The sequence below is a fragment of the Rhamphochromis sp. 'chilingali' genome (assembly GCF_963969265.1).
Source record: "Rhamphochromis sp. 'chilingali' genome assembly, chromosome: 15".
Taxonomy (NCBI): domain Eukaryota; kingdom Metazoa; phylum Chordata; class Actinopteri; order Cichliformes; family Cichlidae; genus Rhamphochromis; species Rhamphochromis sp. 'chilingali'.
In genome coordinates, this window is record NC_137942.1 from 10,254,020 (window position 1) to 10,368,763 (window position 114,744).

Genomic DNA, 114,744 nt, shown 5'->3' on the forward strand with positions numbered 1-114,744 from the left:
AAAGCTTGCAAGGAAAATTAAGAATGTGTGAATAAAAAAAATAAAATGTGAATAAAAATCATCATCTTTATTAAAATGGCTTCTGTATTACTGATAAAGGTTAGAATTTGCTGAACTCATTCAGCTCTTGCTGTGTTTACATTTTTGTTGTGATCATCAAAATAAAAGACTGCATTCAAGGTTTTATCTTTTTTAAATTCTTGGTGTGAATAATCTTATAATAGAGATATAATAAAGACATTTTTCCCAGTTAGAAAGCACAAGATCACTTATACACAACCATCTTATCTATTGAGATAAAAAAAAAAAAAAAAAAAAATTCTCCTCTCGCCCCTGCGGGTGGTATTGCCTTCAACCTCGGGTCCTCTACCAGAGGCCTGGGAGCTTGATGGTCCTGCGCAGTATCTTAGCTGTTCCCAGGACTGCACTCTTCTGGACAGAGATCTCCGATGTTGTTCCTGGGATCTGCTGGAGCCACTCACCTAGCATGGAAGTCACCATACCAGGTACTCTGATTACCAGTGGGCCACTGATATCTTCACCCTCCACATCTTCTCGAGCTCTTCTCTGAGCCCTTGGTACTTCTTCAGCTTTTTGTGTTCCTTCTTCCAGATATTGCTGTCATTCAGTATCGCTGCATCTATCACTACAGCCGTCTTCGTCTGGTTGGTTAGCCACCACCATTTTGTTCGTCTGTATATGGAAGTCCCGCAGGATCTTAGATCGATCATTCTCAACCACCCTATGAGGCGTCTCCGGCACAGATGTTCCTGTACACTATGCCGGCCACTTAGTTATGCCGTTCCACTGGTGGGACTTCTGGATGTCAGCCTCTTCCTCTATCTGCCGGTGGTACATACCATGCAAGGGCCACATTAACCACATAAATTTCACTCTGAAGCCAATCAGAGTGGTCATTAATGATTTCCACTGATGACTCCAAAATTCTCAGGAAAAAAAGGAGAAAATGAATGAAAACAAAAGTCAATCTTCAAAAGTACTGATGAGCTTAAAGAGTCTGACTGTAGAGTCTGAGATAGCTCTTGGGTTTGTTTGTTTTTTTGCAGTTTCTCTAAGTACTGGGGCCCGTTCTTCGTACCTCGCTAAGTAGGTTAGCCGGATTAGATTGTTGACGATTTCGCGTGATCCTGGATCAGTCGGTTCCCCGAAGCTCATCCGGGACTTGCTGTCATAGCAACAGAGCCGTAAGCGTAAACCTGCTCGGGAGCAGGTTTACTTTATGTAAACAGGATTAGATCGCGGCCACGCAGGTATGTCCGCGTCATCATACGAAAGCAACAGCGATATTCCACCACTGTTTCACCATAAATAAATAACATCAATGTAACTAAAGACAATGCAGCACCTGATCCATTTATTGATTTCACACAGGTCATTTCCTAAAAAAGGGAAATGTACTATTAACATTCTATTACATGTATGTGATTATTACAGATTTAATTCATATTTCAGAGTAGCAATTGTAAATTACTTCGTGTAATCAAGATGAGAGACCACGGCTATAAAAGCGAAGGTGGATTTGGGAAGCCTGTCGCAGCCATGTCCTGTCCGTATACGCGAGCCACCCATTGCGGAAGGTGCAAGATTGATAAGGAGAGTCCTCAGAATTCAGCGTATATTGCGGGATAGACAGGATCCTTTAGCTCAGCGCGACAGTGTGCTCATTGAGAGATATCGATTTTCCCGTGAGGGTATTATTCACTTAACCAACTTGTTGACGAGGGGGTGCAGGACCACCACCTGTCTTTTTTTCCTCTGCCCTTTTCTTGGTTGCTGTTATAAACAAACAGATTATTCCAGGGTCTCTTTCCAAGAGACTAAAAGCAATATAAGTGATAAATATTACCATTCTGTAGGATATTCTTATATTTCACTTTTACCTGTTCCCATGTTCTAGTGGGTCCTGTCGTGGCTCTAATGTGAAAGAGGATAAAATATAACATATTATAATATAATATAATGTAATATAATATTGGATAATATAGTGTAATATAATAAATCTACCCTACCGCCTACTGGTGTTGGCCAGAGGGGCCGATGGCGCGATATGGCAGCCTGGCTTCTGTCAGTCTGCCCCAGGGCAGCTGTGGCTACAACCGTAGCTGCCTCCACCAGTGTGTGAATGTGAGAGTGACTGAATAGTGGCATTGTAAAGCGCTTTGGGTGCCTTGAAAAGCGCTATATCAATCCACTCCATTATTATTGTTATTATTAAATTACTTACGAGTTTAATTTGTCAGCAACTTCCTGCCAGCCCTCGCTCCTTGCTTTTGCAGCCTTTGCAGTGTTCCCTTGCGTTCTGATTAAACTCTGAAACTCCTGAAATCCCTCACTCAAGAGTTCTTGCTCTGCTGCCGAAAAATACCGAGCCGAGCGCGCTCCGTCGACATTTTCGCCGACCAATCAGAGGGTTGCCGATCAATGTTTCTACTATCGATGCGTGGCCCCTTTTACGACACCCAGTGATGTCACATTACTGCGTCCAGCTGTACTAATCGTCAACAGCAGGTGTGTTCGGGGAACCGGATTAGCGAGCTCACGGTTAGCGCGATGATTTGATCTTGGATGTGTCATTTGATCTTGGATGTAGTAAGCGACGTACGAAGAACGGGCCCCTGCACACTCTGGTCCTGGGCTGAATTTGGTGGGATGTCCACTCCTAGGGGCAAGATTAGGGCATTGTGTTATCACACAGCTGTATGTAATCAGAAAATATCTGAATCTAAAACTTTACAAATAAAAATTACACACACTTTTCATGACATCAGCTAAACTTAATAGAAACTTCAAATGAAAATGCCTCACAGTGTCATTTTCAGTGATGTTTCACAGTAATGACACGGGATAGCTTCATCTTGAAAGTGTAGATCATATTAGAATATTCTATATTAGAATATAGAATATATATATATATATATATACAAGGAAAACATCCTGGCTGAACCAATTTGCTGTACTAATTTTCAAACTAGTTCTTGCATATTTAGCATATGAAAAGCAGTAAATTCTTCTATAGGTGTTTCACTTTCATTGTTTAATCTCCTGCTACAGGGCTTTAAATTCAGGAGTTCTATCTAGTCACACTTAGACTAATGTGCAAATGTGACAATGTGACCTTCCATATTAAGGAAATTAGATATTCACTTGCATTCCGACTAGGGCTGCCACAAACGATTATTTTGATAGTCGACTAGTCACCGATTATTTTTGCGATTAGTCGACTAATCAGATCATCAGCCATTGAACGTAAAACTACAGCTTATTGCACCAGCAGCATCTGCTCTTATATAACTATCATTAGCTTACAGCTTTAAGTGTTTAAGGTCTGTGCTAACTAAAAATAAAGACAAGATGATAGTTAATTGAATTTTAATTAAATGTGCAGATTGTTTCGGTGGAGTTTAATAAACTCAGCCGATTTACTCAGGAACAAATAAAATACTGAAAAAAGCCAAACAATAACATTTTTAAGTTATCTAAGTGACTTGTATATGTTTAACCTGAGTAGGGCGGTGGGTTTGAAAACGATCTGCCGGGAGTCCGGTGCTCTCATGGCCCCCGGCTAGCTATCGAGCTAGTGGGTAACAGAGACGTCTCCGAAAACGTCGGAGCGCTTTTGAAAATATGTGGCGTCTTGATAAACTGAGCAGATATTTGAGGTTTACACAGCTACATTCTCGCCTGAAAATGTGTTAAACGTTTATTTTGTGACCCAGAAAGAATAATAAGAGTAATATTAAAACTAACTAGCTGCCGCCATTGTTGACAACTGCGCTGGGCCGCGCTATGAATTCTGGGACACAGTTTCTTCTTCTTCGGGGTTTAACGGCAGCTGGCATCCTTGTACATGCAGTGCTGCCATCTTCTGTTTCAGTCCGTTATTACACTCTTAAATCCTGCTACTTATTCCTGCTTTTGGGATCTTACAAAGCTTCAAACGACGCGTCGACTATTAAATCACTCGTCGACGATTTTGATAGTCGACGTAATCGTGACTAGTCGACTAATCGTGGCAGCCCTAATTCCGACTGTGCTCCACCAGTACATGTCCGTCGGCCAACGGCAGTATTTAAACTGTCATTTGTGATATTCCCCATTAATTTTTGATTAACCTGCCAATGCTGTCTTCAGCTGCCTGCTACTTAGTGAGCCATCAGCAGACACACCAGTTTAGCAACAAGCTCAACTTTATCTCTGCTCAGTTAATTATAACTTTTCCCCAAGAATGCTTAGAGCTTGATGACATGGCGCTGAGGAAAAGCTCCCACATCATTGCCACCATATGATACCCAATGAATACTCTCATGTGTTATCAGTCCTAAATATGACTTTTTTCCCCGTGTGACTTCTATTAAAAGATAATAAACTTTTCTGGAAATATTCATGCTTCCTTAACCAAATGCAACAAATTGCACTGGGCCACATAGCTTTTCCACATTTATATTTTTGTTGTTGTTGCTTCTTTTTTTTTTTTTTAAGACAACCTACGCCTTCAATGTCACAGATGTAGCTGCGGCGATCAAAGCACACAGTTCATTGATGTATATATTGTATTAACTCCTCATTATGAAGAAACAAAGGTTCACAAGCTGTCTGACTAACCTTTCTAACCTTCAAAGTAAATACCAAAGAAGCTCTTGTAAATGTCATGAACTTTGAAAGACTCCCAGGTAAAATACACCTCTGCTACTCATCAGAAATGTCTGGCCGTACACACTGAAATCCATTACCATGGAGTCCATTTATTTTCCTTTTTATTAAATAAAAATAAATAACGAAGCAGAATTCAAATATGTCTTTTACAGTCACCTCTTGTGGACTCTAAAGCTGCAGAGTGCTTTTGAAACTGCCATTATAAAAGTCTATTGAGCTTGTATTTCAACCTCGAAACTTCTCACACACTTCACAATCATCTGTGCGTGTGTGCCACTGTATTTTAGGTAAGACATCTAAAGAAAAACAGCTATTTATATTCTCTAGCTCATATACCCTGTCTAAAAATAAATAAATAAATAACAATAAAATGATTAAAAAATGTTAGAATATTTGTAGACTTGTTCTCTCTAGTGTGCCTTGTTTTATATTCAATTTCTTGACATTTCCACATGCAGTGGAAACTGATCTCCACCTTGTTTCTTGGTGGAATGTATAATTTCTCCCAAAAAGTCTTTTTTTTCATTTGGGGTATAGTGTGACAGTATTTATATGGATACATCTCCTTGTCCCCTTTAATGAGCCAAAGCCATGGAGGATAATGAGGATGTCCCTTTTCTCGATGGACAATGAGAAGAGCAGACTTTCTTTTAGATGATTTGAAACTTGGCAGCCAGAAACCCCTCTAGATGAAATCTCATTAAATACTAAAATGGCATACGCGGTAACCTCTACCTGCATCGATGCGCTGTTTGAATATGTCATCATTCCCCAAGGTATTTCCTAGAATATGTTCTATCACTGTGCATCTTCAAGTACTTCAAGCTTTTCCTCTAAATTAAAGGATGTACAAAACTGATTTATTTCCACTGCAGATGCATGTTAGGATTTTCTGAGGACGTTTCAAATGTCTCTGCAATTTCACCATGGTTGATGCGACTGACAAATTTTTGTGCCGCACTAATGAAATTCTTCCCATTAAGAGCACTACACATTCTTGGGAGAAAGAGGAGTAACATAGCCACACACGCACAACTGCTATATGTACATGCACACACCACTAACCAATGTAAAAACCTTTCCCCTCACCTCATTTCCTCTGGTCTGTTGAACATGTGCTGCTTGCCTTACCTTCAGAAAGGTCAAGTGCAGAACTGGTCTCCAGGCACACACTCAACTAATTAAGCAGTAGTGGTGGAAGATGCGTACCAGCTCCTAGGAGACCGCTGCAGTCGGTAGCCACCCTCGAGGCTACCGAATATATTGTTTCGAATGCAAGCACAGAAGGGATTTGCATTACACTGCTCTTGTGAAATATGAAAGACCACTACTATTATATATCAGGACAGAAATCAACTTTATGGTAACATTGAGAAAAAACCCAAAAACCAATGTCTGAATCACTCAGCTATTCCCATTTTTTAATGCAAATCATTAAAACATTACTTATTATTAAATACCATAAAACAAATGCAAGTATATATATATATATATTATCTTAATTGTGATAGTATGAGAATGTAAATGCAAAATGCTTATTTGATTAAAAGATTTGGTCATTTATTTTTATCCATCAATGGCTTTATCATTGAAAGGAAATGTTCCTTAAAAAGAAAGAGAAAAAAACAAACAACCAAAAAGAAACTACCTCTACTGCATTCCAGCCAACAGCATTGCAGAAGTGTTCTTCTGGATGATATTTTTACTGGAAAAATAAGACAAAAATGCATATAGGTACTAGTTCAGTGCTGAATTTACATTCACCAGCTACTTTATCAGGAATGCCTGTGCTTCCAGGTAATAATCACACACATTTACAGTTTGCTAGGTTATTAGTATGTTATTAAATAGAAACAGGCAGGTCTGCATTTTGCTGGTCTGTTTCCTGCTTATTACACAGAAACTACCACAGTTAATTGAGTGGCAATAACTTCGAAATTACCACATTATTACAATATTGTTTCGGCCTTGTTACCCTACTATTACCACTTTATTACCGAGCTGTATTTCCACATTATAACCCCCAGTTCTTGGGCCCTCATTATCCAATTACATAAAATCAACTGTAACCACTGTTACCATGATATTACTTGGTTACTACTTTGATAAATGCATGGTAACAATTTAGAATATACCACATTATCAAATTGTGTTTCTTCCTTGTTAATCTACTATTACCACTTTATTACTGTGCTGTGATAGAAAGTGCTACCCAAATATCTAATAAGCCAATCACATGGCAGCAACTCAATACATCTAGAAATGCACATTTTTGAACCTTGAAGGAGATGGGATACAGTACCATACAACCACACCAGGTGTCAATCTCTGAGTTTGTGTCAGCTGGAGGAGACAAAGATAGAATCCTTGGTATCAATACTGTTAAAAATCGTAATTTGATCTTAATTCAAAATGGGGGAAATTCAAAATCTCTAAAGCATATTTGCCAAATACATTGAACCCCTCCTTTACAGAGATCTGGTAAACGGTCTTTTAGCAACAATCTGTACTTTAAGTCAGTATATAATGCAATATTTAAAATTTGCAAATAATCTGCTCAAAACTAAACTGCCATTTGTATTTATTTTTTAATTTTTTTGATAAAAACATTGAGAGAACACATGACAAACTGTTACAGAGGCGGCAGCTTTGGAAGACGAGCAACTATTCAGGGTTGTCAGAGGAATATGCTCTGCCCGCTGCTCTCCATTTAAAAGTGGGATCACAGACAAAGTCAGTTCAGTGTACAGGACTGTGCCCAAGGGACCTCCCAAAGGAGAAGCAGAGGTACGCAATGATAACAGACTGACTCTCCAGGATCCCTGATAAATGTAGTCTGGAACTAGTTAATTAAGACCTTTTTTCAGCTATGTGAATGTGCCTGGCAGCATGTTCAAGATTGCTTAGCAAAGAAAAAGGAGCTCAGCCAAATGACCACCACTGACCCAAACTTCCACTACTCTTCTTCTTCTTACTAAATCCCAGAGCCCATCAGCCTCAGTTACAAGAAGCTCATAGTTTCGGAAAACTTTTTTAGACTGAGCAGGTGGTGAAAATGAATAAAATATCATTTTAAAAAAACATAAACTTAACTCCCAGTAAAAAAAAAAAAAAAAAAAAAAAAGAACATCTGAACTAGTAATCTCAATACTGTTACTGCTGGCCAATAATTTCTCACATACACCTAGTACAATAAATAATGACTGTGTGTAATATGCCATGTGCTTTGTGTTCATCAGAGATTGTATTCAAGTAATTTTAAGACATGCTAAAGACCAGATGATTTTTATTATGTCCTAATATATAATGTATGAATTGCATGATAATTTATATAGTGCCTTTTCTTTTTTCATACTTTTGGAATATGATAAAAGCATACCAAGCATAAACTTATGACCATCTGCGATAATATTGCGTTGGTTTTGCTGCCAAACACGCCTGACCAGTGGAGGCATGGACTCCACTAGACCCCTGAAGGTGTGTTGTGATATTTGGAACCAAGATGTTAGCAGTAGATTCTTTCAGTCCTGTAAGTTGTGAGGTTGGGTCTCCATGGGTCTCAGACTTGTTTGACCAGCATATCCCTTTAGATGCTCAATCAGACTGAGATCTTGGAAATTTGGAGGTCAAGTCAACACCTCAAACGTGTTGTTGTGCACCTCAAACCATTCCTGGATCACTTTAGCTTTGTGGCAGGGTACATTATCCTGCTGAAAGAGGTCACAGCCATTCCATGAAAGAGTCCACGTGGTCTGGTTTAGGTAGGTAGTACTTGCCAAAGACATGAAAAAAAACCATGATTAATCAGACCAGGCAACCTTCTTCCATTGCTCCATAGTCCTGTTCTGATGCTCACTGTTGGAGCTTTAGGTGCTGGACAGGGGTGAGCATGGGTACCATAACTGGTCTGTGGCTGTGTAGCCCCATGCACAACAAACTGCTCTGGACTGTGCATTCAAATAATGTTCTCTGATAACCAGCATTAAATGTTTCTGCAATTTGAGCCACAGAAGCTCATCTGTTGGATCAGACCACAGGGGCCAGTCTGCAATCTCCATATGCATCAGTGAGCCTTGGCCACCCATGAGTCTGTTGCTGGACCACCGTTGTTCCATCCTTGTTAAATTTGTTTAAATCCTCATGCATGCCCATTTTTCCTGCTTCTAAAACAACAACTTTGAGGACAGCATTTTTACTTGCTCCTTTACATATCTCACCCACTATCAGGTGATCTATCAAACGCTCCCAACCACTTCTGCTCCCACTATGAGTACAATGCTTGCACAACTGTACACTATTTAAACTCTTAGTCTCTATACTACAATTACAAATTATAAGAATTATACTTGTGTTTGACTTGTTTGAATGATACTGCATATTTGTGCTGCTTGTTCAGACATAATTATTAATGTAAGGTTGAGATTTATGAAGGCATCTCTAATGAAATGGAACTATAAAGCTGCCATGATTGTTTTCAGGGTATGAGCAAAATGCCATCAGTGTCATAAACATGGATGAGGACGTGCTCTGTTGATATAATGCCTCATTGACCCTTAATGTGTAGGCATTTTAGGGGGGGTGGGGGGGGGGGGGGGGGGGGGGGGGAATGGGGAATCATTTTTGAATATAACTCTCTGTAATTGTGGAACTAATGGCCTTACTTTGGAGAACAGGAGACAATAATCAGAGCAAATGCAAAGCCACTGAGATTGCCTCTGTCTGCCTGGGATGAATTCTAGAGAGAAATTAGCTTAGATTGTAGCAAAGGTTTTTGCAATCACACTGGCTCTGCTTTAGCGTAATGTGACTTATTAAAGCATTTGCATTGTGTCATTACTTTCATGCTTTCAGAGAAAATGGGCTCATTCAGTCAGTTTCAGTCCAACTCCTTCTCTTATCTTTTACCGTCTCGCCTTTCAGCAACCCTCAACCCCCAACCCACATATTAAATATTTTAAGATATTTGCTGCTCACTCCAACCAGCTCTCTGCCCCGATTACTCTTCCTCATAGCCTTTGATTGTTTGACTGCGCAGTATATTTCTTTATGCAAAGGAGAATGGGCATCAATGTTTTTCACTGGTTTTAAGATTTTTTATTTTTTTAAGAGAGAGAGGCATCTATCTGGATTTCAAACTATTCTGCTTTTTATGTAGTTCAGTGTAAGGACATAAATGTAGATGCTGAGACAAAGAGGAAAGGAATAATAAAAAAATACAAGTTTAAAGCAAATTGAAGATTTAAAAAAAAAGGATAAGACAGACTTAAAAACAACTAAATGGTGAGAGAGAGAAAAACAAACTAAGGACACAGAAGAAAATAAATGGGTAAATATACCAAGGTAATTAGGAGCAGGTTTAAATAATCAGGGTATCACAGAGGCAGGGACAGGTCAAAGATGCAAAGAAAAACTAAGATGTACCAAAAAACACTGAAGACAACTAACAGACAAACAGGGTTATTTAAAATAGATCTAGAGACATAATGAATTAAAACCGCGCACATACAATGGTCATGACAAACAAAGTATTACACTCTGTGTCACATATTTAGGGACAAATTAAGGATTGTCTGATTGACAAACAGAACTCACTGAGGTCTGCACTACTGCTGCTTTGAAATTGGAAATCCAGACTTCCAAGTCCCAATTTGGAGAAGTCGCACATCTCCAACATCACCATCCAAGATGGCCGCAGTGCATGTAAACAGTAGACAAGCTTGAGCCTTCAGTTTTCAGACTTTCTTCTGCCCTCCCTTACTAATGCTCCAATAGGCCTGCACAGCTGGGGGCTTCCCATGATGCACTGAGCAGTTCTTCTTCATTCACATCTTTTCACTCTCTGCTTTCACTTTGGTTATACATCACTTTGCATTTAATTATTAGTTGTTATTAATCTCTGCGTCTCGTCCACATTGTCTTTCCCCTCAACCCCACCTGGTCGCAGCAGATGCCTCCCCTCCCCTGATCCTGGTTGTGCGGTTTCTTGCTGAGGTTCCTTCCTGTTAAAAGGGAGTTTTTCCTTCCCATCGTCGCCAAGCTCTTGCTTGGAGGGGTTAGTCTGATTGTTGTGGTTTTTTCTGTGTTATTGTAGGATCGTTATTTACAATTTAAAACACCTTAAGGTGATTGTCGTTGTGATTTGGTGCTATGTAAATGAAACTAATTTGAATTGAACTGAACTGAAAAAAGTCCAAAGTTCCAAGAAGGCTCTATACAGCATCTGTTAAAAAAAAAAGAAGAGGCATTGTATTTCTAGTGACGCATGAATGGCTTCACCTTGCTAGGGAGCAAAACAAATCTGTATTTTTTCTTTTCTTTGCTATTCTTCTCAAAAGTGAACAATTTGGGAGTGACGTTACTCGCAGCTCCTATATCCGACTTCTGAGGTAAAAGAAACACAGCATTATAAACAGGATTTGAGAAAACGTAAGGTTACAAAGGTGTTTCACTTCTTACTGAGGTAAGAAGTGGTAACTTGCACAGCAGACCTACTCAGGAGCAGGTAATACTGTAGATAAGAGATCAAGGGGTATGAAATCACCACCTACAGAGCAATCAGTTCTCTGGAAAATAGTGTCCGTTCCTGGAAAAGCCGCTGGATGTCAGTGAGCAGGCAGTAAGTGAGTGTATACATTTGAAAGATATTCTACAGTTTTTGTCTTTCTCTGTTGAGCCTCAATCAACAAACAGAACTTTTAAGCAGCAACATTATTCATGCTTTTTTCCTGTTTAAAGCAATATTGTTCTATAAACCTTAATACAGTGACATCATCCTAAAACAAGGCACCCACATCTTTTAATTGCTGCCATTTTTATGTTTTCTTGGGTTGCAGATGAAAGAAAAAGGCCAAAACAGTTTTACAGAAACTAATGAACATATTTAATTAATTTAATAGAATAGCAATTGTAATTATATTTCAGATATTACAGGTATGTTAAACTTGATTCATGGTATAAGCCCAGAAACATTACTCAGTGACAATAGCTAAAATTATTGTTTTTACACTTGGGTTACATAGAGAAAATGTGCTAATAGCAGGGCTAACGAGGAGCTGCAAGCCAGACATTTATTAATATTATTCATATTTTTATTATGAATTTGTAAAATACAGATATGAAAGAAGTATTGATCTTTTCATCAGAAATTTCTAACATTAAGCACACAACCTCAAAGATGACAAACTTGGCACAAACAGAAAGCTACAGCCATCCAAAGTAAGTTTATATCAATAGCAACTTTCAAACATTATGACTGCTTTGAACAACAGCTCACTAAGACACAAAAATACATCAAAGAAATGGTCACAGAGACCATTTAAAAAATATATAATTGATTTTAAGTGTAGTACGTAGATAAGGGCTAAAAATAAAGAAAAGGAGAATTAAAATTAATTAAGCTATGGCACACAGAGACTTTTTCAATTAGAAGTGGTTGAAGTTATAGCGAGATGAGACTTTCTTCAGCTCATCATAGACAGATAACCTGAAGATTTAAGTATTTTGATCATTAAACAAGTCTGGTGCTTCTAAAGACTGAATATGATTAATGTGGATGTTTATGGTTTTATTAATTCATGCATCTGGGATTTTCTGCAATCCATTGCTTATTCCAGCACAGTTATTGATTTTATAGAAAGCATTTAAACTTTGGCAATATCCCCACGCTGAGAAAAATTTAGAACAGACCCAAAGAAGACACGGGTAGTGTGTGTTAATGCATGCCTCATTTTGGCATTTTTTCAACACTACGTGCTAAGAGCTTAAAATGATATGTTAATGCACACTTAAAACAACAATCTTCTCTGCAAATGAGAGAAAATCACCCATTTAATGTCAGATTTCATCAGTTCTCCTCGTGTGGAAGTACAGTTATTTAAGTCTGAATGATTTCAAACACACCCTCGAAATCTTGAGAGAGAAGGTAAAGACATAACAAGGCTCATCTGTTCTCTCTGCCTGTGAAATGGGTGCAGCTTAATGGCTTGTAGCTGGCAGAGGCGCTTTACAGCTATATGCAAGCAACAAAGAATCAATGTGAAATGCATGACAAGTTACTCTACATGGGTTCGAAATGTATGAGGATTAATGTTTGCTGACATAACTGGGACTTTCAGTGAGCTCCACTGCAATTGTCAGCCTTTGTCTTATAGTATCAAAGTTGTGTAAGACGATTCAGTTGAATAAAACATTGGTTGTACACAAAAAGACAGAAAAGCGTGGCAAGAATCTCCTCTATTAATGGCCGTACTATTTGGATAGTAACAGAAGGTGATGAAACAACTCTGAGATGAGAGTTCAATTTGTAATCATGACTTTCAGGACCTTTTTCGACTCCCCAGCATGTAAATATTTAACAGAAAACAGAGCTTGTACTGAAGAGTTTTGTACTGGATTTTCTCTGAGACTGAAGCAGAGAATTTATTTATTTTATCATGTTTGCTCTGCAGTTGCTCTTATATAAATATTGTGTTATCTGTAAGTGTTGAGGAGTGACTTACCACAAAGTGTCAAGAACAAGTAAGTGCAGTTCTATTTGCTGCAGATTTTTTTTCTCTTTCTAGAAGTCGTGTTGGTGCTTTAACACAGCCAGAAATCAATGCTTGACTTTGAAGTGAATGTCTGTTTCTTTAAAACACGCCAACGCTTCCAAACGTCTTCAAGGAGCTCATGCTGAAGGTTTCCGAATGCATTTTTCTTTCTCTCAAAATGAATGACATGTGTGCTTCACTCAGCAGCAAGAACTGAAATAAATAAAAAAAATGATGACATATCAAAATTCAAGGACTATTCAAGTCTTAATACCAAAGTATGATTCCAGTAGTTAAAGCTAGAGTCAACTATGCTCCAAAAACTTTTTGATACAGTTTTTTCCCCACCTTAATAGAATTCATGGTTTTCACGTCACAGAAAGTTTCCAAAAAAGAGATAATTTGAGGGTGAGTTTTATGTTACTGACTAAATTTGAGCTATTTCTTTTTCTTGTTAGAGGATCATTTTACTGTATAATTCTGGCAGAATTAAAACTGAATAAAAAACACTGAATAAAGAAATTATATAACAGTTAGTGAACTTTGTAGTGCTATTTAATAATGAATTTGGTCATTAAAACTAATTTGTTATTTCTTATCATCACTTAACTAACAGAACAGTGTGCATGTAGAGGGTACAGTTTCCGCTGAAGTTCATCATGGTGCACTTACAGAACTTAGAGAAGTAGAACTGGCAAGCATAAACTCAACTCTGTTTTATCACTAAGACAACTCAATGTTTTTTCCTCAAGCTAAAAACACATTAGAGCAAATAAAGGGGTATGATGTGGTTGAGGAGATATGATTCATGGGGCCAAGCAATAGCAGTGTGTCCTAATTGCTTGTTAAATGTTCTGAAAATGGATAGTGGCCTTTCAAAAACTCCAGAACTCTGTCATGCTTTCTTGCACTGAGGAGAGTTGAGCCTCTTTGCCAAATACTCCCAAGACAAAACGATATGTCAGAACCGTGGCCCCACATGGTCCATCATGTAAAGGTCACACATATTGCTGCACAGAGAGTCTGATGAGCATCCAAAGAGAGAGACCATGTTAAGTCGACAGGAGATGCATTTCAACACAGAGCTGCAGTTTGGTACCGATTATCGCAAAATACTACGAATATTTCACGCTGTAATGCACTGTCCCGTCCAGCTTTTAAAGTGACCGCTGCTGCATTTTCCCCATTTAGTGACCGTGAGCTGGCTTGTCATTTTTCAGCACACCAAGTTTGATTTCAGTATAATGAGGTGCTATGAACTGAAATGCTGACATTGCACTGTTGACACATAATATGAAAAAGGGACACCAGACAAATCTTATGAAGCCTAGAAGGCACTATTTGATAAACAAACAAGAAAACTATTTTTTGCACAGTTTTTTTTAAACTATCCATCCATTCGCTTCCGCTTATCCTTTTCAGGGTCGCGGGGGGCGCTGGAGCCTATCCCAGCTGTCTTGGGGCGAGAGGCGGGGTACACCCTGGACAGGTCGCCAGTCTGTTTTCTTTCACCTCACCCCCAACCCATCACAGCAGATGCTTACCCCTCCCTGAGCCTGGTTCTGCCAGAGGTTTCTTGCTATTAAAGGGAGTTTTTTCTTTCCCAGGTGCTTGCTTACAAAATTTATGCACCTAACTGTATATATTATATGCTGCATAACATGCTGCATTAGACTGATCAAGATAGTGTTTCTACTATGCCATCCTTGTATTATTCAGAATAGATAAGTGTGTGATAATGTACTGCAGAGGTTACGAAATGCCACTGAATCAGCAATGTTTGAAATCAGGAGCCTTCAGCCGTGCTGCCTTAAACTTCAAAGGGAATCAGCTCAGCACTGTAGTTTTTGATCATTGGAGACAATTGATCTTTAGTGTTAAAAGAATATTTATGCTTCAGGCTTCCCTCAGAAATTTTTCAGACAACCTGCCATGAAGCGTGTGATTGTAATATCAATGTCAAGAAAAATTCAAATCATTTCCTGATAGTAGAGTAGTGTATATGTTCTGGGATTTTTCTGTTTTCCTGCAATTACTTAGAAATTTCATGTTCAGCAGCAGTCAGTTCCAGACAGTCTGAGGATTAAATCAGTTGGATGGATGCTTAGAGACACTCATAGACACAGTTAGCGCTAAAAATGCAGTAAAGGTGATTGTTCTACACTACACTGTTAAGTGTAGGTTTGCATCTGTGGCAATTGCACTCATGCACTTAAAATACTTCTTTTTTCTTTTGTTTAATATATTTTTATGCTCTTTTGATCCAACCATTTTCTTCTGCTTATCCAGTGCATGATAGCGGTTGTGTCAGAGCCTATCTTAGTGTTCACAAGCAGGTCACAAAGCTAACATAGAGAGACAGACAATCATGCACACTCACCTATGGCCAATTTAGAATCACCAGTTAGCCTAACATGCATGTGATGTCTTTTCTCTTGCTGCTTGATCTAATATGTGCTTTGAGTGCTTAAGTAAAGTAGAACAGTGCTATGCAAGAACCAATCTATTTACCATTTGCCCGTCTACTGCAAACAAGAAGGGGCTCAGAACCAATCCCTGATGAAATCACACCCCCACTTTGAGTCCACCTGTTAGTCCTACTGCACATCCCACCACTGTCCACATATCATGCACCAGCCTCACATACATGTAGAACCACAGTCAGTACCCTGCCATATGCTTTCTCTAAATCCACAAAAACACTCCGACCTGCTCTGTACCTCTCCATCAACACGCTTAAAGCAAATACAACATCTCTAGTGCTCTTTCTCAGCATGAAGCCATACTGCAGCTTATTCTCACCTCTTTTTCAGCCTACCTTCAGCATCTGTTCCCATAGCTTCATGGTATGGCTCATCAACCTTATCCCTCTGTAGTTACTACAACTGTGCACATCACCTTTGTTCACGGAAATCAGTACAAGTACATCTATTCATTCCTCACACATCCTCTCTCTCCAAGACTGTGTTGAGCAATCTGGTTAAAACATCAGCGGCATTTTCCCAAGACATCTCCATCCCTCCACAGGTTTGTCACCTGGACCAGCTGCCTTTCCACTCCTCATCCTCTTCATAGTTGCGTTTACGTCCTCCTTACTAATCCTCTGCACTTTCATATTCACTATCTGTCCTCCTTTATCTCATTCAGAGCACTCCTTCCACCGTCTTTTCACTTGTTAGTACATTTTCACATCTATCTTTCATTCTTTAATCACCCTAACCTGCTGTGGGGCCTTTCCAGCTCAATCTCTTTACCTAGCCAACTGATATAAGTCATTTTCTTGTTTCTTAGTGTCCAGCCACCTCACTATATGTCTTTTCCTTTGCATTTGCCAGAATGGCAGTCAGTAGTTTGTAAAATCGCTGTTGGATTTAGGCCAGGTGAGCGTGTGGGCCAGTTAATACTATCAATTCCCTCATCCTCCAGGAACTGCCTGCATACTCTCACCACATGAGGCTGAGCATTGTTATGGCTTGACAATGGGTCCAAGGATTTCATCCCAAAACCTAATGGGAGTCAGGCCAGTTACCTAGCCTGTAGAGTTTTGTGTGTCCCTCCACTGATATTCCCTGACCCACCGTTAAACCAGTCATGCAAAATAATGTTAAAGGCAACATAATGTTCTCAATGTTCTCAGACCCTTTCACATCTGTCACAGGGTGAACCCTTGAAAAACAACGAGTGTTAGTAGTGAACCTGCTATTTCTGGTGTTCTGTGGCAAATGTCAGTCAGGCTCCATGGTGTCGGGCAGTGCACACAGACCCCACTAAGGAATGCCGTACCTTCAGGCCACCCTTATCAAATTTGGTTCTAATTGCTTAGTCAGAGACATTCACACCACTGTCTTGCTGGGGTTATTTTGTAAGCATCTGGCAGTGCTCATCCTATTCCTCCTTGGAAAAAGGAGCAGTTACCGGTCCCGCTGCTGGGTTAAAGACCTTTTAAATCCTTGTCCAGGTCTCCTAGAGTAGCTGCCTGTCTCTTGGAAATTTCTTTATGCTCTTGATGTTGGGTGATGCAGCAAATTTTCTGGCAATGGCACATATAGATGTGCCGTCCTTGAAGAGTTTAGGATGCTGCTGTAAAACAGTGACAAATGGCAAATCATGGCTGTAGTGATAAAAATATGTCTATAGGAGATATGATGATTGAAGCCTAGTGTTTAATAACCAATAGATTAGTACAGCTACATTGTATTCAGTAGCGGTTTTTGATACGGGGCGGCATCGTGGTGGGGGGCGGCATCACGGGCATCGGCAAAAATAAATAAATAAATAAATAAATAAATAAATAAAAATTGCTCGTACTCATGCTGCCCCAACATCATGCCAGCGCATATTGGGAATGGTACAGGCACAGATCGGTTTTCTATCGCCCATTTGCTGGGAGTAAGGGCGCCCTCCGTTTGCAAGGTGCGCCTGCTGCTTGCGGCACAGGGAGGAGAGGGCGGGGCGGCGGGGGAGTCTCTGGCTGGCTGGAGCAGCATCTAATAACCAACTCGCAAAATAAAACAAGATCAAAACAAACCAACAAACACGAAAACACCAGACATTATGATACAGACTTATAATTTGCACCGATGTTTTTTCGCAATTCTATAAAGTGAGCGCGAGAGCCCTCGGTGCGCCTGCTCGCTGCTGAAGTCAAAGTAAACTTTATTGTCATCTCCGCTACATACAGTCAAGTATATAGAGAGACGAGACGACGAGGCTCCAGTTACAGCAGTGCAAGAAAACAAACAATAAATATAAGAAGAGTAAGAAAATAAATATACACTTAAAGACTCGGGGTAATGGGATCAATAACAATTTAAAATTTATAACTTACAGTTTGATGATTTAAAGTCTCACACACAACCCGTCAAAAAAAAGGGGGGGGCGGCTGCTTCCAAATAGAGCACATTTGATTCATAATATTGTCAATCCAAGCCCATTATGTATTCATGATTTGAATCCTGGGTTGTACGAAATCCCAGAAATAAACCCTAGACAAAGCAAATCTGTGAACTAAGGTGTAGGTCTATTAGGTTTTGTTGTGGTGATTCTCGGGTTGGGGGATTTGTGTTCATACTGGAGTGCAAAATTAAAACCAAAGAAAGATGGACAAGAAAAGTTCAAAGCCATCAGGTGCTCACTTTAGAAAAAAGAGAAAAGAAGAGAAGGAGGAACGAGCAAAAGACACATTGTGTTACAGATTTTAATATTAATTAGTCATTGTCAATTGTTGATTTGTCCTGTTCTCATTGTATGACAAATTATGATGGCTGTTTGGTAACTGTCTGCATACTCTCTCTCTCTTCATATGTGTGTGTTTATGTTTCTCTGGTGAAATTCAGTATGGTCCCGACAACAGTTTTATGTTAATGTACAATCCTTTATATGTTTTATGTGTGTGTGTGTGTGTGTGTGTGTGTGTAGGGGGGGGGGTTCGCCCAGGGCACCAAACAAGCTCGGATCGCCACTGATTGTAATGTATCAAACTGTTCATTTATATGTTCATTTATGTATTCATCTAAATGTAAGAGCACCAGTTTACTGATATAGTATAAATCTCATTCACCAGTGTTTCAGACTGGGATGACCACAAACCCTTAAAGTCACACAGGTTCAACTTGGCAGCGAGATGGATTTTTTTCTGGAGCCTCAGGAAACCTGGCTGTTGTGCAAGAGCCTCGAGAAACATATCCGAAAAACAAACAAGCACTGGCATACTCCCTGGCAGTTTTATCATCAGTATTTAACATGTTCAGAAAATGGGACAGCCTGGAGTAATTGTGCATGCACTCCAAAGTCTTTACACCAAACCAACACTCCATTTGGTGTGAATGAAAAAGTCTCAAGTTGAATGAGAGTTTGAGCCAAACACTCTGGGTCCAAAGACACTGCCTTATAATTTAGCTTAATGAAGAAGAAGAAAAACATGCAAAAATGCATAACTAGGATTTTGGTCAAATAAGCTTTCTTAATGCACAAGTATAGAAATAAAGAGTCTGGTCTTGGTTAAACAAATATCTGGTAGGTGCAGATACACTGAAAGTGATCCTGAATATTTATGGCACACAAACTGTCCTAAAGGAACAATCACAAGCCTCTGCTGTAAGATTCAGATTGCAGTTCTGTAACTGCACACCAGCCACACACAAGCTGCTCATTTGCACTGGCTTCACACTTCTGATTGCACAAGTGGTGCGACTTGCAGCGCGCATGATGAATTTATCTGTTAGGTGTGTGTTTGGTAGATTTTTTTTTTTTCATTTTTTCAAACTGTATATCTTCACCTAAATCAGATGTTGAGAGGACAGAGAGTGCTGCAAGGGTGTGAATGAAGCACACGGGTCACTTTGTTATGCACTGAGTGGCCCCACTGAGGTCAGGGATCAAAAAAGAGGCCTTGATACTGACAATTCCTCATGCTAGGCTTCCTGGCCCTATGCTAATTTACATACTAGGAATGGTTGGCTGACATTCTAACAAGTTTCCAAGCTGCAATCCGGAGAGCTTGTGTTTTTTCTCTGATTAAACATGAACGTGTATGTTATTGAATGGAAATCCATAAAACATATATTGTTTATTCTTCAGTGTAAATAGAAAGAGACTGTCATGTATAGAAATTCAGCATAAGAGGTCAGTTTCAGTGCAAAGAGATTAATATAGGCTTGTTTTAGCCACTGAAGGAGAAATCTGCTGATGCTAGTTATAATAAATATTTCTTCTGTGTAACTATAATCCCTACTTTCAAACTACATTAATCATTATTTGAATTTATGATTTCTGGAGGCTAATGGTAATGATTGAGTTTAATTGACCAGCAAAATTAGCAACAGTGAAGCATCTCTGCTTTCATCTTCTTTTTATTCAAGTAATATTTTAAACTCCTCAGTTAGCCTCCCACTCATTCAGGTTTTTTTCCGAATTAGTACCTAGTAAATGGGCCATAAAAACTCCTTTATGTTCATTAGTGGAGATATTTTTCACCTTACAGATATAAGCTGGGGGGAAATGCTAAAGAAGCATCTTTTTTGAGTAACAACTCCATGCGATATTTTATTTTTATTTACATTTCAACATCTCTAAAGTACAAACTCCACACGGAAAGGCCACAGCCAGGTGGTGAAGTCAAACTCAGGACCTTCTTGCTGTGAGGTTTTACTTTTATGTACTCTAGGAACAACAAGTAAGCCTGCAGCGCGAGAGCATAGTGGGGTGATGGGTTACAGCATAGCTTAGGTTTGCAAAGTTCTGAACATCTGAACAAACCACAAGACTTGTAGAACAATGGCCTTTGGACATATGAGACCAAAGTAGTGATGTTTGGCCATAGTGCACACCATCATATATACAGAAAACCAAACACAGCATATCAGCGCAAGCAACCCAAACCAGCTGTTCAGTAGAGCGGTGAAGGGGTGATGATTTGAGCAAGTTATGCAGCCACAGTACCTGAAATGAAACACCGGTGTAAAAAAGAGTGGCTCAAATTCCTGCATCGAATCCTATGAAAACCTTTCGTTTTTCGTATCAGCATAAATGAATCCATTTGAGTTGTTCCTTTAGTGTTTCTTGGTCATTGAAACTTTGAAATGACCAGAAGAAAAGTATTTTACTACATAATCTTTGACGCAAAAAATACTGAGAAGTAGGAAAGTTATGCCTGCACACAACAAATATAGCATTACTGCAGTTCTGATTATGAACGCAGTGTTTTCTTTTGGTATCTACAGCAAATTATTTGGAGGTTAACTTACATGGGTGCAGGCAGTAACAATAACACTTCATTATGTAGAAAGACCACGAGATATTTATTCTGTGTTATTTTTTGGCAAATCCCTGACAGGCACCATAGATTACCCCTTGCTATCATGTCTCTTTTAGGGATACAGATGATTTGAAAACACTCTTTTCATCCATGGGATGTCTCGCTCTAGTGTTGCGTTAAAGAACAGCAACAGTCTGGTAAATAACATGTCCAAGTGACACATTGTTCGTTGGCAGGAAGTGGAGTGAAGGCGGACAGGTCAGTGCCCTCAAAAACACTCAAGCGTATCCTGGCCTCAGCTCTGCCAGAGAGAAACTGAAAACAAACAAGAAAGGGCAAAACTGAGCCAAACAAGAAGTCTTATATATAAAGTATATTAGGTAGACTTATGTTGCCTTGTTATTGATTTTTCATATAGAGTTCATGTCTTATAAAATGATGAGTGCGGGGTATTGTACAGAAGATTCTTTTGAACTGATATGCCCGAGAGGAGAAGAATCGTGTCTTATATAATTTATCAGAAGTAAAACCCAACTTGTTTGATGTTCAGAAAGGCCTGCAGACAGACATTACACATTCTTGTAAAACACCAACTAATTGCTGAGGGTTCACAGGACTGGATAAAGTGTGCTAATTACTGTCAACTGTGATTGATAGATTGACGATCATTATCTTTAATGACTGTCATTTTCACTAAGGGCATCGGGTTATAGATAACATATTATCCACCTGCACAATAAAAAAGTGGCATTTTGACACAACTTGACCCAAATCATTGGAGTGCTTTGTCATTTGGCTTTCAAGTCCAATGCAATGAACAAAAATAATTTATGAAAACAAAAAAAAAGCAAAGAAACACTGAGACTGATTAAATACGACCCCCCCCCCCCCCCCCTAAAAAAAATAAAAAATAAAAATAAAAATAAAAAAACAAAAAAACAAAGAAAATACATGATGCATGAGGATCAGTGTGGATTCAGGGTTGGGAGATGCGCATGAGATTGGACGTAGTGGGTGAGCGCTGTGTGGTGCAGGAAAACAAAATCAAAAGAAGGATTACAGGATCCCTGCCCTGCCCACCAGGCACCTGAGACGTGGGCAGACAAAGAAAAGAACTGACAGCAAAGTCCAAGGGTCATCACAGTTTAACACGCGTCTGCTGCTGCTGCAGTGTACTCTTATAACAAGGTCAAAGACATATTTCAAACAATGACCTGATTTTTAAGTATCAGTTGGCTGCAAAATAGCTCTCATTATAAAGCGAACTCGCTTCACTTTAGAAAATTTACAGGAGCTCTAAGATTTTTTTCGTATTCATTATTGATTGTGATGATGTCCATCACTTTAATAAACCCACAGCCGTGTGAAATCGCATTTGTGTCTGCTCTTGCCTCATTCCAACTAGTCAGAAGGCAAATTATTGACACTAAATAAATAAATAAATAAATACATAGATACATTAAAAGAAAAAGAAAAAAAATCAAACCGCTTCTCCTGAACCAACACAGTCACAGGAGAGAAGCTTCTCCACTTTGAAATGATAAAAATACTCCTGGACTTCTGTTTGCAGATTGGAGAGAAGATCAATAACAATCAAGGCACTGATTAGAAGAAAAGAGCCTATCTTGTTTGGATTGCTCTACATCAGATTTTTGAAAGTATTCAGGCCTGTATGTTACCAGTGTCTAGACAAATAAAACCAGACATGTTGACTTTCTGTAGTGATAAGTAAAATAAAGTCTCTCTGCTTTTCCCATTATAGATAACAAAGGTTTTCACAATTTTAATCTTATAAAGGAAAACGCTGTCTTCATGTTTCCATTTGATAGCGATCTTTCATATTTTGCACTCTATAAATCTGTCATAGAGAGTATATGAGTAAAGCTATAGGTATCGCACACACTTACATGGTTTCTATAATGCACCAGACTGTAAGGATAAGCTCAACCATAGCTGCTGAGTGAGCAACAGTCTCAGTGATCCAGAGTGACTTTAAAGATGGCAGATCAGCCGAGAACTGCAGATGAGAGATGAAAGGGGGAGGGAGAATCAGAAAAGGAGGACTGGAGGAGAAACGGGAAGAGATAGAGTGGGGTGAGGAGTTAATATCTCCCAAACGACATATCCTGCATATCATCCAAGTGAAATAACAGCAAGTCCATCAATGCAAATATGCACAATTACAGCTACTTGATATTTTAGACACGTCACGGGGATTTTGAGCTTGAACCTCAGACTGTGGTTGGAATCTCAGTATAACCAGCTGCAGTCTTGCAAAAGGATCAGCCCAATAATCTTTGTAGTATTAAACAACACATTCATTAGTCTGCATTGTGAGGGAGGATGTGGCCTTACTGAGCAACTGATTCCCACTTTAAACACATACAAGTCCTTAAAAACTTCACAGAGAATTCTGGGTACTGTCCTGATCTGCATCTCTTAAGCTAATCGTCATATAGATACCTAATGGTAAATCCTACAGTACGTTGTGTCCTTTAACAGATTTAAATAAATAAACTGTTGCAATTAAACCCCTATACACAGCAGTGTGTCCTCTGAGCTCTGAGGTTTCACCTGTCAGTTGAGGTTATCTACATTTTGAAGATGGAGCTCATGTCCAGTTTCATTTGTGGGGTTATTACAAAACTGGAGCTGGCTCTGGGTGATTTTTCAGATGAAACACACAGAATGTTAACATTATTTTTAAACATTTGACATTTGAGTAACTTCCCTGAAGCCCCAAGTCGTATTTCATCTTTGTTAAGTTATGTGCAAACATAAATTAGATACTGCATTAGCATGTGCAGAACACATTAAACACCATGTCCTTTTCCATCTCAGTCCTTGGCTTATATTTCAAGTAAATATGGAGATGGGCGGTCACATATTTACAGTGTGACTCAGTATTCATTGCTTTAATTAGAAAATAACATCTGAAAAATTTAAAAATAACCAATAATTTTCTTTTCTAGTGAAAGCAAAAGTAATTATAGACACACACATTACAGCACATTTCTCCATTCAGCCATGTTTAAGTGTATCTGGGCATTGTCGTTACATACGATCATCACAGTATACCCATTTGTTGACTCTGCTGTTTTAGAAATCATAAAGAAGTAGCATTCAGTGCTAATACAAATGTATTTCTCTGTTTGAGGAAATGATATAATAAGACAATTGATGTATAACAAAGTATTAGCAATTTGATTTGATTTGATTTGATTGGAGCTGTGGAGTTAGATATCCTATCAAAATCAGCCACATGTATGTGTTGTCTCATTATAACCCAAACAGAGACGCTAAATCATTCCTGCAGCCTCTTAAGTTTTCCTGAAAACAACCACTTGTGTTCTTGAGACACAAGGTTCAACCTGACAGCAGACCAAACTCTGAACCTTTCATATAGCACCCTGTCCTGCCAATTCCTGTCCCTATATTAAGATTAATTACACAAGCGGCCAGTATGCTGAAATGGGAAATTATATGCCCCCAGGAACGGGGCCGTTAGATGCTCTGTCTCAGTTAGTAGAACAGCTTTTAGATTGCTCTTGCATATTCTTATGCTGAGCAAAGCAGGCATGGGATTGGCTGTCCTGGTCTATTCTATGGGTTTGATAATACCTGGCAGAGGCAGCTTGGGATATGATGACACTGATTAAAGAAACTTTTGCTCCATGCCAGGTGGGGGCTGGAGTCCCTTTGTTTTTCTAATCAGTTGTTAATCACAGTGAAACAATGCGGCTCTGTGTGTTCTGATCAGATTGTTGGTACAAATTTTTCCATTCAAACAGAATTTATAAATGTGTCCGGTAGCATTTTGAACCGTATTGTGGGAATGTCTTACCTGGAGGCAAAGAGGAAGTAGAAATAAATTAGGAACACAACTATTTAAAGTTAATACAGCACACCTGTTAGCATACGGTTACTCAAAAATTCAACATTTCCATGTTAAATTCCATTATCCATTCACGATTCATTTTTATAGCAAGCTGCCAAATGTAAGACCAAATCTGTAAAATGTGTCACTATGTTTACTGGTAAGCTAAATTTTTCAGTTATTTAATTTTGTTTTATTTTTGAAAAGCGCTGTCTGCTAAATTACTATGAAAAAGGTGAGAGTGAAACATGACAGTCAAACATGACAGTGAGGGCTAGACTGCTAAACAATCAGCTGGGAAGTGTGTACTGATTTGACTTTGGAATTGTAATAAAGTAGCAAATTGATGTTCATTAGCACCTGAAACCATTTAAATTATTTTGCTATTAATTAATTCAGGTTTTGTCAAGGATGTTTTTCTATATATTAGCACAGCTTCCCTAAAGAAAAAAGATTTCATGACATGTCACTTTCATGTTTGTTGTTTTGGTGTTTTTACTTTGAGATGTTGTAAATCTTGCATCACATTGCACAAGACCTGCTGCCCATTTTTTGAGTGCTTCAAAGTTCCAGTTATTATCTTTTAGCTGATGTTTTATTCAAACTAACACAAGTGGAATGACCGTCTTTCTACAAAACTGCTTTATGTTAAAAACTTTGCCTCATTGTTACTGCATATTTAGCTCAAAATTTGATGCACTGTGCCTCTGAAACTAGGATTATATGCGTAACATTTCTGTGTTTTTCTGAGTCAAAGCTGCACGCAGACAGTAGACTGATGACTATCACAGACTTTTCTTTGCAATCATTGCAGAAACAGCATCAAAGGCCCTTCATGTATTAGAGGAAAAGCTTTGACCAACTTGGACCAGCTCAACCACCCAATCCCCCACTGTGAACATTACCAAGGGAAAATTCATGCCGAGAGAACTGTAGGGGAGCAGAGGAAAGTGTAGCACCTGGCATGTTATGCAATGCAACCTCCTCATTGTTCATTGTGCAGCTCTGTGTGCTGTGATTTGCAGTCTGTGACACATTATGTCCTGGACTGTGTTCGATCCTCTCACCAAGGATGGAAGCTGAGCTGGGCAGCTGGTGGCTGCTTCTAAACTATTTCACACATGACAGACTCTGTCAAAAATTTGAATAAATTCAGTTCTGAAGAACGACTTTGAAGAGAACGCTAATGACTAATGCAATGCTTTCAAGGCAAAAGGACAAAAGGGAATCCAAAATCTAAACACAACAGGCCCCAAAAGAGTGCACCTCTACTATTTTGTATCAGTTCATAAAACGAATATTTCAAGCTGCAGAGATGGTGTGTATGACACAGCACGCATGTGCTCAGTTTGTTCCCAATGTAAAGTTTTGGATTATCAAGGATGAAGGTCCAGAGTAGGGGTGGGTACTGTAAAATTATATCATGATATTTCAAGAAAACTTGCGATAGCAGTATTTCTGATGATACAGAAAAACTACTGAATGTTTTATCAATGCTTGCGGCTTGCAGGTAGCAGCATTCATACAGTAAGTGTAAGAAATGAAGAGCATTTCCCATTTTTCTTTTCCAGTGAGCTACTGTCATTGATGATACACTACCTAATTTGAAGTGTGAATCTATTGAAAAAAGTGCTAGCAGCAGCAACATTATAGTGCGATAGTAGTGACACAACATAAGTCAAATGTAAGCACAAAAGTAGCCTAGGTAGTGTTTTCTTTTGAAGTTCTAAGTAACAGTATAAAACAACTCAGTCACACTTTAGTTTAACATTAACTGAAGTAACTTAACCTTGTAACTCTTCTTCACATATTATTGTCACATAATATTGGGATATTGTATCTAGGGCCGAACTTTTTTAACCAGTTGCTTAAAGACCTGCTTTCCCATCTTTTTGTTCTTTGTGTCATATAGAGAGCAACTAGCAGGTACTCCACTGGGTAGTACTGGGTGGTGCAATTTATTTACATTTACATTGCACATCACCAGCTACTAGCATTCACTCCTTCATAACCTGGTAATACTAGACCAGTGGTGGTCAAGTGCTAAAACACATTTGCTGTTTCCAACTTGAACAGTTCCACAGTTTTCTTGCATATTTTGCAAAAGTACTGTGTTTTGCTGACAGTTGCTAAAGTAGCGCCCTTGTTCAGTAATAATTATGGTGGCTGAACACGTCTCTTGCTCGACATGCCTGGGCTTATTTCTGGTGCACTAGAGAACATAAACACATGATTATGTTATAGATGCTATTGTGATTATATTTTTTTTTATCACTTATATATCTTTTTTTACCATGTTTGGTTGTTAGTGCATGGGTTTACACAAAGTGTAAAAAAAAAATAGAGCTATTAGCTATTTGCCAATATTTGGATGAACATTCATTAATGGGCAACAAATAAATTTAAAGAGTAAAGAAGAGAGAGCTGTAAGGTCATATTACCTTAGTAAAGACCCATAAACTACACAATTTTAGGGAAATCTTTGTATGTTTCATGTATATGAAAGAAAAAATTATTTTAAATCACCAAATACAAAAACATAAATGTCCTCATATTTGATCACTGGTTTTTTCACTATATATTTTCCACTGTGCACAATATTGTAAATTAACTTTTACAAAAGCTTTTTTTAGTCACTGAAATATTAGACTGTGTGCACAACTTGTGCACCACTGTGTGGCCCATCACCTACAATGTTATACAAAAGGTATTCATTCAAAACTGAGATCAATACTGAGATTCATGACAGACACAACAGCCAGCGCAGACAGTCGGGGGCTTTGGAGGTACGCAGCAATAGCCAACTGTGTTTTTATCTCATTTCTGTGTTTTACTTTCTACATTTTTCTATACGTGTCTTCTGGCTTCCACTTCTTTATATGTATACATTTTCTTTGTTGTGACGATAGTTGTCTGGAAAACTGAGTTACCCATGTAAGCACTAAAGAGAGAAAAAATAAAAGGGGAATGGGGGGAAAAAGTAAGATTTGAACAGTGGTTTTTGAAGCTGGCAAAAAGTCTCTGCTGAGGACAAGAAGAGAATACGAAGGAGAATTGCTGGAGCAAGCAGTAAGGCAGTGAACAATAAGTATCCATCTATCCGTCCATTTTGCTCCACTTATTCAGCTAAGGGTTGTGGTTGGGTTGGAGCCTGTCCCAGCTGTTATAGAGCAGGAGGCAAAGTATGCACAATATCACTGATATATTCTGCAAATTAAGATTAGCAAACAACTGTCCTGTGTAAAAAGTGCAATAAATAAAAGAAAATACTGTTTTTAGTAAAATGTGGGTAACTGTAATTGTAGGGGCTAAGCCTACGCTTGAAGCCACTGAGGTGTTCATTGACGGGGGTGACGCGATGCCACTGGTATGCTTGAAATTATTAAACTTGATACAGTCCAATAACCCCAGCCTTACTCATCTTGTCCTTCCACGATTTAACATAGCAGCGCAGTGGTCACAAACTGTTTACCTCCTTCCAATCAACAACACACCTGCCGCTAATTACGCGTGTCTACCTTAAATACATTCAACACATCAAAAAGTGACTTCTAGCTGCATACATAGGGTATCAACCCAAAAATAGCTCCTACAGTAATAAGGAAATGCTAACACTGAATGGTGGCTGGAAGAGCATTCAAAACAGGCTTTAAGGGAAAGCTTGTGAAGATGAGAACAAGCACTGATCACTTAGTAACCAGAACCAAAGCTGTGACTTAAGACATGAAGGTGGATGTCTTCTTCATTGGGCACTGGCACCTCCTTATGTTGTTCAGCTGACACACATTTGTTACCCATTTGAGAGTTACAGAACAATATTTGTGTCCTTCATAATCAATAGTATTTGGCAGGCAATGTTAATGTGGCAAATCTCACCAATACTGATGAGTCACAGTAATCAACAATGTAACCCAACTCCAACTCATTCCTCTGGCTTAAATAGCAGAGGCTGGGAAGAATTAAGAATAATGGCTTCATGTTAGCACCAGATAGAAGTATCAGTCATGTGAGGATAAATGATGCAGTCAAGGGAAAGTGAAAGTCTTCTGCTTCTTTGTAAGACCTGATAACTCTTTCCAAACATATCTCGTCCTTCACCGAGATGTCAGTGCGAACCCGATTCAGAGACAAAAGAATGCAATGATTAAATTCCTGCCTTCAGCCACGGGGAAACTCGACGCTCGAGAGGATAACGCAAGCCAAGGTCACCGCATTCACATTCCAAAACATGGTTTCTTAGGTCTGTTTGCTTGTTGTTGTTTCCTCTGAGCCCACAGAGAGGAAAGAATACCAGAGACAAATCAGTGGAAGAACTATCAACATGGTGGACTGTAATCTATTACAGTGACGTTCCCAAGGATCAAAAGCAATGAGCTGCTGACTGTTTAATAAACTGCAAGCTTACACTGCAGTATGGTCTTAACTATGATTCATTACTGTCACTGCATCTTCTATGAAAATAAAAGAGGCGCCTGAGGAGGCTGCTGGATTCCAACCACACTAAATTGCTGTAAATTGCCTCTGCATTACATGTAAAGACTTTTTGTGGAGTTCATTTTTGCTCTGTTTTCTTTCCCGTTCCCTTTATTTTACCACCAATTAAAAATGCATGAAAGTAGGAGTTTTAAGATCCTCGTGAGTTGCCAGGGGGTTTTCAAGTTTACACACTCAAGGCACAGTTTGATATTTTATTCATTAACGTGTTTCCTCACGTCATAATTATAGAGGTAGACTTAAGGAGCTTGCCTCAAAGTCAATGCTGACATTTCAAGGAGCAAACTGCAGTGACTCTTCTCCAGCACTTATGAGCTTCATCTGATCTTTTACATCAACAGCTAAATGAACTCATTCTGGCTGGAGACGATAAGAATATATTGAGTATATAAATCTGGAGAAAAAAGATCCCTTTTTATGGGAAAATTGAAAAAAATAGTCAAATCTGAAATTCTGTTTCATGCTATCCACTGAGAATCTGAAATTGTTGGTAACTATGTCTCAAGAATGTGCTGTTCTTGTGAGGCTGCAGCAAGTATTGCTTATTTGCATTTTAAATAACAAAATTTAAAAAAAAAACAACAACAACAAAGGTAGTGCTTATCACCGAAGAAAGCCTGTTTGGGAACCCAGCCAGAAACTGGTGGGAAGTGAAGGAGAACGCTTGAAACACAGCATACACACATCAGCAGGAGCATGGGCTCTGGTTTAAGGTGCTGCTCTGGCTAAAGCCAACACTTGGCTGACTCATTACAGCACCATGAGTACACTCATTAGTCAGTTTCTGTGGGTGCTGAAAACAGCTTAAAAGTGCCTTAAATGGTCACCAAAATTTACTGTGTACTAAAGCACTCGAATTATTCTTCAGAGTATAGGGCAATCTATAATTCATTCAGCTGGGTTCATTGTTATTCTCACTGGTGAAAAGGAGACTCTGGGGAATGTGATAGGGTCTCTTCTTACTATTAATTAGCAGAGCAGAGAGATTGGCTTTTTTTTTCACTTCTCATGAACATGACACAAGGCCGTTACTGAGTGCAGAATTTGATTCATTGCCATATAGCAGCGGTACAATTTGTAGTTCACTTTTCTTTGTAAAAGCTATCTTTTAAGCTATCTCTCAGCAAGGAAATATGAATAACAGTAAAAAAAACAAATTAATTAAAAAAGGCCAATCAAGTCCTTCTGGATTTGTCCACTGCCTCAGCGTTCATGGTTGAGCTTAATTGAGGGGTTTCAAAGACATATGGGAACCTCAGAACCGAATAAATAAGCTCAACTCAGTACAAGGGAAGCACTTTGTTGCTGTATTCATCCACATTAAACCAACAGAATTCACCAGAGATTGTTTTGAATAGTAAAGCAGTTTTAAATGTATCTTTGTGTCAACCAAAGCGCTCTTCTCAAATGCTACAAAAGTAGAACTACAGGAGTAGGGATATATCCCCTTCAGACACTATTAGGTTTATCATTCATTCAACTTCAAAGCACAAGGTTATGTTTATTACGTAAATATGTCAGTGAAGATGGAGTATTTGCATCGGGGGCATAAAGAAATGAAGATCATTTCCTCTTTTAAAGCTGCATTAGAAAAGGACTCTATTTTCTTTATACTCAGAAACTATTTGCTCGGGCTTTTACTGCTTTCCTGCTTTGGTGAGCAATCAACAGCATTTGCGCTTCTGACGATTATGATCAAATTTTCATTTCTGTTTTTAGAATGCATCAACTGCAGGATATAATAACAAAAGCACTTATTTAGATCTTAGTGCCTCTACAGGCTCGACTGTCATCCACTGTCAGCTCCTGCAGATTTTCTGTATAGTAGGGGGTGAAAGAAAACAGGAAAAAAAACACAAATGACAAAGTGTTAACTTTAGAGATTTGACAGGCAATAAAAAATCCCAGGCCATGCTTAACAAAAATATTAGGCCATTTCCCTAAGCCCAGGGATGTATTAGTGAAGTTGGAGGATATTCATTCATAAATAAATAATGGTGAAACAGCTTATAGGGACATCTGGCTTTATATCCGTATAGCTGCTGTGCTCGTAAAACCATGTATCATGATAAAGAGGATTCATAGCACCGAGCCTCATTAAAATATTGTTCCTTCAAGCCTTTTCTTCCTGTAGAAAAACATAACATTAAGAGTCATGTTATATTTCTTGTCCAAATCCAGCAATGTGATGGTTCACAGCAAAAACAGATATAATACTGACAGAACATATATTAGGTCAGGCTGCAAAGTTTATGCTGGATCTAGTCTAAGATATACAATTTACACTTGACCATGCATGACCTTTACAGTTTTTACTCTGCTGCCTTGATTATTTACTGTCCAAAGGGCGATCACATAAATATGTGTAGAGATTTCTAGACAGTGACACAGTGTTCCTTTGTGTTAAACGAAACATGATAAATACAAGTTCAGGCTTTTTGCTGTAATTTAAAGCATTGAACAGAATAACTGCATTAACTTTGGAGGAACTGCATTTGTTTGTGTACACAATCCATCTTTTTATCCTTCAAACTTCATCATTTTTGTGATGCTTTTACTGCGCCTATCTTAATAATGATAATAATGGATTGGATTTATATAGCGCTTTTCAAGGCACCCAAAGCGCTTTACAATGCCACTATTCATTCACTCTCACATTCACACACTGGTGGAGGTAAGCTACAGTTGTAGCCACAGCTGCCCTGGGGCAGACTGACACAAGCGAGGCTGCCATATCGCGCCATCGGCCCCTCTGGCCAACACCAGTAGGCGGTAGAGTAAAGTGTCTTGCCCAAGGACACAACGACCAGGACAGAGAGCCCAGGGATCGAACCGGCGACCTTCCGGTTACAGATACGCTTCAGTTGATTGTTCTTGGGTCTTTATCCTCTAGTTTTATCTTCAGCAAATTAAATGCATGCTCAATGAGGTTGAGATCCGGTGTTTGACCCATTGCATAATATTCCACTATCTGACCTTCAAAAACTCCTGGCAGCTTTTGCCGTATGTTTTGGGTCACTGTATCTGTGCTGCGAAGTGCTGCACAATCAACTTTATCCCATATGCCTGAATATGAGCAGAACACATTGCTCTACACACTTCAGAATTCATCAGAATTCATCCAACTTCCACATCATCAGTAAACACCAGTGTAATGAGCTCCCAGTATTTGCTATCACAAGGTCATTTCTCTATGGTCAACTTGCATAAGGACATCCTCTGCCAGCTGGAAAGTGCTATTCAATTGGCTTGAGTTTTTCTTTACTATGGAAAGGATCCTGTGATCAACAACCACCGTTGTGCTCAGTGGACAATCAGGCTGTTTGATGTTGCCAAGTTGATTTTTTTTATCCCCCTGATTGTTTTAAAACTGTTTATCCAACCACCCCTAAAGTTTCTGCTCTCACAATGTTGGATTTGCTTTGTTGTTGCAGCTGGTGGTCTATTTCTTTTGCACTGATATCTTCTAATCTCGTAAAATAGGGAACTGCGAAAGTGAGAGTCTAGACTTCAACTGCATCTTGCTTTATTTATTTTTTTAAAGCTGTTGTGATGACTTACAGACGCAAAAATAATGAAATTTGTCTCATTGCTGAACTGCAATGAGACAAATTGCATTATCCATTATAAGATTTTTGTTTCCTGATTTGTTACAACTACAATGAGGGACACGGCTAAGGGTGTAATTTCCTTAGAATTAAAAGGAATTTAAATATATTTTATCTACACAAGATACAAGAAGACACAAATTATCCTGCAAGCAAGTAGTGAGTATCTTCCACGTATTCCCGCATAAAAATAAGCAATATTTCCACAACTTATTCTGTGAATGCACTGTACTTTCAGGGCCACGGGCTGTATTCTAGAGTAGCTTAACCTTCCAGTCTTATGTCGTAATTGCACAATATTTTAGTGCACATGATGGGTTTTTGACTCTTCAGCTGTACTCTTATAGTACATATAAATTGTGATAATGACCAATCTCCCTTTCCTACTTACAATAAAAAAAATAAACACCATCAAACATTGCAGGTTATAGGCCTATCTTATATACTTCTAAGACATTATGCACTACTTAAAATTACGTATAGTTCAATTATTTCTTCTTTCATGTATAAACTTTAAGTGTTACCCCTTTATTTTAGTATATTTCAGATATAATAGATTCCGTTCTAGCGGAAATACACAATTAATTGTGGGCCTTATGAAAATGAGTTATTTCTGTGATATTTTTCATATTTAAAATGTATGTTTCTGTAAAGCGTTGAGAATTATTTTGTCCTCTTAGTGAAACGGTAGGGCAGCAATTGCATTAGCTACACTAACTGAATAAGTACTCATTTTCAAGAAAATGCTTACAACATTAATGTTCATTTTACATCATTATTCCAGAAATGTATGCAAATACATCTATGCAAAGGCAATATTCAAGTACCTGTCACCTGCTCAGTGCCAGGTTTGAGTTCTTTATGTTTTATCCCACACTGAAAGTAATACAGCCAAAATAGAAACTGGCCATCAAAGTCATAGTGAAAAGGCTCTCACTATAAATCTGCTGAGCTGTACAAAAGGTTATTGCACCTGTCTGATTCTGGTCATGCAACCAACATAAGAAGGGATTTTTAATACATACTGCAAGCTATGCTGCAAACTTTGAAGATTCCTAGTCCTGCCGATACATGGTCGCTGTATAGTAATTGTTTATTCAGTTATACTTTATGCTGCCATATACTGATGAATACTTCCATATATCGTCACAATAACAAGCTGCCGGCTGAAGTCAAAATCTTGTGTCAGAAAATGTTTCCTCTATGAGACGCACACAATATTATGTGAAAGGTCATCCACCTTTCCACGATGCATACCCTGAAGTGGAGAACCCAGCGATATCAACTTTTAAAATCACTTTTATAAGCATGTTGTTTTCATAAGAGAGGAAAAATCAGTGGAACACTGCAGCTGCACTGCGATTGGATGTGCATGTGTGTATGTATCTATATTAAAATCAACTCACCGTTCGGATGGCTCTGATCAACATCAGGAAGAGTGACGATTTCTCTCAGTGCTAATCTTGGGGTATTTGCTTTGTCTGAGAACACTAGATAAGAAAGGAAAGGAAATGACAGCAGGGAATAATAAAAAAAAAATTCAATAAGAGGACAAAGAACAAAAAAAGAGAAAAAAAAATAAAAGATTCCATTTTCTTTGAAATTTTACTCATCCCGAAGCACTGGTGGATCCCCAGGTGCTTAGATCTGAGTCTGCAGGTACTGAGTACCATTCAGCAGTCCTGATGACAGGAGGGATATGGCCTTCAGCCAAAAGACCACACACAGGCCCGCTCGCATATACACTCTTCACCACATCTGCAGTTTTTGCCCCACCTCCACTCTGCTCTGCTGGTGCCTTGGATCACTGCTCATGTTGTCCAACACTGTTCCGCCTGGGAAAGATCTCAACTATCAATCTCCAAGCTGTCAGCCACGCTGACCCATCAGACCCCAGACAAATCCTGCAATAGAAATCAAACAGCCTTTTTTCTCTGTACTGAAAGTCTGTTGCTGTTTTGTCCTGCTTTGAACATTACCCTGATTGAGTGGTCTTGGAAATAGAGGACTGATAAAAACTCAACCTTAAAAGTGACAACAGGAAACAGGAAAATAAGCAACTAATTGGCTGCTACAAGGAGAAACATCACCATGAATGCTTATACAAGGGCAGCAGGTTTTATATCCGATTTAATGCATTTTTTTTTAAATGAACAGAAAATGTCAAAATCTTACAGCGTTTATAAGCACAGCTGCCAAAAAATGTCTTCTCTTTTAAAAATCTCTAAAATTGACTTTTACTGAACTCAACACACCTACCTTTTTATTGAATAAAATGACTTACTGTCACTGTAACTGTTTGCAGCTGCCACTATTCTTCTTTTATACGCGAGACCTCAGTAACTGCGAGGCTAGACACTTTATAATCTGTTGTTACAGACAGGTTCATGTTGGTGACCTTTATCTGTGCCAGCACATGTATATTATGCTTAGGGTCTTGCACCTCTTTGCTCATACCTCTCTGTCTCTGTCTTCCTCTGGTCCTTCCCTTGAATTCTAACCTCCTTTTCCTGCTTTCTAAAATCAATTATTATTGATTTTGCTGCACTCTCTGGGGTGGAGTCAAAAGAGGGGACAAAGAAGATAAAACCACAGGCAAATTGCTAAAGTAACTTCACTGTACCACAGGGGACTGGTATTATCGTGAGAGGAGACTCAGATGCTGCTCTGACTCCATTTAAAAGCACTGGAGAATAAGAGTAAATGGCATCCTTCGTTTACCAGGAAATTTCAAATGATGCATGAAGTGGATGTCAGCCAGCAGCTTACTGGCTGTCCTCTTTGATAGTGTAAGCTGACAAGTTGATAACAGTCAGACAGACAGTAAGAGATATTCAGATGCCTCAAAATTTAGGCAAACACCACTATGGCTTAACGGCTGCTTTACAATGACCCATGACAGAGAGCCAGTAACGAGGCCTCTACATGTGGCACCTAAATGCTGATTGTTCTTATCTGGTAACGAAATGAAGAATCTGATTTTAAAAAAAAAAATGAACATTTATCAAAGATCTTTACACAAAGTATTAATACGACCACTATGAAATATTTTATAGGAGAATAGAAACTATGCTAAACTAATAATAAATTCATGTTTTTTTAAGGGTTCTTTTAAAAAAAATAATCAGTTTATTTAAAACATAATTGTAAATTTGCAGTGTCTCAGAGCTGGAAGTTTGAAGTATTACTGGGAATACCTCATATTTTACCTCCTGCCTGAAAAAGATATGTTTTATCTAATTTGTTGCAAAGTATTGGCAGAAAATGATCTTCTTTTAACTTGTCTTGGGAACATGCTCTGCTATTCTGCTATGCAAGTTTTTTGTTTGTTTTTTTAAATCCCTTTTCACTGACACAGAAGCCAAAAGGTGGATGGAAAAAAACAAAAATCTGACAAGTGATTACGTCTTTGAGTAAAAGCTAAGCTCAAGACTTGCTCCCATCTGCACTTCCCACCCCCGGACCTCGATATTCTGGAACCAGTGAAAGCTTGAAATAATAACCCTGTCCAGAAATTTAGAGCCTCTTATGTATTTCAAAACCTTGAGATCTCAGACAATAGTCTCTACAGCAGCGAGACAATAACCAGTAAATTTTGTGTGCTCATTCACTTGGACATCCAACCTAGCTCACGTTGATATTGATAAAAAGGGAACTTTGTACTCCAGAATGCCCTTTCTTTTTTAATGCACTAAGCTTTGAACAGTGTTCTGAAAACTGACCACATATAGGTTTGCCTGAATTATAGGTAAGTCATGCTTTTCTGGCATTTATCAATCTCGAGCTGTGCAACAGTAATGCACACAATCTTACCCAAAGACTACTTTTTTTTTTCTTCATTTTTTAAATGATGCATAAACCAAGAAAACACATGAGATGCATTAGGAGTCATGCTGTGGGCAGATTTGTTAGAGAAACACTCCCCCTAGTGTAGGAATAGCTATACCTCAACATTACACAAAGTAAAAGCACAACAACCAAGACAGTTTCAATATTTTTAATCTTTTTCAATTTATACTTGCATGGATTAACCAACAAAGTATATACACATTCATTCTTTTGGAGGGAAAAAAAGTGCATATATGACTTTAAAAAAAACGACAAATACAAATAAATTAACAGAATGCTTGGACACAGTCTAATGAACTTGAAACTGGTTGTTTCAATTGTAAAAATATATATTAAAAAAAAGTGAAATAGCAGGCATATGCTGGAACAAATATTCTAATGTAAACTAAAATTTAAAAAAAAAAGAAAGAAAAATTGGTCAATTCAGACACTGCAGATGTCAATATAATAACCACATAGTTCAGCAGGGAGTAGAGTAAAAGACTTTAGAATGAAAACAAATCTCCATGAATGCAGTGTACAAACGCATTACAATTTATACAGAAAGTAAAAGAAGAGGCATGCTTTCATTAAGCACTGTAGTGTTAAAATAGTTTAAAAGAAAATGAGACTTGTGACATTCATTCATCAAACCTCTCCTTAGATTCTCTGATCCAAAGATAGAAACTGTCCATTACAATTTTCTTTGCTTAAGGCTTCTGAAAAGTTTCAGCATCCTTTTTTTGTAGTGTTTCCGTTTGAAAATGCTCTCAAAAGCTTCTCAAATCCTAACCGGCTATTTCAGCTCATCCAGGTGTGTATTTGCAGTACCTCGCCATCTGCAGAACCTTAAGTCTGTACCTCAAATGTAGGATTATGGTAGTTTTGCTACGGCAACTTTGAATTGAACATCATGAATTTAACAGCAAAACAAAATGTCTATGTCGCAACAACAACTCTAAGCAGGATTCTCTAATCCTAATTAAGTTCTGCAGGGAAGCCTGAATGCATTTTACAACTAAAGTGATTAACGTTTAATACCCACTTCACCAGTCATTAGAAAGAAAAAAGAGAATAAATGGCACCGTTTTAAAACATTGGAAGTTACCGTTTGTTGATAAACAGTTTACAATAAGAAAAATAAAATAAAAAAACCCTCAAAAGTATTAAGATATTAATATTATAATGTCACTGATCATGTACTGTGTTATAAAACTATAAATTTACTATCTTTGTTTATTGCATTGAGCTACATGTATCTATTTTATATGACAGACAGACCACATCTTCAATGCAGCTGAGAACATGGAAACAGGGGTTCACAAACCGTTCACTGAGGTGAACCAAAGTTGGAATTCTTACGATATACGTGTACATAATGAGTCTATATAGTGATCAAAGAGAGATAATCGATTCCATAGTGTTGTCTCTGCTGGTGTACAACAGTAAATATTAAAGAAGACACACAATAAACAACCACTGTGGTAGGAGCACCCAGAGAGCACAGATAAGCAGAATTAAATAACAAAGTGAGAAAAAAACAAAACACTAATTGATATAATGCTATATGCAGTTAGGGAATTAATTAGATTTTCTTTCATATAGGCAACATTAAGTTTAATCCTTTAAAGCAATGATGAAGTATGCTAGATTTTACAGTTTCTAAATGACGTGCAAATTAAGCGATGAATATACCAGCCATGCTTTGCTTTCTACTTAACACAGCTGCAGAATTTTGCATAGTTAATAAATACATGCATTAGCGTTTTCATGCAATACTGCATTCCTTAATCATTCTCGATTTTGTACACTGACAACAAATTTACAAACAAAAATGAAAAATGCAGACACATAACTGGCGTGGAGATAAAGCTACGAGATGACCGATCCTGGAATTGATAACTAGGAATCTTATATTTTGTCCTTCAACCGTTAATAAATTCAGTGGCCCTCAAATGCGGCAGTTTGACACGTTTTTGTAAATCAAACTGAATCCATCTGATCAACACCAAACAACAAAGACATTGTTATGATTTCTTTTTTTTTTAGATTTTTGCAATCGTAGTGTTTTTATGGTTCATGTTTGGCAGCAGGGCTGTAACAGGTGCGCAATATGCTTCCAGCTTTCTTTCAAGAGTTTAGACTGCACACCGCCAATTTTAAGCTCAACAAACTGCTTGCCATTAGGACCTTTAACTGCAACTGCTAAATCAACAGCTCTCATCTAACCCTACGTTATCAAAACAAAGCCAATCTATAAAAATGAGTGAAAACATCCTGCAGTTTTTAGTGTCCAACATATACAGGAAAAAAGCCAAATAAAAGGTTTGGCGACATCCGCACCTCAAACCACAAACCGTATTTACACAGTGTGTTATAAACACTATACATTTTGACTTTATTACATTATGAGATTGTCTACTGCTTCGTGAGATGTTCTAATAAATTGTTTATGTAGCAAGAAAATTTATGGGCAAAAAACAAAAAAGCTTAATGCCAAGGCCCAGCTCTCTAAAATACACACTAACCACTACATTTCAATTACAGACTTCTAAACAGGCAAACAAGAAAGGGAAAGCTAAATGTACTTAAAATGATCCTGCTTTGATCCAAAGTGCCATTGTCAGCTTCCTGATAGATTACACATGTTAAGTAGAAAAGAGCAGCTACAAGAACACCACCATATTTAAACAGCTCTATGTAATCTCTGTGGTCTGTTGCAGCTTGAATGCCATAGTCAGTCCACGTACGGAGAAAAGTCCCAGGTCTGCAGCAGACACCTTTTTATGCAACCCCACACTAACACTAAAGATTAGCACGCCATGTTAAATCGCAGAAGTAGCGATAAAAACGTCCTGAGGATAAATAGGATGTTCATCACTGACTGAGACCTTCAAAAGCTTCCCTTAAATGTCAGGTTTGAGGCTACTTTAATAAGTGTCCCAGTTATAAACAAATTAATTATTACTGGAAGGTTAACAGGATGTTCGACCAGTTATTAAATGCAAGGAAAGGTTTAACAGGTGGCTTCAATAAAGACATGAAACGTCATCTAGTGTTGCTCGAGCACATCGTGTTGTCTAAACGTGACAATTCATCAAGCAAACCAGGTAGATTAAACGTTTCTGGGTATAATTTCAATTTTAACAACCTGTACAGACCATTGAAATAATACACCGAACTGTTTAAAAATGAGTGGCATCCAAAACCATCTGAGAACCCAATGTAAACCTGAAACCTCATATATGCTACAGAGAAATAGTGAGAAAGATACTGCAAAATACCAAACTCAAAATGTTTTATGCTAGAAGTAAAATCACTTAGTTGTGGTTTATAATAAAATAACTTTGAATCTTTTGAAACATACACTACAGTGGTGCCTAATGTATGAGTATTGCCTTATAAATGGGGCATTTCTATAGTGAACTAAAGCTGATTGTTCACAAAAAGGCCAGCAAGCATCATGACGGCAGCACTGATAATATTCTGCCACTGCTTTGAACTTCACTCCACAATGCATCTGTTATTTTCGCATACATGTCCATATTTGGACAACAACCACTCCATGACAATGTATGTGTAGATCTATAATCAACCAAATGGCTCATTATCAATATTCTGATTCAAGCTGATGAATAACAAAATGGAAAATATTCTCCAGTGAGGTACCGCGGGTTATGATAAACAATACCTTTTCTGAAGTTTGTGGTCACAGTTCTGAACGTCATCATTTGAAAGAATGCTCATTTAAGAAACAAGAGCTAGTGGAGCAGTGGCATTTTAGAGCACCAGGTGAAATAAAGGGGTGATTTCTTAAAAAAAATGGCCCCTGAAACATCGAGATGAATGTACACTTTTATCATTTCAAGTCTAAGGCCTGTTGAATCTACTGTCTGATATGTCTCGAAACTACTAAATTAATAATTACGACACTGCTTCGTGTTTACAAAGTGCGAACAAAACATTCCTACTCAGTGATGCATACAGTAGAAGACTACTATGTTGCCAAAGGCAATTATATGTTTACATGTACAGCATTGAAAGGCGCTTAAGATTATTTTCATCTTGCTCATGGAAGGAGAAAATAAAAAATGAGTTACATACCATATACTTTCTGTCAATATATGTACAGACACATATACATATATTTATATACCGTGACTGTAAAGGGTTTCATTCCAAAACACACTATCAATTTAATGCAAAAGTACTTCAATAAAATTTTGAAAAATAGATTTATATTTAAAAAGGTACTCGTAAAAAAAATAATAACGTTTTGAATTATTGGACAAATTGTAAACCAATTCTAATTTCTTGCCAACATTAGTTCTGGTTTTGTTCTTCCTGCTGCTCTGTATCAATGCTAGGAACTATCAAGTAGAGCCACATTATGAGATTACTTATTTTTTCTTAATGGAAAAATGGAGTAAGAATAATATTTGTAAGACCTTTATAGACTAAAGCAGTAGGTGCATGGAGAAACTTGCTTGAAGAACAGAGATTTAACCCATCAGTGGTAAAAACAATCAATGAAATGTACTATTAGCCAACTCTATTTCGGAATGAAACTCTTTTGTATTTGTGTGCATGTCTGAATAATTTTGTTTCAGTATTTGTCAGAGGCTATTTTTGATGTTAAAGTTTTGTACCCTTTGACAATGATTTGAAATGCTTACAGAACAGCAGCAGAATTCAAGCATCAGCAGCCAGCTAATCAATTCTAGAATAACTAGAAGACTTGGAACCTGTGTAACAGAAAACTACAACAAAACTACTACAATATCTGAATTACAAGTTACTGGTGCACAAGACATTGATAAGTATTTCGTAGAGACTCAAGTTCAAATGGATAAGCTGCTGCATTTTAAATCAAGTTTTGTTTCACGCTCGTGTCGTACAGGTCTTCCGTGCACAAAATCAAATATGCTGCTGCACCACCAAAGGTGGAAAAGGTATCAATATTTACTACTGGAAGAAGCTAAATTGGCAGCATACTACACAAGTGCTTGGCACTCAGGTAGGCGGATGATGATACAGTACTTTTAAATATCTTTAAACACTCAAAGCTGGCTGCCAATACTAAAATTGCAAACCCAACATGTGCATTTAAACCAAGAGTACAAAACCATAACATCAAAAATGTGTCTTAAATACATCTGGAGCTCGCTGAAACTTAGGCACAAAGATTAGCTGCATTATGCTTGTTCAATATACCGACTATAGATGTATCATTGAGGCCTCTGTGTTGTTCGTGCAGGAGATTGCATGCTCGATGACAGTTTTCGGGAAGATGTCATTCTTTCAAGGGGTTTCTTCCCATTAGGAGATTTGGAACTTACTTCAGAAGTGGAAGACTTGGACTTGCCTACATTTAAAAGAGAGCGACTCAGAGAGCTGGGGGGCTTGGAAGACTCCTTTGTCTCTGATTTTGTCTCACCTCCAGGAGTCTCTGCAGATTTCGGAGAAGACGCCGTGTCTCCTGGCTTTCCACCATTGCCACCGATCTCCTTGGCTTGTCCATTCTGCTTGCATGTCCTCTCCGAGGCTTTTTTGGTGAGCATGGTACTTTTTCCTAAATCAGCCGACCGGCGGCTTTCCCTTTGTCGGAGGGCACTCTTGAAGAAAGACAACCCTTTCTCCTCAGATTTGCTGCTGCGCTGCAGATCTCTGGTGGAAACGCTGGGTGAACGCAGGCTAGTGACAGAAGAACTGCTGCTGGAACTCCGCACAAATCTCCTCTCAGGACGGTTGCTTTCGCCGCTCTTTGAAAGTGAGCAGCGTGCTACTGAGCCGCATCTGAGGTTGTCAGCCAGAGGGCTAGTGTGCATAGAATCTCTACTGTAGCTCCTTTCTATAAGCCGCTTCCTGCTGTTTGTTGAGCTCTTCTCAGTGACAGTGGAATTCTTCTTTGAGGTTGGTGAAGGAGAAGCTGAGGACTGAGGCGTGGAACGGACGCATGGCTTATGTTGTGGCGTAGCCTCTGGAGGCTGATTTGACTCTTTCGTTTTGGAGGGAGTCCCGCTAGGTGTCGAGGTGCTTTTCTTAGCATTTGCACTCTTCTCTTTAGTATTGCTCAGCTTTTTACCTTTCACTGGTGTACTGGAAGACGTCTCAGGTGCAGAGGTCTTGTGGGTCGAGCACAATCGTTTTTTGGAGCTTTTATCTTGCTCCACTTTGCTGACACTCTTTGTGGATCCTGTGCTTTCAGCCTTTAAGCCAAATCCTCCGATACTATTCTTACGTTTCTGTTCTTTGGAGGGAGTAGCTTGAGTGGGTAATATGTTTTGGTCTATAGCTGTGATCTGGTTGTTGTTTTCAGTTGGCTCATTTTTGGTGATCTTCTTTTCCACTGGAGTGGAAGCCCGACAGTACATGTCTAAGAACCTTTTATTGTTGTCCTGGTCGGGGAAACTGCTCTCCATCATAGACAACGGAGTCCTGTTGCCAAAGTATCGTTCGTGTTTACTGTAGCTGCCAAAACACGATGTGGAAACCTTGTCGTCACATGCCTCTCCTATCCTCTCTAAAGGAGGGGAACACCGAGAGTCAAGGGAGAATCGTGAGGGCGAGTTAGATCTCATGTGCAGCTTGGCAGAGAGAGACCAGGAAGGTTTTATCCCACTGTCACTGAAAGCTAAAGGACTGGCAATGGATGACCTGGAGGACAAACTCTGTCGCTGAATACTCCTCACAAAGGGGCGGACAGAGAATCCTCCTAAAAAACAGGGAATTATTTAGTTTAAAACACACCAACATCTACACAATAATGAACAAGCATTATTATTTTTATATTAAGAATCAAATGAAATAGTTGTACTGTTTCACACTTTTGGGGGGGTAAATCCATCAGTGTATCTACATCAATAACAATACTGACACTGATATTTGATTATTTAAAAAATAGACATTTTGGCTGGTTTTCTTTTTTTGAGTCCTTATTAGATGATGTGACCGTGTTGTTTAAAAAAAATAATCTTGTTTTATTACCACAACAGATCATCTATTGCTCATTAACACTGACTCTACTGTGATCAGCTGGTTGTTTTGCAGCATTATAAACACATGTTACCAACAGGGAACTTGCAGAGTGCCATCTGATGGACAAACTATGTAATACTCTCTAGTTTTTAAATTTTCATTTATTAGCCATTATCAAAGCCAATATCAATAAAATTGCAAACAGCTATAACCCACTGGACCTTAAACATCACTCAGGCCATATTTCTACATTGCTACAAAGCTATGCTATATAATAAAGGACTTTATCACATTTACAGTGCCTGTAATGTTATTCTCGCTTAGTACAAGACCAAGGCCTACACGATGACTAGTAAAAACCATGTTAAATTATAAGTTAATAAAAAGGGAGCATCCAAGACAAGTCATGCATAGTTTTCTGAAATTTTACAACATGCAAGCCATATCTTGCAGACTGGCTAGTGAAGGTTTCCCACACTTCAGAGATCTGTGGGGACTTGTTCATTTCACTCCAATGCCATATTTGCCTTGTGACTTTAATTATTAGAGTTGGGATTGGTAAATTTAAGGTCTGAGTTTGTAATTCTTGACTGTAATGTTTAATCCCACTTTAGATATTGTCTTTAGAGGAAGCTTTAAAGTATCCCTATAAATGCGATGGACTTAAAAACCTTGAAACCAAACTCTGAACTTTGTGCATTTCTGAAACTATGACCTGCTCAGGAGGCAGTAGATGTGTGTATGATGAAAATCAATGAAAATGAACAATCAGGAACCTTTAAATAAAAATAAATAAATAAATGAAAGTTCAGCATTTTCTCACCGTCATCCTCACTACGTTCGACTGGAAACTCAACCGACTCAGCCAGTGAAGCCAGAGAAGTGCGTCTGGATGAGGCTCCAGAGGCCAAACTAGCAGGCCTGCTGCCAGGTAGCCTGTTGATCCAGTGATCACACAAGGATGAACTAGTAGAGCCTGATTAAAACACAAACATGGATACATTTTAAGCCTTAAATGTCACATAAAGCTTATTATGCCACTTTATGGTACGGTATACATTACATATGCTAGGTGGACAAATGGTGTATAAATAAATACTGACCAGCCACAGAGCTATTGGCAGACCAAGAGGGGATGACTGTTCTCCTCTGATAGAACAGTATATAGGCTGTTTGCTGGCACACGTCATCATCAGCTATTGCTGTAACTTCACTGTCATCAAAGCAGTACCACTGACCATCAATGGAGTTTTTGCAGTATGCTGTGAGCACAAAGTAAAGAATGAGTTAACATGGATGGCAAACACATTCAGCTGCTTGATATGCTCATTTCCAATACAACGTTTAATTTGCATCTTATCACAGTTAAAAGCAAATCAGTGATTCATTGTTTGACTTGATCTTTTTTACTCCTTCCCCTGATGTCCCACTCAGTTTTACCTCAGGCTGAAACAAGCCATTTTTTGGTTTTGTCCCTTTAAATGCCCGCTTGTCTGAAAGCCCACTTTCTCCTAATCCCAAAATACTGCTCAGCAAAAATGTTACCAAGCAGCTTGTAGTTTGACTCTACTGGGATATAACACTTGGAAATATAAGGAAATCATGTGCTTCGCTGACATTAGCTTGGCATGAAGCTTATATTCCAGTAGTCTGGAGGCTGACTCTGAGCTTTTGGCTTACAGGGATTACTTTTATATACTTTTACATCACTATTTGACAGCTTGCCCACATTTCATTTGACTTTCAAACACAGTAACATTGCACATATGAGAGAAAATAAGGACAGGCATTAAAAAAAGGTTTAATTTGCATTTCTGATCCATTTTAAAATAGGTCTGAAGCAAAGAACTGCTCGCATTACCAGTGTAGTGGCCTCCGTGCATGTTCCCGTGATGGTTGCAAACAGCATACAGGTCATACAGGTAGTCATCAGGATTCCTTCCCAGTCCATAGGACCGTCTCCACGGAGACCAATGGGAAGGTAAACTCCAGCTACTCTGGCTTCTCTTAACCACGTGAGGAGCCATGTCCATCCCCATCAACGGGAACCTCACCATGTTCTGCATCTTCACCCTCCGGTCCCCCTCCTGAAACAAAAATATAGAAGCATGTTGCAACAGAGTCTCGTTATCTGACCATCAGCTGTCCACCTAGACTAAAACTCTAACCTTTAAGTTCTGCAGATGTACAGTGTTAATTTTTAATATCTGCTGGTCAACATATAGGATTTAGCAAAAAACTTACTTACAAATTCTTACTGAAAATATCCAGATGAACTAAAATACCTGTCTGAACCTCTTGAGATGCAGTATGAGTACATCCGGGAGCGTCCACAGGCTGAGCTTAATCCGGCCCTGCTGCAGCTGCTTGCAGTGGGGACAGCGCCAGGCGTCGTCTGGGGCCAGCTAAAACACACAAGACCCAAGGAGTAGCTATGAAGAGAAAGCCCCAACCACAGAGCTTATATAATAGACCTCACACAGGATGAGGCCCCGAATTTCCCTCCAACTTCTCTCTTTTACTCCAGAGCAAAACACAGTAAAACCACTGTGAGCGCATGTGCCAAGGCCAGTTTACGATTTATTTATTCAACTTAAACTACTAACAGTGCCGTCTTGCACGCATGCATACATGCTCGTGTGTCTACCTGCTCTTCTTTAGTGTACAGCTGAAAGCACTGAGCAAGGGTGCAGGCCTGCGGCTGGTGATGTTGTTCTCTATGCAGATAGACACTCTCAGCATCCGGAATATACTCTTCCTCGGTGTGTCCAAACAGACTGTGGGAAACAGAAAAAGAAACACACCCTTCGTGTAACAGCGCAGTCAGGTGAGGATCACAGGATCTGAGATTGATAAAAGAAAAATAAACTGACCAGTATTTTATTGTAACTGAGACAGATGAAGTAATTGTTTACCATGTCATAAGCATGCTGTTTGTCCTTACATTAACGGTTCACACCCAGCAGTGCAACTAAAGGATTTAAGACTTTAAAGGGCTTCACAATCAGCACTTGTGCAGACATGCATTACACATGAACTCGACAGGATTTGTTCAAAGCCAACATCATCAACATCATCAACATCCAAGTACCAAAAAGGGGGAAAAAAAAGTTTGATTTGGCCAGCATGGGCGTTTGTGTTAACTGCTCGACATATTAGTCAGCTTAGTGAGAAAGAAGGAACTGCTTCAAATGCAGCGTGAATTTTTTGACATTTTACATAAGTTAGTTCTTGAAAAAAGAAATCCTGTCAAGCAAACGATATGTTAGGAGGTACGCACAGAAAAGGCCACGTCCTCTGAAACATCCTTAGTTAAGTTTGAGGTGTTGCTCAATTTGAACGTCTTTTCAGAAACACTCGGCAAAGCAATTACTGTCACCATCAATTTTACTGAAAATGCTGAGACACATTGAACTGCTAAACCACAGCCCTGACAGCTACAATAGAAGAGATGGGAGTGGGAAAGGTGGGGGGTTTTCTGTGTCTGTGGCACTACAGATTTTGCCCTTAAAGTCAAAAGGCAGTTACATTAAGTCAGGACCAGAAACGGGTCAAAATTCTGCAACTGCAGACATCAAAACACTTTGAAGTTCAGCCGCATTTGTCTGTAATGTTCCATCATTTCTATGGTGGTCTGAATGGAACTGCTTACGAAGCAAAACGAGGCTGTCTGTAGCAATCATAATCAATTACAGAGTCAATGTTATGTCAACAAAGTCAGTTATAACCAGTGGCTTTACCAATTTTCAGAACAGTTTTCAGCATTTCCCCATCTCAAAATGGGTCTTAAGCAGAATTGGTCTGCCTATAGTAAAGACCTCATTTCTTACTATTTGTCAAAGCTGGCTTTTATATTTGGGTAGATAGGTCATGGCTAACAAAAACTATACTTTTTTAATTTAACAATGATATTTGTTTAGCTCTGGTTAAAGGGCCCACAAATTCCAATTCAAACTTTTTATCCTTTGCAGAACAACTGTGCTGTAGACAAGTGAAACTGGACACATACACATCCGTATTTTTTTCCACTTACTAGTCCTTGGTCTCTTTGTCCCATTCAACCACAATTTTCACATGTGGTGGTCCCCCTTGTCCACAGGACTTGTATGCTCTGTAATGAGAAAAAATAATTTAGCAATAAAGTAAGATGAGTGAAAAAGGTTTTTTCCCCTCTTCCAAGCACTGTATGACAAGAGTTTCATTCACTTAAATGTAATTTAAAAACACCTTTATGTCAGACAGACATTTGAATACAGTATGAGAGTTAATAGTTTATACTGAGAACAGAGCTTTATTAAATGTTTCAGGACTGTAATCAATAAACAAAAGAAAGAATGCTAGTTATGATCGCCACTGATTAATCATGATCATAATAAAATCAAATATAATTGCACTTTGGTTTGTGCATCTGCAGTGTTGTGACTTGTTTTGTTATTCTGAAATCATTCAGTTTCTAAGTCAAACAGGCCAAACTGGTAATTTAACATTCAAATCCTGTTAGGGCATGTCCTCTGCTCAGGTCATAAGTGAAGTAGAACTGATGGGGCAAGTGTGGAGAGGTGAGATTAAAGCTGAAAATTGATGTAATTACAACTTCAAACTATTTACTCAAGCTCATGCCTGCCTTTACCTTTATGTTTATGCACCAGTATTTATTAGGATTTCAGATTTTCTCACTTTCACTGACGTGCTGTGACTGCTGCAAAACATTAAGGCATTTGGAGAGCCTGGCACCGGTAATACACCTTTTTTAAACTGCTGAGTTTGTTACTACATTACATGACTACGACATGTCAAACGGCTATACTTGTTTTGCAAGGCAAGGTTGCATTTTTATTTATTTTTTTAAGTTCAGTGATCCAATATAATTATGGCAATGTAAACAGGCTTTAGAGAGAAAAACAGTCATTTTATAGTCTGGGTTATTAGCCTTATAAGTTGCTTTTATGAGCTGTAACAAGAAGTCACAGTGTGAGTAAGCTGAAATTTACTAAAGAACGTTCTGAATAAACATATCCCGACTTAGTTAAATTTTAGGTCATACTTCTCATCTGAAATCAAGAAGTTATCAAATATAACAATGGCTATCTGAACGGACCTTTCCACAGTTGGATGACACAGTGGTCGCTCATCTTGGGGCAGGAGGTAGGTGATGCCAACAACGCCAACCACTCGAAGACTGAAAGGTCCAACCTGCACACAGAATGAAAATGAAATATAAACCCCCCCCAGTGTCATCCAACTACTTTAAACTCTTTTGTCTTAAAAATAGTTTTGATACCTATTAAAATTTCAACTTCACTTAAAAAATAAATTAAGACTATTGTCTTTCCAGCTGTACATCATCTGTCAGAAAGTGTCACTCGACATTTGTTTCTGTTTTATGAACTTTCATGTTAAGTTAGCAAAGATGTGACCCATCAGTGCAGGAGGTATCTAGACTGATGGGTCTAGATACCTTGTTGTTTAAAATAAAGCTTTCTTAATAATCTCCCCACAAGTGGTAGTCACTGCTTGTATAGTCGGTATAAACAGGAGAATGCTGGAGGAAGGTTTGTACTTACTTGTGATCAAACAGAGGGTACGATCACTATAAACCACCTCCAAATAAAACCTTTGACTTCAGCAGTTCAGGTAAATAAAGGCTGCAGGACTACTTAAGGAAATAAACTGAGTATAAGGCAGTGAGTGGTTGTCATCCTACCTGAATGTAGACCCCAGGCCTCAAAAGATGGCGCATTTTCTCAAGGATCTCTTTTTGCAGAGCATCCCAGGTCACAGTGCGCTCCAAGTACAGTACAAAAGGCAGGCCAAACCTAAAAATAAAAAAACAAAATGCACAAGTTCCATTAGCTGCTATCAGCTTCTCCATCAGGCCTGTTATTAGGTAAATGCCAGGGACAAATTGTGGGTTATGTCAATAACCCTTCTTTATCACTGACAGACCCACAAGAACAGGGCATGTATTACATAATCAGAAGAAGCAGAGTGGATGAGTAAGAAATGCAGAACATAAAATCATTCTGAGATGCAGTACCTCTTTCCTTGGTGGCCAGTACACGCTCTGTTACACACCAAAAGGATCATTTTTTCTGGTCCCAGGTTTTTATTGGGTGATGCAGTTACAGGTGTCACAGCGCCCTGCATAAAAGACGGAGTCCTGCTGATTTCTGTCCCATACTTCAAGTTGTTATGATTCAGATTTGCCAGAAGGCTTCCTGCGAAAGACAGAATGGCACGCGAGTCTTTTTGATTAAACGTGGAAAATGCAGAACACACCTTTTAAAAAAATAAAATAAAATAAAAATGTAAAACTACTGAGTAACCTCTTTTTGTGCGGATGTTTTCCAGCCTGAAGGTCTCGGGTGTCTCAAAGGCAAAGATGGAATCGCTCTCTTGTATGATGTCAAGATCGTCATCATCGTCACAAAACGAACGGTGAAAGCCGTCGTAGTACATTTCAGTCAAAACAAACTACAAGAGAAAAACAGCACATTTAAACCTTGTAGCAATTATTCTGTATCAAGTCCATATCAGTATTACAGCAATTCAGTAATCTTATTAGCAGCTGCATCCTGCTTTAGCTGTAATTTACATATGCTCTCAAGCCCTTTTTTGCTGCTGTAGTACTAAGAACAAATGTTAGAATTGCGTACTACCTCCCAAATATAACCTATAACAGCCAGGGGCTTGGAGCAAAACTCGCTTCTGTTTTAGAACTGGCTGTACCGACACTGTGCCCGTAATATAGTCTCACTGTGGCAGACCCTGATAAGTGACAGGAATAGCACCTGGTCCATTGGGATCTTAGTCTCGCGTGACACAGCATCTCTGAGGCGATACACGGTGCTGTTGAGCGGAACAGCAACTCCAATCCTCATACAGTGAGAGTACTTCCCCTGGTACACCACCGTCACATACAAGGGCCTAACAAAAAGAAACGGGAATGAGCAGCACAAATAAAACACACACACAAAAAATTCACACACCTATTTAATACTGGACAAAATGGGGAGGGTGTGGTGTTGCAGCTTGGCCTTTAAGTAAGCCGGAGCTGAACTGATATGACGGGAAAGGTGCCACACTAGACGCAGGCACTGTTGTGTAACACATCACACCTCTGATTCTGCATGCTACCTGAAAGTACATGCTAAGATAACATTACGCCAGGTTTGTTTAGTCCATGACGCTGTCTTTGTGTCCAAGTGCTATAAAGCCACTTTTTATCTTTATCGTACTGCAACCATAAAAATACTTTGATATGTAATCCAAATACTTTGAGCCTAAAAGCATTTGGACAGTTAGGCAATATTTGTTCTTTGCGAGTCCAGAACAATCAGTGTAAAGTATAATAATGGATATTACAATAAAGTAAATATTTGGATAGGATCATATCATAGAACAGAAATGTCTATGAGACTTCTAATAGCAGAGCCCTGGTGATGCCCAAGCTCCAGAGGTTAAAAAGTAACAGGATGGTGACACGCCAAAATCCTCATATTTCATAGTTTGTGGAACTCTGTTTGTCAGTGACCTTTAGACATCGCCATACAATTTGTAGCTTCCCTGGTGACATCTTCCTCTTTCTTTCACTTAGCTAGGGAATCATCTTTACTTTATCCAAACAGTAAAGCTTTGTTCAAAAACTCTGCGCTTCTTTTGTATGCTTTTGAAATTTCACTCTGGGTCTTTCAGTCTCTGAGGCTTACAGAGTGTTTGTTTTCTGTTATGAATCCTTTAAGGTTCTAGTCACATACTCTCAAATTCTCTTCTTCGTGGGAGGAGTCGTGCTTTTTGGCCTTCCAACTCATCTCCAAAGGGCTTTATTCCTTAAAATGTCAGACAACCTCGATACACATTCCAACTCTGTCACCTCTGAGCCATGTGAGCTCTTTTCTTTAGGGAAGAGATTACTTTTTAGCTAATGGAATTCATGTTAAGAGGGCCATATCAAATTCTTTCACTACTGATGTAAACTTAATCATGGCTTTAGACCTTCATGTAAAAATCTATTATTTTAATTGAAATAAAATGTGAATATCATGGCCTGAAGAACAATTTTTTTTTAATTTATAAAATGAGATCTATGCTCTACAACACAACAACAACAAACAAATCTACTCCTGGACATTTAACACGCCCACTTTTGCAATCACATATACTGCATATTTTCACACACATTCTGTTTTACATCCAGTGAAAGGTATCATTCCTCTAAAGACCTTTAAACAAACATGCCTGCTTAAAGTGTAGAAATGCAAACAACCTGGTAGAGCAACAAACACATCAGAAACATGTAAGAACATGTCATCAAAGTGTTGTTAACTGATTACTCCCTGACCTATAGCACAGCTCAGATGGAGAAACTCACCGTGTGTGAGGCAGCGGGATTGGTAATGAGATACAGAGGAAGGGATCAAAGGTATTGCTCTGCTTTTGGCAATGAGGGCAGGTAAGAGAAGACCTGTTGGGAAAACATTAAAAATCTTAATGTGGTGCAGAGACATCCCTGTCACATTGTCAGAGCAACAGAGCTTCTACATCTACGGCTTACCTGTACTGAGCCTGAAACAGTTCTTGTACAAACGACCCAGCAGAAAGGGGAGGAGATGGTCCCTCTATGCTTTGATCGTCTTCTTCAATAGGTGGCTGAACAAAAACAAACAGGTTTGTTTAGTCTGATTACTTCATCATAATAAATTCTGGTCTATCAGGGTTCACAAGCTGCTGTGGGAGCTACACAGTCTTGTTATTGAGTAGCTCTGGGGAAAAAAGAGAAAACAAAGCCTGGCAAGCCTAGATGAGCCAGACTGTGAATGCCGCTCATTTGGAAGCTGCACCAAGTGACCAAAACACCCCGAACACTGATGAGATATAAACTGAAACAAAATAGCCTTGGAATGAAAACTGATGAGTTGCAATGAGGAGAAAATATCCAGTTAATGATTCACAATTGTGGCTTGATTAGGGGGGGTTACGTACATTAGAACACCAAATATTTTCTGGATTCACCTTAATAGCAGGCCTGCTGTTGGGGTTGACGGTGTTGAGATCCTCATGTACTCTGTCCAGCAGCCACAGCAGAAACTCTTGGGCATCATGCTGAGCGTTTCCTTTAAACTGTGTGGCATTTTTTGACACAACATTCTGCAAGAAACAGCATGGTCCAAAAGTTACGATGCCTGCCACCGTTTATCCTGAAATCACTCTGAATATCTAGATCATTGAGTAAAGCTTTATTAACAACAGGTATAAGACTTGTGTGGTGTAGGTACGCATTGTTTTTACCATACACTGTTATAAAAATATAATCCTGGTCATCTTTACTTAAAGAGGGCTTGTTATGCTCAAGTCCAACTCAATACTTTTTTTATCCTATGCAAGTAGTTCTGCATCAGCAACGGTTCAAAATAATCTTTATTTATCTCAGATCCCTTATCACCACTCCTGCTCATCCACGGTCTAAAACGAGCCCATTCAACCTCCCTTTAAGCTATTTTATTAGAAGTGGTTGGTTGCATCAACAAACAAAAGCAGCCACTGCAATCACTGACATCATACAGAGACAAGAGTAGAAAAACATATCTCCATCCAAGCATCTAAAGCAGACAGAAGCTTAAGTTTGGCCCAAAGGAATTCCTTGTTTATACAGTGCACTGCCCTCATTCTTTGAAACTTTGGTCATGTTAAATATGACTGTATACACTACTGTAAGAGTATATATAAGACAGAAAACATGAAAAAGCATAATAGGTCCCCTATTTATCTCGCCTTGATTTATTGATGTCACTCTTACCTTGAAGTCCCTGCTATGCTGGGGGGTATACTCAAACGTCCATAAAGCCCGCACAAGTCCTGACAGCTGCTCCGTGACCTCTCCTTTGGCCAGAAGACCCTTCTGCAAATGCACACCATTTGTCTTTGGTTGGTCCTCGTCCTCCTCCTCGCCTTTGTAGTGCTCCAAAACGAGGTACTCGGCAAAGAGTTCAGTGTTACTGAGGCACTGCAGAATTGCATTCATGAAGCAGGTGTTGCCGTGGTTTTTTAGACCGGACACCCCAGGAACCCTTTCCCTGGATAGGAAGCCCCCCAGGTCCCCATCTTCCATGGGTACATCTTTACTTCCAGATTTAAACGTGGAAAATCCTCCATCATCTTTGTCATCCTCGGTTTGCACTTCGGATCCAAAGTGTGACAGCGCTGTGAGTGTCCTCAGGAGTTTACTCATAAAACTGCCCACAGAGCGCACAGAGCCTCGCCTGAACAGCTTCTTGCTGAAGCTGGACTTCTTGTCCTTGGTTGCGGCTTTACAAGACATGATTTCCCCTCTCACAGACAGCTCACATGCAGACGGAAAACTCAGATGTGCTGCACGGAGTCCGAGTCATCTTGCTGGCTAACTGATGCTACATCTCAAAATATGTAGACAGCAGCAGTGGTTAACGTTAGAGCTGCAGGGAGTGTTAGGTGCGTTAGCGGGTAACATGTTCACTAAGTTGTGTCTTCCAAAAGCATGCAGCGGTCTTTATGTTGTCAAAAAACGTTAGCTAATCCTCCACAACAATCCTGCCTACAAAACAAAACAAATGACCTAATGGCGGAAGAGATGCAGCACTGACATTGCTTAGGTTAGCTGTTTATGCCTGCAACTTGCTTCAAAGTTACCGTGTTGTTGCGATCTACTGCCCTGCAGCACCGAAGCGACAGCGGCTGTGCTGAAGTAAAAACAGCAGCGTTAGCTGAATTAGCTAACGGTTCAACAAGAGCAGCAGAAACCGCGGCAGTGCTTCCCGGCCCAGCCACCACGGTCCGATACGAGCAGACAGTCCGCCATGGTATGCAGGCAATTACACTCTAAGCAGAGTGTGTACGAAATCCAGTTAAACCTCACATCTTCTAGCACATTCAGAGGCACATTCGGGATAAGCTACCAAGTAGCTTGTCGTTTACTTCTTCTTTTTCTTCTTGTCCGAGTAGTCGGCAGATAACTCTGTTTAGAGCTAATATACCGCCACCTATTGGCTAGGAGTTGGATCAGCGGTTTAAGATTATATTCTTTTGTTAACTGGGAAAATGTACCTACCGTGGCTATCATTCAGTTATAATTAACTCTAAAGGTCTGATCAAAGGTTTAATTTTTAAGAGATATATTAGTTTCAGGAAGGAGATCTTAAGAATTCAGATTAGTGACAGTATTGGGCTGTACTCACCACAGGGGTGTAATACACGCAAAGGACTAACCATGCTGATACCAGTCATCGTCTGTCTCTTATATTGATCATTTATGATTCTGTTTACAGTCATTTGCTCCTCTGCGTCTGCCCTGTTGACACTGTTTTTGGTTGGGTTGTTTTTTTGTTTTGTTTTTTGCATCTTTAGTGTCATTTTGTGTATCTTTGTGTTATACTTTCTTTTGTTTTGGGGGTTTTGTCTCTCATTTGGTGTTTTTATATCTCATTTTGTGCCACACTTTGGGCTTAGTGAATTTCTCTTGTAATCATTTTGCATCTCTTAATCTTTCTCAAATTGGTTAGATCACATCTTATTCTGGGATTTACAATTGTAGTCTGAAGTTCACACACATCATGGACATGAGTAATTTGGGGATTTTAATGATTTCTTTGAAGTGTTCTTTTTCCAGGGTATACATCTATTATGTACTTTACAAAAGCTTACAGGAGCTGGATTTTCTCTAATCCACAAAGAGTCAAAAGTAAACATACAGGCTCTAAATACATACACCAGCACTAATATTTGGTTAAATGTCCTCTGGCAAGTTCCTCAACCAGAAACTTTTGGTAGCTAATAACCAGTTTTCTGACATAATTCTAGTTGGATAAGTGACCACTCTTCTTGGCAAAACTTAAGTTGGCTGGTTTCTTGGTATAGACCTGGCTTTTAAGCATTGTCCACAATTTACAACACAACTTAGTAGGGTTGAGACCAGGGCTTTGGGAAGGGTATTTCAGAATTGAGTGTTAAGTTGTTAAGATGTGTACACACTGGAAGCAATTGTCTCAACATGCATTACTTTCAGTTCACTATTGTGCCTGAAGGAGGTGCAACTAGCATTAAAAAAGGAAAAGGAGAGCCACAAGTGTGCCTATTTATCTGATTATCTGAGTAACTGAAGTACATATATTAGAAGGTGGTATGTGTATATCTACACGTGTGTGAATTTTGTATGGCCATGCTAGCATATGGTTGTCCATATCTTTGTACATTTTTTCAAACAAAGAATCAAAATAATTAACGCAGGATATGTCTGATAAAATACATTGTCGTGACTGTGAGAGAAGATTGTATTTTATTTATCACTCCAAATGCAGCAATATCTTATTTAAAAGCTGCTTAGTCAGACTTTCTAATGTCCTTGTGTCCAAGTCAAATCTGATATCGGTTGTGTTCAGTCTGAAAAGGGTCATATGCATTTTACTCTTAGCTAGTTAGTAGCAGCTACATTGTCAAACTGACTGTTATTTGTGAAGTGTTTTTGTACATGTGTTTTTGTGGGTTATAATTTAACTCAGGCTGGATATTTTTGATGCTCTCAAAACAGTCAGGTAACATTGTTGCTACTAACCTTAACAGGGTGACACTTCCAGCCATCCTTTTAAAGATTACAGAGATTACAGGGCCAAATGTGAGCTTCTTTTTTTTTTTTCAAATAAAGCATAAAGCATTGTGTAAAAAAGTCCGAGCCACCCCACCCTATTCATTCATTTATATTTTGCTAGAAAAAGGAGAACTAGGCTCAGTAATTTATTGAAAGATGTTTGTCGTACATAGAAATACAGTATATAGATGTAGTTTAAAAAAGAGTTTGTGCACTTCTAAAGTACTTTAAAGCCAATATTTGGTATGATCACTTTTATTCTCCAACACAGGCTAAATTTTCTTTAGAAGGTTTCTAGTAATTCTTTAAGTAGTCTTTAGGAAAACCTTTCCAGGCCTATTTTGATGCTGGCTGCCTTTTTTTTTTCTGTTCTCTCTAAGCTGTTGCCAATCATTTACTTTCCAGATGGTGTGGCATCATAATTCCACCAATTTTGACAAGATCCCTAATACCACTGAGTGAAATGCAGCTCCAGACCACGATCTTCTCTGCTGTACCTGTCTCCTTGAAGCAAAAAGTTCCCATTCGCACTCATCACTTCATAAGAGCTGTTGCCACTGATTTCCTGTCCAGTTATTGAGTAATTTGGCACACATCAGTCTTTTCTCCCTGTTTTCTTTTCTTAAGAATGATTGCTCGACAGCCACCCCATGGACACCATTTCTGGTGAGGCTTTCGTGAATAGTACATGAGTCAAATGAAGGGACAGATGCATCTCTCAGGTCCTCTGTGTCACATCCTTCTTAAAAATGTGACTTTCAGATACTGTTCATCTGCTGCAGATAAAGGCTAAGACCTATTAAATTCTCATTCGTGATCGTGACGAACTCCAATTGGCAGTTTTCTCTGTGGCAGCATAAAAAGGCAGCATGGAAGTAAAAGTTTGGATGTGTCACCACTTTGCCCAGGTCTGGAAGAAGACACAAACTGTCACCCTTGGATAAAATTGCTAAGGATTTTCAGAAACAACCTAGTGTTACGACTGTGGCCGTAACTGTGTGGGGATTTGAGTGTCTAGGTGCTCCTCCGGGTATGTTACGATTTGGCGTTGGTAATGTGTTGTTTTTGCGTGACTGTTATGTGTTTCCTACTTTACTTTGAAAGTCTGTGTCATCTTAGTGTGTTCAGTTTACGTTTCCTTGTCTCGTCAGTTCTAATTTGCCCCGGCTGTGTTTCCCTCCTGTGGTCCATTCCCTGATTGCTCCTTCTATGTATTTAAGCCCTGTGTTTCTGTATGTCATGGTCGCGATCTTCCCCCCCGTTGTAAATAGTTTGACGTTTTGATGTAAATAAATTCGTTTTGAGACACTTTTTGGGATTTTGGTGGAGAGCCTTAGTGTTTTTCTTCGTAGTTTTGTTTTCCTTATTTTTATTTTCCTGCGTTGCACCCCGGTTGCCTAGGCCGGGGTGTAACATATGGGGGCTCGTCCAATCACTGTGGGGTCCGAGGGACCGCTCCAGCCTTCGTTTGTCTTCGCTGGAGGGTCCGAGGGACCGCCTCAGCCTTCGTCGTCTGCTGGAGGGTCAGGGGGACCGCTCCAGCCTCCATCAGTTTCATCTGCCTCCGCTGGAGGGTCCGTGGGACCGCTTCAGTTTTCATTTGCCTTCGCTGGGGGGTCCGAGGGGCCGCCTCAGCCTTCGTCGTCTGCTGGAGGGTCCGTGGGACCGCTCCAGCCTTCATCCACCTTCGCTGGAGGATCCGAGGGACCGCCCCAGCCTTCGTCGTCTGCTGGAGGGTCCGTGGGACCGCTCCAGCCTTCATTCGTCTTCGCTGGGGGGTCCGAGGGGCCGCCTCAGCCTTCGTCGTCTGCTGGAGGGTCCGTGGGACCGCTCCAGCCTTCATCCACTTTCGCTGGAGGATCCGAGGGACCGCCCCAGCCTTCGTCGTCTGCTGGAGGGTCCGTGGGACCGCTCCAGCCTTCATCCGTCTTCGCTGGAGTGTCCGAGGGCCCGCTCCGGTTTTCAGTTTCCACTGGAGGACCCGTCCAGTCGTCAGCGTCGCCTGCGGGACGGTGGCCGGTGCCGTATGGGCTGGACGTGGAACTTTTCATTTTTTTCGTTGGGGTTGTATGTTTTAAATGTTTGTTTTTTTTGGGTGGGGGGGTATGTTAGGTCTATGCTGGGTCAAGTGTGCTGCCTGTGCAGGTGTTTACCGGTCACAACCCACTGGTGTTCCTTTCCCGAATGTGCAACTCCAATCAAAGACTTATGCGCTGGTCCTTGTTGTTGCAAGATTTTAACTTTGAGATCAGCTACAAGAAAGGGAAGGTTAACGTATTGGCTGACACCCTGTCTAGAGCACTGTCTCCTTGAATTAAACATTTTGGGGTTAATGTTAATTCTTGGGTAAGGGGGTGTTACGACTGTGGCCGTAACTGTGTGGGGATTTGAGTGTCTAGGTGCTCCTCCGGGTATGTTACGATTTGGCGTTGGTAATGTGTTGTTTTTGCGTGACTGTTATGTGTTTCCTACTTTACTTTGAAAGTCTGTGTCATCTTAGTGTGTTCAGTTTACGTTTCCTTGTCTCGTCAGTTCTAATTTGCCCCGGCTGTGTTTCCCTCCTGTGGTCCATTCCCTGATTGCTCCTTCTATGTATTTAAGCCCTGTGTTTCTGTATGTCATGGTCGCGATCTTCCCCCCCGTTGTAAATAGTTTGACGTTTTGATGTAAATAAATTCGTTTTGAGACACTTTTTGGGATTTTGGTGGAGAGCCTTAGTGTTTTTCTTCGTAGTTTTGTTTTCCTTATTTTTATTTTCCTGCGTTGCACCCCGGTTGCCTAGGCCGGGGTGTAACACTAGAAACCACCAAAACTCAACCTTGCCAAGAACTGGACACTGCTAGAACACCAGCGTCCCATCTCCCACGTGAAGCCAGTTTTTTATCATCATAAACTGAGGGTGCAGACCAAGGAAAAAAATCTTAAAATTCAGTTTCGCAGTTATCCACATGGAAAAGCCAAATGCACTTCGGAGAAATGTTTTATGGTCAGACAAACATTGAGCTATTTGACCACAATGACAAGAGGTATATATTTGGAGGAGTGCAGTTGAGGCTTTTAAACCTCCGATTTCAAGCATGTTTGCAGTGGCATCATGCTCTAGGGATGTTTTGCTGGTACTTTGCAAAGCCCTAACCTCACCTCTATTGAAAATTTGTTCAAAATTTATGCTTAGAAGACAGGTCCCTGCTAGGAAACCAACCAGTTTAGATGAACTCAATTCTGCCAAGAAGAGTGGTCATATATTCAGAAGCTTACTCCTGACTACCAAAAATGTCTGGTCAAGGTACAACTTTCTAAGGGACATTCAGCAAAAATATTAGTGGGGAGTAAGTATACATTTTAGCTTGTACGTAAAATTTTAACCCTCTGTGAATTAGAGAAAATAAAAGAATCCAACTTGTAATCCCAGTTATTGTTTTTTAAAATCAATAAAGCTGTACGTACCTACTGGATCTGGACACCCTTTATGCAATGTATAATGGATTTATCTGTACAGAGAACGATGTTACAACTAATATACATATGTGCTGAGAATATGACGCTGTTGGGTGGGTTGGGGATTTCAAGGTAACAGTTACAGGAAGTGTATTTTAACCACCTTATAATGGTTGAAAAAACTGACGTTGTTAGTGCAGTTCTCATCAAGAAAGTGCAAGGTCTCGTTCAATGGAAGGAAATGATTCAATGCACTAAATTCCAAGACTATATTGAATATATACTATAACTGCTCAATCATGTGGCATCTGTAGGACTTTAATCTCTTCAAGTGCTGGACTTTGAAAGTCACTTTTGCTTTTGTCTTCCTTTTGAAAAATCCTTCTCTTATTATTTGCCACCAATACTTCAAGCACTTGGAGCCAGCTGGGGAAGTTCGCTAATGATGTGTCCATGGAAACAAGGCACAGGGTCACATGTGTCTTATCACTCAAGACAGGAAAAGCCCTGTGCTTGATTTTTCTTAGATTTTAAAATGATGTCAAAATACATCAAAATCAAGGAACAGTCTACCTTTTTGGTTTTCCTCATTAGTAGATTTGATAAGGCTTTTGATATTATTCTTCCGACTCCAGCTTTGGAGTCCTTGTCAGTCTATTTTTGTATTACTCACAGGAGGCACTTGCAATCAGTCATGAAAAAAATACCTCTCATAAAAAAATAGAAAAGAAAAAAAAATGAAGAAATAAATAAATAAATCAAATAAACAGGCTTTTAACATTGGCAATTATCCCATCACGACCCTCCCAGTGATCAAGTATCAATTAGGAAAGGCTTTGAGCAGAAAAACAGCAAAATATAAGATTAATTTTGAAGACTGAACTACAGCTCTTATGTTCTTGAATGCCAATGTGTTTACTCAAAATACAGCTGAAGTGCTCTGGTATTGTTTTGGTTTTAATTGGAATGTCAAGAGGCTCTAAAATAGATGTAAAAACTTTTTTTTGTTTACCGTGATTTGAAATAATATGCTAAATTATTTCCATAAAACATGTCTATGTTTTATGGGCTTTATAGGCTTTATAAACAAAGGTCACTCTTACTTAATTTAAAACCATTGTAACACAATAACTGCTCCAGGCTTTTATGTACATTATTGTCAGTAAACTGTGATAAATGAAATCCCCTAATAAGATAAGCTTTGACTTTGTTGACGCTGATGAATAGTATACATTAGTGAATTGCCAGTCCTACGCTACAAGATGATGCCTGCTTGCACCTTCTGCTATGATGTCTATAATTAGAAAAAAGCAATGGTATGATTAATGTTCCTGAGCCAGTTTAAAGCACATGCACGTTCACTCATGTGTCGTGTGAGAAAATTTCTGACGTGTCATAAAAGAAATGACTCCCATATGCTGTGTTTTATCTATTTAACCCTCAGAGTAACATTATATTACTGCAATGAAAAACAGGCCCTGAACTTATTATCAAAGCAGGCGTATTGCCAAGATGTCTAATTTAGCTACATAAAGAAAAGGATTATTTCTATCATTTAAATACTAATCCCACATTTTTAAATTAAATGGGAAATGATTATTAATAATGGATTACCTACAGTGGCCATTATATCCAATTGTGTATTTGTAGTCTACTTGAATTTTTTTGGTTGCAGCATGTTTTCTTTTGTCCCTCTGTCCCACATTGCTCTGCCTGTGGAGAAATTTCATGTTCAACACATAATGTACATTCAGAACTAATACTCTGTATTTAAAAAAAAAAAAAGAAAGAAAAGAAAGAAAGAAAGAAAAGAAAAGAAAAGGAAAAAGTGAAATATTGTCTTTTTGTATGAAAATGAGACCTCAGTTTGAGAAACCTCTAATGCCTTTTTGGTATTCTGCATAGGGCATACTCTACTTTTATTAAAGTCCCGTTTAGGTGCAACAACGCTGTCAGAGCACCGGAAGAGCTAATTAAGCAAAGCAAAGAAAAAAGTACATGAATCTCAATCTGACTGACAGCTGAACTTGCTCCCCTCTGCCGCTGAGAGGATTATTCTCGGCGACATCCCTCAGCAACAGTCAAATGATGCCTTCAGGTGAACAATGTAAACTTCCGAATTTCACTAAAGTAGCTTGGTTAGTAACAATCAGCATGAAACGGGCAGGGGACAAGACATACCTGTACTGTAAATCAGTGTTGGAAAGCGTTCATTTAAAGGACAGAAAGTAGACTAGTAATTTTACTGACTTAAGTGGAATATGACTAAAAAAGTGACTTGAATATTAATGATAAATGATCAGAGGGACAGCACAGGTTTGAGCTGAAATTAAAGTTGGAGACGCAAGGCTGAGATTGTTTGGACATGTGCGGGGGAAAGATAGTGGATATAAGGGGGAAGCATTTTGAAGATGGGGCTGGCAAGCAGGAGGAAAAGAGGAAGAAGTCAGAGGAAATTCATGAATATAGTGATGGAGGACGTTGGTGTGAAAGATAATAGAGGTGATGTGAAAGTAAGGAAGATTATACGCTGGGCCGAACCCTAAAGGCAGCAGCAGGAGGAGAAGTAGAAGTAGAAGAAGAAAAGGGTGCTCTTGTATTCTACCCAACTTGTCATCAGAAAACAAATTCTCTGCTAAACCTACCTCACCCCTCAAAAGTTAAAAAATAAAATAAATAAAATTACTAACATAAAAATATGTAGCCTACATTTTTTAAATTTATTTTTGATTTTCACTTTAAGTCGAGGTAGCAAATGTTGGCCATGTTACACGATAAATGATTCGACTGTTTCGTTTCTATTTCCTTTGCCTTATACTTTTTTCTCCTTATCGGTTAACCCGGCCAGCCATATTACTTACTCGTGTATAAACAGTAACAATCAATCTACGCAGTACACTTTGTTTAACGATCGGTTGTCCACAAAACGGTCAACGCTTAATAGCCATACATCCGACCGTATTCAAGGGCATTGAAGTATCGCGGCACTTCCTATGGCCATATTTGGAGTGAGCATCGGTGGAGCGTGAGCACAGGAAAGCATTTCGAAGGACTAAAATGAGCTTTTGTCTGTCGTCTGTCATAAGAAAAAAAATCCAAACGTTGTTTTCACATAAGTTGACTGCGCCGCGTTCACAGAGGGAAGCAGCGTCCTGCTGCAGTGAGCTTTGATTCACAGGAACTCTGACACGCAGCAACAAAAGAACATTTGACACTGAGAAAACTGTCAGGAGACACAGGTAAGGTGTTTTTTTTTTTTATTTTGAATCATTTAACACCTTACAAAAATCCCCCTTTTAAACTAATTAACCAAAAAAAATAGAAAAAATGCGTCACACAGCTGCAGACTCATCGTCATTTATAAGGATGTTAAATTGGCACCTGTTGATCTGCATTTCCTCTAGTTGGAAATCATTTAAAATTAGTCTTTTTAAAGGATGATAAAGTTCTGTTGACGCACTGATGATATGAAAGTAGGCTCTACTGGAATAGCACATGAAGGACGACGTGAGGATTTATGCACTGGGCAGCATTTATGGCATTTCTCGTAAAAAGATCCTGCACAATCTCTCTGCCATATGGCCAAAAGTTGCCCCCACTGATAAACATACAGATCATAAACATGGTGCTGCAAGCTTGATCAGAAGCTCGAGGAAACACTGGTATACATTTAATAATAAATATTCATTTTAGTAGAATTATGTTGGCCTTAAACTCTCACAGGTAGATATGATTGTATGGTATCATCATTAGTATTATTACTACTATGTTTTATGCATGTGGTTTTTATAATTGAGCTGAGGATATAAAGCTGTTTACTCTTCAAATTTCTATAGATACAATGCCCCACACCCATAAAACACACACACACACACACTCAGGAAGATAAAGGTAAGTTGGATTTAAACCTTTTGATTTGTTTTTGTTTTTTTACTACTTAATCATGTCAGTTCTAAAGCTTATTGAGCTTATTTGTAATGCTTACTGAGCTTTATGTATAAATCAATGTTCTGTCATAGAGATGTATGTGAAGCGCACCCTCTCTCTTTCTCTCTCTCTCTCTCTCTCTCTCTCTCTCACACACACACACACACAAACACCGACTTCTCTGCTTGAAGCGTCTTTTTCCCCAGTGAAAGCCGCAGCAATAGTGAGCTGGTAATTTACCTGAGCTATTTATATTGACAATAATTACATGTACAGCAGATTAAAAGGGTAATAAAAAGGATTATATCTCATTATTCACCATCTGTATAAAACTCGAAGCGCTGGTGGTGTATGAAACAAAACAAAACAAAAACAAACAAACATAGTGATTCTCAATTTTGCAGAAATCATCTCCAGTTCATAATTCCTTGCTCTCTGTGGCCTCCCTTCAGCTATCTCCTTATGAGCCTTGCTGGTGCAGGTCATAGCCCCACTTTAGAGTCATGAGTCCATTAGACATTAATTAATCGTTACCTCTTTTTATCATACAGGGCCTCAGTGGTTATTACTCACAAACCTGTCTATGTAAAAAGCAGCTTGCGCACACTCATAGAGGCATGACAAAAGGTTATGGTAATGCTGTACAAACAGAGTATTCAGATGTTTGGTAGTACGCCATTAATTACAGCCTTTGTGAAGTGTTGCATGTCTTCAGAGAATCGTATTGTAGCTCAGTGTCTTGTAGATGCAGATTGATGTTTTTGCGTAAACTATAGAGCATTATTGCCGCTGCATAATAAGTCAGTGGTTTCTATTTTTGAGAGTAGTGTTACTGCTGCTGAGCACTTTCAGGGTGACAAAAGATGCATTGTGTGTAGTATAATAAGCAGGGATTTTCACTATTGTTTAAATTTTATATTTTGTGCGTGGCTGTCAGTGGTTTTTGCTGCCTTACTGTGCTGCAGACGCCCTTTACAAAAGCTCTCTGCCGTCAATTCCTGGGATTTTCTCTGGCAATCAATTTCCAAGCCGGAGTGCCTGTCATGTGCCTTGACAACACCGACTCTGTTAGCTCCTGGGAATAGACAGCTAAATGTTCAGTGTTTTTTAGGTGAATCATAGATTAGGTGTTATCTGCAGGTGCATACAGGACAGGTCACTACGATGTAATGTCTGCACTTTTTCCCATTGATCCCACTGAAAAGATATTACAGAGAGCTGGCAGTTTAATCCATTTAGCCTTTTGTGTCCCCAAGGGCCAGCCACATAATAACATTCCAGTGACGAGGCTCTTGGATTTGACTTAAAGGTGGTTTTTAACACGGGCAACTCTGCAGAATAATCTACTTAGAGTTATGATATGATCTGAATGTGTAAGCTGCCATGCTTAAATTAAGTTTTGAGGAATATGCAGGTCAAAATAAGCACGTCTTGTTTTATTCAATTACATAAACTGCCACAAAGGGATGGTTAATTGTTCCCTTTTATTTCAGCGACTCAAGGGGAATGTAATAGCATTTCAACTATGTTGATCGAGGTGTCTCTTTAGAGCTGTTGTTAATCAACTATTGCAGAACGCGCTACACTTTTTAAATCATGCTTTTTATTTGTTCTTGTTTCTAATGTCTCTGTAAAGCACTTTGAATCACCTTGTTGTTGAATTGTGCTATACAAATAAACTTGCCTTGCCTTGCCTTGCCTTTTGAGGTTATTGATTTTTTATTCTTTCGCTGTCTTTTGGACAGAATTGAAAATATCAAATGGGACCAAGTTAAAAGTATGAACTGTAGTTATTAGCTCATGAATCACACTGAAATATTCTCAGGACTGAGCATTAGGTGAACTAATGACTGGCACTAAATAGGCAAATGTAATGTCAGTATCAGCTTTGTATTTTGCAGCATTAAAGTGAATGCATTATAAAACCCAGGGTCTTTTTTTCAGCCCTTGCAGAATTCCATTTACCTGTATTTACCGACTCCTTTCCGCTGCTGTTACCATAGAGACTAACCATCCCTATCAGCAAGTCGCCTTTGGCTGCCGGGCTCATTGGATCTCACAGGAAAGAGACACTGGTGAGCCAGTGTTTCCCTGGCTTGATTTCGGCACCAGTGTAGTGAGAAAGGCATTTGCTTGGCTTTGACAGTGTTTCCTTGGCAGCTGGCGCCACACCAATAGTGGCACGTCGACCCATTTTGTCACTATGGGTTGACAGCCGAGACAGAGTGAAATCAGCTGGGAGAAATCCACTCCCGTAATTGAAATGAGTTCACCTGGGAGACAGCTGCTCTGCGGCGCCTGCTACCTGTCAACAGTCCACGCTTGCCAGTCTGCATGTAGTAGATATAATATGATGCCTGAGCAAGTCTTCCACTGGTGGCGCCATAGTGTGGAAGTTGAAAGAGATGCCTCGGGTATTTCAGCTGTGTGGCCTTTGTAAGATGTCATCCACAGAGCATAACTCTGTTAAATAGATGCTCTGCAATAAAGCTGTGACAAGTGGCAAGTGCACACGAAGCCAGCTGGAACATAACATTTATGTTACAATTAATGCTTTTTGAAATTTTTCTAGGCTTGAATTAATTTTTTTATTTTTGTGATATTAACTGACTGACTAAAAAAAACTTTTTTTTTTGCAATATCTGTTTTTTATACAAATCATATAAATATTTGCTTTACAAGTACAAAGTATCCCATACATACCCTCAGCATGAGCTTTTTCTTTTTCCACTGCACTGTGCTTTCTGTTCTGAATGCTTAAATCTCTGGATAACTGCAAAACTTGTCATTGTTCACTGTCACTTTCCTCTCACCTACAACTCACAGTAAAGAACTGGAAGGACTTAACTGTTGTTTCCTGTCAAACACTGAAGAAGCAACATTTAAGCTCTTGAAAAAAGCACCCTGAAAATTAGGCCACAATTGCTTCCTTTATAAGCTACTTTTTGGCAGTCAACCAGGAAACCTAGTAAATTACAAGTGTATCATATGAATAGGAAGCAAACTAAAAATGCCTCATTTATAGCACCACTTGAATATAGTGTGGTCTTTGATTATCATGCAAAAAAAATGTCAATATAAGTCAAACAAATAAGTGTTAATAATTGCATTTGTAGGGGACTAGGAGTCTTAACCCTACTGATCAAACATATTTGAACATTGAGAATCTCAAAACCACGGGAAGTCATTCGATTACGAATAACTTTTCTTCTTCGACTGCTTCCTTTAGGGGTCATCGCAGTGGTTCCTCTTCCTCACCATATCCCTAGCATCACCATCTCTAAACCATATATCATAGCAGGTCTTACAGTTTACTCAAATATTGTAAAATATGAAAAAAATAATGGTGTTGTCGAGGCTGGCTGTGTGGCAGGCAGGAGTCGGATCAAAACACAGGACTCTAAAACAAGAGGTAAACTAAAACGCAGCTTTATTGCTGAACTTAAACTAACTACAAAATAATGCAGGTCAAAAACCAAGGAAACCAAAACAACAAGTCTGCTATGGGGATAAATGTCAAGGGAGGACACAACAAAGACAGAGGCAAACTGAGGGTATAAATAGACAAGAGGAGATTGGGGTAGAGTGGAAACATCTGAGAAAACACAGTTGAACTGAATCTAACTAATGAGACAAGGGGGTGCAAAAGTAGGAGGTAAAATAGGAGATAACAAACACTGGGATCAGGACTAAGACATACAAACTTGAATGAGAATTAAAAAGGGATCCCAAAGACAGCACACTGAGAAACCAGACCAACACAGGGACACGACAGAGGAGACAGAAAGGCACACAGACATACTGACAAGCCTAGGGCAGACTGGACAGGAAAGACAAGGATAGAAGGATAGAAAACAAAACTCAAAGAAAGACAAACACACAAACAAACAATATAATACTTCAAAGGACAAAATATAGAAGTTGAATGTTTCATTTCCCAAAAGAACAGAATCACAAGTCCACAACAAAAATTAGTTTTAATTAAGTGCTGGCTCGAAGTGCCCAGGACCAGGAAAGATTATGTGAGGATATTATAGTCAGGAGTTAAAATTACATTTTAAAAACATGCAATCTTTATTAGTCCTGTTGTAATTGCTGGCATGTCTATATGTACAACCACCACCACTGATTCAAAACAGCAAATTTACGCCTTATCGCTACCATTTTGGGAAACATCGAAAACTGCTAAGTGCGTCGAAGTAGAGGAAATTCCAAGAGTTTCCCTCTGTGGTGCACTGGAAACAAAACACTGATGTTATCTAGCAGAGAAGAAGTATCAACGCTTGAGTCTAACAAAGTAAAGTGTGAATTCTCCATGTGGACAACAGATGCCAGCCTCCAGGATCGATAGCATACTCTCCTTTGGCACAGTCAATGATGCAACTTCTACCCCGAGCTTCTGGCTTACTCCGAACCGGAAAGCCGACTGCATGCTGCTCTCTCTGTGCAGTTGGCCTGGTGCACCGACTGACAGTCACACACACAAATACAGTATGTTTCATTTTCTGGATTCATTTGGTGTAAGCAAATTCAATTCAACAGGCAACCTTCATCAGCACCATCCTAAAAAGACAAAAAAAAATCAACATTGCCAGTAAAATGGGTGCCATCAGCTCAGAATCTCTTCCCACATACCCACCAAGCTAATTATCCTCTAACGTTGATATTGTGTCTTGTAAAAGTCAGAACAAACCCTTCCCCTGGCTCACTCTGTTTCTTTCTCGTCGATGCGCAGACACTGGCTGTCAAATATTGAAAAGGAGTCTGACTGTTTGAGGCTGTCTGACTGTCTTCTGAAACAACTTCTCCATCAATCAGACCCTCTCTCCGTTGTGTCCTTGTCATTTCTTTTTTTGAGTGTTCTGTCTCTTCTTCTTTCACTGTTTTTCGTGGCACAGACACTGTTGCAGTTGCACAAAAGCCACTCATTCATCCAAGTGGAGCTGCAATCTCAGTCCCTTTTATACAAATTTCACATCAAAATTTAAAAGCCATAAGCAGTGTCGATGGGAAGATGTGAAGGGGATTCTTGATACTCTCCTCATCAGTTACTAGACAGATACAAGCTGCGTGATTAATGAGGTTGCAATCATTGTAAAGCCTTTTGACATGAAGAGTGAAATGAAAAGTAAACACAACTATAAACTGTTTTGCTGCTGCGGTGATTACAAATGTAATGTTAGTGCTCAGAAATGTGGCAGCTAATAAGTGTGCTGTGTTCCTGTGAAAGTTTGGTAATCAACATCAGTTAAGGCTGAGCAAATAATATTCTGCTAAATCACAATTTTTCATATAATTCAAGTGAATGAATGACAGATAAGAACTGCAGAGGCCTGAAGGTATACCCCTGTGGCTGATCCAGGCACAAAAGAGGGAGGACAGGTGGTGATCAGGCAGGTAACTATTAATCACGTTTCCAGATGTCTACCTCTGAAAACCTCCTTATGACTTTTACATCCTCTAGATCAATCTTGCTGACCAAAGCTCATTTCCTGTCATGTGCTGTCTGAGGTAAACAGTTCAAAACATGGTTTGGGCTTTTAAGGAGAGGTCAAAGTGGAATGCTGCAAAGAAAAGGCGTGTGCTGAATTCATAACACAGTAAAAAAAAAAAAAAAAGGTCTTAATATGGTCATTTAAGACTATTTTACTTTGTTGCTTGCCACTCTTAAAACTCCAGGAAAAACCAGTATGTTAACATCAGAGGTGGGACACACCAGCCACCACAAAATACAATGTGATCACAATATTTTGACATTTTTCAGTATGGTAAGTATTGCAATAACATATAGTGAGATTTGTAACCTTCTTCAACTGCAAATGATGTCCTCAAATTAAAAGTTTGTCAATATCTGTTTTATCAAAAAGATAAAGCTGTCTCATTTGATGACACTGTCAGCAAAACCTGCCATAAATGTTGAGTTGAGTGCCCTTAGGTTGTCCTCATTGATAAAGACTAATTCAGAATGACAGCAAAATGTTGGCAATCTGTCTGCATTTATAAATTAGATTGTGAGATATGCAAATAATTGCTATCTCTTTGAGGAGGATTGCTGTCGGTCCAAGCCTATTTAGTCACCACAAGTAGTGATCGGTACCAGGATGTAAAAAACCCCCCAAAACAATTCCATGTAATTACCATTTAGCCACCAATTTATTTATTTTTTAATTGTGACTGATGACTCCTGTCACTGAGCCATTATTAGGAGCTAGCTTTATCAAGCTAAGTGTGTCCGATGTTGGATTTATTTTGTTTGTTTGGTTGTCTTTTTGGGCCGAGTCAATTTTCTAACGTAATCTCACAATAGTGGTGTCTGAGATGAGGCTTCTTTTTCTTAGTATTTAAATTTATTTTATAAAATATAGATATTTAGTGTCCTTGTATGAAAAGAATATCACCATGCAAAATATCACAAAATGATGCTCTATTGATATTTTTCCGGTACCCCTATTATGGATCAGTAACAAATTGATATGATGTTATATTTTGCCTTTAGAAATTGGTCAGCAAGGTTGAAATTGGTTAGAGTGTGTGTGAAACTGAAGACTGGAAATAGAGTGAAAAGAGTTAACCGTTCATCTGATATCACTCTACAAAACAAGACAGGAAATGAAATACAGCAGGATAATCATCGTCTCTTGATTGTATTTTTAAATAATCACTAGAGCCTAGAATCACAATTAAAAATAAAACATGTTTAATCATCCACACCCTAACTTTAATATTAAATTGCAAGCATTTGTAGATTAAGTCCTAATAAACAGCACGTGCTTCCGACATACATAATGAAGTTCTTTGCTTGACTAAGACAAAAAAAACTGAAGCTTAAAAAAATATTTTTGTGTGCCATAGTTTTGGAGCAAACTGTGGTTATAGGCTAACCACAGCTGATTTTTGATATTCTTGATATTTTAAGCTTTATATTGTGGTTCCTTCACATATTTGTGTTATTCCTTTACATGGTGAAAATGACAGCATGTGATATTTCCATCCAGAAGAATTTGTTTGATTGTTTGGCTCTGCACGGAGCTGTGACAGCATATGATATTGTTATTAGGACATATAATTTAGTTACACTTGAAAGTCACTATGAAGCCAAAATGAGAATTCACTTTATGGCAATTGGCTTTGAGAGAGAACTACTCAGTCTCAGAGAATCGCTTAGCAACACAGTGCCAATCTCTTTCAGGATGTTGCATAGGCTCAGATTTCTAAATTCATATTTCATACTCATGACAGCCCGAGGATAGCTTTCTTTATATATGCTCAGATGCCATTTTTGAATTTGTTAAAAAAAAAACTGTCATGTTATGAAATAACTATATAAGAAATTAACTATTGGACATAATCTTGTTTAATTAAATGTATTATATGCAAACAACTCTTAGTTATTGTTTGCAAAGATAACAGTCAACCTGGTTTCATCCTGTGTAGCTCAGCTGTCCACTCATTGAATGCTTCAGTAGTGTGTGTGGCATAGCTTGATGAATGGCTCCTTAGTTCAATAAGTCTAATTAATGCTGTTACAAATGGGTCATTTACAAGTTAAAACATTCATCATCCAGAATAATTGAATGACCAAGGTCAGTTTGAGATCACTAAGTTCCTTTAGGGGATTTTGTTTTGTTTTTTACCCAGATGGAATTAATAAATAATTTTTTGTGATCCTGACTTTCTAGCCAAAAGACAGATGACAGGACTGATAGCACTTGTCCCAAAAATGAATATAAAACGACAGAAAGCAGCTGGTAGTCTTCTGAGCTCCAACCTACAGGGAATTGCCAATCTCTGATTTCTCAAAATCCACCTATCATTAGTCACCACATTCCGTAATATCTGTTTTGTGTAATGTACATAAAACAGAAGGTAAAGGCAGCCAGTACAGTTATCAGTCTGTGAGCTAAGCCAAGAAGAGCAGCTGAAGCTGCCAGCATCTTATTTACTAAGAGACGCAACACTTGCTATCAATCTTATTAATCAAATTTAAGCGACAAAACAATAACGTTAATTGCCAAGAAATGCAAAACAATCCTGTGTAAAAGTTGCAAAATCTCGAGATGTTAAAATTCCCATTCATCACACAATGCTGAATCCCCCAAAGTGCAGCTACATCATAGCTACATCAGCCACCCATTATTTGTCTATATTTTGCTAGGAAAATTGGGAATATAATCTTTATTTATTAAGAGATTTATTGACCAATAGTGTTCCATTGTGTGTTTTTCTTTCCGTTTACTGCACTGGCAGTATGTTTGGGATTATTGTTAAGCTGAAAAATGAATATGTTGCCAATCAAATCAGGAATTGTTGGATGGATCATGCACATACTGCTTAACATTTGAACTAAAGAGTTCAAATTTGCACTCATCCCTCCATAAGATCTCATAAGTTCTTGTGTAATTTGGCATACCTCAGAACAAATTATACTTTTGCATTAGGCACCTAGTAATAACGTGCCTAAAGGAATTAAAAATCATTTTTTAAGTTGTCTTATTTGTCTATTTTAAGTCAACATTAAGTGGCTTAAACAAACAAACAAACAAACAAACAAAAACAAATCAATTCTTCGAAAATGGTCAGGTATGAGAACTTGAATAATTACGTTTACATTAATATTTACTGCTTTCATGTAAACTGGTTTTGATTATGCAAGATGTTTTCCCCAGTCACTGCAGGCAGGGTTAATACATGCTAGACAGATTAGCAGCAAATTAAAAGGAAGTGAATAACACTGATTATGTTGATACAATAGTAGTTGATAAGGAGTGGGATACATAAGTATTGTATGTAAGAGAAAGTCTGCCCAGGTCTATGTGTTATATATTTGTCAAAATCATAGCTCCATGAAAATTTATGTGTGCCTGCTGAATTATTGTGACAGCCTGTGCAGACACTGACTTCTAAAATGTATAACAGGAACAAATACTTGGTTAACGTGTGTATAGCTGTCGGTGTTAGTGTCTGCAAGCGAGTACAATCCTAGTCTAGAACAAAGTGAACAGTCAGTTTGTACTTGATGTACTGGAAGCAGGAAAAAATGTGGATGACTTAGCAAAGGAGCAAATTATAACAGCAAGCAGCAGGGTCAAAGCAGCCGGTTTTGTGATATGCAGTTGTTAGTACCTAATAAGTACCTACTAATTCCCAAGAAGGACAAATGTTAAGCCCATTATAGGTTTTGGGATGGCCATAGCTCACTGACGCCTGTGAAAAGCTAAGGCTGGCTCATATTGTAGTGTGAACATGGTGTGATGATCTGGCTAAAGTTCTGCTAAGAAATCCTTGTTCCTGGCATTCATGCAGATATTACACTGCCAACTACCACTTACCTAAAATGATTGTAAACCAGATACCAGATACCAGTAAAGTGGAAACTCAGTCCAGTCCACAGATCTCTACCTCTTACTCACGTCTGGTTTCCTGACACGCTAGAAGATCAAGCGAAGTCTGCGCCTCGAGGAATCTGAACTGTTTTAGCAGTACGATGTAGAATTGCATAAAATTACATCCGCACAAAGACCAGGTCTATAATTAAGACATTCATTTCCAAATTTAGTTTCTACGTAACTCATTATTTTTTTAACATATATTTTATGGTTCTTTTAATTATAAAACATCTTTTGTGACCATTACTTTTATGCAGCCTTGTTTTTCCACTCTCTCTTTTGTTTTGCATATTTTTTTACAAAGTGCAGTGGAAAAAATAGGGTTCAATTGGCTCTGAGCAGGCCAGACATAAAGGTGAAAGATAAATTGCATACCCTGCAGCATCGGTTAGGTGCAGACAGAAATAGAACACAGCTCCTGTTGAGGAAGAGAATAATTATGTTAAAGGTGAAAGAGGGTGATTATGCAGCTGATTAAACTAAAAGAAGCCTTCAGACCAAGTGTATTTCTAGAAACAAGTAGTTTTATGAATATTGTCTTGTACCTAAAATCAAATGTATTATGACAAACCTTCCCAGAGTTGAGCCTGCAAATTACTAACTCTCAGGGGTTGCAGCGAGTTGCAGAGTCTTAACATGTGCTTCCTGTCTCCACTCTGCAGTGAAACATCATGACTACGCTGCTGGACCTAAAAAGTAGTGTGCTGAGGCAGGTGCAGAGGAGCCAGTCGCTAAGGAGCCGAAGGGAACCTCCTCCTCCGACTGCCAGCAGCCCCCTCACACACTGTCCTGACCCCTTACCTCGCAGGTGAGTCAGCCGGATGCACATACATGTACAAATAGTACCACAAACAAATAAACAAACATTCAATCATATATGTTCACCTGTGGCGGACCGCCAAAATCTCCACCCCCACACTTCCCTTCAACTTGTGTGTGAGTGGAGCCACCTGGTGCCACCCCCACACTTCCCTTCAACTTGTGTGTGAGTGGAGCCACCTGGTGGTCCGCCACACACCGAGAATAAGATTTCCATACCCGCATTCCACGCCACCTCTGGGGAAAAGGACTTTTGTTAGGCAGAAAGATCGACCTGGAAAGGATGTGCAGCAAATTAGGGATATTAAAATGTACCAACGAGTGAAGAGAGTGTCAAGGTGGAGTACATTGAGAAGCTCGTGAATGATGAAAATGAAAAGATGGATGGATGGATGGATGGATGGATGGAGGAAGGTTAGTGAATCACGTGGTTAAAAAGATGGTTGGCCCAGGTAACACATCTGTGCAGGGATGGAGATGTCTAGGAGAGAGGGCAGTGAGCTTTTTATTCAGACTGTTTAACACAAAGTTGGAGAGTCAGAGGATGTTTGAGGAGTGGAGAAGAAGTGTACTGCTGTTGATTTTCAAGAACAAGGATGTGTAAAGGAATAAAATGGTTAAGTTGGTTAAATTTTGAGAATATGGGAAAGAGTTGTTAAAGATATGTTAGAAGAGTTCAGTGAGCAACAGTATGGCTTTATTCTGAGAAGGAGCACTACAAATGAAATATGTGCTTTGAGGGTGTTGATGGAAAAGTATAGAGGTCAGAAAGAGTTGCGCTGTTTCTTTGTGGATCTAGAGAAAACATATGATAGGATAACATGAGAACATCTGTGGTGTTCTATGAGGAAGTCAGGAGTGTAGAGAAGTATTCTGTGCAGGAGATGTTTGAGGACAGCAAGACAGTGGAGAGGTGTGTGATAGGAGTGACAGATGGGTTCATCAGGCATCGCCTCGGAGCCCCTTTTTGTTTGCAATGGTAATGGATAGGCTGACAGTTGAGCTAAGTCTCTGTGGACTGTATATTCATAGACATTGTTGTGGTCTGTCTGAGGTGGAGGTATCCTCTAGAGAGAAGACAAATGAAAGTCAGGAGATGCAAGACAGAATACCTATGTAAATGAGAGGGAGACAGGTGTTACAAGAAGCTGCAAGGAGCAGAGGTAGTGAAGGTGGATGTGTTTAAATGCTTGGTGTCGACCATATAAAGCAACTGACATTGCACTAGAGAGGAGAAGGAGAATAGAGTGAAAATTTACAAGATAGTAATTAGAGACCTGCTGTGATGAATGATCCTGGAAGAGTTGAAGATGTTAAGGTTTTCAGTGAGAGCAACCAGAACAGTCAGGATTAGAAATTGGTATATCAGAACAGGTTGAGTGTTTTGGAGGCAAGGTTAGAGAGGCAAGGTTGAGATGGTTTGGAAACACTGAATATTGAATTGCCAGAGAGGAGGAAATGATGAAGACCACAGAGAAGATTCTAGGATTTGATGAAGAAAGGCATGCAGAGTTATCAATAACGTCTATCTAATTTTGGGTCATGTTATAGCAGCCTTCAAATCTAATTATGTGTAAAAACAAAATGTTGCTAGGCAACCAGGCGTGCAGCAGTAGTAGTTTTACATTAATTCCTTTGGGGTCAAAATGACGTACCCGGCAGTTTTGGGTAAAAGTGTTCATAATTTTTTTTTATTTTGATCCCACAACCGCTAACAAGATGAAAACGTGCTTATCAGGATAGAAATGTTATGTCATAGGACAGATCACTCCAAACAACTTTGCATTGATTTGTACGAACTTTTCATTCCAAGGGGGAAGTGGGCCTTGACCATCCTTATCACAGCCCCCTCCCCTCACTAGCAGCTGAACACTTCAGCAATCGTTGAGATTCATACCACTGAACTACACTTTATGAGGAATTTAAAAGTGAGTAAAGGTCCCATTTAAAAAAGAAATGTAGCATTGTAGTATTAAAAAGTTACTGAACTACCTGATCTTTTCTTTTAAAATGTGTGATATACTCCAGCCTCCGCGCAACCCAGAATTGGTTGCATGGTTATTTTACAGCTTCTGTTTTGTTTCTCACTATGGCAGAGAGCTTGACAAATAGTTTTCTCAATTACGTAACTGAAAAAAGTGCATCTTGATTTTATTTTGTCTTTTTTTCCCCCTGTGGTATTGAAAATGGTGTCAAGGATTTTCCTGGGTATCCGTGTCAAGTTTAAACCCTAGTCCCAAAAGGTTCATTCTGTTGATCCGGACGTAATGTTTACAGTAGCAGAAACATTTAAATCCTAGTATTGTGAAACCCTAGTCTCCTGTGGATACTCAAGAGTTACTCAGCGCACAAACATGACAGGTTTTGCAAAAGCCCTAAACACCATTACCATGAGGCAAAAATAAATCTCTGCCAGATGTAGAATCAGATATATAATGCTCATGATAATCTCCCTAATGATAAGCGGAAGTCTCAAAGCTCATTTAAGGAAAAAAAATAAATGTTTTTTCCACATTTTGGCACCTGCAGTGAAAGCACAAAAGACATAGTTCAGTTGCTTTAAACTAGACCTCTCCAAAATCACAAAACACATTTAATAGATGTTGAGTTTTCCCTCATTTAACAGTTTCCTATTACAAATTGAAACACCTGTAAACAACAACTTTTAAGTAAAACCTTTACTGCACTGAAGATCCATCCACAAAGACTGTAGAGTCAGGATTTGACAAAACTCCATCACGCTTTATATCCTACTGTTAAATAATTTGCTGTTTGTGACTAACTGCAGATACTTTAGTCTTCCTCAGCTTCATCGCAGTTCTTTCTAAGTAACTACAAAACTAGCAAGAAAACTGAGACCTTATATATTTCTCTTTTGAAGGCACTGTATTCTTGAGTGTATGAAAAACATTGCCTGGTTACTGTGGCTCTGTTACTGTCATGGATATGTCTGTATAGAGTTATGAGGATCATTAACGTAAAAGTGACACATTCACATGACAAAAGCGCCGTGATGGTGACAGTCTGATGAAGCCAGTAATGTTATAGATCCTATTTCTGAAATGAGATTATGGTAGATAGAAACCTTGTGACAGGCCAGTGAATATGCTAACCTCAGAGCTTTTTTATGCAGATAGCCAACAATAGAAAACTAAATGGATAAAACCTATCTGAATCTCTGAAAGGGCACATTAATCTAAATCCAGTATTTTAGTCACCCTTTAAGCCAGTATAGACAGTGGTTGCCCTGTATTGTTCATCTTCATGCCATACACACATACATATTTATCTATACTCTGCAGTATATCCACTAGATACCTTGTGATGTTTTCTATTTTTTTCTCTCTCTTATAATGCCATTTTTAATTAATTTCTTAAATGTGTTACCATTAGCTTATGCTAGTTATGTTAGTGGAGTTTAGTTTTTTCTTCGCAACAAGTGGAATAGGGAAAAAAAAGAGTCATCTGATTTATTTCAGTCGTGTTTTGAAGCTTTATATAAAGCCAAAAGTAATCGTATGAACCTGAGGTTTCTATAGCAACCTAAACACAGGCTGCTGCCGTGATGTGAACTTATACTTGTAATAACAACCATTTCTATTTTTAACATTGAAGATAACCTCAATCGCTGCGTTGAACACTAATCGAATTTGAATTTGAAAGTGTGATGCTGAACATACAGATTATTTTTGACGCATTTTTCACATACATTTTAATTCATTGTATTTTTTAAGATAACTTAAAGAGGTTTATTGATTTAGAATTTTAATATTTTTAAGCAAAATTAATATCACATAATAGAAGCTGATTTGTGCTCTTTATTAAAGACCTGATTTATTGTCTTCATTAAGCAGTGATTCGACCTGACAGTATCGCACCTTTCTCTCATTTACCATGCCAGCTTCTTGGTGCTGCAGCTTCCCCACTGAGTCTCAGCTGTGTGCATACCCTGAGCCCTCATCATTAGAGTCAGGCTGTTGATCTTTGTTATCCATTCAGACGCCTGCTGACCTGGATGCACTTTCACTTTAATTGAGAATTTGCAAATGAGGCCGGGTGGATTTAGGCTGCTCCATCCACGGTTGTTGACCCAGTAGTACAGTCGGCTGTCAGAGCCGAGCCCTTTCCGAGCAGAGACCTGCACATCGGAGGTGAACTTTTTAATTCAGTAGAGCAAATTATGTTTTACCTCTATGTGAGCTGGTTTTTTTAACAATGTGGAAAAGCACAATACACTGTCAGCAATCAGCTCGACTGGCGGTACAGCATATAAACCCACCAGGGTTTATATTTAAATTTATATTTTGTTTTTTTGTTGTTGTTGTTGTTGCTTGATTACTTTGCTGTCCACTTCCACATCCGTCAAGAGAAGTAGTCTTCATATTTCACACTTGACTTCACTGTGTTTTGAATCCCCAGCTTGCTTAATGGCTCTCACTTCTCAGTGTCACGGTATCGAGGCTCTCGTTTTTTAATAATGCAGAATAACACAGTCAATTGAGAGTGACATTAAACAGAAACCCCTAATGCAATAAAAGTCAACACCTGCTATTGCAAAGTCAGCCAAGACTAGTATATTTTTAATTTTTGCTTTACAAGTCCTTGAAACGAGCAGGACCTACCATGTTTTACTTTATTTTCCTGACTTCCTGGCTGTCTTCCCAAAACCTAGAAAATCTTAGTAAAACTTTATTTCTTTGTGTAGTAATTAAATTTTAAAAGAGCTCAGTAAAGTAGCTGAGAATCTCAGCCTTTAGCATGTCAGTCAAATAATAATACTGCACTTATTTGAGACTGCTTCCAGCATCACATGAGTAGTTGTTTTTGCATTCAAACAAGAATTTAGATCGTATTGTGGGAATAACCAACCAGGGATGGAAAGTAACAGAGTAGTTCTGTGCATGCACTATTAAAAGAGGCAGTTGTGCTTTCCACTCTGATTTGGATAAATATTGTAAAGTTGACTGTTTTACAAGCTCTGCAAAATGTAATATGGTCTCCTAAATAGGTTATTTAAACATAGGATATATATAAACATCCTAAAGTGTATTTGTTCCAAACAGCTCCACCTGTCAAGTATCAGAGGAGGATGAGCCAAAATGCAGACTCCTAGGCAGACTGAATAAAAAAAAGGAAAGCCCTTTATTTCAGCTGATACAAATCCAAAGAAAGAAAAACAGAATCCAAAACAGGCAGAAAACACATGGGGAGGAAAGCAGATGCTGTGAGGACAAAGGGTACACATACACACTGATGGTGAATTAGGAATTTAAACACAGTTGGGAAAAAATGAGACACAGGTGCACACAAAACAGGGAAACACACACAAGAATAAGCTTGGCACAGGGGAAAGACACAGGAGGATAGACAAAAAGGAAACACAGAGGATAGGATTGTAGGATTTTGTACTACACTGTACAAAAAAAAATCCTAAAAAAAACAGTAATATTCCAGCAGCTGGGGCGCCAAAATAATACCAGAAAATAACTTTCTCATGAAAATACGGTTATTTTCAGTAATGACAATACAGTTTGTTGCCCTAATTTTACATGGGATTTTGCCTTTTTCAAGTGCTTTAAACATTAAATTAGGAACATTTTAATGTGATTAAACAATGAAATTACCTATAAACAAGGTCAATGAATGCGGCAATATGAATAATAATACTTAATTGTACAGAAATATACAGTTAACAGTTGGTTTAAATAATAAAGGATTGCATTCATATAGCGCTTTTTGAGAACCTCAAAGCGCTTTACAATTCCACTTTATAATTCCCCTCTGGCCATCACCAGTAGGTGAAGTGTCTTGCCCAAGGACACAACGACCGAGCGTGTCCGAGCCGGGGCTCAAACCGACAACCGTCTGATTACAAGGCGAACTGCCAACTCTTGAGCCACGATCGGCCTAAATAGCAATAATACCGGTAATAATTATTATTTGATGTAAAAACAGTTTATAAGAATCACTTTATATATTTTTCCATAGCATTACATTTGAATTTAACAGTTCAATCTTTCAAATAACGGACAAATATTTGTGAAATTATGATACATTTTTGAATGTATTTTAACAATATAAATATGCATATGTACAGACAGATACATTTAAAAAACAAGAAAATTCTGTTTTATTACATTTACAGTGATTTTATGTTAATTTACATTTGAAATGTAAAATCACAGTCTATTTATGTGAATTTAATGATATTCTAGAAGAACAGTACAAAACTGTAAAATACACAGTAAAATACTTTTATATTACAATTTTTTTTTACAGTGTATAAACAGTACTAAAATATAGCAAAAGCTGAATCTTCAAAATACTGGGGATAATTGAGAACAAAAAGCTACCAAACAAAACCCACAGACCATGACACCACACTGATCAGGATAAAATTTATATACGGTTCCCGTAGGGAATCCTTATATTACACAAGTTCCAAATAATGACCATATGTGGAAGTAGTCACAGTGAGACAAAATTTTAGGTTTCAGAAGTTAGGCTTTAAGCGTTTCTTTTAACTCTTTACACTATTGAGAGGCAATATTGTAATCATTTCAGATAGCTTAACCCACGTGTTTACATTTTTGTTTATGAGGGACAGCGATTCACAGGAAAAGTAGCTGATGGGTTGCTCCAACCTCCAGAATAATAATGATCAAGTTTCCTTGATTGGTTTCCTCAAAGTATGTTTTGCTGATCCTATTTTTGTCCTTCAGTCAAACAAATTTTTTAACTTTAAATCCTTCTCATCACATACAAGGTCTTCAATAATCAGCCTCATCTTATCTTAAAGACCTCATAGTACCATATCACCTCAATAAAACCCTATCCTCTCGGATTGCTGGCTTACATGTGGTTCCTGCGGTTTTTAAAGTAGAATCACTACTTTTTTATTTTTGCATTTTTCTAATGCCTTTCCTTTAACTGATATAAATATCAGAATGTATCTTATATCACAGTACATATTATAATTGTAATGAATGAACATGACATAGAGTGAAACATTGTTGCACAAGGATGTTTCATGAATTAAAATGAATTAAAATGTCAAATTTAATTAGCCGGTTTCTGGCATTTAGAGCATTCTGGATCAGATATTGGAACACTTTGAAAATTACTCAGTTTGTAGTTAAGCTTTAGTTTAGTTTAAAGTTCAGTTTTGGATTTGGTTTTTAGTTGTGGGAGTTGTGGAAATTATGAAAATCTAAAATACTACCAGACAGGCAACCTCTAATGCACATTTAGTTGTGTCAGTAAGCACAATGTTACAACGCTTGGTCAGCACTTGTAAGGATTGCATTGTAGTACGCTGGGACTCCATTTAACTTCATTTTTCAGTGGGCAGGATAGTTCCACAGAATTAAATAGCTAGACTTTGGCCAACTGTGAGTTTTATGAGATCATGGGTTTGTTGCAGATGTGAAAAGATTTCCTGGTTAATGTTGTATACCCTCACTGGCCACTTTATTTGGTAAAACTTGCTAATACTGGGCTGGTCTCCCTTTTACCCTCAAAACATCCTTAATTTTTGAAGATAAAAGGGGTGATCTGCTCTGATACTCATCAGACCGCATCATGTTTTTCCAAAGTTCTTTTGTCCACTTTTGAATGTCAGCCTCACCTTCTTGTTCCTAGCTGATAGGAGTGACACAGTGTGGTCTTCTGCCACTATAGCCCATCTGCTTCCAGATTCAACATTATGTTTGAGTTAATATTGGCTATCCAAAGCAGACTGGCCATTCTTCTCTGAACTCTGGCATCAACAAGGCATTTTCTCTTTCACTGCAGACCAGTAGATATTTTCCCTTTTGGAGACCATTCTCTGTAAATCCTAGAGATGGTGGTGTGGGAAAAAAACACTGACAAGCCTGTCTTCAACAACAATCTTGTCACATTCAAAGTCATTTATTAAATGACCTGTTATCCCAATGCTAATTTTGGGTTTGATCTTCAGTCGGTAGCCTTAACCATGTCTCCATGCCTAAATGCATTAAATTGCATTTTTTTTCCCTTAAAAATAACCAAATAACAACAGAGAAGACAAATCAAACACAAAAATAAACGTGTAAAAAAACAAAGTGGTCCCACACATTTTTACAACATTTGAAATGTTATAGTGATGCGCTATTCTTCATGGTAATGAGACATGCTGTGATGCATGGCCTGGGGACACTAGCACTAACAAGAAGACATGACGCAGAGCAGGACGTGGCAGAGATGCAGATGCTAAGATTATCATTTGGGTGACGAGAATGGATAGAATTATGAACAAGTATATCAGAGGGAAAGCTGAAGTTGAGACATTCAGAGACAAAAGTGACGATAAAATTCTGAGATGGTTTGGACATACAGTGGAAGCATAGTGGATATACTGGGCAAATGATGTTAAATATAGAGCTGCCAGACAGGAGAAAAGAGAAAGACCACCCTAGAAGATTTGTGGATGTAATGAAGCAAGACAAGCAGAGAGTTAGTGTGACAGAAGAGGATACTAAGACATAGTTAGATGAAGGCAAATGATCCGCTGTAATGACCCCTAAAGCGAGCCGTCAAAAGAAGAATAAGATTGTGCATGCTCAAAGAGCTCTGAGGGGGCACATCTTACTTAAAATTGTGAAAACAGTATGTGATAAGTGGGGAAAAAGTTGAAGGAAGGAATAGCCATTTACTCAAAGTATCCAGGAGAATTGTCTTTTACCTCAGCAATCCTTTAATTGTGTCTTTGTGTCAGATTTCTTGTTGACACTGCTTTTGTTTTCAGAAGGCATGCCAAACCTTTACTTTAAACCTGACAGTGGTCTGTTTTAAAATATGTCAGATCCACAGTCAGCCACTGACCCACGGAATGAGAAAGTAAAAACTGTGAAACGCAACTGGGAAGCAACCAAGAAGTCTTGAGTTGGAAATAATTTCACACCAGGCTACTTTTATGTCTGTCAGTACCACTGGCTGCATGAGCGACTGCAGATTCTTCCACGGTATTGAATGGAAAGATTCAATCAGAGCTTTTGTGATTTTATCTCCGCGCTGAAGCCTTCCACCTGTAATGTTTTGCTGCTTAATCAAATGTGTAATTAGAGTATAACAAACAGTCTTCTGTGTTGTTTTGAGGGGTTCCTTGTCATAGAGATCTCAGTTTATGATTGGAGCCACAGGCTTATATTATGGATTGACATCCATAAGGAATTAGATTAAAAATAAATAAATAAATAAAACAACATTTAACTTTACTAGAAGATGACGCAGATGACAGCGATGTCGGCAATATTAATTACTATGTATGCACTGCCATCATGTATTGGGGTTTGAAGTGAAGGGCTTCTGTCATCTTCGCACTCTCAGTCAGTTCAGGTTTATTCTGAGATATTCTTTTAGACAGAAGACATTCTTGTTTTTATTTGTTTTCCTTCTGATTTACTCTCCAGACAGGAAATCATAACTGAAGCATTTGAATGAATTCGGAAAATAAATTACAATAAAATGAGGTTTTAAAAAAAGGGACCTGTTTCCTAGCAACATCAAATCAGTTTGTTATTCTGGTAGCGTGCGTGTGTGTGTGTGTGTGTGTGTGTGTGTGTGTGTGTGTGTGTGTGTGTGTGTGTGTGTGTGTGTGTGTGTGTGTGTGTGTGTGGATGAGAGATGGAGAGAACGATTTAACTTAATACATCTTTAATATATCTTTTTGATGTATCATGTTAAAATGGACTTGATTTGCATCATTTGTGCTGTACTGCTTCCCATGAACATGTTGTCCCAAGCCCCCAGAAAGAAAAAAAAGTATCCCAGACTGTTTGGACAAATCCTCAAGCTGACTGACAAAAGATGGGACAGATTTCTGGATACAAAAATACTCTCAATTCAACCCGGATGTGGAGAGAACCGAGTGTCTCTAAACACAAGTCTTAGTGTGGAATGAAGCTTATTTGTACTATTTGTGCAAATGAAAACTGAAGCTCCGTGAAACAAAGCTCCCAATCCCTTGTTAGTGGAACAGGCTTTGTCTTTGACAGACTCGGTTTGGGGGTTTCTTTCAAATGCTGTCTGAGGAGGTTTACTTACGAAAAACAGCTGTGGTTTTATTTTCTGTATAATGCAGGAGGGTGGTTGAAAAGTATAGCTATGGGTTTTATTCAGAACTGTTTTAATGTAGAGCAAATTCAGCAGCTGTCCTGGTTATCAGTTAATTGCTGGATTTTTTGTTGTTGTTGTTGTTGAAATGTCACTTAGACAAAAGAAGATACCATTTGTTTTGGGATTTTTGATGGGAATAGGCAAGAAATCCTGAAGCAAGTTTGAGTGTCGAATTTTTTATTGAGTAAACATTAAATAATGCTTAGCTAGTCTTACTGACTAATGGACATTCAACAAGTTCCAAACATATTCAAAAAGGTTGGGGTTTTTTAAAAGTTTTATTTTTATTTTGGGGATGTGTTGAGGGAAATTTGGGATTTAGTATCTGACCCAAAGAAACTTCAGATTAGATTAGTTGGGGATCAAATCACTAAGGCAAGATTCACAGAGGATTCAGGCTTTCCAGAATTTTGAGGTCAGGATATCTTTACTAGGGCAATTGTCATAGCAACTATAACCAGTCATCAAAAGACTAGCTAGCAGGGCTTTGACTAATGTTAGCATTAGCCAAGCTAGCTAATGCTTGTTACTAACTTTGTTTATATCCAACAGCTTGATTATTCACTGCAATGATCAATTACTCCTATAAAAAATAAACAGACGGGCCAATTCATGCTCTCAGGATATTTGCATAAAAAATTTAATTGACTAACAGCCATGCTGGCACTTCAGAAGTTGAATTTCTCTTGACTTTCGCCACGTGTAGCGTAAGAAAAGAGAATTCATTTCAGCAATGCATGACATCACCAACTCAAAGTGACAAGAAGTGAGAACACTGAAGCCTGAAATACAGCCATGTGAATCGCCATAATGACCAGTAAGGCTGCAATGGCTCAGTCACCTGAAATGAGTTGTCGACTTTTTATGGGTTGAAACTGCAATGAAGAAAATACTCTTTAGAAAATATTCATACATGATTTATTCCCTCCAAATATCTATAAACTGTCACTTACCTACAAAAAAGATTTCTAACTCCATCAATTTTACAAACAGAGTCAGATGAAATGGCATCATGCCAATAAACTGCTTTGGTAAAATGGTTTCTTGGCTGTAGATTAAAAAAAAAACAACCACTGAAGGCCTAACATTAGACACTGATATTGGGAGGACTGACCTCACTGTCAAGCTGTACACCTCACTTTTCTTTTTTTTCTTTTTTTTGGGGGGGTATACCAAAGGCATGACACTCAAAGATAAATCAAATACCATTGCAATGCAGTGTTTTTCTCTTTATCCCTGTTCACAATTATAAACCCATAAAAAAACACTATGTGGTATAGTTATAGCCATGCATGAGTGTTATGTTAAAATGAATGTTTTAGTGACTCTGATATGATTATAAAAGTTTACCCAAGGAAACTTTCACTTTTCCAGTTCAACTGGGCCTCACCCCAGTGGAAACTTCACCAACTCACCCAGCATGGCAGCAATTAGTATCCATTAAAAACCTCATGGGTTTACCATCTGCTGCCCCACCACTGTGATATTCAGTAAGTGCTGGGATGTGGGATGCTGGGATGCTAATAAAGGAGTGTGTCAGGGCCTCTGTGGACAGTTCTTTTAAAGTATGCCAGGATAAGAAAAGAGGTAGATGTGGTGGTAGGGTTAGGTGGTGGAGGTGAGAAGTTAAAGGCAGAGTGGCTGCTGGTGTCTGTGAATTCCATAAAGGCTGAGGGGAAGATTCCCCCTAGAGAGATTTGGACGATACTGGGAGAGATGGGGTGTAAGTGGTGGTGGTGGTGGTGGTGGTGGGGATTCCCAAGGTGTTCAGCCAGCTCAGTGAATGTGCCCGAATCACCATGACAACTGGGGCTGGCGGGAGTCCGGGGATTCACTCACACCTGGAGGAAACAGAAACATCATTTGCATTTTGCACACAGCCCGGCTCATAGCAGATTAACATGGTTCATGCAGGGTGCAGACATGCTGACTTTTTCTTTTTTTAAGCTTGAGACAAGAGGGTGTTTGATAAGTAATAAAAAGCTGAACGGTAGGCGATGGAGTCCAGTAGTTCAACATTAAAAGAAAAAGATCCTCTTTATTGACAGATGCTTCTTCAAAGTGTCTGCAAACAGGATGCTGTGTGATCCCACAAATGTCACTGAATCCTGCTGTAATTACCATCCATAAATAATTTAGGTTGATCAGATTGTGTGGGTGTATAACAGAGTACAACATGCATTTCAACTCACTTTTTTATTTTCCCTCTCTATCTTTAGAGATAATCGATTTTCAATGTGTTCCGTCTACTTGGCAGGATTTCAGAGGAGAGCGTGGAGTTCTTTGAGCGTATGAATGCCATCCTGCAGAAACAGGAGAACATGATGCGGGCGGCCCAGGCGGAGGTAACCCCCACCTAACCTCCTCATTTCTGTCTGTTACAGGCTTGAAACATGTACAGCATGTGTAGCGAGTGTAGATCTCTGCGCTGTCTTTCAGCCCACCACCATGACCACTCTGACGTCTATGGACAGACGGACTAGGTCAAGCAGGGCGCTCAAAGGGCTGGAAACTCGGCTGTGACAAACTGCTGTCGAGGCTGTGTTCAGTTTCTCCTACTGCCAAAGCTAGACAGTGATGCTTTTTAAAAATTTGTAGCAAATGCTTGATGATTTCATTTCCAAATTGCTGTATCGCTGTCAGCAAAATAGCCAATAAGCCCAAAGCAAACTGCTGACTGTGATCAAAACAGAAGGTATATTCACTCAGCATGCCATTTATCATATTGTCTTCTGGAAACATGATTTTTTTGTTTGTTTGTTTTGTTTTTCCCCTACCCGTCGGTGGCTAAATTTACGCTTATTTATTTATTTTGTTTGTGTGTGCAAGATAGAAAGACAATTGAACTCTGAATTTCTATTCCACCAGAGGGATCAAGTTGAGTCAGATTCATTTGTATAGTGCTATTCAAACACAAGGTAAGTCAAAGGGCTTTACAGAGGGCTTTCCATGCAAATGAAATTGAGTGACATCCCATTCTTAATACATTGGGTCTAATCCGATTTCAGCCCATTCCTTTCCACAAGGTTTAGGAGTTTGTTTATAGAAGTTTTTGACCATTTTTCCAGGAGCTCAGAAGAGTTTGGACATTGATGTTGGCACTGATTTACGAGTTGTCCCTTGTAAACCTGTCCATAACTATTGACCATTTCTCCATTCTTGAACCAGTCGTCAGTGGAAGTTCAACTTGAGTTCCGTTTCAACTTTCGGTCTGGTTGTGATCATGTTGTCTTTCAGCACTTTTTGATGTTGTGCAGAATACATTGCTGAATCAATAACTACAACCTGACTGGCTCCTGAGGGTATGGGGACAAGACCATAATGTTTTTATGCCTTTATAAGGTTCTTTTCATAGCTGTCATTGGTCAACAACAAACAAATATTGTACAAATATTTGTTGGCCAATGACTTTGACCCATCATCAAGAGCACATTCTTTTAGGCACGGTTTTTATCCTTGTGTTCAGTGGCAGGTTTGCTGTAATGTTCTTTTTGGAGAACAAAGGCATTTGACTACCCTTCAGTTTTTATGATTTTTTGACACCAATTACCTGCAGATCCTGTTAAATTATTTCATTTTTTATTCTTTTTCGCAAAAGAGAGCAGCTCTTAGGATGAGTTGTGCATTCATGGAAAAACTGCAAATCATTTGAAATCTGTGACACAGTAGGAATTTTTTAATTAGATATGTGTCTTGAAGATAATTTCCATGAAATTTCCTCAGTTTTCAGTGAGACGTCTTAGATTGTAATTTTTGCTTTTGTGTTTTTAGTTCAAAAAGATTATTATATTGTTGTATTGATGCTATTACCCAAATAAATGGGCGTTGTACTTCTCCTACCACTGGAAGATTTTTTTAGGTTGAAAAAAAAAAAAAAAAAAAAAAAGCCAAACATGTATCTTATAAGTTCTTCCTCTCAACACAGCCTTTATCCAAGGCCAATTTTATTTTGGCTGAACTGGTTTTGTCCTCTCGCAGTGCCAAAGAGGGGCCTGCACAGTTCCACCACCCCAAGAGCATGTGGACCAGGCCTTTATCCCCGACAGAATCAGCAGGACAGAGGTGCGTGAGCTCAGCTTCTCTGTTTTCATCTTATTTCAGCAGGGATTAAATCTCAAAACTCACAATAACAACACAGTTGAGGCTTTTTATTCCTGCTTTTGATGTGCAGTGGAGCAGAACGCATAAGGGCAAAAGAACACGAGCTTTTTATTTTTGAAAGGTTGTTATTAACTGGAGTGTGTTTTCATGTAGCTGGACCTGCTTTATGAGGAAGCTGTGTACACGGTGGTCAACAGGGTTGGAGTGCCCTCACCCGAACATGTGAAAAGTGACGATGAGCTATTTGCTTACCTGCTGAAGGTATCTATTTGTCTGTCTGTCCGTCCGTCCATCCGTCTTTTTCTCTGTCTCGTGGACACATGAGAAGAGCAGACTGTATTTCTTGAGCTTCATTAAATCTCTGTCAGTAACACTGATGGTAGCCTCAGAGAGAGCGTTATTTGTTGTGAGCGGGCTGTAAGAATCAGAGCAGATGCTCTTGGCTCAAAACTGATTAAACATCAAAGCCCAGTCACACTGTGTACTGATATTCAGCTGTTATATTACATTCATTCAGATGATGTCATGCTATGAATCGTAGTCTCCTTTTGTTTTTTTCTGAAGTGGGCATCTTTTTCTGGCTTTCTTGTTTTAACAGAAGGTTAGCTTCTGCCAGGGACTTTGACCGAATTATGTTTTTTTATATTTCTGAGATGGTTTGTTAGATTTAAGCAGTAACTCTGTTATCTATTTTGTAGGTTTTAATCTTGCTACCAAGAAACTCTAAGTCAGATATGGTTAAAAGGTCTTTTTTGACTGACACTCTCCTCCTTAAAGGTTTTTGATATGGGTGAGGAAGAACATGAAATCATTCTCCAAAAAGTTCAAGAATCCAAGGTGAGATTTGTTTGTGGTGTTCAAGCAAATTTTGTGTCTTCTGTTATAGGACAGGCAGAATTCAGCTGTAGTATTATGTGACTTCTATCAAATATTCTTTTTTCGGGTGAGCCTTTCACGATATCCCTAAGTTAAAGTGAAACATTGTAGAAAAAAAAAAAATCCTGAAAAAAGTCAGCCATGCCCCCGCAGGAGGTGCAGAATCAGAGCACAAAAACAAAAATGTGTCCAAAATGTGTGTTTGATGTGTCCATCAAAGGCACAGGAATGCAGGGAACAGTTCATAACCCCTCAAGGGGCCGACCCGGAGGGTGATGGTCCAGAAATCCATAGTTCGTTAGAGGCCGGCGGCACAGGAGTTCATGATCAAACGGTTCAGGGGGCCAGCCGTGCGGACGGCAGTGGCGGCGATGGAGCAGGTCCGGGGGCCGCCCACAATGGCCATGACGCCCAGCCAGAGGCCTGGAAAGTGGCCGGTGATGTCGAGGAGATGACCGTGGAAAAGCCAGCTGTGCTAGGCGTGGACGAGGTGGTGGCGTGGCAATAGCAGGACCAGACGAGGCAGGACCAGACGAGGCAGGTCCAGCTGCGTGCAAAGGAGCAGATGGCGGCGCTGCAAGCCACAGGTGGTGGAGCAGGTGGTGGCTGAACGGACTCAGAGATGTCAGCAGACACGGAGAGATGCTGGGTGGGTGCTCCAGAACCCCCAGCTGACGTGGCACAAGGCTGGACAGACCCGAGCCCTCCAGCTGGAACATGCAGCGACGTGGGAGCCGCGGAGTGCTGAACAGACTGTTGAGCAGTTGGCTGTGCAGATGTTTGGGCTAATGAAAGGGGTATAGGTGACAAAACTGAAGCCTGACCTGGAGGCAAAACTGATGACGGAACAAATGACTGAGATAATAACTGAGCAACAGACTGAACTATGGAAAAAATGAGAGGTTGTAGTGACTGTGGTAGTGGTTGCTGACTTAACTCTGAGCCTCCAGAACACAAGGACAGGGGCTGGATAGGCTTGCCTGAGCCTCCAGCGGACACAGGAATGGGTGCAGGCACCTGCCAGACATGAGCCCACCCACCCGAGGAGTAGGTACGGGTGCAGAGGTAGGCTGTGTCCTGGCTGGCCTCACCCTGGGAGCCGGGACAGGTACCGGCGACAGCTGGGCAGCTGCTGTCCCCACCCGAGGAGCTGGTACAGGTGCAGGGACTGGCAGAGCCTCAGCCAGCCTGGAAACCAGAGCAGGGACCAGCTGGACCTCAGCCTCCCTCACCTGAGGGACTGGTACAAGTGCAGGGGAAAGTTGGGCCCGAGCTGCCCTGGGTGCAGGGACTGGAGCTCAGGAGCATTTTCACTGACAGTTTCTGTGTAAATGGGCTGGTGAGTAGCACCGTCCGGGGGTAAAGCCACTCTAACGGTGGACACAAAAGCATGGTGAGCTGGGTCAAGGTGAAATGGTTCTGAAACACAAAACTCAACTTGATTCAATGGTTCTGAGGCACTGAGTCCAAGCTAGCCAGTTTTAATAAGGCAGATGGTACTCTGTTGCTAGTCACATTTTCCAACTGAGGCACAGAAAAAAATACGGTGAGGTACTGGCGGAGCAACACTGGGAGTCTCAGACACAGAAGCAGGATTATCGAGGTTCAGAGGAGTCGGTTGAAAAACCAAAGTGTTCATAGAAGGAGCGTGATTAACCATGGATGAAATGGCAGTAAGTCTGGTACCAGAATGTGGAGAATGTGGCAAACAGTCATTTTCACTCACGAAAGTCATCTGCTCAGCTGCCGTGGAGCGACGGCGGCGTGAACACTGCCTTCTCCTGGAAGAGGGAGGAGACGGGTCGGCCCGCGAATCCTCCAGCGTTCTTGGCTGAAAATCCTCCAGCTCTTCACACAGGAGCAGCTGCTCAGGGTGGACGCGTACGATGGAAACAAGGAAGTCTTGAATGAGTGGGTGTAGTGCGCCAAATAGCCAGGGAAGTCCAGAAACCATTCTCTGTAACCGAATAGCTAGCTCCTCCTGGTATTCCTTAAAAGGCAGGGCAAACCACTCCTGACATAGAAACTCCACCACGTAAATCATGTCCTCCTGGAGCTCAGCGGAGGGATTGTGAGCTGCTGGGTCCATTGTCTGGTCGTAGTCTTCTGTCACAATACGGCTGTGTGCAGGCAAGAGAAGGACCCAAACGCAAACTCGCAGAGACAAAGGTAAACTCAAAAACACAGCTTTATTGCTGGTGTAGGGGGACACAAAAAAACAATACTAAACTAAAAAACCTAAAGCACAAGGAGCCACAGGGACCATCACACAGCTATGAGGGACTCTACAACACAACACTGACAAAGAGAAACACAGGGCTTAAATACACTGAGGGATAACGAGGGAATGAGAGACAGAAGGAGAGCACAGCTGGGAGCAGTCATGCTGGATGAGACAAGGGAAGAAAAACTAGAAACACTGACATGATACACGGACCTTCAAAGTAAAACAGGAAACACACTGACTGAACTCTAGACAACTTAACAGCAACTGGGGAGACGGAACATAGGAACCTGAAACATGGTACAAAAAGTCACAGTAGACATAACATGGAACGCAGGGAAGCCATATTACAAAACCTAAGAACTAAACCTATGATAACCATAACTGAAACCTAGGGAAATAAGAAACAGTACAACAAAGGACTCAAAACATGAACCATAATATAAAAAACACAAGAACTCAAAAAGCTGGGTCAGAAAGACCCAGAACCGTGACAGTAACAAGTAAAAGCTACAGCATGTTTTTTGGGGCTTTTTGGCTATTTACTTGACTGCCACTTTGCACTTTTTAATATCCACGTAAAGAACTTTGAAGTGTTTTGAAATAGAGGTTGCCTGAGTTTTACTGACTTTTTACTTGAAGTTTATCAGGAAATAGGAAGTTATTGTTTTTTAAAATTCATGCCCATCATCCTTGAAATATACTCAGATGTTTTAAACTAAACAGGCATGAAATTCTTTTTCCACAGAGAGCTAATTTTTCCTTGAGAGTTTCTGTTATGAAAGCAAAGAATCTAATGGCCAAGGATGCAAATGGTGAGATATTTCATTCATTACATGTTCTTTTTCTAATATTTAATTGAAATGCTTCATCCACTCACTGTGATTAATCACTTTACTTCTCTACTCTGACACTTTGTACAAAAAGAAGCCAATAAGCCTAAAGTGTAAGGATGAGTGCTGATGTTATAATCCAAGTAATCTGCTATAATGTTTACTCTATGACCAATGAACTATGCTAATGAAACAGCAATAACAGTAACTATCCAACACTGTCTTCTGGTTGTCACCCTGCAGGCTACAGTGACCCGTACTGCATGCTGGGCATCCTCGTGGGCCAGAGCCCTCGGGAAACGGAGGAGAAGAAGGAGAGAAAGTTCAGCTTCAGGAAGAGGAAGGACAAGCTGGAGAAACGCTCCAGCACCAAGGAAGTGTTACCAGCCAGGTGTATTCAGGTGACTGAGGTCAAACCTGAGACTCTGAACCCAGTGTGGGACGAGCACTTCGTGTTGTGAGTATAAGACAAATTCTAACCTTTATCAGAGAGCTGCACACGCTGGTATGTGTGATATGCAGGAATCACGGTTTCATTAGTTTCACACTAACGCCCAAAGCTGCTAGTTATGTGACCAGTGCGCCACAATGTCATTTCTGTGAAAAGAGCCACTGAAGAATTGAGCCGATTATTGTCAGTGTTGCTGATGAAATTGAGCGCTTAAACGATGATGTTTCCGGGTCTTTAGTTTTTTATTGTTGCTTTGCTGTTGTTGTGTTCTAGTGAAATAGACGATGTCCACAATGACCTCTTACATCTGGACATATGGTAAGATAATTCAATTCAACTTTATTTCCTATTAATGCAGTGTGTGATCTGAGGAGACTGTGCATAGTAATGCCAAGCTCTTACAGCTACAAACATAACCTACAGTATATTTGATTTTGCTTTAATGCCAGATTACTACATTGCATTGCAGAAATTTAAAAGAAAACATATATGGAAGCAGAGAAACAAGAGGTGGTAAATAAATATATTAAGTATACAATAACTGATTACTTTATCAGTTAATAATTAGTTCTATGCAAACTTTTGAAAAACATGACAAATTGAATTATTCTCAACTAATGTGTTTGATTTGATCAGTTAGCTGTCAAAATCTATTGATATACAATTGAGTTAATTCTTCTGCTCTTGCTCTTGACTAAGGCGGTCGCACTTTTCTCCTCTCCTCCTCCTCCTCTCCCTCAGCTTCCCTGCTTAGCCTCTTATGTCCTTGTCTAGTCTCGTGTTTTTTTGTATTACTTTTCCCTGGAACACTCTCTCTGTTCTCTAAAACCTAAAAGAGGAATTATGGATTGGATCAACTGGTCCCTAAATGCAATTGACACCCCTTTCTCAACGAGAAGTTTGGGCTTGGGTGAGCCTGAGTGCTGAAGATATCTACCTATTCGGAACCATGGTAACAGGGTTCTGGCGGATCGGAGCTGGCTTGGCCCTGACTTATCAAAGAATTAAGAAAGCGGAACCAGCTGTTCAAACCCCCACAAGGCTGCCCGCTGGGATTGGAACGATGGGAAGAGGCGTGAGTTTCTCAAAATGGGCTCATTGAGTGCAGCACGGATAAGATCTTGGAGAGGCTACGGCTGCTGTGAATACTCAGAATAAGATCTCTGACTGCAGACTGGATACATCTCAGAAGGGCTAGCTCGGAATAACATCTCTGGGCGCAAATTGGATGACATCTCGGGGAGGCACACTGCCGTGAGTTCTCAGAAATCTGCTCCTTGAGCACAAGAAATGACAACATCACAGAACGCAAGTATGGCGAAGCTCGCGGCTCTCCAACGGGAGATTGAGAGACCAGTGTTGGACTGTAGAACTGCTTTGAAATTCATATGAGCTGTTCGCACTAACGTAAAAAGCACCATCACCTCATGCGGATACCCCTTTGGCGCCAGCTGCGTTCGCAGGGCTGGAGCCGAACAAAAACACCCTGATAACGACTGTGTTTAGTCTGTTCCTTCCCATTCCATGCAAGGCCACCTGGGTTGGCTGGAAGACTGTTTACTTAGCCTAGCAGGGCGAAGGACACTGTCTCAGCTGAACTCTGAACACGCACACACATACATGTACACTGATATGCACACACTCATCCCCCCTCCCTTTCCAAACGCCTTCGACGCTTATTCCCTTCCGATGCTGCACCCTTTACCCACCCCTGTTGCTTGTCATGTGTTTCTTTGGTGTATTAAGAGTTTTTTCATGTGCTATGTGCAGAGGTGTTTTTTTCTGTTCTCAAACTGATCTCCCTGTTGGAGCTCAGTCTGGAGTTATTTTTTTCTCCTTATCTTTCCTCATGTGGGGCATTTTCCATTGTTATACCTCTCTGACCTGTCTTCCCCATGTGATGTTTTGTGTAATGTATATATGGTCGGAGTGTAAGATGGCGCTGCCATTGAGTGCAATAGGTCGGCAGCCTTATGAAATTTCCCCTTGTGGGACTAATAAAGGTATATCAATTCAATTAAAATTAAATGTAAGGCAGCATACTCTTTCAGCTGAGAAACATAAATCATCACATTTTGGGTTTTTTGGAAAATTAACAGTCAAAAAAAGTTGATATTTTGTATTTGAGCAACAAAATCCTCTAAAATAGCTCATCACTGCAGCTCTAGAAAAGTCACAGAGCTCTATCTTTTTTATTACTTTGTCAAAAGCTTTACAATCTTCCCAGTTTAGTGCCTGGTTCTGCTCACTTTGTCAATTTTAGCAGATCAAAGTTTTACAAGCAAAAGAGAAAACGTCCAAAGTGAAGCGAAGCAATCATCCTTTCTAATTATGCAAAAATGTAACAATTTTATCCGCATCATTCAGTGTGAATATCATTACTATGCAAATCAAATAGCCTGTTAAAATGTGATGTTCTAAATTACAAAATGTCCCCATTATTCAGCTGTTACCAAAACATTTCCTGCCTCTTGTCATGGTAAAAGTTGCTTTTCTTAAACAACAATGGGCCTTGATTATAGATGACCTTCTCTTCTCAGTTTATTACAGCTTCTTACAGCCTCTCATTTTTTGCAGTAAGTGAGAGTGTAACAAGCTTTTATTCGTCTTCTTTCCTTCAGGGATCACGATGACGACGTATCTGTTGCTGAGGCCTGCAAAAAGCTCAATGAAGTCAGTGGACTTCGAGGAATGGGCAGGTAGAAAAAAGTACTGCATGCTAACTACAGTAATTCTGGATTTCCAGCGTAATTTTGTCAGAAATCCTTAAAACTTTCCTAATTTTGGAAACAATTAAACTTGTTAATTCGTGAGTCCAGTTGACATTGCAACAGTAAAAATATGAGTCATTAAATATGTAATTTCCATGTGAATTATTCCAGAAGTTCCAGCTGATGAGTATAGAGACCTGGTTTGTCTCCGCATGTTCAAAAAGCTGATAGCAGCCTACTTGTTAATTTTACGGGATCATTTGGTATTTGCCCTTTGAAAGACTGACATACAGAAAACCCTGGTGCCAATAAATCTGTGCACACAGAAAACATGAGGAGATCTGCCAGGTCACAGAGAGACTAATAAATAGCAGACATGTCTAATGAAAACCTGAGAATGCCAACCATAGCCAAGGGATTAAAGGATCCTCATCCCGTGGTGAAAAATCTGCAATTTTAATCCAACAAGAAAGTAACAAGTGGTCAGCTGGCATCAGTAAATAAATGCAGTATCTCTAATTGTGAGTCACACATAATGAAGGCATTAGCTAAATGCAGAAAAACTGAAAACTCACCATTTACTTTGTTCCTCGCATTTTCCGCTCAGGTATTTTAAGCAAATAGCAAAGTCGGTGCGTGCGAATGGATCTGCATCATCAGGCTCTGAGGAGAATGTAGATGACTTCCTCGGATGCATCAATATTCCTTTGAATGTGAGTGAACAAAGTGCAACTGTCTCCGCAGAGAAACCACACACAAGCTTTTCTTCTTTCAGCTGCTCCCTTTAGGGGTCACCACAGCGAACCATCTGCCTCCGTCTCACCCCAATCCTTAGCATCTTCTTCCATCACACTAACCCTTTGCATGTCTTCCTTCACTGAATCCCTGAATCTTCTCTGTCACAAATCTTCTTTATCCTCCTGCCCGGCAGCTCCATATTCAACATCCTTTGTACATGTCATCCTCCTCTGCACATGTCCAAACCATGTCAGCCTTGCCTCTCTACCTTTGTCTTCAAACTGCTGAACCTGAGATGTCACTCTGATATACTCATTTCTAATTTTGTCCTGTCACTTCTGGTCACTAACAGTCTTACCGTCTTTAACTCTGCTAGCTTCCGCTTGGCCTCTTTTGGGCTTTTTTTTGTTGATTGGTTGGTTATTGTTTATTTGTTTTTTTCCAGTGCCACCACATCCAAAGCAAACATCATAGCACGTCTCCCACCATCTTGTAAATCATCTCCTTCTCTTGCTGCTATCCTTCTGTCACGAATCACCTCTAATACTTCACCCGCTCCATGCTTCTTCCCTTCTCTTATGCTCAATCTGTGGCTTCAGATGGTTTAGCCCATTAATTCTACCCCTGCCCCTTGCATCTTCAAAATCTCACACAAACTCATATACATTAAAGGACATACTGTAAAAGTTTTGTCAGTATGTCAAGTCAAGCTGCTTTCCTTCTTCAGGAAATTCCCGTTATGGGCTACGACACCTGGTTCAAGCTTGAGCCACGCTCGAGTGCATCTAAAGTTCAGGGAGAATGTCACCTGATTCTGAAGCTCTTCACCAGCCAGGTATTAAAAGTACAACAGTTATTCATTATATAAAAATGTGTCTTCCTCTGTGTACGATAAGACTTCAAATGTTCATTTGACCTTCAGAGAGAGACAGCTTTGTCTAAGAAGGAGACAAATGTCTCCATTCACAAGAAACTGCTGAGTCAGATTGTGGAGTATGAGCATGCTCATGTTAAGGTGAGTTTCCTTTAGATGGTTTTTTTTTCTACGCACACACTTTTATAACAGCTTCTATTGTTTTCTGTTTAACTATTTAGTCATATTTTTTATCATTAAATGTAAACTTATACAGATGGAAATAATCCTGCTGTCAGAGAGTGAAAGGCAGGGTACACCCTGCATAGGCTGCCAGTTTATCACATGGCTAAAATGATTGTATTTAGAAACAAAGCCTCAAAAGTGCACAAACTGTACAAAGAGTTTCTTCTTACATTGAAGTGTGGTTGAAATGACTGTAATCTTCCACATGTATTTCCAGCGAGAGCCGTACAACTGGAACGGGCAGGTTTCTCCTCCAGCATGGACTGTGCTAACTCACCATGCTGTGCAAACTGATCTCTCACCTCTGCAACAGGCTATTATGTGAGTATTAATGGAGGAATAAAATTGATCAAATGTTATATGAACGCTTTAGCATCAGGAGGAAGGTGCGTGTTTTATTTTTAATGCAGTCGCTGGCAGTGCTACAGCAGCCACCATCGGACCCAGAGGGTGTGCTACTCCCTGCTGCTGCGCCTCCTGAGGACTATCGATGCAGAGTGGGACCCTCCCGCTGTGCGGGGAGACCTAGTAGGTTCTACACCATTGCTCCCCCAACAGGGAAAAAAACAAAAACCTTTCATCATCTAGAAACAGTCACCTCATTAGCTCAGCTCCTCACTGACATTCATCAAGGTTTTTGGTTCAGCCAAAAATGTCTCACAGCCAGTGTACTAGAAGCTATAACTGAGGGCCCTTCCTGTGTCCAGGAGAGGCAGCTGTCAGACAGCTTCAGGCTGTACACAGAGCACTGCCTGTGCCTGATGAAGAACATGCGTCAGGTTTTCCCCTGCACCAGCGCTGCTGCCATTACACGCTACGAGCTCATGCTGAGGTAAAGGCACACCACCATCACATCACGCACTCGCCCGTGCTCTCATACCAACATGTTCAGCCATTCACCCCAACAAACACAGAGAGACTACAGAGAGTCACACTCTGTGGAGGAAGCAGTGTTGGGTTCCTTACTCACTAAACAATGTTTTAAATGTCATTGTTCATTACTCATGTCAAAAGAGCTATAACACCTTTTCCTCAAAGCCCAATTTGTTGTAAAAAAAAAAAAAAGACTAACACCTGACTAATGTACCAAGAGGGAAATTTTAACTAGAAGTCTTGGATAACTAGAAATGAGAAGCCATCGACAAGCAAAATCTGGATCAGCAAGAGAAGAATCGCCATCTTTTGGCTTTTGCCTGTACGTAGCAGTGACCAAAGGAAGAAAGTAAGAGCACAGAGATGAGGAGTCTGTATCTTATAAATTGCAGTAAAAGCAGCTAATTATTGAAGTTCATGTGCCTGGTTTGGACTAATTTAGAGGCGACTGGCTTTTTATAGAAGCTTTTACAGTAAGAAGTCTTGCTCTGCCCAGTTATCAGCACCTCAAGGGAACTCTTTTCTACACTCTGAAACACACACACACATAAAGTGACTCACTAACAGTTAAAGTTATCTTTCTCATTTTCTCCACAGATATGCAGAATCTTGCATACAATTAAAGTGCAATAGATATAGCTTTTATATTTTCTGAGGTGTAAAGAACATTATGTTACTGTATAACTGCTTTATGATATAATCGCACTCATACATTGTCGCTGGCTTTTTCTGTCTGTGACTGTCAGGGGGATTGGGTACATGCAAAACATGCGTGCCTTTAAGACTGTGTGTCCTCTTCGAAATGACCTGCATCTCGACATCACTACTGCTATTAAGGTAACAAGAAAACCTGTGTGGGTGACTCATGAAGTTTTTGACCAGCAGGATTTTTTTAATGTAGTACATAAATTAATTGTTGTCCTTCATGCATGTACTTATGAAACTTTATTAGGTACCAGGTGCTAGAACTGCCCTAAAAAAACCTTGCATGTAAAAAACCTCAGTGTCTACCTTGATGGTTCTTTTAAATTGAATAAGCAGGTGAGTGCAGTAGTCTAATCCTGCTTTTTTCAGTTAAGACAGCTAGTCAAGCTTCTCTACACTGGCTTCCTGTCTCCTACAGGATCCAATTTAAACTTTTACTTTTTGTTTTTAAGTCACTTAACGCTGGAGCCCCTTCTTACCTGTCTGAGCTCCTTTCTGTTTATGCTCCAGGAAAATCCATTAGGTCTAGCTCAAAATTAATGCTATCCATCCCACGGACTAATCTCAAATCTCGTAGCGATAGAGCCTTCTCTGTGGCAGGTCCCAGACTTTGGAATAGTCTTCCCCAAAATATTAGATCTGCACAAACACTTGATCAATTTAAATCACTACTAAAGACATATTTTTATGCCCTGGCTTTTAACACACTATGACCCAAGCATTTTGGTCTTATTTAATAATCTTAGTTATTGTTTTAATTCTTTTATTGTCCTATCATTGTTTTATATTGTTATTATTGTTTTACGTTGTTTCTTTTTTATGACATTTTTATATTGTTAAGCACTTTGTGCAGCATCATCTATCTGGAAATGTGCTATATAAATAAATTTGACCTTGACCTTGACCTTAAATCTTCATAGTGTAGATTCAAGAAGGTGCTGGAAATGTTCCTCACAGATTTTGGTCTATATTGTCATGAAGGATCTGCTGGGTGTGGATACAGTTTGAACACAAACTCGTTTTCATGTTTAAAAAACTGTTTGAGATGATTTGAATTTTGTGACCTTGCCATGGAGGACATGGTCAGGTACGCTGTGACACTGAAATGATGCTCATTTGGTACTAAGGGCCCAAAGTGTCCCAAATAAAATATTCCCCACGTTGTTAAACCAAGAGCAGCAACTCAAACTATTAATACAAGGCTGGATGGATCAGTGCATTCATGTATTTAATGAGAAATCCTGACACTAGCATCGGAAAGAAAGTGAAATTCATCAGACCTGGCAATGTTTTTCCAATCTTCTATTGTCTGTTGACCTTGTGTAGATATTTTTCTTAGTTGACAGGAGTGGCACCCAGTGCCATTTTATCTTTTTCAGACCATTCTCTGTAAAACCTACAGATGGTTGTGTGGGAAAGTCCAGGCAGATCAGCAGTTTCTGAAATTCTGAAATAAACTGACAACCATACGTGAATATTTTGAGTTGCTGTCATAGCTGGTTAGCAGTTGAACAGATGTACCTAATAACCTAGTCATTTAGTGTACAGAGTGTAGTGATGTACTGCATATCTGTGGATGTCATTGTTGGTCTTAATGGAGCAAAGTACCAATAAAATATGGAAATATGGATATTAGTTTTAAATGAGGAAGTAAATGTGTTTAACACTTGAGCTTTTATTGATTCATAGAGTGTTTTTGATGAGAAATGATGAATGTAAGAAATACTTACTAGTCAATAAGAGCCCTTTACTTCAGCCCAGTTATTCTCCTTTTAATCTTTTGAACAGAAAGGAACTGCTGAGTGGTACGAGAGCTTAATCACTCGATATAAACCAGAGGAAGGAGTAAGCTTGTTTTGGTCCTAAATCATAGATATCCTAACATCTTTTACACAGTGTACCTTGAGTTTTTTCATCCAGGGTGATGTTCATTATATTCTGACAATGCAGACTCTGGAGGAACAGCTGAAGAAGCTGGTTCAGGTGATTGATGCTGCATGTGCAGATGTCCAGAGGGCCCAGAACATCTACAATAAACTTTTCTACAGGTGAACAGCAGTTTTCTGCAAGAAATCCGAGGGAGAAAAAAAAACAACCGATAAGTGTCATGCTATATTATTCAGTGGTGACACACTGATTTGTGTGCTTGGTTGTTGATGGGATTTTTATATTTTTCTTTGTTTGTTTGTTTGTTTGTTTGTTTGTTTGTTTGTTTTCTCCACAGTGCAGTGAAAGTAGATTTCTTCAGCATATCATACAGACTGTTGGAAAAGCAGGTATGTCACTGAAAATGATGCGACAGGTCACTGTAAACATGACATGACAAGTCTTTCTGAGTCATATGTTGTTGTTGCTGCTAACTTTTACACGGATGAAACACGCTGACTTCCTTTGACCTGACAGGTAGCTGATGATGTGAACGTGGCGATGGAGCGGGTGTGTGGGACTCTCGAGCAGGAGAGCTCCAGACTGTCTCAGACAATGGGAGAGACCATCTTCGAGCTCTTCGTGTCCTTGAAAATCCTCAAAGGCTTTCGAGAGTTTCTTCCTCTCAAGTTGGTTATCCTTTTGACTCCAACGTCTATTGATGTAACAATGTAAAAGGCTCTGACTGGAAGTCATGTCCTAATGAATGTATTTCTCTTTTACAGGGATGCTAAAATGTTGGCCTTGACAGGTTTCCATAACTGGTTCAAGTCCTCAATTCACAAGTGGCTGCAGATTGTTCACGACAGGTCCTGTGACAGGATTCGCAAGGCAGTGGAAACAGATAAGGTGAGAAATAGCATGAATAATAGAAGGAACATAATAGACTCTTTCTCAGAAAACAAGTCAACTTACAGAAGTACTGAACATGCAGGTGTGTAAAATATAGCTGTGTGCCACATAGAGTAGGTCTAAAGCTTTAGAACAAGCTAAAACTCATTAGGATTGTAGCTGTGAATAGCTGTAAAAGGCACCTTTAATGTGTTATCAATTAACACATTATCACAGCATCAATGTACAATTAACCTGTAATTAATTATATATATATATATTGTATCCTTATTGCTCAAAGGTGTTCCATTGTTACCAAAGGTGTAAAAAAATTATGAGACCCCCAGCTCTCTTGTTTTTCTATATTTTTTCCTAAGAATTAAAATATTTTGTACAATAATGATTTATTCACCATTATTAAACATGTACAGTATTCACTTTAAGGAGAAGCAGTAATCTGCTGATAAATTATTTGTCTGGCGCTATAAGCTAGCATTCATTAGCTGATCAGCCAGTCCCTCGATCAGTTGAGATGAGCTGTAATAGAAGTGATCCAATTAGAAGGAGCAGCATTGGAAGTGAGCTTTACAACTATATGACCTTAAAGGGGAAATTTTAAATCAGGTCTGTTTTTTATGAATGAACTGCCTATTTTTTAATCGCAGGTCATGTACCTCCTTGGAACTACATTAAAATGTTTTACCGTGTTAAGTTTAAAACAGTTATTCATTCCCTGCTTGCAAAATATGCTAAAATGTTACAGATTTTCATGCATGTAAAAAAAAAAATGTAAATATTAGGAAATCCATGCTTTGTCTTTTTTAAGATTGATTTTATTTTTTGTGAGTAGCTTGGACCTTTGCAGCAAGCCAAGCACAGTTCCTCAGCAGTTGAAGTGACAGCTTGCTTCAGCCAGGTACGCGAGATCTGGGTCCAGCTGGCCTGGCCAGACTCTGCGGGGGCCTTCATCTTTGTCACACGTTTGACAGACGTGAGTGCCACTTATAGTGTTGCCACACTCACATACTCATATTCTGTGCACATAGAAACATGACACATACAGTTTATCAGTCAAAATCATAAAGGAAACTGAGGGAGCTGTGCCGTAATGACAAGACTGATTTTATCTACTGCAGAATTTCTGCAGTGAGGCCGTGTGCTACTCAGAGATGATAACGCACAAGATTGAGAGGAACCAGCTGGGCCGAGACCACAAGAGTTTCACAGTGCAGGTAACGCCTGTAGCAAGACAGAACCGGGGGTGGGCACAGAATTACGTCGACGATGTCAGCAAGCTCTCTGTCAACACAAAGGGCTCAGTGGGAGAGCAGATATGTTATACACACAAAAACAAAGCAGTTGCTTCTTGTCGTCATCAATCATTTACACTCAAACTCAATCCCTCCACTTCTCTGTAGCCCTGCTTCTTTTCCTTCTTTTTTTCTCCATCTCTACCCTCTGTTTCTCCGCCTTTGCTCCTCCTCGCTTTCTGCTAGCTCTGCATCGCCCTGAACAACATAGAGCATGTGCGTGTTTTCCTGGGTCACCTGCCCCGGGACCTGGACTGGCAGGGTGTGGAGCGCGCCATGGAGGAATCATGCGGGGTGGAGGGGAAAGAGCAGGTTTACAAGGCTCTGAATGGACAGCTGTTCAACATGGACCTGGATCTGCAGAGAGAAGCTAAACGCCTCATCACACTGCTCACTGACAAGGTGAACACGAGGAGTATAATTTTCCTGTTTCTCACAAACCAGTTTGTAGAACTTTTTGAGCATATCCGGACATCTATATACTTTGAAGTATGCACCTTCATGAACATCTGTGACTAAATATTCCTGTGCAGATGCTGCCTGAGCTGCGGAGGTACATCCAGCACATCAGCCTGTCTCCTGACTCCATCAACAATGATGATGTATGTAGCAATAGCCGCCTAGCCTTTTTTATCCTTATATTAGCGGTGTTTTGTGGTATTTATGTAATGTGTGACATTCTCCCAGGCTGTTTCCCCTCTCATGAAGTACTTACAAGACACTATGGTCATCCTGACAGAAAACCTTGTAAAAGAAAATCTAACCAGGTACTTTTTAATTCTCTTTTTACTATTAATATTAAGTTCTTATTCTTGCATTTCTTTCTAAAAAAAAAAACAGCACACAGACTTTTGTTGCCTTCAGCAAAACTTGCTTTTTGAGTCACTATGCAATGACATCACAAGATGCCAAAAAAGGCAGGGGGGAGGTAGACTTTAATGTGTTAATAACTGTTGTGAGTCACAATGTGCTAAAAGAAATAGACATTCAGTACAAAACCACTGAATCATGTCATACACAAGACAAAACATGAACATAACAAAGAACATGAGAAATCAGAATGGGCACATAGAGCTCATAGTTGAAGAGGCATACATGCAAATGTCTGTGAAGGTTCTCAGTCATCCAGGTCATCGTAGTCTAAGGAGCTTGGAAAGAAAAGCGTCTGGACTTCTTTAAGTTGCTTGAAGACGTTTCACCTCTCATTCAAGAAGCTTCTTCAGTTCTAGAGTCAAATGGTGGAGAGTCTCAGATTTAAGCTCTGTGTGAGTAACCCACCAAGAGGGACAATGGACCACCTAATGATCCTCTACCTAATCACATGAGCCAAGGTGTGGAAATGGGTGTAGGTCACAATCAGCCAAGGCTTCGGGTGAGCTCATTGTGAAACTTACATAGGGGATGGCAATGTTGTTGCGTTTGTCCTTCTTATCCTCCCTAGTTGGTGTCTGATGTGAGCGACCATCTTTGAACAGAGTCGGTGGTTTACGACACCAACTGTCTGCCAATCCAGTTTTGAGATCCCTTCTCAGACGCCTTAACGCCCTCTCACATCCTGGGTCACCTGACCTCAGGAATTCACAGGGTGGGGCTAGGTTTCACAATGAGTTCACCCGAAACCTTGGCTGATTGTGACCTACACCTATTTCCACACCTTGGCTCACGTGATTAGGTAGAGGATCATTAGGGGGTTCATTGTCCCTCTTGGTGGGTTACTCCCACAAAGCTTAAATCTGGGACTCTCCACCATTTGACCCTAGAACTGAAGAAGCTTCTCGGATGAGAGGTGAAATGTCTTCAAGCAACTTAAAGAAGTCCAGACGCTTTTCTTTCCAAGCTCCTTAGGCATACATGCAAAACTAATCACAACATTAATTTGAGTGATAGTCAAAATACTGTGAAAATAAGTTTGACTGTAGCAGGAAAAGACTGTTCTGAGGCTTATTTCAAAGTATGGTATCTTTATACTAACTTAAGATGTGCATAACACTGATGCAAGCATCCAAGGATCTAGACTTTCTCGTAATGTTTCAAGGTGGTCTTGAGCAAAAGTTCTCCAGGCTTTCTGAAGCTTTGGATGATTTCTTTAACACTGACTGCTTTTTCACTAATTTTCCGTCCAGTGCTTGTATCTTTTCCAGGCTTTTTCAGAGGAATGTTTTTATTTGTTTTTTGGTTTATTTAAGCCACTTAACACAGATCTATGAATCATTCAAGCCTAAAAAGACATGTAACAGTGCATTTAGCAAATCACCACTTTCAAAAAAACAAAGGTCAAATTTAAAACTCTTACCCTTTTGTTTTTCAGTAGCCTGCAGAAAAAGCACATAATTGCCCCCATTTTTTAATCTACGGGAAATGATGACACAGATAACACAGTTTGACAGGCATAAAATAGCAAGATTTTATTTTTGCGCTTTAGGATTCACCTATTGCACTACAACAAGGTTATTCCCAAAGAGCTATTAGCCAAAAATTGACATCTTGACACAGGAAACTGGACTAGTGGAGGACAAAAAAAAGAAGTGGCAGGCCTGAAAAACTATCTACAGCAGATCAACAGTATCTCAAAGTCATGTCCTTAAGAAATAGCAAAAAAAGACCTGACGAAGGACCTGAGAGATGTATCTGCCCTCCAGTTGATCCAGCTACTGTTCACCAAAGCCTCAACAGAAATGGTGTCAGTGGAAGGGAATCAAGGAGGCTGAGGTGTGTGAAATTACACAAAACTGGACTAACCAATAAAATCTGGCAGAGGCTCTGTCATAAATTTCAGCCACATTTCAGTCAGTGTTGTTGTGAATCTTGTCAAAGTTGATGGGATTATGAACTCAGATCCATCATGCAATGCCCTCTGGAAAGCATCTGCCACGGCTTCATTTTTCATTATAACAACGATCCCAAACACACTGCAGTGAAAGATACCAGGATAGGGAAACCCACAATGGAACACTATTGGTTAAGAACTGGCATCCCCAAAGCCTGGACCTCAATATTATTAAAGGAGTTTGGGATCGTCTTGATAAAAACAAAAGAAAAGCCAGCCAGTTTCCAAAGAAGAACTTCTAATGTCCCTGAAGAAGCCTGGAGAACTGTTCCTTAGGACGACTTAGAGAAATTACAAGAAAGCTTGCCTAAAAGAGTTCAGGTCGTGTTTGAGAATAAAGGAGGCCATACAAAATATGAATTTTAGGCTTGTTAGAACTGTACAAACTGTATAAGGGTGGCTCAAGATTTTTGCACTGTACTATAAATATGATTTATATGAGTTCAGCCAGTATGCACCACACCAAATATCCCCTGGTTCCTTATGTTTCCCATGCACATGAAACACTGCATGATCAGCATATATTTGATTGTTAAAACCACAATGAATCCAAGCCAACCCAAAATAGATTTCTGGTTCACTCCAAACGCAGTTACACAACAAAATCCATTGTTTCCTTGTCTTAAAAAGAGATTTTCCCTATTCTGTTGCACTACATAAAATGTGTGACAGCTCAGCAAATAAGATGCTGCGCTTGTGTATGAATGTAAGCGTTGCAATAATAATAATAGCCTTTAGCACTTACACTACTTACAAGTATTCATTATCGGCCTATTATCTGTGAAAACATAGTGAGAGTACATGGGGTGTAATTGGAAGAGCTGGTAAACACACATGTGTGGGTGTCTCATTGTCTGCTTCCTGGTAGAGTTCTCCAGAGCATGTGGGAGCTCCTCCTGCGGATGATCCTGGACACGGTCACTGAAAACAGGGGTGTCCAGGTGGAGTTTTACAACCGCTTCCAGTACACAGTAGAGGTCAGTGATTACTGCATCGCACAATAATCCTTTTAGTCTGTGTGCCCACTGAAAAGAATGGTCTGTTTTAAAAGACGTGTCTAATATGTTAAGATTATCATTGCCACTTGCATTCTTTAATTATCTCGGTATGCCCTTTGGTGTGCAATCATTAGCATATATCAGATATTCATGAAGACACTAGGTAATAGTTCAGTGCCAAAGTGAGCTCCCTTATGAATGACAATGTGGGAACTGTTGTATATTCTAATTCCAATTTAACCAGCTGGAAGAGGACGTGACATATTTGCATGAAAAGTCATGGCATGAATTCGGAGGCTGGCAGACAGATGCAATGTTTGCCAGAGGTTTCATGCTGTTTGTGTGAACAACAAGTCTATCAAAAATAGAGGGATAAATGTTATGAGCTCCCGAGTTTAATGCTTTTGTTCAATCGCTTTAGACTCTGTTGCAGTTCTTTCATGCTAGGGGAGAGGGTCTATTCCTGGAAGACATGAAGAGCGGAGACTACAAGGTAGGAACTCGTCCAATCTGTCAACCAGGAGCCGGCTGTATAAATAATGTACATCTTTTCCCAAACGTATACTGATTTTTATAAACAAAAAAGTGCATGAAAAATGTTGTGCACACTGCACATGATATGAAAAAGTTGAGATTTTAAAAAGTGCAACAAAACAGACAATTTTCACAAAACTTGCGTTTAATATTACACTTATTTTGGCAGGTGGTCCTTCTGTTTTACTAATGGTTCATGTTTGTCTTCCAGTCCTAAATCTGCCGTGATCTTTTACCCTGAACTTACAGAGTTGATGGCTTCAGTTACTTTTACTTTTACATTTTTGGCATTTTTCTTCTGTTCATGATTCCATAAGGAAGCAAATTTTCTACAGTGCTTAACCAAATTATAAGACCAGCACCCAATGCCAGGTTTATTTATATATGCCACAGCTGCCCTTAATTGTCATTGTTGGTAATTGCCAAATAATAATAATAATATTTTTATGTTTCTGTTATGGTTAATTCACCAGTATGTGCAAGGTCTTTAATTAAAATAATATTTTTAATGCTAAAATGTTGCATAAAACTGCAGCCTTTCAGTTTTACATAAGGAAAAAACAGTAAAATACATTATTTATTTTAAAAAAAAATGTCATTAAAACACTTGATTAATTCCTAATTTTCCAGAGAAGTTTAGTTTGGGTATAAAAATCTAAATTCAGTTTGTTATTTGGCTAATAAGTGATATAGTTTTTAGTTTTAAAGTTTTCGAAAGATTTCTAAAATATTTTTGTTTTTATGACAGATGCTCTGCTAAATTGTTAAACTCTACAAGTTCCACTTTCTGTAAAGTCCAAAGATTTATAAAAGAAGCAAATTTCTGCACTTTTTCCATTACACACACTTTTAGTGGTGAACATCTACTAGTACATCTACTAGTCTGGCTCCTGGTATCTTGATAAATGGGTTTAAGGTCAGATTTATGTTGCGTTATCCATCATGCTATTGATCGCTTTGTGACAATCTCGATGCTGTTTTAGGTCTTGGATGAGGAGCTGAGGCTGAATAAATGTTCATCCTTTGAGCTGATTGAACAGTACTATCTGGAGAAGATTTCCCACCAGGTGCGTTTCAACCTACAAGACTGACAATCTCATTTTGTTCTCCTTTGAAGTGAAGAAGGAAGTATTGATTGGACAGCAGAGTGCTCTTTCTTCTGTTGTTATACCTCTGATTAAAAATCTGCCTTCTCGTCGGCCCTTTGAAGACACGACACAACCCGCGAAATGAGGATGGATGCATGCTTAATATTTCTGTCAATACTTAATGTTGCAGAAAACTCTCAAACATACACGTTACGGTCGGATCAGCGTGAAGTGCTACTATGATGCTCCAGAGCAGCGCCTGACAGTGGAGATCCTGCATGCTGCTGATATCATTGCACTGGATGCCAATGGTAAATATGTGAATTTATGAATTTAAATTTTTGTCTTAAATTAAATATTAAAGTTGAACACTACTTCCTCAGGTCTGAGTGATCCCTTCGTCATAGTGGAGTTATGTCCTCACCACCTGTTTCCTATGGCCAAGAGTCAACGCACGCAAGTGAAGCTTAAGACGCTGCACCCAGTGTTCGATGAGCTCTTTTACTTGTGAGTACTCTGCCCTTTTGTTAGGTCTCCCTGTTTATATGCACACACCCTGTGGCTGATTTGTTTGATTCCATTGTCTTCCAGCCACGTCAGTCCTGAACAGTACAGGCACAGGTTTGCCTGTTTGACCTTTACTGTGATGGACTACGATTGGCTGTCCACCAACGACTTCGCTGGAGAAGCCGTCGCTCCTCTCAGCGACTTCTGCTGGCCGGGGAGACCGAACGCCTCAGCGGCTGGCAAGAGCGTCCAGCCTGTCATTCTGCATCTGTCTCGCAGTAAACCCAGCGGTACATACGGCTCCGGGCTGTATCATTTATTTTGTTTTTTGTTTTTTTGGGGGGGTTTTTGGGGGGGGGGGGTTATGCCGTCGTTTTGTTTACTCAAACATAATGTTTGCTTCTTGAAGACCAGGGGGTGTAAGTCTGGGTTTCCAATTACTTCTTCAATGCAGCATGAAAAGCCATTCAATCAAGAGATATTTGTGTCAGGTGTAGAAACTGTGCTCATCTGTTTTCTCTCGCCTCCAGAGAAGCCAATCATGGGGATGCTGGAAGCTCGCGTCGGGGACCGGGAGGCTCAGGAGTTTGTCCGCAGGCTGAAAGAGATTGAGAAGTCAATGGAGGAAGAGTAAAGGGTGACAGCGCTGCCTGTGTTGGTGTTTTCTGACCACGTCTTGCGACATGTGCTTTTGTACTGGTACAATGTTTACACTATTGAAATTATTTTTTCCCCTCCCTGATGTATTGTTTGTTCAGTAATTATACCAAAATGAAAAGAAAAGGAAGACAGTGAAGCATATTTCTGTTTTCTTACTGAATGAACGTCCTGTCACTGTGCAACTCGATGCTGTCTCAGTTAAACTATATTTTAGAATTCAGTGGATAGCTGATCCTAAATGTTACTAGTCTATATTTTTTGTAATGAGGTAATCGTTATCTTTGTTGTATACTCTTTGATATGATAGATTTAACATTTTAGAACTATTTTGTGGAAGTAGCTTACACATCCAATAGTATTTAGTCAAAGTCTATACCTCAGATATGCTCATTAGTTGAAGGGAAGTTTGACATTCTTCATGACTTTGTGGAGATAAATTGTGGGAAGGACTATTAAGAAAGTAAAACCGTGAACCCGCATTTAGTTTCCATTTCATAAGTTGAATTTTAAATAGAAATTTGTAGTAGAACTCATGAAAACATAATGCACAGCTTTGGGAAACTGCACCAGTCATTCACTCAGCAGCAGCAGGAGCAGCAGGAGGAGCAGCAGGAAGGCTTAACGTTCCCCTGAGGCACACGCCACAGCTCGGGTTCATTCAACTTTTCAGATTGTTCCTCACAAAGATTGTGATGGGTCAGTGAAGAGACCAAAGACAGTGCTACCTTAGTGCTGGAAAGCTCTATCATTTGAACTCCTTCCCGTATTTTGTGCGACACCACCTCCTCAACTGACAGATTAACTTTACAGACATAGCGCCAGAAACAAATGTATCCTCCGTGTGCAAAAGGTTGAAATGTTGCGTGTTTGTGCATTTCCTTAGTGGATGCTCATTAAAATATGGACAAACTTTCAGATAATGAGGGCATCATATGTGTAGCTAATCCCTAACACTCAATTTCAGACACTTTTTTCTGCTTTTCAATCTGACATGATGTCACTGAGAGGGATATCTATAATATGGTCATCTCAGCATAGAAGCTTTCCCCATCTGATGTACAAAGCTTTTGTTTCCAAGAGGCAGCCAATCAGTAGAAAGTTGGCAAAGTGAGAGGAGCTTAAAGAGCTTGTTCATCCAGAGATACTCTAGTAGAGTCCAAGAATAAAGATGCAGTTATGAAAGAGTATAAGAGGTTCCTGCTAAACAGACAGTTGGTTCATTTAGACAGCAGATATCCCAAGGAGGAAATAACTCCTAATAACATTTGTACTCCAGAAGTTCAGCGTTATTAAGAAGTCTGGTTTATGGTAGGGGGTGTTGTTACATTAATGCGTCACACACATGTCGACTTATTAGTCACTTATTATTACGATCTGATATCCAAGGCAGTGTGGTTGGGAGATGGAGAGTAGAGCTTATGAAAATAGCAGCACTGAACTCGCTGCACATTCAAAATTCTAATCTAGGAGCGAGCTATTGAAAAGCACAGTCAGGAGAGCAATGGTAAAAAGTGGTGTCCCTCTCTGTTACCTTAGTAATGCTTTTATCCACATCTTCTCAAGTGTGGAAAAATCATGCAATCAAGCCCACTCACCACCAAAAGACTTTCACTGCATCTGCAAGGCCGCGGGGAATTGCAGAGTGGAATTGCAAAGAACAGTCGAAAGAGAGAGGCAGGACACCTTTTTAAAGTTTTCGTTATTAAACATGATAAATTAGTTGTTTTTTTTCAACTGAGTACATGTGAAATCCTTAATAACTATTACTCTTTGCTACATCAGATCTAGATCAATCTGATGGGTGGGGGAATATATCCCCTGACACTCTCAAAAAGTAATACACTTTGTGGCACAGTGTGTGGCCCTAAACCCCGATGAAAGAGGTTAAAAAATATTAGGTGAAACAGTAGTGTTCAGAAAACCATCAAACATCAAAAGATCTCCATTGATCACATTTGAACTCATCGTAGTCCTTTTGCGAGGAAAAGAAATGAACATTATGTCGTGTTCTGAAGTTTAATCTCTTGAGGTCAAAAGGAAATAAGGTTAATGAACCTGCGCAGGGGCTTAATCATACTTAAGGGGTAAAGAAAGCTCTCCTTACCAGCAGCTGCTCTCGTGTGGCTGACAGAAATAACACTAGCCAGTCTCTCAAAGCTGTGCCAGTAACTGAGAGATTAGGATGTTAAGGTGAGGGTTAAACCACACCCAGAAATCCAGCCACTATTTATCTTGTTAACCACATGGGATTGTTGTTATATTTTTATGCAATTTAAAGATTAACTGTCATGCGCCGTGGTGCGCGGGCACGAAAGGATCCAGGCGCAGACTCCGAGCTAACAAAAAGACACTTTATTAAAACAACGAAAGGCGACCCGGGGAAAGTAGAGAGCAAAACAGAAACTAAAAATCCGGGGAAACAATGACACGAGGAAGCCGGGATCGGGACGGCGGGGGGCTGCAATAGAAAGGGGAGATGATTACTAGGGAGCCAGGAAGCGGGGAGAACATATCAGGACTGAGTTAGAGTAGGGACTTACGATAGAACGGAACCGTGGGAGCTCGGGAGGGAAGTGTGGCAGTCCGTGGGGGCAGGAAGTCCGTGGAATGGCGAGTGGGCCAGGTGAGCGCCGCGAGATCCAGTTGAGCCGGAGGACAGGCAGGTAGCAGACGCCGAGTAGAAATCTGGACAGAAGTAGGCAGGTTAAACAAAGTTCCAAGCAGAAGAGAATGCACACTTTTCGTGGAAGTCTGGTTACCACTGTGGGGATGACTACGGACTGGCGTGGAGCATCCGTCAGCGCCGGATTAAGTGGATCTCCGTGTAATCACCGGGATGGAGAGCAGGTGTGCTAGTGATGGCCCAGCCCGGGGGTGTGGCTACCCGAGCATCACGCATTCCACAGACCATGACATTAACAAACCATTTTATTTAAAAAAATATATAATAATGGAGTATTCTCAATTTCACACTCATTTAATTCTAAAGGGCTCGTTTCCTAGGAAGGTTGAAATAAAAATTAGCCAATTATGCTTTTAAAAAGAGGTTTTTTAGTAAACCTCATATTTACTTTTAAAGGGGAGGTTGTGGATTAATGAGCTTAATTTCAGTCTTTAGTGTTAGAGGTCTGGTGACATTGAGAATAATATCAACAACTCAAGCCATCTTTCAGCAAACAAAATTTTAAAAAAGGAACAAAACATTGAAAACGAGCGGAGTACTTTGCAAAGAAATCAGCCGCCCCTCATTTATTTGACTTTTGCTAGGAAATTGAGAAATACATGCAGACATTTGTTGAAACATGTCTTATCACACCTGGAAATACAACATATTTTAGAAGTCAGTACTCGCTATGACCACCTTTATTCTTCGACACAAGCCAAATTCTCTTAAGCAGCTTTCTTGTTTTTTCTTTAAGTTGTCTGCTGGAATAGTTCTCCAGGTTTCTTGAAAATGTTAAGGTCTGACTCAACACTAATTCCACACCTTGAGATATGAACCTTTTTTTATGCTTGAATGAGTCAATTGATAGGTTCATAGGTCAGTGTTAAGTGGCTTAACAAACAAGCAGTCAATGTCAAAAGAAAAAATCAGAAAGAGCATCAGAAAGGCTGGAGAACTATTGCTCAAGACCACTTGAGTCTGCAAGGAAGGAAAATAAAAACAAATGAGGGGTGGCTCAAGAGTTCTGCCGAGTACTGTACCTTTAATTATTTTCATTGACAACCAGAACTTTTAAATTGGAGGTTTAATGCTATATTTTTCTAGGAAATTGCCCCTAATATCAAAAATGTAGCTCAAGTTTTACAGTTGTAATGCACTAGAAACTCTGAACAGTCATCTGCTGTTGTAACAAGCTACTTTCAGCTGCTCCCTTGGTACAAGGGGTCACCACAGCGGGTAGCTCTGCATGTTTGATCTGGCAGAGTGTTTCATGCCAGTTGCCCTTCCTGACGTGACCCCAAAGGGGATTTGAGACCTATGTTAAAAGCATTTAAAAAACAGGAATACATTCGGGTTATTGGAAAGTATTAAAATCGCAGTTCTAATTACGAATGGAACCTTTTTTAGACGAGACAGCGGGATCACAGAGTAGTAACAGAGGTGTAGTGAAGAAACACTGAAAAAACACTGTAGCAAGTACTTAGCACCAAAATCTTCACACCGACAGCATTTTGATAGTGATGTAACTTTACAGTAGCTGCTTGTGTAGTGCTTTGTCGTTAACCTGTGGAGTCGTGAGGATGAAGCACCCAAAAAACCATATCTATGCCTGGAGAGTGTGCTGCATTTACAGGCATTATTAAAGCGTTCGATAAGCCTGCCTTACAAACAGGAGCTGGGAATGCTTTCAGTCCATCTGAAGAGCACCTGGCTTTACATTTAGTTCTTAGGATATTTCAGGTAGAATAGTGTTGGCGTTGTTGCAGAAAAAAAAATCACCCAGCATCTCCACTGTTAAGTCTGCAGGTTTTCATAGGCGTGATAAAAGGATGTAACTGTGATATTTGAGTGAGTACCAGTGTTGCGATTATATTTTCTCCGTATTATTTTAAAACCAGTTCTTCTGGGCCAGATGTTTACAAAGAAAAATGCAACCTCACTTTGAGCGTAAGCAACTATTTTAAAGTCAAATAAATGTTATAAGATAAGTCTTATATTGTAGGATCAACATGCAGGAGTAAGTTGCATATTTATAGTCAAATTAAAACTAACACTGATGATTTTAAATTTTAGAAAAAGAAGCAAAAACCTTTTTTTCCAGAATGCAGTTGAAGAACGCAACTATATTTTCCAGTTATTAAAGATTTGTCTATACTCAGTCACAGTTTTGTAAATTTCCTAACGTTGCCCTTAGACAGGCAGATCCGGTCAGTATTATTATGGATTTGTTCTGCTGATTATTCAGAAGCAAATGAAACATTTTGGTCGTTAAATGTTCAGTTAAGTCAAAGTGTTAACATAGTGTTTGGTTCATTGAAAACGATGTAAAATGTTTAGTTCTGAATATACAGGAAGTGTGGCAAAGGAAATCAGACTGTGAATCAACACACCGTCATTATGACCTAGTGTCACGGCTTAACCAATAGTTAAACTATTATGTGATATGTTGCTGAGTTGAGCACTTTCTTTGGTCGTTTCGATTCAAAGGCACTGCTGGTGAAAAGTATCTGCAAGAGGCAAAACTCTTTCAATTTGTTATTGTGAAAGTGAATTATTTGTCCTTGAATTGTAAATGCCTGTGTTGCTGTTTATTGGATTATACCTTTGGGAAATGTCTACAAACCCAATAAAGATTGTATTTAACTTTAAACTCAGTGCCGTCACTTAGATAGCATTTGCTGCATCTGTGTCAGTGTGGAGGCATGCTATAGGCTCACACCT

General features: G+C 39.4%; 2 protein-coding genes and 1 long non-coding RNA gene across 4 annotated transcripts; 1 reads left to right on the forward strand and 2 right to left on the reverse strand.

Annotated features, from left to right (window-relative positions):
• Positions 1–38,120: 38,120 nt before the first annotated feature.
• Positions 38,121–54,723, reverse strand: usp31 (ubiquitin specific peptidase 31). Its single transcript, XM_080904215.1, has 16 exons — positions 53,540–54,723; positions 52,756–52,890; positions 52,298–52,392; positions 52,115–52,207; positions 50,535–50,670; positions 50,070–50,217; positions 49,781–49,961; positions 49,448–49,559; positions 48,842–48,936; positions 47,777–47,854; positions 46,391–46,520; positions 46,029–46,148; positions 45,605–45,830; positions 44,847–45,005; positions 44,567–44,719; positions 38,121–43,480 (listed from the first exon to the last, which is right to left on the reverse strand). The coding sequence occupies exons 1-16, from the start codon at positions 54,059–54,061 to the stop codon at positions 41,994–41,996; spliced, it is 3,870 nt and encodes a 1,289-aa protein (XP_080760341.1). The 5' UTR covers positions 54,062–54,723; the 3' UTR covers positions 38,121–41,993.
• Positions 54,724–62,927: 8,204 nt separating this feature from the next.
• On the forward strand, positions 62,928–111,353 carry baiap3 (BAI1 associated protein 3). Its single transcript, XM_080905110.1, has 34 exons — positions 62,928–63,036; positions 73,773–73,918; positions 86,324–86,411; positions 88,045–88,128; positions 88,321–88,428; positions 88,945–89,004; positions 92,016–92,082; positions 92,344–92,557; positions 92,825–92,869; positions 95,173–95,250; positions 95,870–95,975; positions 96,728–96,835; positions 96,923–97,015; positions 97,317–97,420; positions 97,510–97,627; positions 97,807–97,931; positions 98,719–98,809; positions 100,466–100,522; positions 100,628–100,725; positions 100,902–100,953; positions 101,081–101,232; positions 101,329–101,452; positions 102,285–102,425; positions 102,571–102,666; positions 102,931–103,146; positions 103,278–103,346; positions 103,432–103,511; positions 106,440–106,548; positions 106,991–107,062; positions 108,087–108,170; positions 108,382–108,502; positions 108,575–108,698; positions 108,783–108,988; positions 109,229–111,353. Exons 2-34 carry the CDS (start codon positions 73,782–73,784, stop codon positions 109,330–109,332), a joined length of 3,531 nt encoding a protein of 1,176 aa, XP_080761236.1. The 5' UTR covers positions 62,928–63,036; positions 73,773–73,781; the 3' UTR covers positions 109,333–111,353.
• LOC308411248 lies at positions 109,192–114,477 on the reverse strand. 2 transcript variants are annotated; one of them, XR_013974353.1, is made up of 3 exons: positions 112,118–112,247; positions 111,899–112,043; positions 109,192–109,296 (listed from the first exon to the last, which is right to left on the reverse strand). It is a non-coding gene; the product is annotated as an uncharacterized lncRNA (long non-coding RNA). The 2 variants fall into 2 exon arrangements; XR_013974354.1 differs by lacking the exon at positions 109,192–109,296 and adding an exon at positions 111,566–111,816 and having other exon boundaries at positions 112,118–114,477.
• Positions 114,478–114,744: the final 267 nt, after the last annotated feature.

Coding starts and splice junctions, on each gene's coding strand:
- usp31 (XM_080904215.1), bottom strand. CDS start 54,061: ATGTCTTGTAAAGCCGCAACCAAGGACAAGAAGTCCAGCTTCAGCAAG. Junction 52,891..53,539: donor AGCATAGCAGGGACTTCAAG/GTAAGAGTGACA, acceptor TGTTTCTTGCAG/AATGTTGTGTCAAAAAATGC. Junction 52,393..52,755: donor ACAGCAGGCCTGCTATTAAG/GTGAATCCAGAA, acceptor GTTTTTGTTCAG/CCACCTATTGAAGAAGACGA.
- baiap3 (XM_080905110.1), top strand. CDS start 73,782: ATGACTACGCTGCTGGACCTAAAAAGTAGTGTGCTGAGGCAGGTGCAG. Junction 97,932..98,718: donor CGCTACGAGCTCATGCTGAG/GTAAAGGCACAC, acceptor TGTGACTGTCAG/GGGGATTGGGTACATGCAAA. Junction 108,699..108,782: donor TTCGATGAGCTCTTTTACTT/GTGAGTACTCTG, acceptor ATTGTCTTCCAG/CCACGTCAGTCCTGAACAGT.